Here is a 121,896-nt window from a genome sequence, read left to right as displayed (position 1 = left end):
TGGTTCCCTGTGTCAATGCATTCAAGTGTACTTCCCACTTTCTCTTCTATAAGGCTGGTGTGGCTGGCTTTATGGTGATGTCTTTGATTTATTTGGGCTTGAGTTTTGTGCATGGTGATAGATATAGGTCTATGTTCATTCTTCTCCACGTTGATATCCAGTTATGCCAGCACCATTTGTTAAATATGCTTTCTTTTTTTCTATTCGATATTTTTTGCTTCTTTGTCAAAAATCAGGTGTTCAAAGGTGTGTGGATTGATATCCGGGTCTTCGATTCGGTTCCGTTGGTCCTCCTGTCTGTTCTTATGCCACTGCCGGGCTATTTTCAGTACTGTAGCTCTGTAGTAGAGTTTGAAGTCAGGGGTTGTGATGACTCCAGAAGTTCTTTTATTGTACAGGATTGTTTTGACTATCCTGGGTTTTTTGCTTTTCCGTATGAATTTGAGTACTGTTCGTTCATGATCTGTGAAGAATTTTGCTGTAATTTTGATGGGCATTGCATTGAATCTGTAGATTGCTTTTGGTAAGATTGTTACTTTTACTATGTTAATTCTACCTACCCCAAAGCGTGGGAGATCTTTTCACTTTCTGGTATCTTCTTCATTTCTTTCTTCAAAGATTTAATGTTCTTGTCATACAAGTCTTCCACTTGTTTGGTTAGAATTACTCTGAGATATTTTATGCTATTTGTGGCTATTGTGAAGGGTGATGTTTCTCTGATTTCTTTCTCAGCCTATAATCTTTTTGAGTTAATCTTGTATCTTGTTACATTACTGAAAGTGTTTAGGAGTTGTAGAAGTTTGTTGGTAGAATTTTTGGGGTCGCTTATGTAGACTATCATATCATCAGCAAACAGTGAGAGTTTGAATTCTTTTCCAAATTGTATCCCCTTGATCTCATTTTGTTGTCTTATTGCTCTAGCTAGGACCTCAAGAACGATACTGAATAAATATGGAGAGAGTGGACAACCTTGTCTTATTCCTGATTTCAGTAGAATCGTTGGGAGTTTCTCTCCATTTAGTTTGATGTTGGCTGTTAGCTTGCTGTATATTACCTTTATTATGTTTAGGTATGTTCCTTGTATCCCTGCTCTCTCCAAGACTTTTATCATGAAGGGATGTTGTATTTTTCTCGAAAGCTTTTTCGGGATCTAATGAGATGATCATGTGGTTTTTTTATTTCTCAGTTTGTTTATATGGTGGATTATGTTGACAGACTTTCGTATGTTAAACCATCCCTGCATCTCTGGGATGAAGCCAACTTGATCATAGTGGATGATCTGATGTGTTCTTGGATTTGATTTGCCAGAATTTTATTTAGTATTTTTGCATCAAAGTTCATGATTGAGATGGTCTGTAATTCTATTTCTTAGTAATGTTTTTATGTTGTTTGGCTATCAGTGTAATTGTAGCCTCATAAAAAGAGTTTGGCAATATTCCTTCTGTTTCTAGTGTGTGGAATAATTTGAGGAATATTGGTATTAGTTCTTCTTTGAAAGTCTTGTAGGATTCTGAGCAGAAACTATCTGGTCCTGGGCTTTTTGTTGTTGGGAGATTTTGATGACTGTTTCTATTTCTTCAGCAGTTATAGATCTGTTTAATTTGCTTATCTGGTCTTGATTTAATTTTGGTAAGTGATATTTATCCAGAAAGTTGTCCATTTCCTTTACGTGTTCCAATTTTGTGCAGTACAGGTTTTTGAAATATGACCTGATGATTCTCTGTATTTCCTCCAGGTCTGTTGTTATGTCCCCTTTTTCATTTCTTATTTTGTTAATGTGGATATTCTCTCTCTGCCTTTTGGTTAGTTTGGATAAAGGTTTGACTATTTTGTTGATTTTCTCAAAGAACCAGCTCTTTGTCTCATTGATTCTTTGTATTGTTTTCTTTGTTTCTATTTTATTGATTTCAGCTCTCAATTTGATTATTTCCTGCCGTCTAATTCTCTTGGGTGAGTTTGCTTCTTTTTGTTCTAAAGTTTTCAAATGTTCTGTTAATTCACTAGTGTGGGATTTTTCCAGCTTCTTTATGTAGACATTTAGTACTATGAACTTTCCTGTTAATACTGCTTTCATTGTGTCCCATAAATTTGGGTATGTTATGTGGTCATTTTCATTAAATTATAGGAAGTATTTAATTTCTCCCTTTATTTCTTCCTTGACCCATTGGTGATTCAGGTGAGCAATGTTTAATTTTCATGTGTATTTATGGGCTTTCTGGAATTAGTATTACTATTGAATTCTAATTTTAAGCCATGGTAATCTGATAAGATACATGGGGGTATTCCAATTTTTTGTATTTGTTGAGGTTTGTTTTGTTACCGAGTATGAGGTAAATTTTTGAGAAGGTTCCATGAGGTGCTGAGAAGAAGGTATATTCTTTTGTGTTTGGATGGAATATTCTATAGTGTCTGTTAAGTCCATTTGAGTCATAACATCTGTTAGTTCCCTTATTTCTCTGTTCATTTTTATGTCTGGCTGACCTGTCCAGTGGTTAGAGTGGAGTGTTGAAGTCTCCCACTATTAGTGTGTGAAGTTTAATGTGTGATTTAAGTTTTAGAAGTGTTTCTTTTACATAGGAGGGTGTCCTTGTATTTGGGGCATAGATGTTCAGTATTAAGATTTCCTCTTCGTGGATTTTCCTGTGACTAATATGAAATGTCCTTCTTTGTCTCTTTTGATTGATTTTAGATTGAAGTCTATTTTGTTAGACATTGGGATAGCTACACCAGCTTGTTTCTTAGGTTCATTTGATTGGAAAATTTTTACCAAACCTTCACTCTGAGGCGATGTTTGTCTTTGAGGTTGACATGTATTTCTTGTATGCAGAAGAAGGATGAATTCTGTTTTCTGATTCCAGTCTCTTAGCCTTTATCTTTTTATAGTTGAATTGAGTACATTTGTATTAAGGGATATTAATGACCAGTGATTGCTATCTCCTGTTAATTTGCTTTTTTATTGTTGGTGATGTTAATTTGTGTGTTTTCCCCTTCTTTGGGATTTGCTGCTATGAGACCATCAATTGTCTGTGTTTTTGTTGATGTAGCCAACTTCCTTGGGTTGGAGTTTTCCTTCTAGTATTTTGTAGGACTGGGTTTGTGGGTATCTATTGGCTAAATCTGGTTATGTCATGGAATATCTTGTTTTGTCCTTCTATGGTGATTGAAAGTTTTGATAGGTATAATAGTCTGGGGTGGCATCTGCGGTCTCTTATCGCCTGCATAATGCTTGACAATGACCTTCTGGCTTTCATTGTCTCCGATGAGCAGTCAGGTGTAATTTTGATAGGTCTACCTTTATATGTTACTTGGCCTTTTCCCTTCACAGCTCTTAATATTCTTTCTTTATTCTGTGTGGTTAGTGTTTTGATTATTAAGTGGCGAGGGGACTCTTTTTTTAATCTAGTCTGTTTGGTGTTCTGTACCCTTCTTATATCTTCATAGGCATATCTTTCTTTAGGTTTGGAAAGTTTTCTTCTATGGTTTTGTTAAATATGTTTTCTGTGTCTTTGAGTTGAACTTCTTCTATACCTATTATTCTTAGGTTTGGTCTTTTCATGGTGTCCCATATTTCCTGAATATTTTGGGTTAAGCTTTTGTTAGATTTGATGTTTTCTTTGACTGGTGAGTCCGTTTTCTCTATTGTATCTTCAGCGCTTGAGATTCTCTCTCCCATCCTTTGTATTCTGCTGTGTAAGTTTGCGTTTGTGGTTTCTGATCCTTTTCTCATGATTTCTGTTTCTATAATTCCCCCGACTTGTGTTTTCTTTATTGTCTCTATTTCAGTTTTCAAGTTTCAAGTAGTTTCTTTCATATGTTTGATTGATTTTTCTTGGTTCTCCTTAAGGAATTTGCTGATGTCTTCCAATTTTTTGTTTGTCTTTTTCTCTATTTCTTTGAGGGAATTTCTCATTTCCTCTTTAAGAGTCTCAAACATTCTCCTGAAGTTATTTTTAGGTCATTTTCTTCTGCTTCATCTATATTTAGTTGTTCAAGTCTTGCTGTTGTATGGTCTCTTGATTTTACCGGTGATTTTATTGGTGTTCTTTGTGGTGTTGCGTGTGTTCTTATCTTGTGTACTCATCTTTTCCTCTAATTGGTTTGGTCATGGCTGTCTGTGATTCTCTTCACAGCTCTTAATATTCTTTCTTTATTCTGTGTGGTTAGTGTTTTGATTATTAAGTGGTGAGGGGACTCTTTTTTTAATCTAGTCTGTTTGGTGTTCTGATGTGATGGAGGAGGGTTATCTGTCTATTGTGTTATTTTCATTGGTCAATAAAGAGACTGCCTTGGCCCTTTGATAGGACAGAAAATTAGGTAGGCGGAGTAAACAGAACAGAATGCTGGGAAGAGGGCTGTGAGGCAGAAGCCATGGAGCCAGCCACCAGGTCAGACATGCTGAATCTTTTCCGGTAAGCCACCACCTCGTGGTGCTACAGATTATTAGAAATGGGTTAATATCATGATATGAGAGTTAGTCAGTAACTAACTCTCTAGAGATAATGGGCCAGGCAGTGCTTAAATAAATACAATTTGTGTGTTATTATTTCTGGGGCTAAGCTAGCCGTGCGGGAGCTGGGCAGGATGAAAAGCAGGCCTGCCCACAGCCCCTCACTACAGATGGCTGCCCAACGTGGATAACTGAATCCACAGAAAGCCTGAGAAAGCTTGGGAAAGAATAGAGTAAAGCATGTTCTCTTGGTAGCAGCAATTTCTCGGGTCTGCTCTGCTTGCTAGAGCAAGCAAGCACTCTCATCTAAGGGAGATTTCCTGATTATCTTCTAGGTGTCAGTGAATCCAAGGATCAGATGGTTGTTCCTTGTGCTATACTCAATGCCACAGTTCTAGTTACCCCATTGGTTACTCCTTATTCTTGGATTTTGCTCAGCACTCCTGGGCTTTGCTCCACTCCTATGGAGTTTGCTGTCTCAGGCCTGCTCTGGCCTAGGTTATTGGCTCAGATATGTTTCTGTAAAAGTACCTGGTCTAGATCTGCTCCTGCAGAGGTCCCCGGCTTGGGGTTGGTCCTGTAAATGTCTCTGGCTCTGAAGGTCTCCCTCAGAGGTCCTAGACTTGGGTGTGACCAAACCTGCAGAGGACCTGTCTCAGGCCTACTCCCTCCAAGGTCTCAGACTCACACTAAGACCCACAAGGGTCCTGGCTCAGGTCTACTCCATTGCAGGTCCCAGATTCATGCCTGTACCTTGAGAAGTCTCTGGTTTTAGCCCACTCACCCACTGGTTGCTTCCCTGTACCTGCTCCTGTGGAGTTTGTTGTCTCAAGTCTGCTCTGGCCTAGGTTGCTGGCCCAATCCTGCTTCTACAAATGACCCTGGTCTGGGTCTGCTCCTGTTCCTGTGGCGATCACTGTCCCAGGCCTGCTTTGGCCTACGTGGCTGGCTCAGTCCTGCTCTTTTGGAGTTTGCTGCCTCAGACCTCATAGGCTCAGGTCACTGGCTCAGTCTTGTGCCTATGGAGTTCACTACCTCAGACCTGCTCTGACAGTTTTACTTTTTAAAATTGTTCTTTCTTAACATACTAGCTGCTCAAGGTTTCACTATCTCATACAAACTCTTTCTTTATTGTTGTTATTTTTCAAGACAGGGTTTCTCTGTAGTCTAGGAGCCTGTCCTAGAACTAGCTCTATAGACCAGACTGGCTTCAAAAGCACAGAGATTCCACTGTCTTTGCCTCCCAAGTGCTGGGATTTAATGTGTGTGCTACCACCATCTGGCCCCCATAAAAACTCTTAAAGGAGCCATATCCTCCCTTTTTTCAGCTTTCTCAGGCCATATGAAAGGATAGCCCACATTAGTTTGCTAAAATGTCGTGAAGTTTTTTTTTTTTAATTACTCTTTTGGGGTCCAGCCACTCAGCTACAAAGCAAACCATGAAATAAAAGTAAGATTTACCAAAGTAAGAGAGTGGAAAAAAACCAAGAGGCAAAAGAGAGACAGGTTAATTTAAGAAGAGCTGACAAGAAACAAGACAAGCTAAGGCTGGTCATTTATAAGTAAGTATAAGTCTCCATGTATGATTTATTTGGGAGCTGGGTGGCAGGCCCCCAAAGGAGTAAGAAAACCAACAACACACAGGTAAGTGGAACTCAGTGAGTTAGAGGCCAGCCTGGTCTACAGGTGGGTTCCAGAGCAGCCAAGGCTACATGGAGAATCCCTGTGCCAAAACACAAAAAAACAAGAAAGAAAGAAAGAAAGAAAGAAAGAAAGAAAGAAAGAAAGAAAGGAAGGAAGGAAGGGAGAGAGAGAGAGAGAGAGAGAGAGAGAGAGAGAGAGAAAGAAAGAAAAGAAGGCAGGCTTCTTAAATAGCACTCAGAGTCCAGAGAGGCAGATATGCTTTGGATCAGGTTCTTTCAGCCCTTGGCTGTCACCACTGAATGATCTGTGGTCAGCAGATCCCTGGTCACAGCAGCTGTCCCCATTCTGTCCCACAGGTTGTACCCTCCTGTAGCCTGGACACCCGGTGAGCTGTAAGGAAAGCTGTCAGGATCCCCTGAGCGACACCAAGACCCACAGCTGTCATGGGCTCCCCAGGTAATCAGTCTGTTCTCTGCTGCTGCTCACGGCCTAGGACTGCCAGGGCCTCCCTGCTGAGGCCTGCTGAGGAGTCAAAGATGCAGGAGGAGAACCCCAAGGGGGAGCAGAGAGCTCCCCAGTCCTGGGTCAGAGCAGCCTTCCTCCTAACCTTGTCTTGGGATGCATTCAAAGGAGTAACTTCAGCAATACCCAGTCTAAAAATTGGAAGTCAAAGAGGGGGGGAGAAACAGAGGAAACAGGAGGCAGGGAATGTGAAGATGGGAGGCAGCTCCAGCCCTCTCTTGGTGGCTCGCTCTCAGCTGACCCTGTGGCACTGTCCCTGAGGAGAGAGTCCACCCTGCTTTAGCTCAGATACCCACCTGTTCTAACTGCTTCATCAGGAAGTTACTACACCCCAGAGACACCTTGCCCACAGTCCATCTATGTTACCTGGAGATTCTCACCTCCTATTACCTATTCGGGCCCAAGTGTCCCCATGTGTCCAGGTAGACCAGAGCCTGCTGTATCCTCTCATTGCACCCCATTAATTCCAACAGACCTAATTCTCATCCCCAAACTGTGTTAGGGCACCTTCCCTGCACAGCCAGGACCAGAGCTTGTTTATCCGGTGTGTTGGTCTCAAGCCAGGCCTGGTTTTTCTTTTGTTGTGAAAAAAAAAAAAAACTGAAACAGAAACCCAGAAAAAGCAATAATAACAAAAGGTCTGCTCAGAAGTGACTCTACCCAGGAACAGCCCTAAGCCCAAGAACAGCCCCCTACCCCAGCCCCTGACCCACACCAGTGTCCTGATCCTGTGCTCACTGTCTGCTTCCCTCACCTCTGCTGCTTAGGCAGTCAAGTCATTTGCTCAGCTTGGCCAACCCACACTGCACAGCAGGCGTGTTAAAGAATGAGAGAGAAAAAAACTATGAGTGTGCACTTGGTCAGGACGCCAATAGAACTTCAATGTAACCAACTTATCCCACCCAAGGGTGTACACCCCAAGGAACCTCCATGTGTGCGTTAGAGAGGAGCTGGGGCACTCATAGCCATCACAGCATGATTCACAATAACTGAGACGTGGGAAGAGCAGTCATACACATCAACAGATGCATAGAAACAATGCGGTGCACATGAAGGTGGAATTTTATTCAGATATAAAGATGAATGAAAGTGTGCCATCTGCAGGAAAATGGGTGGAACTGAGGGGCATCCTGTTGAGCAAAATAAGTCAGATTTAAAGACAAATGTTGAGTGTTTTCTTTCAAATGTGGAACCTAGATCACACACACACACACACACACACACACACAGAAAGAGAGAGAGAGAGAGAGAGAGAGAGAGAGAGAGAGAGAGAGAGAGAGAGAAAACATAGAGGGGAAGTATTATCCAAAGGCAGACTAGTAACAGGAGAAGGTACAGAGTGAATACAGCCAACACACATGATAAACTTGAATAAAATGGCATTTCAAAACTCTCCACTTTAGACAATAAATAGACATTAATAACAGAGAAATCATGCAATAGAATAAGGAAGGGAGGAACCTTTAGATGCCGGATGCTTAGAGCATGCAGGAGGCCCTAGGGTCCACGAGGAAGGATACAGAGCACGTGGAGTCCGCAGGGTCAGTTTTCCCTTCTACTAAATGGGGCGGCCTGAAAAGCCTTGGCAGGTGCTGGGGTGCCAGACCCTGACACATGAGGAAACCAGGGTCAGCGTGGAGGGTCCCACCAACCAGTGACCCCTGTATACTGCTGATCTTAGCATGTCCATCACAGCAGGAGCAGGAGCCTTTACTGACACTTGATCTTAGTAGTGTGTCATTGAAATGTCATTTTCAACCGTAAGAGACACACCCTCCAGGTATGTCACAAAATATCTCGTCCTCATTCCCTTCTCTTTAATACCATAACCTCCACATTACATGAGCAGGAACTGACCTCAAGTGACCTGAGAAGATTTGCAGCCATTACGATGTTGATCTCCTTTAACGGGAAGTTCACGTGTTCTGGTGCCAGTTGTGAATGAAGGCTTTACTGCTGGAACTGCCCCGCATGCTTCCTTTCTTCTTCTTTTCTTCCTCCAATTCTCCTCCTCCCTCTCTCTTCCCTGTCACTCAAAAAATGCTAACTAATTCGATATTTAAGAGTAATTAACTGAATATTTTAGAGCAGGTAGTGATATTGAGAATTGAATTTTGAACAATCTTTTTTAATGATTTTTTAAAATTTTATGTAAATTTGTCTTTTTCCTGCATGTATGTCTGTGTGAGGGTGTTGGATACCTGGTGCTGGGGTTACAGACAGTTTGTGAGGTTCCTGTGGGTGATGGGAATTGAACCCAGTACCTCTGGAAGGACAGCCAGTGCTCTTAACTGCTGAGCCAGTGAATGATAAAATTTTAAACTAATAGCATACTAATTTATCATGAAATATCATACTGTGTTACATACATACATACATACAATGACAATGGGACAATTAAAAATGAAAATCAAGTTTGGGACTAGAGAGTGGCTCAGCGGTGAAGAGCACTTGCTGCTCTTTCAGAGGACAAGGGTTCAGTTCCCAGCACCCACATCAGGTTCACAGCAGGCTGTAACAGCCGCTCCAGGGGACCCAAGGACCTCTTTGGTCACCAGACACACATGGTGCATAGACATAAATACAAGCAGGCAAATATTCCTATACATGAAATGAAAATCAAGGGAAAAGGTCGCATTCAAGGACTGGGCCACAGGCACACAGTAGATGGATGCCATCTCTGGACTCACCCTCTTCCTGGGGACGAGAGATTCACTTTCTAACTGTTCTGAGCTGAAACCATACGTGTCTCTGCAAAGCACCATGACATCTCCCTGGTATATCTGTCTTCTCAGGATGCTATCACAAAGTGACACTGGGTAGGTGGCTTAAAGAGAAAAGACCTCTTCTCTCACTGTTCTGGAATTCAACATCCACAATCAAAGTTTGGCAGACTGGCCCTGGGGGACACTCTCTTCCAAGTTGGTAGAGGGAGCCTGTTCTAGCCCAAGGTCTTTCTGGAGAGAAGAGAGCCAGGGAAAGGGAGAAAGGGGAGGGTGGGGTAGATAGAGAAGGAGGGAATGGAGGGAGGGAGCTTCTTCTGGCTGCTGTGAGGACACTAACACTCTGGGTCAGGGACCTCACTCACAACTTCACTTGCTTCCTTATCTACCTCCAAATACAATCACCTGGGGATAGAGCTTTAACAAATGAGTTAAGGGACACAGCTCAGTCTCTACTAAAAGTGACACCAGATTATACCTGAAGGGACAGATGCTCAGGAACACATTTTAAAACCTAGCTCCTGAAGCCATTCAAGGTCTCCAGCATGCTCCTCTAACCATATTCCTTTTCCTTCCCATCTAGAGGGGAAAGGCTTCATCATGTCTGTGGTTGAGTACCTCTGGGACACATGGAGCACAGTGGCCCTGCAGCTCCTGCCGACCAAAGGTGGGTTTGGAAAACAACTTGTGGACAGAGCTGGTTTGTCTAGTTTCTCTCCATTTAATTTGATGTTGGCTGTCGGCATGTTGTTTATTGTTTATATTATATTTAGGTAAGTTCCTTAGATCCCTAATCTCTGTAAAACTTTTATGATTTATGGGCAGTAGATTTTTCCAAAGACTTTTTCACCATCTAAGAAGATGACCATGTGTTTTGTCTTTCTGTCTGTTTATATTGTGGATTACATTGACAGATTTTTCTTATATTGAGCCATCCCTGCATGTAAGGGATGAACCCTACTTGTTCCTGATTAATGTTTTTTTAAGTGTTCTAGGATTCAGTTTGCCAATATTTTATCTAGCTTTTGCATTCAATGTTCTACATGGAGACTCTTTCATTGTTGCATCATTGTGTGGTTGGGTATTCAGGTAACAGTAGCCTGATAGAAAGAATTCATAGCTTTTCTATGTGGACTCTGGAACACAGAACTCAGGTCCACGTGTTTGTTTGGCAAACACTTTACCAAATTACCCACATCCTAAGGGTGCATCTAGCTATTAAGGGAGAATTGTCTGCTGTCCTCAACACACGGCACAGTCATGTGAGAGCTCACACGGGGTGACACACACCAAGAAAGATGCCTTGGTAGAGAAGCCGTGTACTGACATGAGTTAGCAATCAGGAAGGTGCTGGGCTGGGCTGCTGCCCTAAGGGAAAGAGACAGAAGAGCTCTGGATGTGCATTCAGCTGGGGACTCTGGCGGACAAGCTGAATGAGGGGCAGTGGTTAGCAGGGAGAAGGGGCACTGTGAAGCTGACCTCATAGGATGCATCTTGAGGGAGGTCCGGACTAAGACAGCAAAAGTTAGACACAGGAATTGGATTGAGTATCAAAAGTAGGGCAGTCTCACAACTGACTTAAGATTCTTGACAAGTCTGAGCAGGGAACACCAACGTGTACAGGAAAGGCATGGTAAGTCAAGACCGAGCCACACTATGAAAGTAGCTTAGAAAAGTTTAATAAAGTTGACTCAAGAAAAAATATTTATCTACATAAGCTTCAGTGTCCAGAAGTTTGTCGGACCTTCACATATACAGTCCCCATGAGTGTCCTGGGTTCTCCCTCCCTCCTGGATTCCATGCCTCTAGTGTCTAGATCTCCTGGAGATCAGAAAAGACACCAAAATCCTACCGCATGTCACCATTCTCAGGCTTGAAATTCTCAGAGAGCTAGGGAACCTACCTATTTGGTTTTTTTTTATACTTTCTTTCTTTTTTCTATTACTTTATAAATAATACCAATCAAAATTCCCACTTTCTTCCCTCCTCCCACTTTCCTCCCGCTCCCCCACACATCCTCTCTCCACCACTCTCCAGTCCTAAGAGAGGGCAAGACACCCTGCCCTGTGGGTAGTCCAAGGCCCTCCCCTTTCCACCCAGGCTTAGGAAGGTGTGCATCCAAAGAGAATTGGATCCCAAAAAGCAAGTACATGCAGTAGAGACAAATCCTGGTGCCATTGTCACTAGCCCCTCAGTCTGCCCCAATATCAACCACATTCAGCGGGTCCAGTTTGATCCCATGCTCGTTCATTCCCAGTCCAGCTGGAGTTGGTGAGCTCCCATTAGCTCAGGCACACTGTCTCAGTGGGTGAACCAACCCCTCATGGTCCTGACTTCCTTGCTAATATTCTCCCTCCTTCTGTTCTTCAACTGGACCTTGGGAGCTGAGTCCAGTGCTCCAATGTGGGTCTCTGTCTCTGTCTCCGTCTGTCACCGGATGAAAGTTCTATGGTGATATTGAAGATAGTCATCAGTCTGACTATGGGACAAGGCCAGTTCAGGAACCCTCTCCTCCACTGCCCAGGGTCCTATCTGGGGTCATCCCTGTGGATTCCTGGGAACCCCTCCAGAGCCAAGCCTCTTACTAACCCCAAAATGGCTCCCTCAATTAAGATATCTCCTTCCCTGCTCCCAAATCCGTCCTTCCTCCATCTCAACCATCTGACTCCCTCAAGCTCTCCCTAACGCTCCCCTTCTCCCTTCTCTCTCTCCCACTCCCATTCACTCCAACCTCCTGCCCCATGTTCCCAATTTTTGCCTGATGATCTTCTCTGCTTCCAATTTCCAGGAGGATCTATATATGTATTTTTTGGGTTCACCTTATTATTTAGCTTCTCTAGGATCATGAACTATAGGCTCAATGTCCTTTGTTTATGGCTAGAATCCACTAATGAGTGAATACATACCATATTCATATTTTTGGGTCTGGATTATCTCACTAAAGATAGTGTTTTTTACTTCCGTCCATTTGCATGCAAAATTCAAGATGTCTTTGTTTTTAACCGCTGAGTAGTACTCTAATGTGCAGATGTTCCACACTTTCTTTATCCATTCTTCCATTGAGGGGCATCTAGGTTGTTTCCAGGTTCTGTCTATAATGCTGCTATGAACATAGTTGAACAAATGCTTTTGTAGTACGATTGAGCATCTTTTGGTATATTCTTAAGAGTGGTATTGCTGGATTCTGAGGTAGGTTGACTTTCAATTTTCTGAGAAGCCGCCACACTGATTTCCAAAGTGGTTGCACAAGTTTGCATTCCCACCAACAATGAATGAGTGTTCCCCTTACTCCACATCCTCTCCAGCATAGGCTGTCATTGGTGGTTTTGATTTTAGCCATTCTGACAGGTGTAAGACGGTATCTCAAAGTTTTTTTAATTTGCATTTCACTGATAGCTAAGAAAGTTGAACATGACCTTAAGTATCTTTTGGCCATTTGAAATTCTTCTGTTGAGAATTCTCTGTTTAGTTCAGTACCCCATTTTTTAATTGGGTTATTTAGAATTTTAATGTCTAGTTTCTTGAGTTCTTTACATATTTTGGAGATCAGATCTTTGTCTGATGTGGGGTTGGTGAAGATCTTCTCCCATTCAGTAGGTTGCCTTTTTGTCTTAATGTCTGTGTCCTTTGCATTAGAGAAGTTTCTCAGTTTCAGGAGGTCCCATTCATTCATTGTTGCTCTTATTGTCTGTGCTACTGGGATTATACATAGGAAGTAGTCTCCTGTGCCCATGCATTGCAGGCTACTTTCCACTTTCTCTTTTATCAGGTTCAGTGTAGTCAGGTTTATATTGAGGTCTTTAATCCATTTGGACTTGAGTTTTGTGCATGGTGATAGATATGAATCTATTTTTATTCTTCTATAGGTTGACATCCAGTTATGCCAGCAACATTTGTTAAAGATGCTTTCCTTCTTCCATTGTATAATTTTAGCTTCTTTGTCAAAAATCAGGTGTTCATAGGTGTGCGGATTAATATCCAGGTCTTCAATTCAATTCCATTGGTCAACATCTCTGTTTTTATGCCAATACCAAGTTGTTTTCTTTACTGTAGCTCTATAATAGAGTTTGACGTCAGGGATAGTAATGCCTCCAGGAGTTCCTTTATTGTATAGAATTGCTTTGACTGTCCTGGGTTTTTTGTTTTTCCATATAAAGTTGATTAATGTTCTCTCAAGGTCTGTGAAGAATTTTGTTGGGATTTTGATGGGGATTGGATTGAATCTATAGATTGCCTTTGGTAGGATTGCCATTTTTACTATGTTGATCCTACCAATAAAAGAGCATGGGAGATCCTTCAATTTTCTGATATCCTTTTCAATTTCTGTCTTCAAAGACTTAAAGTTCTTGTCAAATAGGTCTTTCACTTCCTTGCTTACTGTTACCCCAAGATACTTTATGCTATTTGTGGCTATTGTGAGAGGTGATGTTCTCTGATTTTCCCCTCAGCTTTTTTATCTTTTGTGTATGGGAGAGCTACTGATTTTTTTTTTGCATTGATCTTGTATCCGCCACATCACTGAAGATATTTATCAGCTGTAGGAGTTCTCTGGTACAGTTTTTGGGGTCACTTATGTACACTAACATATCATCTACAAATAGCAAAAATTTAACTTCTTCCTTTCTAATTTGAATCCATTTGATCCCCTTATGTTGTCTTATTGCTATTGCTAGAACTTCAAGCACTATGTTGAAGAGATATGGAGAGAGTGGACAGCCTTGTCTTGTTCCTGATTTTAGTGGAATCGCTTTGAGTTTCCCTCCATTTAATTTGATGTTAGCAGCAGGAACACTCCCCACTGGCTCTGCAGTCCCCTCAGCCCCGAAGCAGTCTGTGTTGGGGGTTCCAAGGACCTCATGGAGGAAAAGTCAGGCTTGGGGGCAAAGTGGGATGGGGTAAAGAAAGCCAGCAGCAGGAACAAACCCCGTTGGATGGCCAGAAAAGCTTAGGGAATTGGGGGCCCTGGATTCCATCCCCTTGAGAAGGTCCCGGAGAGTGGTACTTCCAGCTGTCTGGCCCTGTGGCCACTGACTCACCTCTCTGGTCCCCTCAGCATGGGAGCTGGGTTCCAAGGACCTCGCAGATGAAAAGTTGGGCTTGGTGGCTGAACCTACCTAATTTGAATTCTCAGTTTTGCCTGCGGTGGAAACACTTGCAGATGCACAGTGAGGTGCCTTGGGGATGGGACCCACATGAAAATGGGGACCCACTCATGGTTCTTTATCTTCTACTCACAGCTGGAAGGGAACTTTGTGTGCTGTGTTTTGAGTGGAAGGGTCTTAGCTGTGAGCGGCCCCACCAGGTCAGGTGTACACACAGCTGCAGTGCAAGGAGTCATGCAGCTACAAAGGATGTCCTGTGCAGGGTTTCTCTCCCAGGGGTGTGCAATTAGCAGACTCTCAAATCACAAGTCCCCAAGCAAATGTGGACATCCCAAACCAGCAGCAGGTCGTGGTAGGGTAGACAAGTCAGTTCCCAGTAGCTGAAACCAGGGGGCATTGTTTTATTGGGAAAAGTGTAATCTTTGGAAAACACTAACTTTCCTAAAATAAAGGATTTTTTTCCCCCAAACCTCACTTCTCTGTGTTTTAGAGTTCCTAGAAAGAAGTATGTTGGTAGTGGTGACATTGGCCTTGAGGGGAAGCCATGTTTATTAAATGTCTATCAATAAAAATGTGTGATAAATGACTAGAGATGACTCAGGAGTTAAGAGCACTTTGTGCTCTGCCACAGGGCTGAAGTCCAGTTCCCAGCATCCTCGTGATGGCTCACAACTGTCTGTAACTCTGGGTCTAGAGATCTAATTCTTTCTTCTGTCCTCCATGGCACTAGGCCTGCAGATGGAAAGTGCACACACACATCTGCAGGCAAAACACTCAAAGAACTAAAATAAAAATTTTAAAGGACACAGTAACATGGTTTTTTAGCTCATTGTGTCCTTAACAATTAAATGTTGTGTGGTGAATCCAACCTGCTCACCAATGCAAGAATGACATTATACAGCTGCAAGACTCTCCTCCATTTCATTCACAGCAGATCATTGTGATTGCCTCAGGAAAGATCTTTCCAAACTCTCTTCCTCACTGAGTTAGTTGGTCTCTCCCTTTACAGGAAAGTGAAAGATGCCCCACGTGAGAAGGAAAGGTTTTTGGAAGTTTATCCTCAGGTGATACAGGAGCTTGAGGAGAGCATCAGGAAGCTCCACGCCCTTGCAGACAAGATTGACAAGGTGCACAGGGACTGCACCATCACACAAGTGGTGGCCAGCTCCACCAGTGCTGTGTCTGGGGTCCTGACGATTCTTGGTCTCACTCTAGCGCCTGTGACAGCAGGAGTCAGTCTGGGACTTTCAGCCACAGGCATGGGACTTGGGGCAGCAGCGGCTGTGACAAGTGTTTCCACAACCATTGTGGAAAAAGTAAGCACAGCATCGGTGGAAGCTGAAGCCAGCCAGCTTCTGCCAAGGAGCAACGACACCGAGAATGACATTAAAAGCAACAACACTGAAAAGGACATTAAAGAAATTGTGGAGAAGAGCACCCCCAGGCTTATTTCTGTATTTAAGAAATCATCCCGGGACCTAGAAGTTATGAAGAAGAACATTGATGCCATCAAGATCACCAAAGTCAGCCCTCGCCTGGCAAATAATGCCAAGCGTCTTATGACCACAGGGAAGGTGTCAGCCAAAAGCACTACACAGGTGAAGAAAGTCTTTGGAGGCACTGCTCTGGCAATGACCAAAGGAGCCCGGATCATGGGTGTGGCCACTGCAGGTCTCTCTCTTGTGACAGATGTGTTCAGCCTCATAGAAGACTCAAAGCATTTGCATGAGGGTGCAAAGGCAGAGTCTGCTGCAAAGCTGCGGCAACAGGCTAAGGACATGGAGCAGAAGTTGCAGGAGCTCATCCGAGTTCATGACATCCTGACTCAGTGACCTCTTCCTCAGTGCAGCTCAGAGGACTGGGGATGGGGTGTGTTGGACAGAGCCATGGACACTTGATGGCTCCTGAATGTATCCTCTTCATATCAATGCCATAACAGTGATAGTGCCTGTTAGAGGAGAGGCCACATTAAGGGAAAGGAAGCCTGAACAGAGGTGGGACAGGCTTATGATCTCCCACTACACTTCACTGCTCTTTTAGATCCAAAAACCCTTAGCATCCCACATAAGGACCAAGGTCCCAAGCTGGGGAGAACACCCAAGGCCTGACTAAGCCACAGCATGGCTGCTCCCCAGTCACACCCCCCACACTGCTCTTAACAGAGGCTCACCATCCTCAATCCACCGAGCTGCCAGCTTTCCCACTGCTTTCTGATAGAGACTTCTCCTCCTTCCTAGTTCTGCTAAATTCTGTGTTTTTCCAATTATTTCCCAATCTTACAATCAGACTCTGTGCATGAACCCCATTTCTTTCTTCGTGGTATGGTCATGAGAAGTGATATGAGTTTTTGGTGGAATGCTCAGAGGGTAGACAGGAAGGGGTGCTGGGGACGTCATCTGCATGGTCATCACAGGTGCTTGGTCCTATGTTCCAGCTGTGGGCTCCACAGGATGGAGGGGTGACAGGATGTGGCTGGTGAGTTCTGCTCTCTGCAAGCAGACTCTTGGGAGAGTCACAAGGCTTAATTCCTACTGAAGTTTAAAATTTGCTGTATTTGGATGAGATCTGCTGAGATGCACACGAAAGCTACACTTGCTCCATAATATTTGAAGAATTAATTTGTAAACACTGTAAACAATGACCTGGTCATGCTTTGTGTTTTGTGAAAATGATATCATGTGCTTTCTAGATTGTTGACTACAGAAAGTTGGTAATTTTCTCCAGATTTCTATCATCTCCTCCTTTAAAAACTGTTTCTTTATTATGGATTAACAAAAATATTTGAAATTTATACAAGAACCATTTTCCTTCTTGATCTCACCCTCTGCTTCTGGCCACAGAAGACCCCTGAGGCTGCAGCAGTGAGCGGTGTCCCCTTCTTCCTTACCACTCAAGTGGCCTCTTCCCAAGTTCAGAACACCTGAGACAGAGAGCCGACCTGTGTACTTCCTGAGTCTTGTCTGTTAGAGGAACATTCTTGTGTCCCACAGCCCCTCTGTCCTTCCTTGGAAGGGATGTCTGGCTAAGGGACAGCTGGATGTGGACAAAGCCATCGCCCTGGGGGTGCAGAGCGGTAAGAGAACTGAGTACCATAGCCCTTTCAGTGAATGATCACTGAGGTATCCAGTGCCCACAGAACTCCCTGCAGCTTCCAGTCCAGGGCCACTTCACCTCTATGGTTCTCCCCACCTGGAACACACCTTCCTTTGCGAAAGGGACAAACAAGCCATGGTTGGTGTCGGTGAGAATTGACACAGCCCATTGGCACTTCTCATAGACAGAGCATTACTTCATGGGTGGTGAAAGTATTCTAGTAGGTAGCAGCTTATTTTCAAAATAGAGATACACTTAAAAAGGATTTAAAATGAATTTTTATGATGTAATAATGTATCTCAGGTGTTAGAAGTGCTCTTAACAAAAGAAAAGGCTATGGGAAGAGACCAGTGAGGCTCAGAGATGAGTAGAGGCCCCAGAAAGGGACAGGGGAGATGAACAGGGTGAAGGAAGGACAGAGCAGAGGAGGGGCTGTGACCAGGTCTGTCCCTGCTGAACACAAATGACAGGCAACAGAACTGCGCCTGCAGCTGCTGCCACTGGAGGGGTCTGTGTTCAGTTCAGGTGTCTGAGGGTGTCCTGCATGTACCAACCCACTCTTTGCCCTTCAGAAAGTGACCTCTGGATGGTGACAGTAGTGATATTGCTGTTGAGGGTGGTGGTCGTGGTGACAGCAGAGAGGGTGGAGCCCTTGGCAGGGGTCAGATCACCTAAGCGACCTGAATGAAAATAAAATGGATCCACATGTGCAGCGCTGGGACAGTGGCAATGAAGGTGAGAAGGGAACACGTGTTGCACATTTATCACCTTTAATGGGCACCTGGTGCAGTCAAGCTACTGTGTACACAGGGAAGCTTAAATGACAATTCCTCCTCAAGGGCTCTGGGATTGTGTAGAATTAACACTTCACTTCTAATGTATTTAGGATAAAGTGCTCACCTCTGACCTGTGTTCTTCACTGTGCCTTCACTCCCCCTGGCTTTGAAACGGCTAACACTTAGGAAAGCTATCTCTTCAAACTGACATGGCAGAAACAGCTGGAACCTTGTCAGCCCTGCTTCTGTAGGCATGCCTAACTGCACTGGATTTCCACTCTAAGCGGCCTCTGCAGGTGGCTGCAAAGGGAACCAGTTCAACACTGAGTTTCAGCTCATAAAAACAGTGAGAAAACCCAGGTCCAGGCTGGACTTTGCAGAGTACTGGCTGGGTCCAGGCCAGATAGTGAGAACAACCCTGAGCTCCACAGCTCTCTGTACTGCCTGATTCTCTACTGCTCAGCTTTTCCACAGCAGCACATTCAGGACCTGGTGAGTGCAGACAGATTTTATTAGAAGCCAAACAACTTGTGGTATGTAGTGTCAACCCCTTGGGGTCAGAAGACATGATTTTGGCTTGGCAGGATGGCTCAAAGGATGAGGGCACTTTCCTCCAAACATAGAGATGTGAACTTGATCCTGGGAGACCCCAGTTGTGGAAGGCAAGCACCAACACCTCAAGATGTTCTCGGACACTCCTAAGCCTGTCATGGCACCCACTCCCTCCCTCCAAAACACATGCACACACTGAGTTAATAAATGAAATTAAATATCATTTATAAAAGATACTGAGGTTACCTGAAATTGGAAGAAAGGAAGAGGCTCAGCCCATGAGCCTCAGCTTCTTCCAGAGCTGGGAATGGGATGCTGGTCTAGACGATGTCTCAGATCACCTGACTCTGACTGCCTGATGCTCTATAGACTTGGGCTGAATAAAAATCATTTATCTCTTAGGAAAAATGGATAATACAGTCAGCCATACAAAAAAAGGCAGCATGGGACAGAAGAAATGGACAGGAAGTGTTGGAATCCCACCTGCCATAGTCTTTAATGGGGAGCTATGGGTGATGTGAGGTCAAGGGAAGCCGGGAGCCTGGTGACCTCCAGGGATTAGTGGGAGAGTTTGTGTTCAGAGCACAATAATGGTGACATTCACCAGAGCCATGTAACAGGAAGAGTAGGCTGCTTGTCTTCTCGGCCGCCTGGCTAACTTATACCCAAAATAATCACACAGAAATTGTATTAATTAAAACACTGCCTGGCCCATTATCTCTAGCCTCTTATTGGCTAACTCTCACATCTTGATTTAACCCATTTCTAATAATCCATGTTCACCACGAGGTAGTGGCCTACCGGGAAAAATTTAGCATGTCTGACCTGGCGTTTCCATGGTGGCTCTCTGACTCTGCTTTCTTCCTCCCAGAATTCAGTTCTGTCTCCCCACCTACCTAAGTTTTGCCCTATCACCAGGCCCAAAGCGGTTTCTTTATTAACCAATGAGAGCAACACAAATACAGAAGGAACTCCTAAACCAGAGCCAGAAAGTGGCTGCTCCTGTCGTTAGTACTCAGGCATCTGCGCTGGTCCTCATGGTCCTGATAGGATCCGTCCTCAGCTGCAGCCGCTAACAGAACCTCCTGGTCACATTTGCTACATTCCCTTTTTTTAAAAAAAAAAAAAAATTACTTTTTTATTATGTATACAATATTCTGTCTGTGTGTATGCCTGCAGGCCAGAAGAGGGCACCAGACGTCATTACAGATGGTTGTGAGCCACCACATGGTTGCCAGGAATTGAACTCAGGACCCTTGGAAGAGCAGGCAATGCTCTTAACCGCTGAGCCATCTCTCCACCCCCCTACATTCCCTTTTAATTGGTGGTCCTTGCCCACCTACCATCTCTCTCTCTCTCTCTCTCTCTCTCTCTCTCTCTCTCTATCTCTATCTCTATCTATCTTTCATCACTCTTGTCCACAGGGACCGGTCTCTGCCCCTCTCTGCCCCAACTCTCCTCCATCTCCCTCCTCTTCCAGTAAACCTCCTGTGTGAGCCTCATTGTAGGACGTGACTTCTCTTTGCAGAATTTTGCAGTGCTGTAATTTTCAAAAGCAGCGAGAGTGAGAAAGATGCCATGCCATAGAGCTCACGTGAAGGGTGCTTGTTGGGGGAAAGGGAATGGGAGACGGGGAAAGGTAAAGGGGGAGACCAGGCTCTGGGGACAGGAGCAGCAAAAGAGACACAGTGGGGGGTTGTGAGCAGACCCACCTTTTAAAAGGGAGCATAGCAAACATGCACAGGAGGGGCTCTTAGTGACGGCAGCTGAGGACGGATCCTGTCAGGACCCCAAGGCCCATACAGATGCCTGAAAACTAACATCTGCCTCACTGACACCCAGGATGCCAGACCCATTTTTAACACTGACAGCCTGTGGTAAAGTCCCATGTACCACTACAAAAGCAGGGTGCCCGGGTGAGAATTTTTCTCTCTGAAACTAGTTTTAGTGACTTGGGCCTTTTTTCTGTATAAACAGTTAATTTCCTGAGCTATGATCCTATGTTAGTTGAAACCAAAGTAAAGGTAATACAGAATATTTGTAACCTGTTACGTCAGAACAGGAGACCAGTAGATTTCACGTTCCTGTGTTCCCTGTTAGAGCAGACATATTGCTTCCTGTATGAGGCTCCTTTCTTATCAGTGACTACTGTCAATAAAGAAAGTGTGTGGGGAGCATTTTTATGTAGAATTTGACTATGAGAAAAGGACTTGAGTGAATCCTTTTCACACCGTGGCTGCATGGTGTCGGGGGAGGTATCAGTTGCCCTACAGGAAAAGTCGGATTAAACACTGCATAGATACTATAGAAGGGAGAAATGCCATGTTTTCACAAGATTTTTACAGAATTGACAGTGACTTATTCAAAGGACAGTTGTCCCATAGCTCTGCAAAAACGGGTTCTCCAGGTGGAGTGTGTGTATACACTTCCCATGGATACTCCGATAGATCTGTCAGCTGTCCATTTACTTATAAGATTTGTGGGCTCACCTCATGTGGGGACTGGCTTTGGCATCAATAACAGCGGCCCTATCTCCCTACATCTACAACAGCAAAGGAGGTGGAGACTAGGACCAGATTTTGAGATATTTTAAACATAATGGCCTGAGAGGGACACCGGCCAACCGTCTCTCTGGTGACTAAGGAGTGAGTGATGCCCTTGTCCCTCTATGAGGAACAGCACGGGGAGGGGGAAAGACTCTCATGAACTCTCCTTTCTCTCCTCCCACTCCTATTTGGACACCGTTGAACTTGAAGCTGGATCCTCTCTCTCTTTAAAGCTCACTGGCACCATCCTCAGGGCTCAGCAGGAGTTTTGAAGATGAGCCACAGGCTCTGTGTCGATTACTAGATCCTGTCTGAACTGGAATCACAGAGCTACTGCGGTCCCTCTGTAGATACACCTGCCATCCCTGACCTGCACATGTGTGTCAGACTGAGGTGAGTTATCTGCACTTTGCCATGGAAATAGGGTAATTGTGGGTTACACGCCATCTTCTACATACAGTTCCTCTATGATCCTCCTTGAAGTTGGCACTTGTGATTTGGGCTCTGCTGTCTCATCTGAGCAAAGACAAATAGGCTTCTCGAAATCAGGCAGTCGGCTAGACTCAGGGCCGGGGGAAGTCTCAGCCTATTCTATTTCCCTGTGGTCACTCAGAGCTGTGAACAAGGGATGTACTTCTCTTCCCTGTTTTTGCAGACCTGGGATGTTTATCTCTTGAGTGACTTCAGATGCCCCATTTCACATAGTCAGTTGAAAGACACTTGTCCCTACTATGTGATGTCTCTAGAGAAAGGGAGATGAGGGGAGAGGTGGACCCATGTTTTGGGCACCTAGTACAGTGTCCGGCATGTTTGAGTCCATGGTGTGAACTGGATGGTTGTAATAACCAGGGTACCCAGATCCCATGGCTGCAGGTCCACTAGGTGGTGCTGGTGATCATCCTCTTCCTCCTAAAGCCATTGCAGGGTTGCTTCCCATTACATTACACTCCCAATGGCTGCAGTTGCATGTGGAGCTAAGGTCTTTTCAGCATCCCTGCCTCTGGAGTGGCAGCCACACTGCATGACATTTCTTGTCATGTCACTGGTCTGTGATCCATTTTTTGGCGTTATCTTCAGGATGTCCAGGTGGGATGGGCTCTCCTTGTTTACCTGGAGGTTGATATCCTTCTTTCTCTCAGGCAAATCTGTAGAGTGTCCTATTGCTCCATGTTGATTCTATTCATGAGTGTATTAATGTTTTGGTTCATTCTATGCTCTGCTCTGAGAGTCCCTTCCAGGCTGTCACTCAGCTGTCTGGGGACATTTAATGATCTGTACCTGACTGCAGATGTATCTCACTGTCCAGCTAAACCCTTGGTGATGGAGGGAAAAGAGACAGAGCAGGGGAGTGTGGAGAAAGAGAGCAGTAAAAATAACTTTACATTTGATAATCCTATTGGTTCTCTGTCTGTCTGTATATCTGTCTGTCTGTCTGTCTGTCTGTCTCTCTCTCTCTCTGTGTGTGTGTGTGTGTGTGTGTGTGTGTGTGTGTGTGTGCGCGCGCGCGTGCCTGGTTGTTTGTGTGTGCTCCACTTGTGTGCAGTTCCTACAGAGATTGTAACTGGGTGTCATTTCCCCTGGACCTGGAATTACAGAAGGCTGTGAGCTACTGGATGTGGGTGCTTGGAACTGAACTACCTAGACTCCAAATAACTTCAAGGTAGAAAGAATGGTTACAAGAGTCTAATGTCTGATGACCAGTCTTGTTTTGAGGTTGGCAAGTCCCTGAATCCTGAGGTGTAAGCTATTACCTTTCCCAATATCTCAGTATCCTCAACAGAAAGTCACAGCGCTCCCTAGGTATTAACAATAGCTTCTGTCTGTTATAAACCAGGAAAGAGCTGGATAATAAGGGATGATGAATAAACTCCAGTCTGGTGTGGAAGTAAGCGTGTTGGCAGCAGTAGTGTGGAGAGGCCATGTCACCTGCTGTCCTTCTCTCAAGAGTGAGGATGGCCACCAAGCTCCAGGGACACATGAGTGGAATGGAACCTGTCCTGACACAAGGGTCCGTTGGTTGATGAGGTCCAGCCATGTTTAAACCCCATGCAACATGGAGCAAAGCTGAGATGTTCCACAATCATCACCACCTGTTGTAGACTCAAATTTTCTGTCTGCAGTGGGCTTTTATAACCTCTTTGCCAAAGGGGTCATGGGAGCCAATCTGGGAGCCAGAGAGTCTGCTGTAAAAGCTGCTGGGCTTTCTCAGAGGTTCTGTGTGATGGATCTGAGCACAGAACACAAACATGAGGCAGAAGTATCCACACAGGAATGGGTCTAAGCACCGTGCCTGCCACCATCAGCAGTGCTGTCCTCATCAACCAACTGTGACAGGGACATTCTACTGAAGTGCAGTAGGGGATGGGAAGGGGGTTGTTAGAGCACTGGGAAGGCTTGCCAGAGCAGCAAGGGACTGGAGGTGATCTGTGAAGGGGTTCCCACTTTGTGGTGGTGTGTCCTCCGAGGAGCCCACCAGAGATGAGTTGGCCAGAGCAGAATTGGGAGTGTTAAGCTGAGGTCACTCTGTTGACTCAGCAAGGTTGGCAGGGCTGTGGGTGGCACCCTCCAAGTGTTCATGCCAGTGTGTTGATTGGATCAGGGCTGCCCAGGTGAAATTTTTGTATGGCTTTTTATACAGACTAAAAAGCATTACCTTAACTCTGAAATCCCCCTTTACTCACGAACACGATCATGAGAAACTCTTGCTCACCTTGTCAAGAAACAATACCTCAATTAATAACAGTAATAAAAATGAAAAGAAGTGCATAGAAATAAGGCAAAATGTATACAAAGGCAAAGTACGCCATTGTAACTGGGAGAGTGTGAAGAATTGAGCTCAAAGGCTACTTCCCTATCCAGGGTACAAATTCTGACAGAACGTTTGAGAAATGGGCAGAGAGAGTTTGCTTTCATCTATGCTTGGTTTGCCAAGCAACCATTTCCCAACTTCGTCTCATCTGTCCCAGGAGGAGCCTACACTTAAGACAGTTCTGTGTCTTCACAATTTCCTCCTTTTTTTATTTGAAGTTAAAAGGAGTTTTAACCATAAAGTATGTAAATTTTCTGCATTTGGTCTAATATAAAACTGATACATAATCAAGAATAAGAAAAGCATAAGAATGATTACAATACGCATACCACCGGAGGTATGAAGAATACTTCATAAGAATCCCTTAGGACCTATTCCTGTCAATTTGTCAACAAAAATTTGTGCAATGGTAGAGGCATCCGAATCAGGAAATGATTTAGCAAAAGTAAATCCTATATCATCATGTAAGTGATCAATGAGAGATCAAGCAGAGGCATTGCCCAAAAGATAAGCTTAAATAATCTTCTGTTCAGGTAAAGAATCATTATAAGCCAAATCAGTAATGCAAAAAGTGGTTGAATTCCAGTCCCAACGCAAGGTAATTTGTTCTTGCAAAGATAAATATTTCTTTCCCAACCATCCCACAGTTTGCTTGAGTACATCAACTTCTGTCTGAAGTTGAGCATCTATCTATTTGAGCTTGCTAAATTCAGAATTCATGAGAATCTTTATGCCATTGTTCTATAAAATGTTTTGTCTGCTAGGATGTATGTAAAGCAATACCAGCCACAGAAGCAGTAGCAACAACAGCAATAAGGTTAAGAATTACAGCTATTACTATACCTAACATGCACTTTGTTCTTTTCAATATCTTATTGTGAATTTTACAACAATATGATCTAGAGGATTTTGAGCCCAAGAATGACCTAAGTTAACAGGCAGCCAAATATGTGTACGCTGCTGAAATATCATAAGTGATTGATTATGAGGATTAAACTTAACAGAGGAATTAATACATGAATACAATTGACAATCATAACAATTAATTCCAGTAGTGAAATTGACTCTTCCAACTAAAAATACATATGGTAGTGGCACACAAGCAGTGACATTGGTACTTTTAAACAGGGTAAATTTATAAGTAAAAGCGGATACTGCTGTCCCAACAAATGATCCATTAAAAAGCTGAACAAGTTTTAAGGCAGCTATGATCTTCCAAATATGTGTCTGAATTGCAGTAGGGACTGTGAGAAAGGCAATGCGATTATCACTGATTCCTCCATCTCCCCATGCTAGAAGACGGCTTCCAGTTATTGTTTCATTCTCGGCTTGATTCATCCTGGTAACATTAAGCAAATCACAAGTGGTAATATTCCATTCAGAACAAGTGTTAAAAAATTGACCATATGGGCTCCAATTGATCCATTTATTTTGCCAAATTTGCCCAAACAAATTTTCCCAATAAGTGACTCATATTTTAAACTATAATATGTAAAATCTGGACATACAGGGTATGCTAATTCATAACTTTCAATAATATTATCCCAGGTCTGATTAATGGACCATGCTGAGAGTCTTTGAAGACGAGTACGAGATCTGCCGATTTTAATACCAGGTTGTAACCAATGCTCAAATCCCATTGAAAAACAAGGACCATTTCCAAAGCATATCGGCTTCCTTTTATTTATATAAGTAAAATTATATGGAGTCCCAACAAAATTATTCAGATAAATCAAATTATTCCAAGGACGAGAGAGGATACTGGGAGTGGTATATACTAACATATCAGTATCTCCCCAAAAGACAGGTTCAAACATAGGTGGGTTAGGGACATAAGCCCAGTAACTTACAGCTGGTCCCAGAACAGAAGAGACAGTTAGCAGAGCACACAGGGCCAGAAAAAGATGTTCAGCTGTTACTGGTCTTCTGGACTGCTGGACAATAATCTGACCCTGGGCTGCAAGAGATTTCACCTGACCCCATGTTGGTAGGGTGAAGACCGATGTCATCGAGGTCACTTCCATAGAGATAATAGTGCCATGGCCAATACCGGAGGGCCATCAAGACGACGTCACACTCCTGTCTTCAGTTTCTGCTCCTTTCCGAGCCCTGATCCAGCGGCCAGGGAGCCATAATTGTTGCCCATCCTGCAGAGAGACAAGACCATATCCTCTCCCTGTCACCATTAGCAATGCAGGCTGCCATTCAGCAGCTATTGCAATTTTGGTCCAAATTTTTTTCTGCCAGTTCAGCCTTTGGGGTGTTTACAAAATGTTTCTCTGCTCTAGTTAAAATATCCCCTTGGGGCAGATTCAAGAAATTTAACATGAATAATGCTTGATGTAAAATGGCTCTCACATTATTCTGAAAACTCCACATTAATTCCATACCATAATCTTCCTTTTTCCTCCTTTTTAATTTTTTAATTTGTTGTTTTAAAGTATGATGGGCATGTTCAACAATAGCTTGTCCTTGTGGATTATATTCAATACCTGTAACATGAGCAATGTTATACCATTCACAGAACCTAGCAATTTTTTTGAAGTATAAGCAGGTCCATTATCTGTTTTAATAAGAGAGGGAACACCCATGATGGAAAAGACTTTTAATAAATGTTGTATGACATGATTTGTGTGTTCTCCAGCCAAAGGGATAGCCCATATAAATGATGAAAAAGTATCTATGGTCACATGGAGGAAAGATAAACATCCAAATTTTGGAATATGAGTAACATCCATTTGTCAAATTTCATCTGATTGAGATCCTCAAGGATTAACCCCCTCAGGAATAGAACGTATATGTAATGGACGACAAATTGGACAATTCAAAATAATTTGTTTAGCTTGTCAAAATGGAATTTTATATTGGACATGTAGACGATTAGCATTAGTTTGTAAATGTTCATGTTCTTCTTGAGCAGAGGAAAAAGCTACTAATTTATCCACTTGAGCTTTTCCAAATGTAAGATATCCAGGCAAATTTGTATGTGATCGTACACGGGTAATAAAAATGCAAGAATTTTTATTTTGAATAAGAGCTTGTAATAATTTAAACAAAGTTAACGAAGAATGCTTAGTGGAATGAAGTACAACATTAAAAATATTTTGTACAACTCCTACAACAAAAGCTGAATCAGCTACAATGTTTAACTCTTGAAGAAAATCTTAAAGGACTTTAATAACAGCATACAATTCATTTTGTTGTATGGAAGAATAATCTGTAAATTCTACCCAGTACTTAGATTTTGTCCAATAAACACTTAGTTTTGGAACCATCCGTAAAATTAGTTAATGCATCAGGTAAAGGATTGACAACTACAACATCATTAATTACAAATTCTTGTTTTTGTAATAGTCCCACAATTTGATTTTGGGAAAATGATATTCAAAGTTTCCAGTAAAAGAAACTAAAGAAATTTGCAAAGCTTCTGAAAGCTGAAACATGTATTCAACATTTTCTTTTGGTAATGGAAAAATTATACCAGAACAATCTAGACCTGTCAAAGTAAGACATCATTGTCTCCCTTGTTAAATTATATAGGCTAACATTTTTTTCATAAGTTGTTATTGTTTTAGAAAATGTATGCTTTGTGTAAACCCATTCAAGGGGAAAAATATCTTGAGCTAAAATACCTATAGGATATTGAGAAGTATCCAATAATAATAATTTAATAGGAATGTTAGGTTGTACTCTCCTCAAAAAATCATTTTTAATATGTTCTTCAACTAATTTTAATTCTACCTGATCAATTTTAGAAAGAGATCCAGGACTGTGTAACTCCAGATCCCCTTGACAAAGAAACCAAGTCCAATAGATTTTTAGATTTTTTTTAGACACGGTCATAACTTGTGCAGCTGGAACTACTTTCTGCTTCAACTCAGCAGCCAGTTTTTTCATTTGCTTTTCTAGCCCATTAAGTTTCTTCAAAACGGATTGCAAATCCAAACTAGTTTTCTTGATTAAGCTTTTTTGGTCCTCCACAAATTGCTCTTTGGTTTTTTGATCCACGTCCAAATTTTTTACGGAAAGAGTAACCTCCTTTCCCAGATCTGTCACTGAACATTCTTCCTTCATAGCTTTGAAAACAGTAAAAATCATGGAGCATATAGACCAGAAATGGACAGGTATCTTCTCACTCTGTCTCACAGCTTTTTCAACATTAGTTTTAATTCTTTGCCAAGTATCTATATCTAAGGTGCCTTCTTCTGGAAACCAAGGATTACATTCCTTAATTACTTCGACACACATTTCCAAATCAGAAAAAGAAGCAGAAACATTATGAATTTTTAGTAAATGTTTTAGCATAACAAGATACAGAGAAGATTTAGCTTGTCCCATTACCCTGTAATAAAGATTACTTATCTGGTTAATGTTTTCAGACCCTTCCTGACTTTTCCTCTTCAGGGTCCCTGTTCAGGTGCCACTTGTCAACGTCTAGTGTGTTGGGGTCCCTGGGTAAGGGTCTCGCGCAAATCAGGACCCAGGGGATGCAGAGTGTGAACAACTGCACAACAAGCTTTATTTTGTATGGATTTTTATACAGACTAAAAAACATTACCTCAGCTCTGAACCCCCCTTTACTCACGTGCACAGTCATGAGAAACTGTGCCTCGCCTTGCAAGAAACAATACTTCAATTAATAACGGTAATAAAAATGAAAAGAAGTACATAGAAATAAGGCAAAATGTATACAGAAGCAAAGCACTCCTTTGTAACTGGGAGAGTGTGAGGAATTGAGCTCAAAGGCCACTGCCCTATCCAGGGTACAGATTCTGACAGAACGTTAGAGAAATGGGCAGATAAAGTTTGCTTTCATCTATGCTTGGTTTGCCAAGCAATCATTTCCCAACTTCATCTCATCTGTCCCAGGAGGAGCCTGCACTCTAAGCCAGTGCTGTGTCTCCATAGCCAGGGGTTCCCAAACTCTTCATTAACAAGAACAGGAGGTGCAGTGCTGATCCCCCCTTCCTGAAGCTCTAGGACACCACAGGAAACCTCTCTCAGGAAACTCCATGTGTTGGGGGCACTCCTCCCTTCCTGCCTTTCCCTTCTGTGGTTTTTTTTTTCTTCCTGTAGATGGTGCAGCCAGGGTGAACAGTGGGAGTGATCCCTCTCCTCCAATTGGGGCAGTAAGGGAACTGATGCCAGACAAAGAAGCACAGGAATTGACAGCAAGTCCCAGGCCAGAGCTCAGGGTTGAGAGGCAGCTGCTCATTGCTGTTGTCAACAAAAAACACAGCTCTCACCTCAAAGGGGATAAGATGTAATTGATTGTGGAGCCAAATAGAAGTGACCATGGCTCAGGAAGACAGATTTAGATGACTCCAAAGTCCATCTTCTGACATGGTAACCATTTCATGAAGCTTTTATGGTAACAGACAAAGAAAGCCATAAATGAATACATTTCCAAGATAACTGGGGAGGCATTGGAGAGGGTTACACACCTCGGATGTCATCTGTGGAAGGTCTTAGTTTGTGGGTTGGAGGAAGCTAGTGGTCTGCTGTGTTAATCGCAAATGCTTTTTATCTTAGAGAGTGTTAAATCCAACACAGCAGTGGCAATAAATGGATATTCAGGGGACTAAGGACAGTCAGAGACAAAGTGTTATTAGGTCATGTTCTGTAACATTCCAGCCTCCCTGCTGCTATTGACATTCTCATGAGCTAATTAGGATCTTAGAAGCTTCAGTTGGGATTCCTTCTGGACACTTTCATTTGTACCATCCACATTTGCTACTGAGCTTGGAGCCAGGGTCTGTGCCCCAAGAAACCAGGTGAAGGATGGGGAGGAGTTTGTACAAGACAGAGGGACAGAGCCCAGCAGAGATGGCAAGCGATCCATTGAGGGTTCCACAATCACTGGTGGCTGAGACCACAAAGATTCACCAAGCACTATGAGATGAGAAGGGTCTGAGGTCACTCCTCTGAGTGGGTATTAGAGATGGCAAGACAGAGGGCGACACCAAGAGAGTGACTTGTCTGAGGGGTCCCCTGGATCATCGGCTGCTCAGAATGTGTGACTCCACTTACCCTTCTCAGGCCGGGAACATCAGTCCAGAGTTTGCCTCTGGTTGGGACTGGGGACTGGACACACTACTAAGGACCACTGTGTCCCATCAAACTTAGTTGGGAGAAGATTCTTCCATAAGTCGGGAAATATCTGCCCATCCCCACAACTACTGTAAAGAGAACTATTGCCCCATTTTATAAATGTGATTTAGGCAATGGGCAGGGTCACAGGTTCATCAGCCTGTGGCTGAACTGCATCGATGTTACAATCTGGGTGCTTTTTCCACTCACTCAGAAGTCTGCACAAGAGACTGTCAGACATCCTTAGATGTGTTATGGAAGGCTGCTCATTCCTTTCCGGCTGCCCAGATTCTCCAGACAGCCTGACATAAGACTAGGGCACCTCAGAGGGAAGGTAGTTGTTCTGGGTGCCCTCTGGAAAATGAGGGAATTGAGGATGTGAATGGAGAAAGCAGAGAACCAGAGTCCTCCCATCCTGTGTCATGACCACCCTGGAGTTGTCCTTTACATATTGCCACATGAACAGATGGTGGCAAATGTGGATGTGTGAGATACAAGGAACCCAGAGACTACACCGTGAATCTCTCAGTATGCGTGTCTGTGCCAGGTTCTATGGTGTTACCTGAGGCTCAGAAAAGAGTGTCCTGTTCCAAATTCTAGAAGGAAGTAAGCCAATGGATGTCCAGCCTGCACCCCCTCTCTTCAGTCTGTGGGGCTACAGAAAGAAGGCAAAGAGTGTTATGTGTGCTGGGTGGAAAAGAGTGCCAACCTGGGGACAGGGAGGGCAAGTTGTGCAATGCTGTAAACAGTGCCAAAGGTTGTGTGTTTGAAAGATCAAAGGGCAGAGTGCAGGGAGGGCAAGCTATGTGTCTGTACAAGCAGAGAATATTCTAGAAAATTTGGAATTATTAAAAACTACATGTTCCCCTCTAAGTCAGAATCAGCTGTGTGACATTGTGCACAGTACTTTCCCTCTCAGAATCTCTCCTTTTCTTCAGATAAATAAAGCTAGGATTGTCTGCTCTGCTCATCTCTAGCAGGGCACTGCTCTCCTTGGTAGCTGGATGCCTGGCACACATGCCACAGAGAAAATGGGAAAGTGGGTACCAGGAAGAATGAGCTTGTCTCTGATGCCGGAGATGCTCAGAGGGAAGAAATCAGGCCCCAAATCTTGGATCCCAGATCAGTCAAGAACTCAGGGTGTATTCATCCTTCCTCCCTCCCCCCCATCCCAGGCCACCGAGCTTTCCCCATTCCTCCCCTACTCCCTTCTCTCTAACCCTCTCCCCTTCCAACAACCCTCCCAAACCCCCCCCCCCATGCACCCGAGGTTACCTGGGACTCTTGTCTATTTCCTACCTCCTGGCGGATAGCTAAATAATCTTCATCAGGTTCATCTTCTTATTTAGCTTCTCTAGGATCCCGAATAATAGGCTCAAAGACCTTTAATTATGGTTAGAATCCACTTATGAGTGAATACATACCGTGTTCCTCTTTTTGGGTCTGGCTTACCTCACTCAGTAAAGCGTTTTCTATTTCCATCCATTTGCATGCAAAATTCAAGATGTCATTGTTTTTTACCACTGAGTAAAACTCTAATGTGTATATGTTCCATGTGGGATCAGGGAAGAATATATTTCAACTAAGGGAGTCATTTTAGGGTTTACAGGAGACTTGATTATATATGGGATCCCAGGTCCAAGGAGAGATCCCCAGATTGTTCTCTGGACAGAGGAGAGGGTGCCTGAACCGGCCTTGGCCCATAACCATACTGATGAATATTTTGCTTATCACCATAGATCCTTCATCCGACGATGGATGGCGATACAGACGGAGACCCACATTGGAGCAACGGACTGAGCCCCCCAAGGTCCAAATGAGGAGCAGAAGGAGGAAGAACATGAAAAAGGAAATCAGGACTGCGAGGGATGCTATCACCCACTGATACAAGGGGACAGATCTAATGAGAGTTTACCAAGGCCAGTTGGACTGGGACTGAACGAGGATGTGACCTAACCAGATTCTCGGAATTTGGCCGGATTCTCTGAATGTAGCTGGCCCGAAGTCTTTCTGAAAAGCCATTGACTATGACACTGAGACTTGTTTCCTCTGCATATACTGGATTTTGGGGATCCAGTCTGCTTGGATACTCACCTTCCTGGACCTGGAGGGAGGGGGGAGGAACTTGAACTTCCCACAGGGCAGGAAACCCTGACTGCCTTTAGGGACAAAGAGGGAGGAGGAGAGGGAGTGGGGGGAGTGGGAGAGGGGCGGAAATGGAAACTTTTATAATTTAATAAAATTACTTTAAAAAAAAAAGAACTCAGGGTGTAGATGATTAAAATAATTTACATATTTTCACTTGAACTAATTTAATCAACATCCCCACACATAGTTCCCTTCAGACACAGCTCTACTCTTGTCCCACATTTTAACCTTTGTCCCACAAATTTCAACATTTGTCCCACAAGTTTCCAAAGTGTTTATTTCCTAACAATTTCTGTCTTGGTGGCAGTGCACGCCCTGGGGTTTGTGGACTCTGGTTGAGTGGTGTGATGGCTCGTCTTGGTTGTCAACTTCACTACATCTGGAATTAAATTAAAACCCAAAAGTGGGTCACATCTGTAAGGGGATTTTTGCTTAATTTGAAGTGAGAAGACCCACTTCTAATCTGGATCTTTGAGGTGCGAAGATATGCAATTAATACAAATCTTCTGATGAGGGAAGCCCTGACTCTAATCTAGCCCATGCCTTCTGCTGAAAGGCTATATAAGGACAACAAAGAGAAAAGTTTTTTTTTTTTTAATCTTTGCCTCCTTGCTTTTGCCTCCCTAACAAGTCCATTCACTCACCAGCAATACAGCCTCCTTCTTCAGTATTCCCGCATATACTGAAGACATCCAGCCTTGTGGACTGAGCAGTATCTGGAGTCTTCAGCCTTCCATTCGTAGGCAGCCACGGTTGGACTAGCTGAACCACAGCCTGTGAGTCGTTCTAACAAACCCCTTTCTATGTAGAGAGATGGAGTCTGTGAGTTCTGCTACTCTAGAGAACCTGACTAGTACAGATGGTCACTTCTCCCCAACTCACCCCACTTGGGCCTTAAGCAAGTTACTCTGACCTGCACCACACACCCTGGCAAAGGTTTCCATGAACTCACTCTGCTGTCTGCCTGCTGGATAATTGGGTGGTTATGGCCCCACCTGAGCATATTACAGTCCTGGGTGAGTGTTGTTGACTGTCCTACAAAACTCCACAACCTTCCACAGCCAACAGCTACAGTGGGGATGTGTACCCATAACTGGACCAATGGGCGTCTTTCAAATGTTTATAATCTTTTGCCAATAAATTAGTTCTAAGATGGATTTGGATATTACTGTGCTTTTTTTTTTTGGAGCCTGTAAATGAACACATGACTCCATCCCTGTCTACTAATGTCCCAAGTTCCAATTAATATTACAGACCAGGAAGGATGCTGTCCCTGAGGTTTCACTTTGGGGAGGGGACTTTAGAACATCTTCCATGTGTAAGACTGACTAACTCTTAGGTTTTTTTTTAAATATTCTTTCTATTGCATTATGAATCCATGTGAGTATGAGAAGGTTTAAACAGTGGAAGGGAGGGGAACAAACCTGGGATCCTTACACTTGGGTGGGTCAGGCCAAAGATAAGGTGTACATGCTTCTCCTGGGCTCCATAGTGTGTCTCATGCCAGCCTGGGATATATGCAGACTTGGAGGGTTTGGGAAAGACCACTGAGTTGGCAGTTACAAGAGCAGACTGCAATCCTGAGAAGGACCCACCATTATCTTCAACTGTTACCATACCAACACTCTCCTTTTGGTCAGGTCCTAGGAGGAGCTGATACCTAAGACCCACACTGCTGACATTCTTTCTTTCCTTCCTTCCTCAGCTTCCAGGCAATCCCAGTGCAGTTTGTGTCACTCTCTTTATGAAGTCTTCCCCACCCCCAAAGACTCCTGAGGACTGGTCAGAATGAAGGAATGAGCGTCCTCACACACTGCCTGTGTTAACGCCTTTAACCCAGTCCTTCTACTCCTACAAATGTCATGAGGAAATTAGCACAAATGCAGGCACTAAAACAGGCAATGAGAACATTCTTTGTATCACTATTTACACAATGATGAGGATCATCACAAGGTCCCAGAGTCAGGGAGAAGAGCGGGTGTCAAAGGCATCACACATCAGGGCTGGGGGCAGGTAGGACTCCAGGTCCTGATAGGACAAAGATACTGCAGCAGCAAGGAGAGTTTGACTTCTGGACCCCATAAACTTACTAAGATGAGGACCTGGCACTTGGCACAGGCAGTGCTGTGGAAACAGAAGAACCATTTATAACACACACAGACTACGATGCACACATGTAATATAAAGAGGAGGGAATGCGGTTGTGTCTTTAAGACAGTGGAGCTTAGTCATCTGAGAGTGAGATGTGGATTACCATGTTCAGGGTTCAAGTCCTCTCTCTGTCAGTATGAAAGCTCACATACATTACCTAAATATGTGTCTGTCAACCTCCATGACACGGAGTCAGAAGATCTCAACTTAACACAGCATGTGCAAAGACTTCATTATGTATGACTAAGGAGCCCAGAGCATCATGAACACTTGATAAGTATGAAAAAAATTATTACTAATAAAAACATGGTTGCTACACCAAGGTGGCTACCAGAACATTCCTCTCCATCTCTCATTCTGTGTGCAGGGTCTGTTGTTTCTCCACAGATGTGTCCTCAGCTGACACCTTCTCCATTTGCTTCAAAGGACATTTGTCCTCTGGATTGGCTGGAGAGACGGCAGCAGGACTGGAGCCAAAAGATAGGCTTCTTAAACAGCAGTCACAGTGCCGGGGAGAGCAGACATGCTTTGGATCAGGTTCTTTGGGCTCTTGGCAGTCACCATCGAATGATCTGTGGTCAGCAGATCCCTGGTCACAGCAGCTGTCCCCATTCTGTCCCACAGGTTGTACCCTCCTGTAGCCTGGACACCCGGTGAGCTGTAAGGAAAGCTGTCAGGATCCCCTGAGTGACACCAAGACCCACAGCTGTCATGGGCTCCCCAGGTAATCAGTCTGTTCTCTGCTGCTGCTCACGGCCTAGGACTGCCAGGGCCTCCATGCTGAGGCCTGCTGAGGAATCAAAGATGCAAGAGGAGAACCTCCATGTATGCCTTATTTTTTTCTGCTATGCAGTACTCCATTGTAGTATTGCTTCTTCCCTTCGTCTTCATTCTCCATTTCTCCTGAACCCTCTCACTCCCGCTCTATTCCCTGACACTCAAAAAAAAAAGGTTTGCTATGTTGCCTGTGCTGACCTCAAACTCACAGTTCTCATGCCTCGTCTTTGATCTGCTGGGATTGTTGGTCTGCACCATAATTTCAGGATTCCATTTCTCAGAGATTAGAAATGCTAATTAATTGGATGTTTAAGAATATCTAATTAATTGAATATTTCAGAGTAGGTAGTAATGATAAATGAGAATTGAATTTTGAACAATCTTTTTTTTAATGATCTATTTATTATCATTTTTGTGAATTTGCATTTTTTCTGCATGTGTGTCTGTGTGAGGGTGTTGGATCTCAAAAGCTGGAGTTTCAGACAATTGTGAGGTCGCTGTAGTGATAGGAATTGAACCTGGGTCCTCTGAAAGAACATCCAGTGTCATTAACTGCTGAGTCACCTCTGCATCCCTATTTTGAGCTTTCTTTTTTTTAATTGTTTTTATTGAGCTATATATTATTCTTCACTTCCCTCTTTTCCTCTCGCCTCCCCTCTTACCCTCTCCCAGGGTCTCCATGCTCCCAATTTACTCAAGAGGTCTTACCTTTTACTTCTTTCCATGTAGATTAGATCTATGCATGTCTCTCTTAGGGCCCTCATTGTTGTCTAGGTTCTTTGGGATTGTGAATTGGAGGCTGCTTTTTTTCCCCTTTAGGTCTAAAAGCCACTTATGAGTGAGTACATATGATATTTGTCTTTTTGGGTCTGGGTTATCTCACTCAATATGATGTTTTCTAGATCCATCCATTTCCCCTCAAATTTCAAGATGTCATTATTTTTTTCTGCTATGTAGTACTCCGTTGTGAAAATGTACCACATTTTCCTTATCCATTCTTTGGTTGAGTGACATTTAGGTTGTTTCCAGGTTCTGGCTATAACAAACAAAGCTGCTATGAACATAGTTGAGCACATGTCCTTGTGGCACGACTGAGCATACTTTGGGTATATACCCAAAAGTGGTATTGCTGGGTCTTAAGATAGGCTGTTTCCTAATTTTCTGAGAAATTGCCATACTGAAATCCAAAGCAACTGTACCAGATTTCACTTCCACTAACAATGGAGGAGTGTTCCCTTTTCCCCACAACCTCTCCAGCATAAGTTGTCTTCAGTGTTTTTTATCTTGGCCATTTTTACAGGTGTAAGATGGAATCTCATAGTTATGTTGATTTGCATTTCTCTGATGACTAAGGATGTTGAACATTTTCTTAAGTGTCTTTCAGCCATTTTAGATTCCTCTGTTGAGAGTTCTCTGTCTAGGTCTGTACTCCATTTTTTATTGGATTATGTGTTCTTTTGATGACCTATTTCTTGAGCTCTTTGTATATTTTGGAGGTCAGACCTGTGTCTGATGTGGGGTTGGTAATGATCTTTTCCAATTCTGTAGGCTGCCGTTTTATCTTGTTGACCATATCCTTTGCTTTACAGAAGCTTTTCAGTTTCAGAAGGTTCCATTTATTGATTGTTTCTCTCAGTGTCTGTGCTACTAGGGTTATATTTAGGAAATGGTTTCCTGTGCCAATGCGTTAAAATATACTTCCCACTTTCTCTTCTGTGAGGTTCAGTGTAGCTGACTTTATGTTGAGGTCTTTGATCTATTTGGACTTGAGTTTTGTGCATAGCAATATGAATTTATTTTTATTATTCTACATGTTGATATCTAGTTATGCCATCACCATTTGTTGAATATGCTTTCTTTTTTCCATTTGATATTTTTTGCTTCTTTGTCAAAAATCAGGTGTTCATAGGTGTGTGGATTGATATCTGGGTCTTTGATTCGGTTCCATTGGTCCTCCTGTCTGTTTTCATGCCAATACCAGGCTGTTTTCAGTACTGTAGCTCTGTAGTAGAGTTTCAAGTCAGCAATTGTGATGCCTCCAGAAGTTCATTTACTGTACAGGATTGTTTTTGTTATCCTGGGTTTTTTGTTTTTCCATATGAAGTTGAGTATTGTTCTTTCGAGGTGTGTGAAGAATTTTACTGGGATTTTGATGGGCATTGTATTAAATCAGTAGATTGCTGTTAGTAAGCTTGCCATTTTTATTATGTTAATTCTACCTACCCAAGAGCGTGGGAGATCTTTCCATTTTCTGGTGTCTTCTTCAATTTCTTTCTTCAAAGATTTAAAGTTCTTGTCATACAGGACTTCCACTTGTTTGATTAGAGTTACTCCAAGATATTTTATGTCATTTGTGGCTATTGTGAAGAGTGATGTTTCTCTGATTTATTTCTCAGACCATTTATCATTTGTGTAAAGGAGAGCTACTGATTTTTTTTTTAGTTATTTTTGTATCCTGCTACATTACTGAAGATGTTTATGAGTTGTAGAATTTCCTTGGTAGAATTTTTGGGGTCCCATATGTAAACTGTCATATCATCAGCAAACAGTGAGGCTTCTTCTTTTCTGATTTGTATCCCCTTGATCTCCCTTTGTTGTCTTATTGCTCTAGCTAGAACCTTAAGTACTACATTGAATAGCTATGGAGAGAATGGAAACCTTGTCTTGTTTCTGATTTCAGTGGAATCGCTGTGAGTTAGTCTCCATTTAGTTTGATGCTTGCTGTTGGCTTGCTGTGTATTACTTTTATTATTTTTAGGTATGTTCCTTGTATCTCTGCTCTCCTTTTCTGAGTATTCTTATCTGAATGATAAATGTTTAAACTAGTAACATACTAATTAACCATGAAATATCATACTGTGTTAATACATTCATACAATAACAATGGAACAATTAAAAATGAAAATTCCAAAATCAATGAAAAATGCTGTAAAAGATCTAAATTCTGAATTAGTTGAGTGTTTGCATGTATACATGCATGTGAATGGAAATTGTGCATTTGTTTTCTGGCTGCTGAGACCTGAATAATCACACAAAAACTATATTAATTACAACACTGTTTAGCAGATGTCTCAGGAGTATTTCTAGTTAGCTCTTATATCTTAAATTGACCCATTTCTATTAGTCTATGTATCTCCATGAGGCTGTGGCCTACCGGTAAGGTTCCTGCATCTTTCTCCTTCAGCAGCTACATGGTATCTTCTTGACTCTGCCTATTCTCTCTTTATATCTCTGTTCAGATTTCCCTCCTGGGTTTAATTTGCCCTGCCATAGGCCAACACAGCTTCTTTCTTTATTAACCAATGATAATAAACATATTCACAGCAAAGAGAGGGGAATCCCACATCATCTCCCCTTTTCTGTCTAAATAAAAAGGAAGGTTTTAACTTTAACATAGTAAAATTACATATTACAATATTTCATTGTGAATCTAAAGTTTTATATATAATTTCTCTTTTATCATAACTAAAGAAAACTTTAACTGTCTTCAGCTTCATCAAAGACCCCAGAAGGATAGACTATTACCTAAGTAAACAGGAAGTGCTTTGCAAGCAACTTTCAAAACTCTAGAATTGCCAGACACATCTTGATACCTGGAGAGTCACTCAAAGTTCTTCTGTAACATTGGAGCATCCATCTTCAGCATACAGGCCCATAGTATCTGGAAGACTTTTCCATGAAGCAGGGAATTTGAAGATCTGTTCTGCCTTGTAATGGCAAACAAAGTTCGTCAATTGCTGTCTTCTGTGTACTGCAGAATGTCTAGCAGTTTCTCCTGTGAAACAGGAATACTGATGGACTGTTTCACCTTCTATTCACAAGTTTAGCTGTTATTTTTCAATGGGCCCTGCATGTCCAATTCATACAGCATGCCATTAAGCAGTCCAGGCAAGATCGGCTTCTTGCTCAAATGGTTAGTGTTATTACATTAAAGGCAAATTCTATAATGAGCTCCTTAGATGTCCATCAACCTCTCTAAAGTAACTGGTGTTGCCAGAAGCAGACATGTCTCACTGTCAATAAAATTATAAGTTCTTAAAATCTTTTAAATGCCATAATCTGTAGGTCTTTGAAGTATTGAAGATTATCTATCTAACTAAAATTTATCTCTACATATCTAGAAAACCTAACATGGCTACAAGTTTGATTAATATAAATGACTATCTATTAATCCATAATTTTAAATTTTACATTACATTTTTAAATGAGCTATATAAACATAATACCTTAAACAAGAGTAGGAATATAAATATAATAAAATTGACCTTCAATTTGTATCAATAAACCCAAGATCCATAACAATGCAAAATATTCATCTCTATATCATATGCCATCTTTTCCTTTAGAAAGACCTTGACTGTGACCATTAACATTTATAATCAACTCCTTTTAAATGAAAATAATTATTTATAAGCAATCACTTTAGGAATTTGGGCATTGTTTTCTCCAAAATGCTTTCTGCTGGTTGTTGGGAGACGTATTTTTAGGGTACACAGAGACCTTTCCGGGGTTTTGTTCCATCAAATCACATTAGCATGTAAGGAATCCACAGGTTCTCATCTTCGGTGGAAACAAAAGCAGAACCTCTTTTCCAAAGTAGCATACCCTTAGAATCAAATTTGAAATCAAGATATTTTTAACATATATATGTTGGTTTGGCTTAGCAGCCCCCAGAATCAAAGGTCTCTCTGCAGTCAAAAATTCAAAGAAAACAATAATATGCATAATCCAGACTATCTGTGTATTTTCCATCTTTATTATATTACTTTTTATATTGCTTTTCTTATATTACTTTTACTGTCTCTTTAAAGACTTTGTTTTACTTTTTAAAACTATTTATTTCTTTTTATAGTTGTCTGTCCTCTTTTTCCTCTTGCTCCCAAGCCTACATACATTCTTTTTTTTTTTAACACACTGTGTCTCGTTTAGATTTTTTATATCTGAATCTATCCTATTGTGTATCTGAAGCCCTTTTCCGACCAGGAACATTTTTTAAAATGGTAAGTAGTGTGGTCACAATGGCCCTAGATGCTGGTTCTGCCTCTCTTGGTCTTTCAGTATGGTGGAGTCATGTTTACTGCCAGCTCTGGGACTGCTGGGTGAAAGCCCTGCTCACCACCTCAACTCTAGGAAGCACCATCCTACACATAAACTTTTTTTTGTCTTTGTAAAAGCTAAATCTATCACTCAGCACCTTGTGCAGCCTACAAATGTCTCTGTGCATGGCAGTGGGAATCCTCCATGGTCTTCTGACTAGCAGACCCAGTCCCACTGCTTGCCCAGTCTGGGAGTGCTGAGCCATGCTCTCAGCTATGCTCCTACTGACCCCAAGTGAGGATAAAAGCACCTAGACCCAAAGTGGGTGATGGGCATCAGCCCCACATTGGGTGACATTTTGTAAGCGGAGCATGTGTGTTCATTTCCTAGCTGCCCAGACCCAAATAATTACACTAAAACTATATTAATTACAACACTATTTGGCAAATAACTCAGGCATATTTCTAGCTAGCTCTCACATCTTAAATTACCCAATTTCTGTTAAACTATGTATCACCACAAGGCTGTGGTGTACAGGTAAGGTTCAGGTGTCTTTCTCCTTCAGTAGTTACATGGTGTCTCCTTGACTCCCCCTAATCTCTCTATATATCTCTTTTCAGATTTCTCACTTGGTTTTATTCTGCCCTGCCATAGACCAAAGCAGCTTCTTTATTAATCAATGATAATAAAAAACATTCACAGAAAACAGAGGGAAATGATCCACAAATACTAGCTCTTCCTGTGTTCTTTCCTCTGGTATCATCAATTCCATTTCTTTTTAATGTTTTGTTAGTTGTCTTTTTTTTTCAACACAGGGTTTCACTTTGTAGCTCAAACTTTCCTGGAACTCACTAGGTGGATGAATCTGGTCTGGAACTCACAGAGATTCACCTGCTTCTGCCTCCTGAATGTTGGGATTAAAGGTGTGCGCCACCATGCTGGTCTGTATTTCATTATTGTTAGTTTTTAAAACTGATGTTACTAACTTTTGTCATTGTTGAAACTAATGAAAACAGATTATTTTGCTTATAATATTGAATATTTTGCCTGGAAGAGAGTTAGAGTGGGCAACTCACATCACAGCACACAAAAAAAACAGTAATATGAAAAAGCAAAAAAAAAAAAATTCACCAGACCCAAAGACACATCCCAAGTGCCATCCTGTGTCCAATCAGGCCCCACTTCCCATGATGCCTAGCCTCAGTCTTTGAATCACTCCTGCACTCAGAGCACTTAGGATTCACTTATATCTGGGAACTCCCTCACAAACCATGAAAATAAGGGCTACTGATCTCTGAGATATTTATTAATCTAACGGATTGAATCTCAGGATTAATAACTTAACATTCCAGTGTCGAAAGTCAAGTTTGAGGCTGGAGAATGGTTTAGGGGCTAAGAGCACTTGCTGCTCTTGCAGAGGACATGAGTTCAGTTCCTAACACCAACATCACATTCACAGCAGGCTGTAACTGCTGCTCCAGGGGATCCAAGACCCTCTTTGGTCATCACACACACACACATGGTGCGTAGACATACATACAAGCAGACAAATATTCCTATACATGAAATGAAAATCAAGGAAAAAGGTCACATTCAAGGACTGGGCCACAGGCACACAGTAGATGGATGCCATCTCTGCTCTCTCCCTCTTCCTGGGGACGAGAGACTCACTTTCTAACTGTTCTTAGCTGAAAACTGTAGTGAAGGTGCTGCGAGCAGGCCTGCTTTTCATTCTGCCCGGCTCCCGCACAACTAGCTTAGCCCCAGAAATAACAACACACAAATTGTATTCATTTAAGCACTGCCTGGTCCATTATCTCTAGAGAGTTAGTTACTGACTAAATATCACATCTTGATTAACCCATTTCTAATAATCTGTGTAGCACCATGAGGTGTTGGCTTACCGGAAGAGATTCAGCATGTCTGACCTGGTGGCTGGCTCCATGGTGTCGACCTCACTTCCCTTTTTTCCAGCATTCTGTTCTGTTTACTCCGCCTACCTAATTTTCTGTCCTATCAAAGGGCCAAGGCAGTCTCTTTATTAACCAATGAAAGTAACACATAGACCCTCCTCCATCATTTCCCCTTTTTCTGTTTAAACAAAAAGAAATGTTTTTACTTTAACATAGTAAAATTACATAGAACAAAACAGTTATCAAGCAAGAATTACAGTTACAATATTTATATCTATTTTATCTTTATCATAACAATGGAAAACTATAACTATAACTATAACTAACCATTCTTCAACTCCATCAAAGACTCCAGAAGGATATAATATTACCTAAGTAAACAAGAAGTAAGCAACTTCTAAAACTCTAGAAATGACAGAGACATCTTGCTGCCTGGACAGTCACCCAAAGTTCCTCTGTACTGTTGGGGCATCTATCTTCACCCTACAGGCCCATAGTATCCAAAGACATTTCCATGAAGCAGGAAATTTCAAAGGCAGATCAGTCACTATCTGCTGTGTCCTGCAGAATGTCTCGCAGACTCTTTCATGAATCAGGAACCCTGAAAGATCATCTCACCTTTAGGCAAGTTCAGCAGTCCTCTCTCTGTGGGTTCTCTGTGTCCAGTTTATACAACAGTCCAGGCAAGAGCAGTTTCTTGCCCAAATGGCTATCAAACTCCATAAGGAGCTTCTTCAATGCCCATCTTCCTCTTGAAGTAGATTGGTGCTACCAGGAGCAGATGTGTCTCATTGTCGTGAAAAGCCCTAAGTTATTAAAACATTAAATGCCATGTTCTGTAGTCTTTGAAAGATATAAAGAATGCCTGTCTTAAATATATTTATGTACATCTAGAAAATCAAACTAACATTACTACAAGCTTGACTATTATCGATGATTATCCATTAACAACTTATATTTCCTAATTATACATTACATTTTAAGTGAACTACACAATCATAAAACCTTAATCAAGATCGGAAATACATATACATATAATAAACTTGACCTTAAAATCCATACCAATGCAAATTATTCATATCTATATCATATCCCCCTTTAAATGTAAAAGAACATTTATAAGCAATATTTGGGAATATGGACGTAGTTATTTCTCCCCAAACTTCTTCCTGCTGTATAGGGGCGCTATTAATCAGGTCTTTCATGGTATAAACTTTGAGCTAGATTCATCTCAGTCAGCAGTTGAGCAAAGTAATTTCTTGAGGGTGTTCATAGCAACCTTTCAGGAGGACGGGGTCTATCATACCATATTGGGATAGAAACAATCCACAGGGTCTCATCCTCTGTGAAAACAAAAGAAGGACTTTTCCAAAGCATCATAACCTTAGATCCAAATTCTGAAGTCAAGGTATTTTCAAAATATCTATCTTGAATTAGTTCAGCAGCATTTATAAGCAAATATCTTTTAGCAGTTGTTGCTCCTTCCTCAGCATTCAAACAATTCAAAGAGAGCATAATAGCATACAGTATCAAGATTCTCTGTGTATTGTCCATCTCTATGCGGCTTTATTTTAACCTCTATTTCTTTTATTTTTACTTTTACTTTTTGAGACAGGTTCTCTGTATATCTTTGTCCTGGAATAACTCTGTAGACCAGGCTGTCCTTGAACTCACAGGGATCCCTCTGTCTCTGCCTCCCCAGTGCTGGGATTAAAGGCATGTGTTTTAAAGGGGTATTTATTTTGGGGGGTAAAACTTACATACACCATAAACCGTCAGGAAGGGAGCCTAGTCGCTGGAGCAAGAGCCGGGAGCAGGAGCCGGAACCAAGCGTTGGAACCAAGGGGTCGAGAGAGGCTTGCCGCTCTTCTTTTAAAGAGAAATATACCCCGCCCCAGTGGGCTGGTATTTCAGCGGCTATTGACTGATGGAGCGGAAGGCACTCCCGCAGCACTGTGGGCTCATGCTTCAGCGACTATTGGCTGAAGCAGCAGAAGGTACTCTCGCAGCACCTCCCCCTTTTGTTTAAGTAAGAGAGTTCTAAGCCTACTATGAAATTATATACAGTAAGTACAAACCTATAAAAATATATACAATAAGTACAAATATCCTATTCTAACTAGCTAAAGTCTTGTATAATAAATAACTTGGCCAAGTCATGAGAGGAAAGTAGCTACATTTATCTAGTCTTCAACCCCATAGAAGATCCGAGAAGGGAAATAATGTTACCTGAGTAATTAGGAAGTGCAATCAAAGAACTTCCAAATCATGCAACAAATCATAGAGACAACTGGCTACCTGGGCAATCACCAAAGACCTGTTTGCAGCGTTGAAGCAACCAACTTTGACTAAGGCCTAGAATAACTGACAGATTATTTTTAACAGGCAAGAGATTTTTCAAAACCATCTTACCCTGTCTTGGCAAGATTTAACAGTTCTGTTTATCCATTTCTGGATTTTATCCATTTCCAGATTTTAACAGGCAAGAGATTTTTCAAAACCATCTTACCCTGTCTTGGCAAGATTTGACAGTTCTGTTTATCCATTTCCGGATACCATGTATTTGTCAGTAGTTGAGGTATGGGCAGTTCCTTGCCCAGAGGCCAGTTTTGTCAAGAAGACAAGCTCCAAGTGGAGTGTCTTTGGTGCTCAACAATCTCTCAGGAATAAGTCGGTGTTGCCAGGAGTGATTATGTCTCACTACACAGAACTCTAAGATTAAATTAAATGCCATTTTCTACAGCTCTTCGAAGAGGTTGAAGACTATTTATATATAATCTCTATGTATCTAAAGAACCTGATTAGTCTAACCATAAATATGACAGACATAGATGACTATTGATCTACAATTCTTAACATGTATCTAACTTAAAGACTAAGAGAATAAACAACTGTGCAATAAATGAGGACAATGACCTCCAAATGCAAACAATAAATATCAATACATAAACAATATATGAGTATCTTAATCAGAGGTAGAAATGTACACTGCAATATGGTATACATATATCAATACAATATATATCAATACATAAAAAATGTTTTAAACAGGTAGAAGCATGCATACATACAATATTCAATATATGCTGATGTAATTATCTATAAACAATAACTCAAAAATACCATTATTATCTATCCAATTATCTTTTTTTTTCCAAAAGATCCCTGAGCTTATAAAATTCCTTTCCCAACTCTCAACTGTATACTAATTATAATCAATCCCTAAATATTGTTCCTAAACCTGAGGACAAACTTTGCTGAGAGAGGGGACATCGTCCTCTAGAATTACTTCCAGCTGTCATGGGGGTGAGGTTCTTTCTGGAGGATCCTGTGAAAGTAAAATGATGGTTAAATTTCAAGATCAATGTCTTTTAAAATTGCAAACAGTCTCTGAGTATTTTGTGGGGGTCTGGCCAGAATGTTGTACAAAATGTGCACCATTTCAGCTAACCAAGTTGGAATCATCTGTGCAGCTGATACCCGAAACAGGACTTGTAGTAGCACTATCAGTATCATGACGTCATATCAACCGAGTGGAGTTGTTGTTATGGGGGTCCCATCTTCTTCCTGGAAACTTTAAATGTCAGTGCAGAAAAAAACTCATTGTTCATTGTGGAAAACGTAAACATTAATTATATAGACATATACAAACATATATTCAATGAAAGGTATGATAGACATATTCAATGAAAAGTATGATAGATATGAAGAAAAGCAAAGATGTTTTCTAAACTCGTATTTCTTTCTGTCTCATATCATGGCTCTTGACATAAGACAGAAACTCCAGAAACTCTGGGTTTTTCTCCTAACAACAGGCTTGGAATTAGAGAGGGACTGAGCCAAGAGTCCAACTCCAAAACCAGCTCTATAAATTCAGAAATATGATTTAGTATATTCCAGAGCTTCATACTCACAGAACCTATTCAGTTTTCTTGATAATCCATATTGGGTAGTTATTTTTCCATCTGTCAGTATTCAAACATCCAGGGTCCCTTGAATTTTTCAAGGACGAGTGTTTTCCTGTGGAGACAAGAACAGAACCCTGCCCCCATTCTATATTTTTCTTACCACCTGTATGGTCATCATCATTGTAGATGCTGTCATTTCTCCTTTCCAAGAGGTTTCTTCTCTTCAAATCTAACCTTTATTAATTTTGATGGTATCCACAATTTTTCTTCTCCTGTGGAAACAAGAGCAAAACCTCTTCCCCAACGTAGCACATCTCCTGGCTTCCATTGAGAGGTCAGCACATCCTTGATATAAACCGGTTGATTTAGTTCAGCAGACTTTTCCATTATCCAATGTCTTTCTGCCGCTGTTGTTCCCTTCTCATTAGCGTTAAGAAAATTCAAGGTTAATAAGGCATTATGTAATCTATTTCTGGGGGCTTTTTCCACCCCTTTCTGTTTATTTAACATATCCTTTATAGTTCGATTTGATCTTTCTATGACTGCTTGACCTGTAGGATTATATGGTATACCTGTAACATGCTTAATATTATAATAAGCAAAAAACTGTTTCATTTTCCTAGATACATAAGCTGGACCATTAGCTGTTTTTATTTGTGCAGGTATACTCATAATGGCCATAACTTCTAATAAATGTGTGATTACTGAGTCAGCTTTTTCTGAGCTTAAAGCAGTTGCCCACTGAAAGCCTGAATAAGTGTCAATGGTGTGATGTACATATTTTAATTTTCCAAATTCTGCAAAGTGGAACACATCCATCTGCCAAATTTCATTCCTTTTAATACCCTTTGGATTAGTCCCTGCAGGCAATGGTGTTTGGTTATAGAAAGAGCAAGTAGAACATTTCTTTACAATCTCCTTAGCTTGTTGCCATGTAATAGAAAACTCTTTTTTCAAGCCTTTGCTATTGACATGATGTTTTTTATGAAATTCAGATGCCCGCAGCACACTACCAATCAATAATTAATCAATATCTGCATTACCTTGTGCTAGAGGACCTGGCAGACCCGTATGGGATTGGACGTGTGTTATATACATAGGGCAGAGCCTGTTCCTGATCTTGTCTTGTACCTGGATAAACAATGAGGTCAGTTCTGTATCATCAGGTATAAATTCAGCAGTTTCAATATGCAAAATAACTCTTTCTGCATATTGTGAGTCAGTAATTATATTAAGAGGTTCTTTAAAATCCCTAAGCACCATAAGGATGGCATATAATTCTGCCTTCTGGACAGAATCATAAGGACTTTGTTCCACTTTACTCAATTCTTCTGATTTGTAACCTGCTTTCCCTGATTTATTAGCATCAGTATAAAATGTACGGGCTCCAGTTATTGGAGCATCATGGACAATTCGAGGAAGGATCCAAGAAGTTCTCTTTATAAAGTTAATTCTCTTGCTTTTTGGGTAATTGTTATTGATTTCACCCAAAAACTTAGCACAAGCTCTTTGCCATGGTTCATTGTCTTCCCACAACTTTTTTTTTTATCTCTTTAGCAGTGAAAGGCACTATAATTTCTGCTGGGTCTATACCTGCTAATTGACAAAGTCTCAATTTTCCTTTTATAATCAATTCAGAGACTTTTTCCACATAAGTTTTTAATTTTTTACTTGGCTTGTGTGGTAAAAAGATCCATTCCAAGATAATATCATCTCTTTGCATCAAGATTCCTGTAGGAGAAATTCTGGAAGGCAATATGACGAGAATACAACTAAGCTTTGGCTTTACCCTGTCTACATGAGCCTCCTGTAATTTTTCCTCAACCATTGTCAGTTCTTTTTCTGCTTTGGCTGTTAATTCTCTGGGACTGTTTAAGTCTTTATCACCATTCAAGGTCTTGTTTAAATGAATTATTAGATCAGGTGTTATCCCAACAGCTGGTCGTAGGCTGGAGATGTCTCCTAATAATCTTTGAAAGTCATTAAGAGTTCGTAACCGGTCTCTCCTGATTTGTGCCTTTTTAGTCTTAATTCTTTGTAAACCTATTTTATAACCTAAATAATTAACAGAATCTCCTCTCTGAATTTTTTTCAGGAGCAATTTGCAATCCCCATTTAGGTAATACTATTTTTACTTCTTCAAACAGCCTTTCTAAGGTGTCTTTGTTTTGATCAGATATCAAGATATCATCCATATAGTGGTATATTATGGACTTAGGAAATTGTGTGCATATAATTTTCAATGGTTGGCTTACAAAATATTGGCACAGGGTGGGAGAGTTTAACATTCCCTGTGGGAGGACGGTCCACTGGTACCTCCTTGCAGGCTGAGAGTTATTATAAGTAGGCACTGTGAAGGCAAACTTTTCTCTATCTTTTTCTTGTAATGGTATAGTGAAGAAACAATCTTTCAGATCAATAACTATAAGAGGCCATCCCTTTGGTAACAGGGAGGGCAGAGGAATTCCAGATTGCAGAGGGCCCATAGGTTGAATAACCTTGTTGATAGCTCTAAGATATGTCACCATTCTCCATTTACCAGATTTTTTTCTTAACAACAAATACAGGAGAGTTCCAAGGGCTGGTAGAGTCTTCTATATGTCCAGCATCTAATTGCTCTTGTACCAGCTGTTCTAAAGCCTATAACTTTTCCTCAGCTAAAGGCCACTGTTTAGCCCATATTGGTTTCTCAGTCAACCATTGTAGAGGCATGGCTGTTGGTACCTCTGAAGGGCCATCAATTGTGTTGTGTTCTTGTATAGCTCTAATGGCTGGTTTCCACCATCTGTAATATCTTGTAATATTGTCCTCAGAAATATAGGCTCTGGAAGCAGCAGGAATGTTAATTTGGGTATTCCATTGCTGCAATAGGTCACGATCCCATAAATTCACTGCAATATTGGCTACATATGGCCTTAGTTTTCCTATTTGTCCGTCTGGACCTATACAATTGACCCATCTTGTGCTTTGTCTTACTCGAGGTAGGGTTCCAATTCCTAAGAACTGAATATCTACCTCCTGAAGAGGCCAATGCGGATGCCAAGATTCTGGAGTAATGATACTTACATCCACACCTGTGTCCAGTAAGCCAATAATAAATTTGCCATTTACACACACTCTTAGCTGTGGTCTTTGTTCATTTATAGAAGTCTGCCAGAATACACGTTTACTTTGTCCTCTTAGATTTCTTGATTCATTCACCACATTTAACTCATCCTTCAGGCTGTTATTGCTTTTAACAGCAGGCATGGGGCATTCTAATTTCCCTGAAGAGGCATGTTCTCTGCAGTGATCGGAAATGACTGGACCACATTTGCCATGGGGGCCTGCGTGAGGCCCCCCATTGAGTTTCCCGATGGCAACGGGTTGCCCTGTTTATCTCTTGTTGACCTACACTCATTCGTCCAATGCCTGCCCTTTCCACATCTCCTACATAAACCTGAAGGCTGAGTCCTCCTATTCCTGTTATTCCTAGAAGAGGCATTATATCTGGAATTCCATTGTCTGCAGTCCCTTTTCATGTGTCCCATTTTGCCACAATGAAAGCATTTTGTAATTTGATGTCTCCTTTTACCTTTGGAAATTGCTTCTTGCACCCACGTTTCATTGCCATAATCAAATATATCAACATTCATTGTATGTAAAACCCATTCATCCAAAGGCGCTGATCTGATCTTTAAAGGCCCCAGGATCCTTTTGCATTCTACATTGGCATTCTCATAAGCCAAAGACTCAATTACTATATTTCTTGCTTCTGGATCAGGTATCCCTATTTGTACAGCCTTAGTTAGTCTTTGTAAAAAGTCACTAAATGTAGGTACCAAGGTCTTTTTCCCTTCTTCCTGGCGATTCGCAGGGCCATGTGACCTCTGGCTCCCTGGAGATTCTGCACTAGCACTGGTTTGAGGGGATAGCTTAGGAAGAACCTGGCTCTCTTTGTTATGGTGATTCCGCCTGTAATCAAGGTTCTAGCAGTGGGCCCATAGCCTGCCTCCCCCAGCTGATTCTGCCTGAGGCGCCGGGCCTGTAATCTCCTTCTCCTGCTCCTGATGGGAGGAGGCCTTGCCCTTTTGATCCCCCTTGCCCACTGGTATAAATACCCGACTTGAGTCTAATAAAGTGGCCATTTACTCTTGGTAAGTGAGCAAGGTCTCTTTTGTGTGTGTCTGTTTTAAACCCTCAGGACAATCGTCCATTCTCGTGGGCCCGAGTTCGGGAAAGCGCGCGCCTGGATTGGGTGTGGGTATCCACAGGAAGGCGGGGTCCTACAACTAAAGGGTTCTCTCTGACCCTGTTTGACCCTGATATACGATTCTGCTCTCTGACCTGAGTCTTGAACCCTGTCCCAGGCCCTTAGAGCTGCTGTAGCACATAGGGATAAAATGTTTTCATCATAAAGAGCTTGTTCCTGAGGATCAGAGTAAAGTCCTTCCCCTAGAATTTGATCTAGTGAAACCTCAATTCCTTTCGCTGATTCTTGTTGTTGTAAAAGTCTGGCCTCTTGTTTGAATAGGCATTTGAAATGCCATAAAGGTCCATTCTCGAGGACAGCTGACGTTAATTGATTCCAATCTTGAGGGGTGGCCCTGCTGCTCAGAGCCCAGGATTTTAACATCTCCCTAACAAAGGATGAATGTAGTCCATAATTCACAATTGCTTGTTTAAATTCTTTCAGATCATTCATACGTATAGGCTCCTATGTATGTTCTTTAATGACATTAGGGTTTTTGGATCTGGTTATCTTTTCTGACGTTATTACTGGAAAGGCAGGTATAACTCTATGTAGACTGAGAGTTTTTTGAGGTGAATGTTGCCTTTCTACCTTTTGCTCCTGTTCATCAGAGTCTATGATTTCCTCAATCTTATTAAATCTGCTCACCATTGCCTTCTGTAAGTCCTGAATCTCCTGTCCAATATTATGCTCCAAAGCCTTCATTAACAATTCTAAGGCATGGAGCTTGTCTGTCAGAGACACTATTTCCTCCTTGGACACAATCGCCTTCATTGATAATTCTAAGATGTGGAGCTTGTCTGTTAGAGATACCATATCCTCCTTGGACATAATCCTCATGGCATGGACTGTGCCTTCTTGTATGGAAATCCTGTCAATTAATATATCATAACCTTTTGATAAAGTCCGATTTTCACATTCAGTGGTTATAATCCTCTCAGCTAATGTTTCAGCACTTACAGTCATGGACTGGAGGTTACAAGTCATTTTGGTTGTCCCCTCCTCCAGAGCAGTGAAGCTCCCTTCTAAAGAAGCAATATCAGACTGTACCTTCTTGATATTTTGGTCAGTCGACCGAGTCATAACAGACAAAGATCTAGTCTCCTCCTTGAGAACTCCAAACTCTGATCTAGTCTCCTCCTTGAAAACTCCAAACTCTTTTTTGAGGAGGTTGGTGTCAGTCTGAATTGTCCTTAAGGTTTTAATCTCTGCCCTCAGCATTGTGGATTCAGTCTGTAAATACTGTATCATTCTTATAAAATAGCCAAACACCAGAAAAGCGACAGATCCCAGGAATAACCAAGTAAGAGGAATATCAGAGGCATCCTTCAGAATATCCTCCATAGCACGATTAAAAAAACCATTGAACTTTTGGATAGTAATATTTTCTGACATTTTCAATCAAAAGAAATTGTACTTGTATGTATGTATGTATGTATGTATGTAAGTATGTATTTTCAACCGAAAAGAAAAATCTTATCTGTAATGACCGTTGCCTGCCAGTAGGTGGTAGGGGCGCACCTGAATCCATGTGGCAATGGCGTCAATCCAGGAAGTAAACTCTAGAATATATACACTCAAATCCAGAGGTTGAGTTCACAGATCGTGTGCTCCGGTGCAGGTCGAGCGCTGGACTCAGCCGGGCGGTGGGGAAGACAGTGCCCAATAGGGGTAGCAGAAGCCAAAAAGTTCCCTCCCCGATCCAACCGAGGTCGGGGCCAGTCGGGAGCCAGTAGCGGTGTGTGGCTCTGGTTGCTTGGCCCATGCCACAAGGGGGGAAAAACCCACACGTTCAGGCGCCAGATAATGGCGAATCAATCCCACACCAGTTATATTTTAAAGGGGTATTTATTTTGGAGGATAAAACTTACATACACCATAAACCGTCAGGAAGGGAGCTTAGTCGCTGGAGCAGGACCGGGAGCAGGAGCCAGAACCAAGCGCCGGAACCAAGAGGCCGAGAGAGGCTTGCCGCTCTTCTTTTAAAGAGAAATATACCCCGCCCCAGTGGGCTGGTATTTCAGCGGCTATTGACTGACGGAGCGGAAGGCGCTCCTGCAGCACTGTGGGCTTATGCTTCAGCGACTATTGGCTGAAGCAGCGGAAGATACTCCCGCAGCAGAAAACCATTCGTGTCTCTGCAAAGCACCATTGCATGGCTCTGGTACATTTGTCTTCTCAGGATGCCATCACAATGGGACACTGGGTAGGTGGCTTAAAGAGAAAAGACCTCTTCTCTCACTGTTCTGGAATCCTACATGTACAATTGAAGTGTGGCAGATTGGCCTTGGGGAGCACTTTCTTTCAGGTTGAAAGAGGGAGCCTATATCTGTGCTAGCCCATGGTCTCTCTTATGTGTCTGGAGAAAAGAGAGCCAGGGAAAGGGAGAAAGGGGAGGGTGGGGGAGACAGAAAAGGAGGGAATGGAGAAAGGGAGCATCTTCTGACTGCTGTGAGGACACTAACACTCTGGGTCAGGGACCTCACTCACAACCTCACTTGCTTCCTTATCTATCTCCAAATACAGTCACCTGGGGATAAAGCTTTAACAAATGTGTTAAGGGACACAACTCAGTCCCTATCAAAAGTGACACCAGAATATACCTGAAGGGACAGATGCTCAGGAACACATTTTAAAACCTACTTCCTAAAACCATTCAAGCTCTCAAGCATGGTCCTCTAACCATATTCCCTTTCCTTCCCATCTAGAGGGGAAAGGCTTCATCATGTCTGTGATTGAGTACCTCTGGGACACAAGGAACACAGAGACCCTACAGCTCCTGCCGACTAAAGAGGAATTCGGAATACAACTTGTGGAAAGAGCTGGTTTGTCCAGTTTCTCTCCATTTAATTTGATGTTGGCTGTCAGCTTGTTGTTTATTGTTTATATTATATTTAGGTAAGTTCCTTAGATCCCTAATCTCTGTAAAACTTTTATGATTTAGGGGTAGTAGATTTTTCCAAGGACTTTTTCACCATCTAAGAAGATGACCATGTGTATTGTCTTTCTGTCTGTTTATATTGTGGATTACATTGACAGATTTTTCTTATGTTGAACCATCCCTGCATATAAGGGATGAACACTACTTGTTTATAAGTAATGATTGTTTAAGTGTTCTAGGATTCAGTTTGCCAATATTTTATCTAGTTTTTGCATCAGTGTTCTACATGGAGACTCTTTCATTGTTGCATCCCTGTGGGGTTGGGTATTCAGGTAACAGTAGCCTGATAGAAAGAATTCCATAGCTTTTCTATGTGGACTCTGGAACACAGAACTCAGGTCCACGTGTTTGTATGGCAAACACTTTACCAAATTAACCACATCCTAAGGGTGCATCTAGATTTTAAGGGAGAATTGTCTGCTATCCTCAACACATGTCACAGTCATGTGAGCGTTCACACGGGGTGACACACACCAAGAAAGATGCCTTGGTAGAGAAACCATATTCTGACATGAGTTAGCAGTCAGGAAGGTGCTGGGCTGGGCTGCTCCCCTAAGGGAAAGAGACAGAAGAGCTCTGGATGTGCATTCAGCTGGGGACTCTGGCAGACAAGCTGAGTGAGGGGCAGTGGTTAGCAGGGAGCAGGGGCACTGTGAAGCTGACCTCATGGGATGCATCTTGAGGGAGGTCAAGACTAAGACAGCAAAAGTTAAACACAGGAATTTGATTGAGTATTGAGTTTCAAAAGTAGGGCAGTCTCACAACTGACTTAAGATTCTTGACAAGTCTGGGCAGGGAACACCAACCATCGCAGGAAAGGCATGGAAAGTCAAGACCGAGCCACACTTTGAAAGTAGCTTAGAAAAGTTTAATAAAATTGATTCAAGAAAAAATATTTATCTACATAAGCCTCAGTGTCCAGAAGTTTGTCGGACCTTCACATACACAGTCCCCATGAGTGTCCTGGGGTCTCCCTCCCTCCTGGAGTTCATGTCTCTAGTGTCTAGATCCCCTGGAGCTCAGAAAAGACAGCAAAATCCCACCACATGTCACCATTCTCAGGCTTGAAATTCTAAGAGAGCTAGGGAACCTACCTATTTGGGTTTTTTTTTTTCATTCTTTCTTTCTTTTTTTCTATTACTTTATAAATAATACCTGTGAGACGCCCCCCCGCCTTGTCCAGCAAGCAAGGACGACCACGAAATCGAGAATCCTTCCCAAATCACAACTTTAATGGAGCACTTGGTTGAAAGGGGAATGGGGACGAGAGAGGGATGAGAGGGGAGAGAGAGAGAGAGAGAGAGAGAGAGAGAGAGAAACCGAAAGGCAGCCTCTTTTCTAGGGTGGAGAGGCTCAGATGCTGATTGGTTAATGCCATTCTGCTAGGGCCTAGACCACAGGACAGGCCAGGGAACCAAGGCTCTGATATGCAAAACACAAGCCCAGGTGCTCTGGCCTGCTTGTCAACATCAAAAGATCTGTATACCTCCAAGCTGTAGGACCGCTGGCACCATCTCGCCATGGGACATACAGGCGGCCCCTTACAAATACAAATCAAAATTTACACTTTCTCCCCTCCTCCCACTTTCCTCCAGCTCCCCCCCACATCCTCTCTCCACTGCTCTCCAATCCTAAGAGAGGGCAAAGCACCCTACCCTGTGGGTAGTCCAAGGCCCTCCCCCCTCCACCCAGGCTTAGGAAGGTGTGCATCCAAAGAGAATAGGATCCCAAAAAGCAAGTACATGCAGTAGAGACAAATCCCGGTGCCATTGTCATTAGACCCTCAGTCTGCCCCAATGTCAACCACATTCAGAGGGTCCAGTTTGATCCCATGCTCGTTCATTCCCAGTCCAGCTGGAGTTGGTGAGCTCCCATTAGCTCAGGCACACTGTCTCAGTGGGTGAACCAACCCCTCATGGTCCTGATTTCCTTGCTCATATTCTCCCTCCTTCTGTTCTTCAACTGGACCTTGGGAGCTGAGTCCAGTGCTCCAATGTGGGTCTCTGTCTCTGTCTCCATCTGTCGCCGGATGAAGGTTCTATGGTGATATTGAAGATAGTCATCAGTCTGACTATGGGACAAGGCCAGTTCAGGAACCCTCTCCTCCACCGCCCAAGGACCTATCTGGGGTCATCCCCGTGGATTCCTGGGAACCCCTCCAGAGTCAAGCCTCTTGCTAACCCCAAAATGGCTCCCTCAATTAAGATATCTCCTTCCCTGCTCCCAAATCCATCCTTCCTCCATCTCAACCATCTGACTCCCTCAAGCTCTCCCTAACCCTCCCCTTCTCCCTTCTCTCTCTCCCACTCCCATTCACTCTAACCCCATGCCCCCATGTTCCCAATTTTTGCCTGGTGATCTTCTCTGCTTCCAATTTCCAGGAAGATCTATATATGTATTTTTTGGGTTCACCTTATTACTTAACTTCTCTAGGATCATGAACTATAGGCTCAATGTCCTTTGTTTATGGCAAGAATCCACTAATGAGTGAGTACATACCATATTCATATTTTTGGGTCTGGATTATCTCACTCAGAATAGTGTTTTTTACTTCCGTCCATTTCCATGCAAAATTCAAGATGTCTTTGTTTTTAACCGCTGAGTAGTACTCTAAAGTGTAGATGTGCCACACTTTCTTTATCCATTCTTCCATTGAGGGGCAGCTAGGTTGTTTCCAGGTTCTGGCTATTACAAATAATGCTGCTATGAACATAGTTGAACAAATGCTTTTGTAGTATGATTGAGCATCTTTTGGTATATTCTTAAGAGTGGTATTGCTGGATCCTGAGGTAGGTTGACTCTCAATTTTCTGAGAAACTGCCACACTGATTTCCAAAGTGGTTGCACAAGTTTGCATTCCCACCAACAATGAATGAGTGTTCCCCTTACTCCACATCCTCTCCAGCATAGGCTATCATTGGTGGTTTTGATTTTAGCCATTCTGACAGGTGTAAGATGGTATCTCAAAGTTTTTTTTAATTTGCATTTCACTAATAGCTAAGAAAGTTGAACATGACCTTAAGTATCTTTTGGCCGTTTGAAATTCTTCTGTAGAGAATTCTCTGTTTAGTTCAGTACCCCATGTCCCGCGCTACCGTCTCGCCAGCAAGAACCACGCGGTACACATAGGATCCTTCTGCAGAAAAGCTTTATGTCTCTTGGGAGCTAGAGCATAAGCCACATGGCGGAGACCCAGATAAGATGGAACCCATCCCTTATAAAGGAAACAGACCCCGCTCTGGACGTGTCATTCTTGGATTGGTCAACTGCTCCCAGTCCCAGGTGAAACCTTGGGAGTAGTGGAAAATACCAACACATGTGAGCTTTCTAGCTCACCTGGCGGTGCAGCGCCATCTATGGTGGAGAGTGTGGTTGCGGCCCTCTACATCTCCCCCTAATTTTACTTCTTTGCAGAAAGGCAACTCCCTAGGAAGGTAAAGATAGAGGTCGCACTTCCCAAAATGAAAACATTAAAATGGGCTTACACGGAATCTGTCCCTAGGCTCATGACACCTGGAACCTATCCGGCCTGCCCTCTGCCAATTTTCTGGGAAAGGGAATATACGGCAAGAAACCCTTAAGCAGAGCGACTTATCTCTCAGAGAGGGCCATTCTCTGTGTGATGCTCTTCAGCTCGACAACCTTCAGGGCTAGCTAAGCCAAACACTCCACCCTGTGCAATGGACCACAGTCCTAGGGGTGCAGGAGCTGGTTGGCTTAAACCTTACTGCTTTAACATAGATAACCACACATCAGTAGAGGCCCCCTGTTCCAGGGCAGCCAGCGCTTGTGCAATAACCACTTTGTCCCTACGACCTTGGGATTTGAGTCAGCAGACCATCCAGAGGAGAAACACTAATCCATAACATAGGACTGTTCCAAAACATTTCCACCCCCACCCACTCTTTGAAGTAGGGGATGAAGGACACGATCCAGGACTGGAATTCTTCGGCCAAGCTTATGTCCACTCGCGTGGAGTTGATTGTCACAATGGACCATCTCAAGGAGGACAGCAAATCATCAAAATTCTCCTGCAAGATACAAAGACAATTCTCGGGACAAGTTAGCCACTTTTATAAAGTTCTCATATGGTACACTGGTCACACAAAAGGCTGGAGTTTTCCATACATAGCCCAATTGGGCAAGCTGCCATAAGCTATCCACCTGTTCTTTATTTTACCTCTAATAGATGTATCTATGGTAGCCTGTTGATCCAGGGCTGTAGCCACTGTGGTAGATAACTGATTGAGGGTCTTTGTTTTTTATGATATAGGCCGTGCTGTCCCAGTGGCGCCTAGGAAAAACCCAGGCCCTGTTTGTTGATATTAGGTTTAAGATTTATTGGCTCCCGTACTCCTTGCCAGTACGGTGGCCTCGGGTTCCAGAGCCCGCCTGCCATCCAAGGGCTGTGTGCGGCCCTGGACCTGCTCGCTGCGCGGCTCCCCGTGTCCCGCTGTGCGGCTCCGCCTGTCCCAGGCCAGGAAGTGGCGGCTCCACCCCCAGGCGCCCCTGCCTTCCCCGCGGGGCTAGCCTAGTTCTCTGAGGCTGTGTTGGTGGCGGAGTGTGGCGGGAGCCGACACCCAGACCGAGGCGGCACAGGCAGCAACATCTCAAGGTCCGCGCCAGAGCCGCTGCGGCTCAAGGGGCCAATGGGAGAGGCGGCGAACAGGGCCGCTTTCCTACTAGCCAACTCTCAACACCTGTGCCACAGCAAAAGCAGCTGTAAACAAACTCTCACAGACCCAGCCAACGACCCAATCACTTTAAAAATCTAAGGGCTTTTTGCATCTACCTCCCTGTGGATCCTGAAACATTAGATTTAAAACCAAATAGTTATAAGCTGCCATGTGGTCACTGGGGAATTGAACTCACGACCCTTGGAAGAGCAGGCAGCATTCTTAACCCCTATGCTATCTCTTCAGTTCCTTATTCAGATGGAAAATCTCTCGGGCTAGTAGCCAGCATTGTTCGCCCCGCCCGTTGCCCCAGGCTGTTACCTAGGATCAGCACAGCTTAGCTCAGCCAAGCGGAACAGAAGCCACTCCAGCCTCAGAGCCCCTCACAGTTTCAGGCACATTGCAAGCCTTCTGACCTGGCAGCTTGTGGCACCGTTCTCATTCTCGGTACTGCTGTGATACCCTCCAGGCCAGGCACCAACTGAGCTGGCGCGACATGCCCCCCACCATAGCCACTCAGCAATGCTCCGCCCCAGCCACCCTCCAGCCGCAGTTGCATTCATTCCGAGTCCAAACTAGTGCACGGAGTAAAGCAGAACTCAGAAGCAGACTTGCTGGTCTGAAACCACTGTAACATAAAGCTTTTGACCTTGTAGGTCAGTCTCCCCCATTCTTAGAACCACCGGGGGGTCCTTTTTTCTTATTTCCTTTTCAGTCTCCCCCATTCCACCGGGGGGTTCTTTTTCCTTACTTCTTTTTCTTACAGGCGCGCCTAACCTCTCACTGCACTCAGTTTCTGATATGCTATCCTGGACTTCCTCCAATACATTTTGTCCGTCTGCAACAACAGCCTGGCAGGATTTATCTTCTAAGCAATTTCAAAGTGATAAGAGAACTGCTAAGAAGTACCAAGGCCTCTACAAAATCTTTCCAAGGTGGAGACAAGTCAAGCCCAAAATCAAAAAGTCCAGGAATAGTCACACCTCTCTGAGCAAACACCCTGCAGTTCTGAATCCTCCTTGTGTCCAAGGGGTCTCCGGTGGTGCAAAGTTCTTCTTTTTCTTCCTCCCGGGTTTCAGCACCAGATGTCCCGCGCTACCGTCTCGCCAGCAAGAACCACGCGGTCGGTACACATAGGATCCTTCTGCAGAAAAGCTTTATGTCTCTTGGGAGCTAGAGCATAAGCCACATGGCGGAGACCCAGATAAGATGGAACCCATCCCTTATAAAGGAAACAGACCCCGCTCTGGACGTGTCATTCTTGGATTGGTCAACTGCTCCCAGTCCCAGGTGAAACCTTGGGAGTAGTGGAAAATACCAACACATGTGAGCTTTCTAGCTCACCTGGCGGTGCAGTGCCATCTATGGTGGAGAGTGTGGTTGCGGCCCTCTACAGTATGATTGAGCATCTTTTGGTATATTCTTAAGAGTGGTATTGCTGGATCCTGAGGTAGGTTGACTCTCAATTTTCTGAGAAACTGCCACACTGATTTCCAAAGTGATTGCACAAGTTTGCATTCCCACCAACAATGAATGAGTGTTCCCCTTACTCCACATCCTCTCCAGCATAGGCTATCATTGGTGGTTTTGATTTTAGCCATTCTGACAGGTGTAAGATGGTATCTCAAAGTTTTTTTTTAATTTGCATTTCACTAATAGCTAAGAAAGTTGAACATGACCTTAAGTATCTTTTGGCCGTTTGAAATTCTTCTGTTGAGAATTCTCTGTTTAGTTCAGTACCCCATTTTTTGTTTGGGTTATTTAGAATTTTAATGTCTAGTTTCTTGAGTTCTTTATATATTTTGGAGATCAGACCTTTGTCTGATGTGGGGTTGGTGAAGATCTTCTCCCCATTCAGTAGGTTGCCTTTTTGTCTTAATGACTGTGTCCTTTGCATTAGAGAAACTTCTCAGTTTCAGGAGGTCCCATTTATTCATTGTTGCTCTTATTGTCTGTGCTACTAGGGTTATACATAGGAAGTGGTCTCCTGTGCCCATGCACTGCAGGCTACTTTCCACTTTCTCTTTTATCAGGTTCAGTGTAATCAGGTTTATATTGAGGTCTTTAAACCATTTGGACTTGAGTTTTATGCATGGTGATAGATATGAATCTATTTTTATTCTTCTATAGGTTGACATCCAGTTATGCCAGCAACATTTGTTAAAGATGCTTTCCTTCTTCCATTGTATAATTTTAGCTTCTTTGTCAAAAATCAGGTGTTCATAGGTGTGCGGATTAATATCCAGGTCTTCAATTCAATTCCATTGGTCAACATCTCTGTTTTTATGCCAATACCAAGTTGTTTACTTTACTGTAGTTCTGTAATAGAGTTTGAAGTCAGGGATGGTAATGCCTCCAGGAGTTCCTTTATTGTATAGAATTGCTTTGGCTGTCCTGGGTTTTTTGTTTTTCCATATAAAGTTGATTATTGTTCTCTCAAGGTCTGTGAAGAATTTTGTTGGGATTTTGATGGGGATTGGATTGAATCTATAGATTGCCTTTGGTAGGATTGCCATTTTTACTATGTTGATCCTACCAACCCAAGAGCATGGGAGATCCTTCAATTTTCTGATATCCTTTCCAGTTTCTGTCTTCAAAGACTTAAAGTTCTTGTCAAATAGGTCTTCCACTTCCTTGCTTACTTTATGCTATTTGCTGCTATTGTGAGAGGGAATGTTTCTCTGATTTTCCCCTCAGCTTTTTTTATCCTTTGTGTACGGGAGGGCTACTGATTTTTTTTATTTTTTTGCATTGATCTTGTATCCTGGCACATCACTGAAGATATTTATCAGCTGTAGGAGTTATCTGGTACAGTTTTTGGGGTCACTTATGTACACTATCAAATAATCTGCAAATAGCGAAAATTTAATTTCTTCCTTTCTAATTTGAATCCATTTGATCTCCTTATGTTGTCTTATTGCTATTGCTAGACTTCAAGCACTATGTTGAAGAGATATGGAGAGAGAGGACAGCCTTGTCTTGTTCCTGATTTTAGTGGAATCGCTTTGAGTTTCCCTCCATTTAATTTGATGTTAGCAGCAGGAACACTCCCCACTGGCTCTGCGGTCCCCTCAGCCCTGAAGCAGGCTGTGTTGGGGGTTCTAAGGACCTCACAGAAGAAAAGTCAGGCTTGCAGGCAAAGTGGGATGGGGTAAAGAAAGCCATCAGCAGGAACAAACCCCGTTGGATGGCCAGAAAAGCTTAGGAAATTGGGGGGGGGGATTCTTCCTGTTGGGAAGTTCCGGGAGAGTGGCACTTCCAGCTGTCTGGCCCTGTGGCCACTGACTCACCTCTCTGGTGCCCTCAGCATGGGAGCAGGGTTCCAAGGACCTCGCAGATGAAAAGGTGGGCTTGGTGGCTGAACCTACCTAATTTGAATTCTCAGATTTGCCTGCCATGGAAACACTTGCAGAGGCACAGTGAGGTACCTTGGGGATGGGACCCACATGAAAATGGGGACCCAGTCGTGGTTCTTTATCTTCTACTCACAGCTGGAAGGGAACTTTGTGTGCTGTGTTTTGAGTGGAAGGGTCTTAGCTGTGAGCGGTGCCACCATCTCAGGAGTACACACAGCTGCAGTATAAGGAGTCATGCAGCTACAAAGGATGTCCTGTGCAGGGTTTCTCTCCCAGGGGTGTGCAATTAGCAGACTCTCAAATCACAAGTCCCCAAGCAAATGTGGACATCCCAAACCAGCAGCAGGTCATGGTAGGGTAGACAAGTCAGTTCCCAGTAGCTGAAACCAGGGGGCATTGTTTTATTGGGAAAAGTGTAATCTTTGGAAAACACTAACTTTCCTAAAATAAAGGTTTTTTTTTTTTCCCCAAACCTCACTTCTCTGTGTTTTAGAGTTCCTACAGAGAAATATGTTGGTAGTGGTGACATTGGTCTTGAGGGGAAGCCATCTTTATTAAATATCTATCAATAAAAATGTGTGATAAATGACTAGAGAAGACTCAGGAGTTAAGAGCACTTTGTGCTCTGCCACAGGGCTGAAGTCCAGTTCCCAGCATCCTCATGATGGCTCACAACTGTCTGTAACTCTGGGTCTAGAGATCTAATTCTTTCTTCTGCCCTCCATGGCACCAGGCCTGCAGATGGAAAGTGTACACACACACATCTGCAGGCAAAACACTCAAAGAACTGAAATAAAAATTTAAAAGGACACAGTAATATGGTTTTTAGCTCATTGTGTTCTTAACAATTAAATGTTGTGTGGTGAATCCAACCTGCTCACCAATGCAAGAATGACATTATACAGCTGTAAGACTCTCCTCCATTTCATTCACAGCAGATGCTTGTGATTGCTACAGGACAGATCTTTCCAAACTCTCTTCCTCACTGAGTTAGTTGGTCTCTCCCTTTACAGGAAAGTGAAAGATGCCTCACGTGAGAAGGAAAGGTTTTTGGAAGTTTATCCTCAGGTGAAACGGGAGCTTGAGGAGAGCATCAGGAAGCTCCATGCCCTTGCAGACAAGATTGACAAGGTTCACAGGGACTGCACCATCACACAAGTGGTGGCCAGCTCCACTGGTGCTGTGTCTGGGGTCCTGACGATCCTTGGTTTCGCTCTGGCACCTGTGACAGCAGGAGTCAGTCTGGGGCTTTCAGCCACAGGCTTGGGGCTTGGGGCAGCAGCGGCTGTGACAAGTGTTTCCACAACCATTGTGGAAAAGGTGAGCACAGCGTCGGTGGAAGCTGAAGCCAGCCAGTTTCTGCCAAGGAGCAACGACACTGAGAATGACATTAAAAGCAACAACACTGAAAAGGACATTAAAGAAGTTGTGAAGAAGAACACCCCCAGGCTTATTTCTGTAACTAAGAATTCCTTCCGGAACCTGGAAGGCATGAAGAAGAACATTGATGCCATCAAGCTGACCAAAGTCAACCCTTGCCTGGCAAATAATGCCAAGCGTCTTATGACCACAGGGAAGGTGTCAGCCAAAAACACTACACAGGTGAAGAAAGCCTTTGGAGGCACTGCGCTGGCAATGACCAAAGGAGCCCGGATCATGGGTGCGGCCACTGCAGGTCTCTCTCTTGTGACAGATGTGGTCAGCCTCATAGATGACTCAAAGCATTTGCTTGAGGGTGCAAAGGCAGAGTCTGCTGAAAAGCTGCGGCAGCAGGCTAAGGACCTGGAGCAGAAGTTGCAGGAGCTCATCCGGGTTCATGACATCCTGACTCAATGACCTCTTCCTCAGTGCAGCTCAGAGGACTGGGGGTGGGGTGTGCTGGACAGAGCCATGGACACTTGATGGCTCCTGAATGTATCCTCTTTATATCAATGCCATAACAGTGATAGTGCCTGCTAGAGGAGAGGCCACATTAAGAGAAAGGAAGCCAGAACAGAGGTGGGACAGGCTTGTGATCTCCCACTACACTTCACCGCCCTTTTAGATCCAAAAACCTCCAGCATCCCACATAAGGACCACGGTCCCAAGCTGGGGAGCACAACCAAGGCCTGACTAAGCCACAGCATGGTTGCTCCCCAGTCACACCCCCACACTGCTCTTAACAGAGGCTCACCATCCTCACAGTTCCCTGAGCTGCCATCTTTCCCACTGCTTTCTGATAGAGACTTCTCCTCCTTCCTAGTTCTGCCTAATTCTGTGTTTTTCCAATTATTTCACAATCTTACAATCAGACTCTGGGTGTGAAACCCATTTCATTCTTCATGGTTTGGTCATGTGGAGTGATGGAGATTTTGGTAAAATGCTCAGAGGATAGACAGGAAGGGATGCTGGGGACATCATCTGCAGGGTCATCACAGGTTCTTGTTCTATGTGCCAGCCGTGGGCTCTACAGCACGGAGGGGTGACAGGATGTGGCTGGTGAGTTCTGCTCTCTGCAAGCAGACTCTTGGAGGAATCACAAGGCTTAATTCCTACTGAAATTTAAAATCTGCTGTATTTGGATGAGATCTGTTGAGATGCACATGAAAACTACACTTGCTCCATAATATTTGAACAATTAATTTGTAAACAATGCAAACACCAACCTGGTCATGCTTTGTGTTTTGTGAAAATGATATCATGTGTTTTCTAGATTGTTGACTAAAGAAAGTTGATAATTGTCTCCAGATTTCTATCATCTCCTCTTTTAAAAACTATTTTCCTTATTGTGGATTAACAAGAATCCATTTTCCATTGAAATTTATACAAGAACCATTTTCCTTCTTGATCTCACCTTTCCCTTCTGGCCACAGAAACACCCTGAGGCTGCAACAATGAGTTGTGTCCCTTCCTTACCACTCAAGTGGCCTCTTCCCAAGTTCTGAACACCTGAGACAGAGAGCTGACCTGTGTACTTCTTGGGTCTTGTCTGTTAGAGGAACATTCTTGTGTCACACAGCCCCTCTGTTCTTCCTTGGAAGGGATGTCTGGCTAAGGGACAGCTGGATGTGGACAAAGCCATCGCCCTGGGGGTGCAGAGCAGTAAGAGAACTGAGCACTGGACAAACATGGAAAGAAATCTATCTGCATCATGAGCTACCTAGTACTTGCTCCTCAGTGTCAAAGTTCATGGAGTCCTCCCTACTGATGAGCCCATGTGTCCGTGTTATAGTGAACGCTGTGCCAGGCTCAGATTCTGTCCCTGAACAAACTCAGGAGCCCTCGCCAGAGCTCACCACATCCTTGACCTTGAACCCTGCACTCTATCCTGACCCTTAGGACACAGATTACTTGAGTCTGTGCCTTTGTCCCGCACTCTTCCAGGGTCGCAGGCCTCTCAAAACAACTGCACCACAGCCCTTTCAGTGAATGATCACTGAGGTGTCCAGTGTCCAGAGAGCTCCTTGCAGCCTTCCAGTCCAGGGCCACTTCACCTCCATGGTTCTGCCCACCAGGAACACACCTTCCTTTACGAAAGGGACAAACAAGCATGGTGGTTTGAGAATTGACACAGCCCATTGGCACTTCTCTTAGATACAGCATTCCTTCATGGGTGGTGAAAGTATTCTAGTAGGTAGAAGGATATTTTCAAAATAGAGATACATCTAAAAAGAAATTAAAATGAATTTCTATGATGTAATAATGTATCTCAGGTGTTAGAAGTGCTCTTAGCAAAAGAAAAGGCTATGGGAAGAGACCAGTGAGGCTCAGAGATGAGTAGAGACCCCAGAAAGGAACAGAAGAGACAGACAGGGTGAAGGAAGGACAGCGCAGAGGAGGGGCTGTGACCAGGTCTGTCCCTGCTGAACACAAGTGACAGGCAACAGAACTGCGCCTGCAGCTGCTGCCCATAAAAGAGTCTGCATTCAGTTCAGGTGTCTGAGGGTGTCCTGTGTGGGGGGAAGATGGGATGGTCCTCATGATGGACTGTGACTCCTCAGCACAAAACAGGAAGGACTCATGGTGCCCACAGCATTATAGATGGCTCTCAACGGCACGTGCTAAGTCAACACAGAGCCAACTATAGCGGGTATCACATCTGAACCCAGTGATAAAGATAAACTATTGAAATGGAAATGATGGATGAGGAGGAGAGTTGGGCAGTTGTCCTGTGTACAGGATTATCAATAGGTTGTCACTTTAAAGTGACAGACTAATCTTTACCCGATTGTCACAATGGCTCTATGAACCCATGTCTCTGATGAGTAATCAAGGATCCCTGCAAGCACACAGACATAAGTGCAGTCACAGTGGGGGAATTACAACTCTCCTCTCATAAGGGAAAAGACACAGTGTATTCTGGAGACAAATCGGAAAGACTATGACCCTGGAACAGAGATTTAGGGTACCCCAAAGTCCATCTTCCAACACGGAAACCATTTCATGAAGCTTTTATAGTACCAGAAGAAAGAAAGCCATAAATGAACACATTTACAAGATTTTTGTGGAAAAATCAGAGAGATGGTTACAGTCCTCGGATGACATCAGCCAATTTTTTTTAGCTTATGGGTTGGTGGAAGCTAGTAGTCTATGTTCACATATCCCAAATGGCTTTTATCTTAGTCACGGAGTGTTAAATACAACACAGAGGTGACAACGAATGGATATTCAGGGGACTATGGACAGTCAGAGCCAAAGTGTCATTAGGCTCTTGATCTGTAACATTCCAGCCTCCCTGCTGCTATTGAAGTTCTCATGAGTTAATTAGGATCTTAGAAGCCTCAGTTGGGATTCCTTCTGGACACTTTCATTTGTACCATCCACATTTGCTACTGAGCTTGGAGTCAGGGTCTGTGTCCCAAGAGGCCAGGTGATATGACAGGGAGAGAGTCCTGTACACGGAAGAGAGACAGGGCCACAGAGGATCCCACAGTCACTGGTGCCTGAGACCGTAAAGATTCATCAAATAATATGAGGTGAGAGGGCCTGCTCCTCTGAATGGATGTGTGAAAAGGGCAAGACAGAGACTGGCACCTGGTAAGTCGGGAGCAAACCCCAGCCCCTGGCATCCATTCCAGGCCCCTGGCCTGGGAGCTACATTGGTCAGGAAGCCAAATTCCAGCATGCCAGGTCCTTATCCGTCCCCGGGGGAGGGTCAGGACCACTCCCACAGGGTATGTAGTGGGCTCCCAGAGAAGGAAACGTGGTTCCAGGTTTGCATGTGCTCCCCGCTTTTCTGTTTCCTCCACCATGCTCTCGGCCACCCGAGAGCGCTGTATTTAATAAAACATGGGCATTTTTAGTTCGGTTTAATCTGACCTAATTGGATTTCTTTGCACCGGCGGAGAGGCTCCTTTTAGGATTTTTTTCCTAATATACTGGAGTTTCCCACCAAGAGGCCTCAATTTTTCCTGCGTACTCAGAACCAAGGGCCCGGGGCCCATGGCCATGCTGGAAAACGGCCTTGCTGCACACGCCTTAAGCCAGGCAAATTCGGCTTCACTTGGTGAGTTCCCTTTTTAAACTGCATGTGGGTAGGGTTTTTGGGGTGACCTGTTCACTTTTCAGGCTTTTGTTGACGTCTCTGTGGTGCCAAAAGCCTGACACACATACACTTGGCAGAGGCCGGACCTCCTGCTGAGATAAGATTTGGGGACAGGAAACATCCCTAACCAATTTCTCATGTACCCTGGTTTCCTGACTCAGGAGCATTCCAGTGGACGCTCTGCAATGGGTTCGTGTCACAGGTATGCACTTAAAGTGGGTTTCTTGCAATTGCTAGCCGACTTCAAAATGCCCTTAAGAGGGCATTTACAAACACTTTTAAGTAGGAATGATCTAACTTAATGAAAATTATGCTCCAAAGCCCGTGGTTTTTTCCAGGTACAGCATTCTAGTTCTTCCCCTCCCCTTCCGCTTTTTATGCCCTGTTCATTCCCGAGCACACAGTTCATCCCGCCCCCACTTCCATTTCTCTGTGTGTGTTCATTCACCGATGGCTCTTTTGTCTCACTCTGACTTCCATTTTCCCATCCAGCTCAGCTCCCACCTCGCGGCTGGGACCTGGTTCTCAAATTCCTTTTTATCCCACCCGATTCATCCCTTCGGCTCCCACCTCGTGGTAGGGAGCCCTGGTGACTCCATAATGCAGCATAAGGATGCACGGACTCCGCTCTGCAGACAGCTCTTTTGTCCCGCCCCCACTTCCATCTCTGTCTGTTCATTTGCTGATGGCTCTATACTCCCAACCCGACTTCCCTTGGTTTCAGTACATTGACAGCATGGCTCTGATGGGCCCTGGCACAGGCTGAGCACTCAGCCTTACGTTCTCCATAGCTGTTTCCCTGGTCTCTGCCGTCCACGCTCAGACCGCTCTGTCATCTCCATTGCTGCCCCGCCATTCCCTGCTGACAACAAACTGCGCCCCCCATCTTTCCACTCTAAAACTCTGCAAATATGTTTCATCCTTATGTTTCTGTACCCGCTGGCAATGCCTAGTCAGCTGACACAGGTCACTAGGTCCCTAAGGCTGTCCTATTTGTTTCTCTGTTAAAATAATGTGGCCACAATGTGTTTATGTAAGTGTGTAACTGTGTTTTTGTGATGTGAATTTAAGTTTTGCGTACATGTATGCTTCCAGATTACAACAGCTCTAAAAATTTAGCTCATATGCCTTGTTTCGAATACCAGGCAATGGTACCTGGTTCTCAAATGCCTTTATAGATCTGAGATCATGGCATTTTAACAATAATAGAGCTTCTAACACAGAGACATGCCAGCTTTGGCAACACTCTATGTATCCTCTAAGAAGACAGAAGACCTTCCACCTTGCCTCTGGGTTTGGCAAAGCCACCCACACAGAAGCATAAAGAGGCCTTTTACCACTTCAGCTTCCTGGACACTTCACCGGGGAATCCATCTGCTCATCTTGCCAAGATAGGTAAACCAAATCTTCCCCCTCACAGGAGAAATCTTTGGGCCTGGTAAGTACTGCTTCTAAGACTGATGTTCTCCAAGGGTAAGGAGAGGACTTGGGATTGCTTGCTAGCCAAAAGCTGTCTCGTTTTTGCTCATCTATTCCTCCCAGATCTGTCTAAAAGCATTTGACACCTCAAAGTACTGTACTTTAACAGGCTCCATAGTCCTGGGTTAACAGGTCTCACTCTTCAGAGGTTCATATACCCAATTTCCTCGGAAAATTCTTCTAACCTAAAGTAATAGCCTTTTGTTATGACACCGAGAGATAAAATCTGTTCCAGTTTTCTTACAGGTTCCTGGAAAAGTTCTATCGCTATAGCAAAATCAGGTCTGGGAAAAATCCAAGGTTTTTAATTTTTTTTTGTTTTGTTTTGTTTTTTTTGTTGTTGTTTTGTTTTTCTTTTTTTTATTAAATTATAAAAGTTTCCATTTCAGCCCCTCCTCCCAACACCCTCCCACTCCCCCCACTCCCTCTCCTCCTCCCTCTCCATCCCCTAGAGCAGTCAGGGTTTCCTGCCCTGTGGGAAGTTCAAGTTCCTCCCCACTCCCTCCAGGTCCAGGAAAGGTGAGAGTCCAAACAGACTGGAGCGCCAAAATCCAGTATATGCAGAGGAAGCAAGTCCCAGTGTCATTGTCAATGGCTTTTCAAAAAGGCTCCGGGCCAGCCACATTCAGAGAATCTGGTTGGATCACGACCTCGTTCAGTCCCAGTCCAACAGGCCTTGGTGAACTCTCATTATATCAGTTCCCTTGTATCAGTGGGTGCTCGCATCCCTTGCAGTCCTGATTACTTTTTTTATTTTCTTCATCTTTCTGTTCCTCATTTGGACCGTGGAGTGCTCAGTTCGGTGTTCCAATATGGGTCTCCATCTGTATCGCCATCCAACGTCGGATGAAGGTTTCCTCTGCCCTTGCCTTCTTTGCTCACGTTCTCTTTCCTTCTGCCTCTTATTTGGACCTAGGGAGCTAGGTCTAGTGTTCCAACGTGGTTCTCCGCCTCCATCTCCATCCATCGCCAGATGAGGGTTCTATGGTGACATGCAAAATATTCATCAGTATGGTTGTGGGCCAAGGCCGGTTCAGGCACCCTCTCCTCTGTCCAGAGAACCATCTGGGGATCTCTCCTTGGACCGGGGATCCCCTTTATAATCAAGTCTCTTGTAAACCCTAAAATGATTCCCTAAGGTTTTTAATTTTTAACCCCAGCCAGTTTGAAGCATTTTTGCAGGTTACTCCTGCTGCCAACGTCAAGACCAAACAACAAAGCACTCCCAGGACAACAACGAAAGCACCTGTGCCAGTTCCTGGGACTTCACCATTGGTAACAGCTCCCTGGATCAGGGAACCTGCCGACTCTTCTGGATCAAGAACATCTGCCAACTAACCTCTGGTTTCACCTGCTATTGTGTCTCATTCCATGGCTAGCCCGATTTCATAGGGCCAGTAATAACAATGTTTTTTTCTCCTAGACACCTGCCTCCTTACCTCCCTCAAGAAACAGAAGCCTGGCATCTCCAGGAAGATAGGGAACAGGATGCCTTTCCAGTCACACCTCCAGCTGAGCATGAACCAATCAACTTTCAGCTTTCCCCTCTCCTACAGAGTCCCATGCCCATAGGAAGTAGTAAAACTTAAGTCTACGCCCTTTCTCCAAACAGAGCTGAAAATGTTGGTCATCATTATCACCTCAACTTTCTGTCACCCCTATATCCAAAGAATCTGGAATGTTAAGTCGGGAGCTTAACGCAGCCCCTGGTATCCATACCAGACCTCTGGCCTGGGAATAGCATTGGTCAGGACTCCAAATCCCAGCATGCCAGGTCCTAATGCCTCGGAGGAGGAGGGTCAGTACCACTCCCACAAGGTACTTAAGTGGGCTGGCAGAGTAGGAACATGTGGTTTCAGGTTTTCATGTGCTCCCCACTTTCCTGTCTCCCCAGCCATGCTCTAGGCCACCCAAGAGTGCTGTATTTAATAAAACATGGACATTTATAATTCGGTTTAATCTGACTTAATTGGATTTCTTTGCTATGGTAGAGTAGCTCATCTTAGAGGGTGGCACCTAATGAGTAGCTTGTCTGGGGTGTCCCCTGGATCATAGCTGCTGAGCAGGTGTGACTCCACTTGCTCTACTCGGGCTGGAAACATTGGCCCCGCGCTTGTCTCTGTCTGTGACTCAAAAGCACAGCTGGGGACTGGACACACTGCTAATAACAGCTGTGTCCATCTAACTCAACCAGAATTAGTTCTTCCATAAGTGGGGAGATATCTGCCTCTGCCCAAAGTCACTCTCAAAAGGACTAACTCCCCATTTTATAAAGTCATTTAGCTATTGGCCTGGGTCACAGGTTCATCAGCCTGTGGCTGAACTAGCATCCAGGTTGGAATCTGGCTGCTTTCTCCTCTGCCTCAGAAATCAGCACAAGAGACTGTAGGACACCCACAGATGGCTTCTCTGAGGGGTTCAGTTACTTCCAGACAGCCTGATGTGTGACTAGGGCACCTCAGAGGGAAGGTGGCTGTTCTGGGTGCCCTCTGGGAAATGGAGGAATTGAGGATGTGAATGGAGAGAGCAGAGAACCCAGAGTCCTCCCATCCTGTGTCATGGCCACCCTGGAGTTGTCCTTTACGTATTGCCACATGAACAGATGGTGGCAAATGTGGATGTGTGAGATACAAGGAGTCCAGAGACTGCACCATGAATCTCTTAGTATGTATGTCTGTGCCAGGTTCCACGGTGGAACCTGAGGTTCAGAAATGAGTGCCCTGCTCCAGATTCTAGAAGGAAGTGAATCAGTGGGTGTCCAGCCTGCACCTCCTGGCCTTAGCTAGCCTCTCTTCAGTCTGTGGGGCTGCAGAAGGAGGTTATACGATGTTTTGCATGCAGAGTGGGAAAGAGTGCCAGACTGCGAATCCAGAGAGCAAAGTGCACAATCCTGTAAACAGTGCCATAGGCTGTGTGTTTGAAAGATCAAAGGGCAAAGCCAAGGGAGGAGCAAACTATGTGTCCATACAAGCCGAAAATATTCTAGAAAGTTTTAAATCATTACAAATCACATTTCCCCCATAGTCAGAATCAGCTGTGTGACATCGTGCCCAGCACTTTCCCTCTAGAATCTCTGCTTTTCTTCAGATAAACAGAGTTAGGATTGGGTACTGCTCTCCTTAGTAGCCGGGCACTGCTCTCCTTAGTAGCCGGATATCTGACACACATGCCACAGAGACCATGAGAAAGTGGGTACCAGGAAGAATGAACTTGTCTCTGATCCTGGAGATGCTCATAGGGAAGAAATCAGGCCCCAAATCCTGGATCCCAGATCAGTCAATGACTCAGGGTGTAGATGGTTAACATATAAACTGTTTTCACTTGAACTAATTTAAACAACATCCCACACACAGTGCACATAAACACAGGCACATACATACTTCCCAGTCAGCCTTAACTCAACGAAGCTATGTTTCAAACTTTGTACCATAAATTTCCAAAAGTGTTTATTTCCTAACACTTAATTTCTGTGTCTTGGTGGCAGTGCACTCCCGTGGGTTTGTGGACTCTGGTTGAGTGGTGTGATGGCTAGTCTTGGTTGTCAACTTGACTACATCTGGAATTAAATTAAAACTCAAATGTAGGACACAACTGTGAGGGGATTTTTCTGAATTTGAAGTGGTGAGGCTCCCTTCTAAGTCAGATTTAAAGTAGGAAGCCGTGTCTTTAATACAGATATATTGAGGAAGTAAGTCCTGACTCTAATCTAAGCCACGCCTTCTGCTGAAAGCCTATATAAGGCCATGGAAGAAGGAAGTTGTTGATCTTTGCCTCCTTGGTTTCGCCTCATTAACAAGTCCAATCCTTCATTGCATTACAGCCTCCTTCTTCAGGATTCCGGCGTATAGTGAAGACGAGCCAAGACATCCAGCCTTGTGGACTGAGCAGCATCTGGAGTCTTCAGCCTTCCATTCGTAGGCAGCCACTGTTGGACAAGCTGAGCCACAGCCTGTGAGTCATTCTAATAAACCCCCTTCTATGTAGAGAGATGGATTCTGTGAGTTCTGCTACTCTAGAGAACCTGACTAGTACAGATGGTCACTTCTCCCCAACTCACCCCACTTGGGCCTAAAGCAAGCTACTCTGACCTGCACCACACACCCTGGCAAAGGTTTCCATGAGCTCACTCTGCTGTCTGCCTGCTGGATAGTTGGGTGGCTGTGGTCCCACCTGATCATATCACCATCTTTGATGGTTGTTGTTATCTGTCCTACAAAACTCCACAACCTTCCACAGCCAACAACTACAGTGGCAATGTATACCCGGAGACGGATCAAGGGCATCTTCCAGAATTTAAAATTCTTTGGCCCGTAAGTTATTTTTAAGATGCATCTCAGTATTAATACCATCATTTTTGAACCTGGCATTGGTTAGATGACTCCATCCCTGTCACCTTGACCCAAGTCCCTGTTAGAATTACTGAAAACATATAATGCTGGCCCTGAGGAGCTGACCCCACATTTCACTTTGGGGAGGGGACTTGTCAACACCTGCCTCAACTCAGACTCTGACTTGCTCTTACATTTTTGAAATATTCTTTCATTTCATTATCAATTCATGTGAGTATTTCAAGGCTGTCACAGGGGGAGGGGCACAAACCTGGGCTCCTGACACTTGGGTGGAGCAAGTCTAAGATTAGGCATTTATGAGGCTTCAGATAAGAAATTCATGGTTCTCCTAGGCTACAGAGTATATGTGAGGACAGCTTTGATTAGGTGTGTACCTGCCGGGTTTGAATGAGTCATCAGTAACAAGGTCAGAGTGCAGTCCTAAGAGTGAGCCACCAGTATCTTCAGCTCTTCCCACACCAACAGGTCATTCACTCTCATTTTTGTTAGGTCCCAGGAGGAGCTCAAACCTCAGACCCACAACACTAAACATGTTTTCTTTCCTTCCTCAGTTTCCAGGCAATCCCAGTGCAGTGTGTGTTGCTCTCTTTATGAAGTCTTTTTCCACCCCCAAAGACTCCTGAGGACTGGTCAGAATGAAGGAATGAGCGTCCTAACACACTGCCTGTGTTAATGCTCCTTAACCCAGTCCTAGCACAAATGCAGGCACTAAAACAGGCAATGAGAACATTCTTTGTATCACTATTTACATAACGATTAGGAGCACCACAAAGTCCAGGAGTCAGGGTGTCAAAGGCGTCGTACACAGCAGGGCTGGGGACAGGCAAGACTCCAGGTCCTGATAGGACAAGGATATTGCAGATGCAAAGAGGGTGTGGTCCCTTGGAATCAGAGGATTTTACTCCTTAAAAATATAATGCCATGACCGCAGCCGCTAGTCCAGGCAGAGACAGCTGCCAGAGCGGTGCAGATTCCCCGCGGTGAGCGGCAGAGCGATGGCTCATTCTGGACAGGCTGGTGCTGCCATGTGGCCGGGAGAGTCACCCAAACGGGCAGGTGGAGACGGCAGATAAAAGGTTTACAGGACATAGTAAATAGACATAAGGCTAAACATAAAGCTGAACATTTATTACTTAAAGGAGAAGGAAAGACAGAAATAGGAAAAGGGAAAGAGAAAGGACAGAAAACACGTGTGCACACGCCGAGAGAGGAAACAGAAAGAGAGAAAGATGGCAATGAGAGGTTAGAAGTCACTGGGAGTGGGCGTGGCTTGCCCCTTAAAGGGACCAGAGACCAAAAGGATAACATTCCTGGATCCTTTTTATAAATAAAAATCAGGAAATTAGACACCACAGTTTGAAGGAATTGGGGCGGCAAATTCTCAAGACTGCTTCCAGCTGATTTGTGGGTGTCGTCTTTGGGGGGGGTGAAGAATCCGAGAGAAGGCTGGGTGCTGGTCACATCCTGGCATAGTTGGTCTCTGCTCCCAACAGGTGTCTGTGGCATGGAAATGTCTGGTGTTCCTTGTACCTGGTTAGGGTATTAGCAGAACAGAGGACAAAGTTAAATTAGGAAAAAAAATTTTTAGGACCAGGAAATTGAGGGGAATATATCTGACCTGTTTAAGGTGGGTTCTTTAATTCGGCTCCCTGGAACTCATAAGAACTCCTTGGGTTTGTAAAAACAGAAGTTTTAGACATATGCATTGTATAATGACTGTGACATATTTTTGTACAATGAAAAGTATTTTTTATTTGGTGAGGCACACTGGCAAAACCTCTTAGCTATCAAACTGTCAGAAATCTTTGAGAAGGATAAGATTTTACTTGAGCTACTGATTAAAAAATGACAGAGAACTTACTTGGTTGGCACCCAGAGCTACTCTTTTGGGTCCTCCATGTTCGCTAAAGGTTGTACTTGACCTTTGCTGTTTAGCGCAGGGCCTGTCAGACTCCAGAAGACCCTGTGGACTAAGAAATCTGTAGGAAGACAGGCCTGCCTTGACCAGGGCAGCTAGGCTGTCGATTCCAGTGATTCTGTCCATGTCTGGAGGTCTTTAGTTTAGGTGAAAGGCAGTTTTGCACAATGGTCAGCGTTGGCAGTCGAAGCGAACTGCAGATGGACGCTGCTCTGCAACTGCAGATGGATGTTGTTCTGTGTCTGTTTGTCTTCTGTCTTCTTGGAGGAAACAGAGTGCTTCTGGGAGCCAACCTGTCTCTTTTTGTTAGGGAAAGTTTTTTAAATAATTAAATACTTAAATATCACATTCCCCAGATCTCTGAGCAGTTGAGACTGTTTATTAGGTACAGCTGCAATATAAAATGTGTCTGGAAGGTTGGATCTGAGCTTGACTGTACTGGCTCTTAACAGGTAAGATCCACACTCATAAAAAGACAGAAAGAAAGAAAAAACCTATTTGTAATATAAGATTAGTGGCAGAACTAACAATGGTAGAGAACAGCTTAATATTAAATATAAGAGAGTTAAAAGTACATACCAGTTTAAAATATGAGACTTATGATTTTGTAGTCTGAAATGAGATGTAATGAACGATTATTATATATAGAAATAATGAACAGGAATTGGGCAACGTGCATAATTTTGATGGGCCCTATCAAAAGCACGTCACTGGGGCTGGACAGATGGCTCAGAGGTTAAGAGCACCGGCTGCTCTTCCAGAGGTCCTGAGTTCAATTCCCAGCAACCACATGGTGGCTCACAACCATCTATGAGATCTGGTGCCCTCTTCTGGCGGGCAGGCATACATGCAGATAGAACATTGTATACATAATAAATAAATTAATTAATTAGAAAAAAAAGAAAAAAGCACGCCACTATGTAAAGCACCTGTAAGCAGAGTTAACGAGAGGATTTCAGTGAACACTGGGGAGGCACGGGGAAGGCAGGGCATACATAAGAATGGGAGAGCTTAGTCACATGACCTGGCTCTCAGTCAAGATAGCGATAAAGTCACCTGACCCCAGTGAACATGGCAGCGGCCACGTGTTGTGGGGAAAAAGTTACAATTTTTGAGCTGTAAGGATTTTAAGCTTAATGAGAGGGACCTAAAGGCGTTATCTGCCCTGTTGCTGAGCCGCCATGCCGTACCACAAGCCGCAGAGGGGAACAAAAGGCTGGAACCGAAAAAACTGCACCAAACCACAGCTGGAATGAAAAAGCCGGCAGGAATTTTAAAAACCAGGGACTGCCTGCCATGGGCAGTTGCTATCCAGAGCCTGAATGGTGAAAACCGCGCAAACAGACATTTTAAAGATGGATAAGTGTGGAGGATTTTAAGTAAGGCATATTTAGGCTGGGGACGGCTTGCTTCCCATGGTCAAGAAAAATCTGCAAAAAACTGTGGCACCTCAAGCCTACAGCAGGAGCAACTCCCCATTTAGGCGAGATGCAGATGGATCGAACATCCAGGACAATGTGGCCGGGTGTTCGTGGTCCACATGTGGGATGCTATGGGCCTAGCTGGTTCTGGGCAAATTGCTCAGAAAGCAGTAGCCATGGGTTGCACCGTAGCAGCCGTGAGAATGAAAAGAAGCTGCACCATAGCAGCCAATCATAGAAGGAAGGAAAGGAATGAAATAAAGAGAAAGAGTAAGAACTGGAGACCCCGGACCTCCAGGTATGGGAGTGCTGGGGGCTGGCCATAGCCAAGCCGTCCCAGGCGCGGGTTTGACAGAGGATGCAAGCCATAATTGAATGCCAGCGAAGGGACCCAGGAAGTCCCCCGGACCCTAGAAACACCGGGAGTACTGGTCAATTCCCGGGTTAAAAGAGTTGGTTAAGCTGACCAGAGGGGACACTCATTAGAAGCTGGTGTTGTTCGTAGGAGCTGTGCCCAGGCAGATGGAACAGGTGGATCATTGTCGAGAAGGTCCTCGGTCCCGATTCTGACCCGGAAGACGGAGCTCAGAGTCCCGGACGGAACCTGAAACTGGGAACCCGGCCCCGGGCGGGCGAATCTCTCGAGTCCACGGCACCAATTTTATTCCTTAAAAATATAATGCTGCAACCGCAGCCGCTAGTCCAGGCAGAGACGGCTGCCAGAGCAGTGCAGATTCCCCGCGGCGAGTGGCAGAGCGGTGGCTCATCCCGGACAGGCTGGTGCTGCCATGCGGCCGGCCGGGAGAGTCACCCAAGCGGGCAGGTGGAGACGGCAGATAAAAGGCTTACAGGACATAGTAAATAGACATAAGGCTAAACATAAAGCTGAACATTTATAACTTAAAGAGAAAGAAAGACAGAAATAGGAAAAGGGAAAGAGAAAGGACAGAAAACACGTGTGCACACACCAAGAGAGGAAACAGAAAGAGAGAAAGATGGTGACGAGAGGTCAGAAGTCACTGGGAGTGGGCGTGGCTTACCCCTTAAACAGACCAGAGACCAAAAGGAATAACAGAGGATCCTAGTGAATTTACTAAGATGTGGACCTGGCACTTGGCACAGGCAGTGCTGTGGAAACAGAAGAACCATTTATAACACACACAGACTACGATGCACACATGTTATATAAAGAGGAGGGAATGCGGTTGTGTCTTTAAGATAGTGGAGCTTAGTCATCTGAGAGTGAGATGTGGATTATCATGTTCAGGGGTCAAGTCCTCTCTCTGCAAACACTGAAAACACACATACATTATGTAAATATGTGCGTGTCAACCTCCATGACATGGAGACTCAAGAGTCTCAACCTGATTGAGCATGTCAAAAGACTTCTTATGTGTGAGTAAGAAGCCAGAGTACCATGGACAGTAAGTGTCCTGGTTTGGAATAGGAATGGCCCCCATAGGCTCATACATCTGATGCCTGGTCATTAGGGTGTGGGGCTACTTGAGAGGGATCAGGAAGTGTGGTGTTGCTGGAGTAGGCGTGTTTTTGATAAAGGAAGTGTGTCACTAGGGTGAACCTTGAGTCTTCACAAGCTCAGGGCAAGCCAGTGTCTCTGTCTTTCCTGCTACCTGTGGATCTGAATGTAGAATTCTCAGCTATAAAAGCACCAGCTCTGCCTGCATGTCACCATGCTCACAACACTGAAAAATTCAAAATCAACACAATCCTACACAGGATCCAGACTCCCTGTGGATTTGCCATCTTACATGCCTTTTTCCTTTTACTCTCTCTTTAAAGACTTTATTGTATAAATTACGCATTTTTATAACTATTCACTTGTTCTTTCTTTCTTAAGCCTGCATACATTATAAAACTGGAACCTGGTTAGAGGATTTTCCATCTGGACCTATTTTATTGTGTGTCTTTTCTGACTGCACGAGCAAACTTTGAAACTGATAACATATACCTAGATCCACTTGCTGTGGCTGTTAGCAGCTGGTTCTGCCTGCTTCTCAGGTTAAGAAAGCTAGAACCCACAGCCTGGTCATACGTAGGTGACCCAAAACAGCATCGACCCTTTCTAGAGCTCCAGAATTCCAATGTTTACACTGTGTCAGGATTTTTCCTTTTTCATTTGTTCCTTCTTAACATACTAGCTGCCCAAGGTTTCACTATCTCATCTGTCTCATACAAACTCTCTCTTTCTCTCTCTCTCTCTCTCTCTCTCTCTCTCTCTCTTTCTCTCTCTCTCTTTGGTTTGTCAAGACAGGGTTTCTCTGTAGTTTCGGAGCCTGTCCTGGAACTCACTTGGTAGACCAGGCTGGCCTCAAACTCACAGAGATCCAACTGTCTCTGCCTCCCAAGTGCCAGGATTTAATGTGTGTGCCACTACCATCTGGCCCCCATAGAAACTCTTAAAGGAACCATATCCTCCTTTTTTTTTCCAGTTTTCTCAGGCCCTATGGAAATACAGCCCTCGTTAGTATGCTAAAATATTGTTTGTTTGCTTTTTCTTACTCTTTTTTTGGTCAGCCAGCCAGCTACACAACAATCCATGGAGTAAGAGTAAGATTTACAGAAGTAAGAGAATGGAAAAAGCCAAGAGGCAAAAGAGAGACAGGTTAATTTAAGAGGAGCTGACAAGAAATGCCAAGCTAAGGCTGGTCATTTATAAGTAAGAATAAGCCTCCATGTGTGATTTATTTGGAAGCTGGGTGGCAGACCTGTAATGATCTGTCCTGTCCCTTTAAGAGATAAGTCCCACCTACTCCCTCTCTCTGTTTTCTCTCTTTCTCAAAGAGGAAGCTTCTCCTCTCCTCTCCTCCTTCTCTCTCTCTCTCTCTCTCTCTCTTTCTCTGTCTGTCTGTCTCTCTCTTTCTGTCTCTCTCTGTCTCTCTTTCTCTCTCTCTCTGCCTCTCTCTCTCTGTTCTTCCCCCTTTTCCCCTTCCCCCTTTTTCTTTCCCCTCCATAACCCACTAAATAAATACCCACTATCTCTGCATGACAGTCTATCCATCTCTGTCTCTCACCCTCCGCAGCTACTCTTGGGATTGGTCTCTCGCTTGCTGCCTCCCACCCACCTGGAATGTACAAAAGCCTAGGGTGGTGAGACGGTCTTCTCTTCGTGGCCTGTTGTGGTCTTTCACCTACTGTGCCCTAACCCACCCAAAGTGGCCCAACGCTGCCCTCGGGGAACTGCACCTCAGCGTTTTACCATTACATTGGTGCTCATGACTTGGCCAGGCTCTCTCCACATTCCCTCCTGCCCACAGGCAGGCCAGTTGAAGACATGTGGATCTGGGGCTCGGGAATCAGGTTTCTTTACAATAGCCCCACATTCTATTTGCCTGAACGCCAACCTCTACACACCAGCAGCTTCAGTTATGAGTTTTCCCCTTCTAGCCGGCTAAACCATTTCTCGAAACCTTAGGAATTAACTGTTGAGTTCCCAGCAGTCCTATGGTGTTCCTAGAAATGGGGGGATCAACCCAATTACAGCCTTCACAGCTGCAGTTGAGCCCTTCACTGACATTCATCTCTGCTGCTTCCCATAATAAGATCGTGACTAGACTAAGAAGGTTGGTCCTCCCACTCAAGCACTGCACACACTCGGCAGGGCATTTGCTCTGGGACCCAGAGTCCCATGGATTTCGTTTTGTTTTGTTTCTCTTTCTTTTCTTTTCTTTTCTTTTCTTTTCTTTTCTTTTCTTTTCGACCTCTTGTAAGTGGTCCCTGCTGTGAGAAATCATGCAGGATGGCCTCTAGTCTCTGGCTTCCCAGTCACCTGATCTGGGGACAGTTGACTTTATCAACACCCTGCCTGTAGAGACGTTCTCCTATAGGCTTTGTGATGTCACTGTGTTCATGGGTATCATGTTTTCAGCTATGGAATAGAAGAAACCCTCAAACCATCATCCACCTGCCTGTGAATGCCCTGCCGGTGTTCCACCTGCCCTGCCTTTCTTTTCACTGTGCAGCCCCTTCCCCACCATTCTGAAAAATGCTCTTTTCCTCTTGCTCCCATTCCTTCTATTCTATCCCTGCCACCGCTACCACTGGCCCCTCGGAAACCGACAAGATTAGTTGACTTCGCGAGGCAGCTGTTTCTGATTCCAGGCTTTGCTCTCCACTGTGGATTGTGGCGCAGTGGCTCAGCGACAGGCCAAATCACGGTGCTGAGTAATTTTTCTCTCTACTTCACGTATGAAAAAATGTGAATGGTGTGGTCACACAGATGTAATTCTGTTTTAAATGAATGTTCTACACAGCCTCCATGTCTCTGTTGTTATTATCTTTAAAACTCCCACCATTACAAGACCCTCAAAGGAGTAATAAAACCAACAATACACAGATATGTGGAACTCCATGAGTTAGAGGCCAGCCTCGTCTACAAGTGGGGGCCAGAGCAGTCATGGCTACATGGAGAATCCCTGTGCCAAAACACTAAAACCAAAAAACAACAAAAAGATAGAAATAAAAGAATTCACCATCAAAACAGGCAGAGTTATGGGAACTCCAAGTGGCTACCAGAACATACCTCTCTTTCTCTCTTTCTGTGTGCAGGGTCTTTGTTTCTCCACACCATGTCCTCAGCTGACACCTTCTCCACTGTCCCAGCATGCCATTAGTCCTTCTCCTTGTCTGGAAAGAGGGCAGCAGGGCTGCAGCCAGAGGACAGGCTTCTTGAATAGCAGTCACAGCACCTGGACGCAGACATGCTTTGAGTCACTTTCTTTTAGCCCTCGGCAGTCACCATCAAGAGAACTGTGGGTCACCAGATCCCTGGTCATAGCAGCTGTCCCCATTCTGTCCCACAGGTTGTACCCTCCTGTAGCCTGGACACCCGGTGAGCTGTAAGGAAAGCTGTCAGGATCCCCTGAGCGACACCAAGACCACAGCTGTCATGGGCTCCCCAGGTAATCAGTCTGTTCTCTGCTGCTGCTCATGGCCTAGGAGTGACAGAGCCTCCCTGCTGAGTTCCTGTTAAGGAGCCAAAGATATAAGAGGAGAACCCCAAAGGGGACATAGAAAGATCCCCAGTCCTGGGTAAGAGCAACCTCTGTCCTTGGCCTTGTCTTGGGGTACATTTTCAGAAGGCACCTTCTCAATACCCAATCTGAAAAACAGAAGTCAGGAGGGAATGAAGGGAGGGCGGGAGTTGAGGGAAAGAAGAGGACAGGGGCTGAAGGATAAAAGAGAGAAGGGGTTGGAGGAGAGAAGGAAGGGGATGAAGGATAGAAGATGTAAGATGAGAGGGAAGGGGTGTAAGAAGATGGGGGGGAAGGGGTGTAAGGAGATGAGAGAGAAGAGGTTGGAGATGAGAGGGAAGGGGTGTAGGGAGATGAGAGGGAAGGGGTGTAGGGAGATGAGAGGGAAGGGGTGTAGGGAGATGAGAGGGAAGGGGTGTAGAGAAATGAGAGGGAAGGGGTGTAGGGAGATGACAGGGAAGGGTGTAAGGAGATGAGAGGGAAGGGGTGTAGGGAGATGAGAGGGAAGGGGTGTAGAGAGATGAGAGAGAAGGGGTGTAGGGAGATGAGAGGGAAGGGGTTGGAGGAGGTGAGAGGGAAGGGGTGTAGAGAGATGAGAGGGAAGGGGTGTAGGGAGATGACAGGGAAGGGGTGTAGGGAGATGAGAGGGAAGGGGTGTAGAAAGATGAGAGGGAAGGGGTGTAAGGAGATGAGAGGGAGGGGGTGTAAGGAGATGAGAAGGAAGGGGTGTAGGGAGATGAGAGGGAAGGGGTTGGAGGAGGTGAGAGGGAAGGGGTGTAGAGAGATGAGAGGGAAGGGGTGTAGGGAGATGAAAGGGAAGGGGTGTAGGGAGATGAGAGGGAAGGGGTGTAGAAAGATGAGAGGGAAGGGGTGTAAGGAGATGAGAGGGAAGGGGTGTAAGGAGATAAGAGGGAAGGGATGTAGGGAGATGAGAGGGAAGGGGTTAGAGGAGGTGAGAGGGAAGGGGTGTAGAAAGATGAGAGGGAAGGGGTGTAAGGAGATGAGAGGGAAGGGGTTGGAGGAGGTGAGAGGGAAGAGGTGTAGAGAGATGAGACGGAAGGGGTGTAGGGAGATGAAAGGGAAGGGGTGTAGGGAGATGAGAGGGAAGGGGCTGGAGGAGGTGAGAGGGAAGGGGTGGACGGATAGAAGATACAAGGGATTGTGGGAGAGAAGAGGGAGGGAGGTGAAGGAAAGAGGGAAAGAATGGAGGGAACAGGAGGCAGGAAGTGTTGAGATTGAAGGCAGCCCCAGCCCCCTCATGGAGACTTGCACTCAGCTGACCACAGATAGCTTTCTGAGCAGAGGGAGCTCACCCTGCTCCAGCTCAGGAACCCACCTTTTCTAACTGCCTGAGCAGGAAGTTACTGCACCTCAGTGAGACCTTGCCCAGTCCAGCTATGTTACCTGGAGACTCTCATCTCAAATGGCCTGTCCCCTTAGGACCCAGTGTCCCCATGTCGTTCTGGGGATCAGAATAAAATACAGACAGGCTGGTGCATGCTTCCTTGCTGGCTGTCTCCTCTTCCTGGACCCCTTTAAATTCACAAGATCCAATTCCCGTTGAAGGTTGTGTTAGGGCACCTGCCCTGCCCTCACAGGACCAGTGCTTGCTAACCAGGTGTGCCTGCCTGAGACAGGGCCTCATGATTTCTTTTCTCATTTAAATGAAATGTCTGAACTTGAAGCTGAAACCCAGAAAAAAAGAAAAAAGAAAGGAAGAAAAACTCCACCCACAAATGGCTCCTAACCAGGAGCCATTCTACATTCAGGAAGCACCCTAATGGCCAGAAACCATCACCCTATACCAGCCAGACCCATACCAGTACCCCAATCCCTGTGTTTCTTGGCTTCTCCTGGCCTCAGTCACAGAGATCAACCTGCCTTACACTCCCAGGGGCTGGAATTAAAGGTGTGCACCACTATGCCGCCTCCAATTTCTTTCTAAGTTTTATTCTATTGACTCTGTAGACCCTTCATTCATTCATTCCCTTTTGTTTGTGTTTGTTGTCAAAACTAGTGTTACTCAAGGTTGAAGTGATGGCTATGTTGTTGACAGCATTGGCTGCTCTTCCAGAAGATCCACACGGCAGCTCACAACTGTCTGTAATTCCAGTCCCAAGGGAGCTGGCACTCTCGCACAGACACACATGCAGGCAGAACACCACCACATTTTTGAAAAAAAAAAAAAAAAAAAAAAAAAAAACTAGTGTTACTCACTTTGACCGTATTTCGACTAATGAGAATAGATTTGTTTTGCTTCCAGGGTTGTATGATTTGGTCCATCCTGGCAGGGAGACAGGGTGGGCAACTCACATCATGGCACACAAAAAGCAGACAAAGTAGTAACAAGAAAGGGACAAGACACCCATCAGTCCCACAGTCACATCCCAGGTGCCCTCCTGACTCCAGCCAGGCCCCACTTCCCATGATGCCTCAGCTCAGTCTTTGAACCACTCATTCGCTCCCAGCACCCACGCTCTACTGACATCTGGACGCTTGTCACAGACCACATAGAGAAGGGCGGGTGATCTCATAGATGTTTATTCATCCGCTGGGGTGAGACTCGGGATTAATAATTAACCATTCCAGTATGGAAAGTCAGGTTTCAAGCTGGAGAGTGGCTCAGTGGTTAAGAGCACTTGCTGCTCATGCAGAGGACATGGGTTCAGTTCCCAGCACCCACATCAGGTTCACAGCAGTCTGTAACTGCCGCTCCAGGGGATCCGAGGCCCTCACGGCAGTACACACTCACATAGTGCATAGACACACATACAAGCAGACAAATATTCCTATATATAAAAGAAAAATCAAAGGAAAAAGTCACATTCAAGGACTATGCATACAGTAAATAGTTGCCCTCACTAGACCCTCCCTCTTCTGGGGACAAGGGGCTCACTTTCTGCTTGTTCTGGCCTGAAAACAATACCTGTCTCTGCAAAGCACCATGGCATGGCTCTGGTACATTGGTCTTCTCAGGATGCCATCACAATGGGACTCTGGGTGGGTGGCTTAGAAAGAAAAGACCTCTTCTCTCACTGCCCTGGAATCTAATTTCTGCAATCAAAGTGCAGCAGGTTGGCCTTGGGGTTGGTCCTGGGGAGCACTCTCTTCCTGGTGGGCAGAGGGAACCTGTACCTGTACCCGCTCATGGGTTCTCTTATGCAAACTGGAGAAAGAAAGAGAGGCAGGGAAACAAAGAAAAGTAACTGGCGATAAGAAAAAGAAGGACGGGAATGCAGGGAAGGAGTTTCTTCTTCTTGCTATGAGGCACTGACACTGTGGATTGGGGACCTCACTCAAGGCCTCACTTAATTTCCATTACTTTGCTTCCTTAATGACTAGATTTCCAAAAACAGCCACCTGGGTTAGGGCGTTTACAAATGAGTTAAGGGACACAACTCAGCCCCTACCCCAAGCGACACCAACTATCCCTCATTGTGGGATGATCCTTCTGTATGCTGTATATAAGTGCTTCTCTCATTGGTTGATAATAAAACTCTTTTGGCCTTTGGTAAGGCAAGATAAGTTTGGGAAGTAGAATCAAACTGAGGACTCAAATGAAAAGGGGCAGAGTCAGGGGAGACAAGAAGCCATGAGCCCAAGGAGCAAGATGCCAGAGAACCATTAACCTATGGGACATGTGGGCTGCATAGATTGTAGAAAGTGAGTTATTTTATATGTAAGAGCTAGTTAGTAATAAGCCTGAGCCATTGGTCAAACATTTATAATTAATATAAGCCTCTAGTGATTATTTGGAAGTGGGTGCAGGACAGAGTGGGACAGAGAAACTCTACTTGCATATGGTGTTCCAATGTGGGGCTGAAATTGCCACATTGTGCCTGAGAAATCTTAAAAATGGGCTCTAGGTACACAAAAATGGAAGGAACCAAGAGAAGCTTCTAGTTCATCTCTCTCATGTGGGTACAGAGGCATGTCCCCTGACTGAATGTCTGTGTTTATACTACGGCATGGCAGATTTCCACAGTCTGCCATGATGCAGAACATGTGGTGGGCTTAGGATTTTTGCTCATACAGAAAGAAGAGGTTAAAGATACACAGTAAAAAACAGATTCAGGGGGCTGGAGAGATGGCTCAGCAGTTAAGAGCATTGCCTGCTCTTCCAAAGGTCCTGAGATCAATTCCCAGCAACCACATGGTGGCTCACAACTATCTGTAATGAAGTCTGGTTTCCTCTTCTGGCCTGCAGGCATATATATAGACAGAATATTGTATACACAATAAATAAATAAATTAATAAATAAATATAAAGAAACAGATTCAGACAAAAAGGCCTCTAAATGAGTCACAGTATATTTTTTAAAAATGTGCTTAGACTTGTAAGAGAGAAGAAAAAGGGTATAGTCAGAAACAATTTTAAAAAATAATTTAAATGAAGTTCTTGTAAAAGGAATATAGTGATAAATTGTGACAATCCACATAAAGATGAACAATATACACATAGTCCGCATTATGTCTATTATTGTGTTATTCTTAAAGTTTCTGACTGCTATGAAGCAGTTGGTTATAAAAGCTGCTAGATTAAACCAACCTATATATTTTAAAAAAAAATCTTGATTCCAAAGTTTAAGTCAAAAGGTATGTCACTTGGGAGAGAGATTGTGTTTTTGTTTCCACAAGAAATTAGAGGATATTGATTTATTCTGGGTTAAGAAAAGTCAGGCTTGGGTTGGAGAGATGGCTCAGCAGTTAAGAGCATTGCCTGCTCTTCCAAAGGTCCTGAGTTCAATTCCTAGAAACCACATGGTGGCTCACAACCATCTGCAATGGGGTCTAGTGCCCTCTTCTAGCCTGCAGACATACACACAGACAGACTATTGTATACATAATAAATAAATATTTTTTTAAAGAAAAGAAAAATCAGGGGCTGGAGAGATGGCTCAGTGGTTAAGAGCATTGCCTGCTCTTTCAAAGGTCCTGAGTTCAATTCCCGGCAACCACATGGTGGATCACAACCATCTGTAATGAGGTCTGGTGCCCTCTTCTGGCCTGCAGACATACACACAGACAGAATATTGTATACATAATAAATAAATAAATAAATATTTAAAAAAAGAAAAGAAAAGAAAAGAAAAATCAGGCTTGATTAAGAAAGATCCCTACAGCAAGACACATAATGCATATTTATCTGCTAAAACACAAAAGAAAAAATTCTCTTTGACTGGCTTGTATACAATGCACAACTTATATTTGTATTAATACAGTTATTTATATTACCTTTAAAGTTTGTATATTTTCAGAACAAAGGGAGGAGACACCAATAAAAATGAACCAGATGATTCAGCATTCAAAGCAGCTTCAAGGCCACTGACTGAGATGATCCAGCTTCACAGAATACTACAGCCAAGACTTAACAATTATTCTAAATTTTTTCAGGGTCCCAAAAAGATTACCAGCGCCCCCAATCAGCAGGAAGTAGTCAAGAGAACGACGCCCACATTCCCAAAAATAGATTATAGATGTTTGTGTTTGTTTAGGAGGTTAGTGAAAAAATGTTATTGGTCATAATAAATCTCTTTTTAAAGAAGAAACAGGAATAGGATATAAAAATGATGGGAGAAAGGGGATATTATTATGAGAGGAAAAAAGGTAGATTATTGAATTTAATCCAAAAAAACAATTGTTAATCAAAATATTTTACTTTGGAATGGATTTCGATTTACTGACACAAATATAAAGTTAATTTTGATATACTGTATGTATGTTGCTATTCTTCTTTAAGGTATTGTGTTTATACAGCTCAATTAAAAATGTAATATATAATTAAGAAATAAAAATTAATATTCATCTGTAATTAGCAAACTTATATTATTTAGGTTTTCTAGGTTTACAAAGATACATTTCAGATAGGTAATCTCCAAACACTTCAAAGACCTACAGAATATGACACTTAATAGGTTTAACAGTTTAAGACTTTTCATGACAGTGAAACACATCTGCTCCTGGCAGCACCAATCTACTTTAGAGAAGATGATGGGCATTGAAGAAATTCCATATGGAGTTAGCTTTCTTTATAGCAAAAGCTGACCATGTGGGCAAAGAAATTGCTCTTGCCCCAATTGCTGACAGTTACTGTCACTTCATGGTTCTCCCCACCAGGAACATACCTTCCTTAACAAAAGAGACAAACAAGCATGGTGGGTGTCGGTGAGAATTGACACAGCCCATTGGCACTTCTCTTAGATACAGCATTACTTCATGGGTGGTGAAAGTGTTCTAGTAGGTAGCAGCATATTTTTAAATTAGAGATACATTTTAAAAGAACTTAAAATGAATGTATGCAATGTGATAATGTATCTCAGGTGTTAGAAGTCCTCTTAACAAAAGAAAAGGCTATGGAAAGAGACCAGTGAGGTTCACAGATGAGTAGAGGCTCCAGAAAAGGACAAGGGAGACGGACAGGGTGCAAGAAGGACGGTGCAGAGGAGGAGCTGTGACCAGGTCTGTCCCTGCTGAACACAAGTGACAGGCAACAGGACTGCGCCTGCAGCTGCTGCCCCTGGAGGGGTCTGTGTTCAGTTCAGGTGTCTGAGGGTGTCCTGCATGGCACCAACCCACGCTTTGCCCATCGGAAAGTGACCTCTGGATGGTGACAGGGGTGGTGTTGGTGTTGAGGGTGGTAGTAGGGGTGACAGCAGAGAGGGTGGAGCCCTTGGCAGGGGTCAGGTCACCTAAGGGACCAATGAAAATAAAATGGATCCGCATGTGCAGGGCTGGGGCAGTGGCAATGAAGGTGAGAAGGGAACACGTGTTGCACATTTATCACCTTTAATGGGCATCTGGTGCAGTCAACCTACTGTGTACACAGTGAAGCTTAAATAACAATTCCTCCTCAAGGGCTCTGGGATTGTGTAGATTTAACACTTCACTTCTAATGTACTTAGGATAAAGTGCTCACCTCTGACCTGTGTTCTTCTTACTTCACCTGAAACCCAACTGTGCCTTCACTCCCCCTGGCCTTGAAATGGCTAACACTTAGGAAAGCTATCTCTTCAAACTGACATGGCAGAAACAGCTGGAACCTTGTCGGCCCTGCTTCTGTAGGCATGCCTAACTGCACTGGATTTCCACTCTAAGCGCCCTCTGCAGGTGGCTGCACAGGGAACCAATTCAGCACTGAGCTTCAGCCCATAGAAACAGTGAGAAACCCAGGTCTGGGCTGGACTTTGCAGAGCACTGGCTGGGTCAAGGCCAGATAGTGAGAACAGCCCTGAGCTCCACAGCTCTCTGTACTGCCTGATTCTCTACTGCTCAGCTTTTCCACAGCAGCACATTCAGGGCCCGGTGAGTGCAGATAGATTTTACCAGAAGCCAAACAATTTGTGGTGTGTAGTGTGCAACCCCTTCGGGGTCAGAAGACACGGCTTTGGCCTGGCAGGATGGCTCAAAGAATGAAGGTACTTTCCTCCAAACATGGAGATGTGAACTTGATCCTGGGGGACCCCTGTTGTGGAAGGTAAGCACCAACACCTCAAGATGTTCTCTGACACCCCTAAGCCTGCCATGGCACCCACTCCCTCCCTCCAAAACACATGCACACAATGAGTAATAAATGTAATTAAATATCATTTATAAAAGATACTGAGGCTATCTGAAATTGGAAAAAAGCAGAGGGTACAGCCCATGAGCCTCAGCTTCTTCCAGAGCTGGGAATGAGGTGCTGGCCTAGACAATGTCTCAGATCACCTGACTCTGACTGCCTGATGCTCTAAAGACTTGGGCTGAATAAATATCATTTATCGCTCAGGAAAAATGGATAGAACAGTCAACCATACAAAAGAAGGCGGCATGGGACAGAAGAAATGGATAGGAAGTGTTGGAATCCCACCTGCCATAGTCTTTAATGGGGAGCTATGGGTGATGTGAGGTCAAGGGAAGCCGGGAGCCTGGTGACCTCCAGGGATTAGTGGGAGAGTTTGTGTCCTGAGCACGATAATGGTGACATTCACCAGAGCCAGAAAGTGGCTGCTCCTGTCGTTAGTACTCAGGCATCTGCACTGGCCTGCCCTTAAGGTCCTGCCCTTAAGGTCCTGGCAGGATACATCCTCAGCTGCAGCCACTAAGAGCACCTCCTGGTCACATCTGTTACATTCCCTTTTAAACAGTGGGCCTTACCCACCTACCATCTCTCTCTCTCTCTCTCTCTCTCTCTCTCTCTCTCTCTCTCTTTCTGTATCTCTCTTTCTCTTTCACCACTCTTGTCCACAGGGAACGGCCTCTGCCCCCCTCTGCCCCTCTCTCTCTTCTTCCAATAAACCTCCTGTGTGAGCCTTGTTGCATGACATGACTTCTCTTTGCAGAATTTTCCAGTGTTGTAATAGCAGCAAGAATGAGAAAGATGCCATGCCACAGAGCTCACGTGGAGGGTGTTTGTTGGGGGAAAGCGAATGGGAGATGGAGGAAGAAGAAGGGGGAGACCAGTCTCTGGGGACAGGAGCAGCAGAAGAGACGGGGTGGGAGGTTGTGAGCAGGCCCACTATTTAAAATGGAACATAGCGAATGTACACAGGAGCTCTTAGTGACTGCACTGAGGACGGATCCTGTCAGGACCCCAAGGCCCATACAGATGCCTGAAAACTAACATCTGTCTCACTGACACCCAGGATGCCAGACCCATTTTTAACACTGACAGCCTGTTGGTAAAGTCCCATGTGCCACTGCAAAAGCAGGGTGCCCGGGTGAGAATTTTTCTCTCTGAAACTAGTTTTAGTGACTCGGGCCTTTTTCCTGTATAAACAGTTAATTTCCTGATCCTATGTTAGTCAAAGTAAAGGGTAATACAGAATATTTGTAACCTGTTACGTCAGAGCAGGAGACCAGTAGATTTCACGTTCCTGTGTTCCCTGTTAGAGCAGACATATTGCTTCCTGTATGAGGCTCCTTTCTTATCAGTGACTACTGTCAATAATGAAAGTGTGTGGGGAGCATTTTTTGTAGAATTTGGCTATGAGAAAAGGACTTGAGTGAATCCTTTTCACACCGTGGCTTTATGGTGTCGGGGGAGGTATCAGTTGCCCTACAGGAAAAGTCGGTTTAAACACTGCAGGGATACTATAGAAGGGAGAAATGCCATGATTTCCCCATATTTTTACAGAATTGACAGTGACTTATCCAAAGAACAGTTGTCCCATAGTTCTGCAAAAACGGGTTCTCCAGGTGGAGTGTATGTATACACTTCCCGAGGATAGTCCAATAGATCTGTCAGCTGTCCATTTACTGTATAAGACTTGGGGGCTCACCTCATGTGGGGACTGGCTTTGGCATCAATAGCAGCGGCCCTATCTCCCTACATCTACGATAGCAAAGGAGGTGGAGACTAGGACCAAATTTTGAGATATTTTAAACATAATGGCCTGAGAGGGACGCCGGCCAACCGTCTCTCTGGTGACTAAGGAATGAGTGGTGCCCTTGTCCCTCTATGAGGAACAGCAGGGGGAGGGGGAAGGACTCTCATGGACTCTCCTTTCTCTCCTCCCACTCCTACTTGGGCACCATTGAACTTGAAGCTGGATCCTCTCTCTCTTTAAAGCTCACTGGCACCATCCTCAGGGCTCAGTAGGAGTTCTGAAGATGAGCCACAGGCTCTGTGTCAGTCACTAAATCCTGTCTGAACTGGAATCACAGAGCTACTGCGGTCCCTCTGTAGATACACCTGCCATCCCTGATCTGCATATGTGTGTCAAACTGAGGTGAGTTATCTGCATTTTGTCATGGAAATAGGGTAATTGTGAGTTACACGCCATCCTCTACATACAGTTCCTCTATGATCCTCCTTGAAGTTGGCGCTTGTGATTTGGGCTCTGCTGTCTCATCCGAGCAAAGACAAATAGGCTTCTCGGATTCAGGCAGTCGGCTAGACTCAGGGCTGGGGGAAGTCTCAGCCTATTCTGTTTCCCTGTGGTCACTCAGAGCTGTGAACAAGGAATGTACTTCTCTTCCCTGTTTTTGCAGACCTGGGATATTTAATCTCTTGAGTGACTTCAGATGCCCCATTTCACATAGTTAGTTGAAAGACACCTGTCCCTAAAATGTGATGTCCCTAGAGAAAGGGAGATGAGGAGAGAGGTGGATCGATGTTTTGGGGACCTAGTACAGTGTCCAGCATGCTGGAATTGAGCATACTCCCCATGGTGTGGACTGGATGGTTGTAATAACCAGGAAGCCCAGATCCCATGGCTGCAGACCCCTCTGAGGTCCACTAGGTGGTGCTGGTGATCACCCCTTCCTCCCAAAGCCATCTCAGGGTTGCTTCCCATTACATTAAGGCCACACTCCCAATGGCTGCAGTTGCACCTGGAGCAAAGGTCTTTTTGCTATCCCCCACTTCTGGAGTGGCGTCCACACTGCATGACATTTCCTGTCATACCACTGGTCTGTTATCCATTTTTCAGCATTTTCTTCAGAATGTCCAGGTGGGATGGGCTCTCCTTGTTTACCTGGAGGTTGATGTCCTTAATTCTCTCTTTCAGGCAAATCTGTAGACTGTCCTATTGTTCCATGTTGACTCTCTTCACGAGTGTATTAATGTTCTGGTTCATTCTATGCTCTGCTCTGAGAGTCCCTTCCAGGCTGTCACTCAGCTGTCTGGGGACATTTTAATGATCCGCACCTGACTGCGAATTTCTCACTGTCAGGATAAACCCTTGGTGATGGAGGGAAAAGAGACAGAGCAAGGGAGTGTGGAGAAAGAGAGCAGCAAAAATAACTTTACATTTTATAATTCTATTGGTTTTCTCTCTCTCTTTCTCTCTCTCTCTTTCTCTCTCTCTCTCTCTCTCTCTCTCTCTCTCTCTCTCTGTGTGTGTGTGTGTGTGTGTGTGTCTGTGTCTGTGTGTGTCTGTGTCTGTGTGTGTGCCTGTTTGTCTCTGTGTGCTCCGCTTGTGTACAGTGCCTACAGAGATCGTAACAGACTGTCAGCTTCTCTGGACCTGGAATTACAGAAGGTTGTGAGTCCCACGATGTGGATGCTGGGATCTGAACTACCGAGACCCCAGAAAACTTCCAGCAAGAAAGTATGATTACACGTGTCTAATGTCTAATGCTGAACCTTGGTTTGAGCTTGGAAAGTCTCTGAATCCTGAAGTGTAAGACATTACCTCTGCCAACGCCTCAGTATCCTCAACAGAAAGTCACAGCACTCCCTCCATATTAACACAATCACTGCTGTCTGTTATAAACCAGGAAAGAGCTGGATAATAAGGATGATGAATAAACTCCAGTCCAATGTGGAAGTAAGCGTGCTGGCAGCAGTAGTGTGGAGAGGCCATGTCACCTGCTGTCCTTCTCTCAAGGGTGAGGATGGCCACCAAGCTCCAAGGACACATGAGTGGAATGGAACCTGTCCTGACACAAGGGTTCGTTGGCCGATGAGGTCCAGCCTTGTTTAAATCTCAGGTGGCCTGGAGCAAAGCTGAGATGTTCCACAGTCATCACCACCTGCTGTAGACTCAAATTTTCTGTTTGCAGTGGGCTTTGGCCCCCTATGCAAGGGGTCATGGGAGCCAATCTGGGAGCCAGAGAGTCTGCCGTGAAAGCTGCTGGGCTATCTCAGAGGTTCTGTGTGATGAATCTGAGCACAGAGCACAAACATAAGGCAGAAGTTTCCACACAGGAATGGGTCTAAGCACCGTGCCTGCCACCATCAGCAGTGCTGTCCTCTTCAAATATCAGGGACAGGGACATTCTGCTGAAGTGCAGTAGGGGATGGGAAGGGGGTTGCTAGAGCACTGGGGAGGCTTGCAGAGCAACAAGGGACTGGGGTGATCTGTGGAGGACTCCCCAGTTTGTGGTGGTATATCTTCCCGCCGTGGGGAGCCCACCAGAGATGGGTTGGCCAGAGCAGAATTGGGAGTGTTAAGCTGAGGTCACTCTGTTGACTCAGCAAGGTGGGCGGGGCTGTGGGTGGCGCCCTCCAAGTGTCCATTCCAGTGTGTTGATTGGATCAGGGCTGCCCAGGTGAGACTTTTGCTTTCCATTTCCCAGCTGGGTCCATCAGGCCAGAGGCTGCTGCTCCTTCTGACTCAGATATACAGCTGGTGACCGAATCTACACAGCTAAGGACATCTGAGTCCTGAACAAACTCATCCCTGGAGAGACTCCTTGGTAAGTTGAGCCTCCTTGGCTGCTCTATCTCCACATCCTCACAGTTTTACCTGGGGAAAGAGGGATAATTGCCTCATTGTAGGGATGAACCCAGTGAACTCAGGCATCATCTCCAGCCCAGAGTTCAGAAGAACCTGCAGCCAGGTTGGCATCTGGATCTTTCTCTGCACTAAACATAAGAAAGGATGGGCAAACCCTCAGATGGGGTCAGCATGTGGTCTGGGGCTCGGCTCAGGGGCTAGGATGCTAGGGTCAGGACAGCAGACTCCTGACAGAAAGCAGATTATGGGTATCCAGCAGCTGGGGAAATGGGGAAACTGAAGAATGTGGAGGAGGGCAGGAGACTCAGAACTCGCTGGTCTTTGATAGCATCCTGATGGTGGGCCAGGACTGTGGCTGCCTAGACCAGCTGGGGACAAATGCTGACTTAGAGATACAGGAAACCCGGAGATTGTGCCACCAACTGTCTCTGAGTATGCATCTCTGTCATGCCATGGGGAAGCTGAGGACCTAGGGAGTGGGTTTTGCTAAGGAGTCTGTGAAGAGGCTGAGCAGGTGGGTCACCGGCCCGCCTCCCCTGGGCGTCCTCTGACCTCTGTCCAGTCTGTAGGGGATGGAGGAGAGAGAAATGGTTCCCTGTGTATTAGCTGGGGGAAGGACGTCAGCGTTGGGGCAGGAAAGGAAAATGTGAACAATCAGGTAAACAGCTCACTGAGCTGTGTGTTAATCACAAAGTGAAAGGTCAGGCTTCAGGTGTGTGTTGAGGGAGGGGTTTTAGTCCTGTATGCCTGTTGACGAGGAGAATGTTCTAGAAGCATTGGGAAGATAAAATGAGGGGAGGAGGAGGAAGAAGGAGAAAATTAAAAAGTAATCATTCATTATCCTTTAATGACGTCATGTCCTCAGAGATTGGTGACTCTGTGTACAATAAATGTCTCCCAGAGCCCAGATCAGGGGCACTGTGGGCTCAGGAGAACAGTACCCACTGAGATGGTTCTGGAACCATCATTAGGCTACTACTGGGATCATGGCTGACACTGGTGCTGGACCAAGACTAATGGAGAGAGGGGCCCAGGAAAACACTGTGTTCAGTCCACAGAGGGAATACAGAAGCCAGCCAGAAAGAGGAGGCCTAGGTGATTTCAGTGGGTGGAGGATGCAGGCATCTTATGGGGAGGAACAGCCCAGTGCAGGCCTGAAAAAAACTGGAAGTTGTTTGAGGAAATTAGAAGAGCCTGCAGCAGGCTGGGAACCTCTGTGATAGGTTCAAAGTCCTGAACCTGACCCTGGGAGAGAATTACAGATTCTCAGAGAGGAGTGTGATGTCCTCACCCCTTCTGCCCAAGTGAAGAAGTCAGACAGACACCCAGAGATGCTGTGCTGAGAGCTTGAACAGTGATGGAGAACACAGGCTCTCAGCCTGGGACTTCAGTGGCCAGGAGCAGAAAAGGACAGGCTCATCCTCACATTTTCTGGGACATAACCAGGGAGTCACTCATACAAGAAGGCTCACTGTCCTGTTGGCCAGATGGAGGGCTTAATACAGGTAGAGCAAGACAAAATTTTATATATTTATTCACTTTGGTGGTACGAGGCATTAATTCCAGGGCCTGGGCCTGCTTGGCAAGAACTCTACCCCTGAGTCATCTCTCCTGCACAGACTCACACAGAACAATAAGATGCACGATGCACACACTTCACCAATGCTTACTGTCGCCCGAATTTCCAACTTTTCAGGTGACAGCCTCTGAAGTCCTGTACCTGTGAGGCAGGAGGGAAGTGGTAGGGACTGCATGTCTTCTACACACCGTGCCTTTAGCAAGTGCCCCAAGAAACTCCTCGCGATCCTTCTTGTGCCTTGTTGGTCAGGACCAAGTCACTTAGTCACTGTGTTACTGACCTCAAGTCTGAGAAAAACCAATTCTGTGTAGAGGACAATGAGGGCCGATGGTGGTGGCTATTGCACACAGTAGGAAGTCAGAGATGTCATCTTCCTGGGAACACCCCATGCTGCTAAGGCTTAATAGAGAAGAGAACCTTTGGCTATCCAGGTGAGGACACCTCACAGCTTCCTTCCAAGAGACAGAAGTGACTTGTTCATGTGCAGTTGATGTCCTCTAGACCAAGGACCCAGGGGCACACCTGTCATTCAGTGTCCCTGGAATGGTTGTTCCCAGTGGTGCAGAGGACTCACCACAGAGATGCAAGGCTGGAGGGAGGGGTAGATAGAACCTTCAATAAGATCAAGCCTGTGGGTGTGTAGGGCTAGCGGGAATGTCTGGATATATGCTGCAGGAGGTGAGTCAGTTGTGCCATGGACTCTCTCCGTATCCTGTATAAAAGAGACCCCAAGAAGGACTCACCAAGGTGTATTTGGCATAAAAGGCACTTCATTCTTTCCGCCATGGCACAGGGACTCGATGTGGCCATGTGACTGTAACACAGTCCCTGCAAGGATGCAGTTTACAAGAGAGATATTTACTGAGCTCCCTGGAGGAGGCTGGGAGGTCTCAGAGCATGGACACCAATGTAAATGAGGAAGGTGAGGCAGGTTGGTTAGTGTGAGGGCTCTCTGCCTGGTTTGCAGTGGGAGCAGGCTCACTGTAAGTTCAGATGCCTCTGCTGCTGTGTTTGTATGAAGAGTAACAGAAGGGAGAGGGAGAAAAAGAGAGAGGGGGACGCAGGGAGGATAAGAGGAAAAGAGGGATTTCACAGGGACTGTGTATTAGGGACTCGGTTTATATTGTTTCATTGAAATGGCTTCACTTCATGTAGACTCTACCTATAAATATAGACACAGGGCCTCACGACTACTGCATAGAAACCAAAGGACACAGCACCACAACACTGGTGAATCCATCAGCAGAACAGCATGTAACAAACACTAAGAACCTTGTGACACTACGAACCTTGTGCCCCATGCCACCTCAGCCCCTCTGACTTGTCTCTAACTTCATTCTTTGTTTCACGCAGAGAGCAGACTCTTCACCACCGAAGCCCCTGGGCACCTCCAGAACATGGCAGGCAGAGATGGCCTGCACCGCCTGATGGCTGAAGATGGAGCCTGGGAGGCGTTTGTATCCAAGGCCAAGTTGCCCAGGTTACCTCTATGGGATGCCCCAGCACTGCCCCAAACCCCTTCATGACAGGTTCTCCTGGGCAGGCTCACACACTCCAGACAGTCCCAGGAGATGGAGTCGAGGGCATTCCTCAACAATCCTTGGAAAGAACTCTAACACGCTGTCCCTGGCAAGCAGCTGCATCAGATTGAGGGGACATGGTGCCCACAAGGGAAAGGATCACTTCATTTTTGATTAGTGGATTATAGTATGTAAGACTTGTGTAATACATGGGCACAGACACGCGTGTCAAGGTCAGATGACATTATGTTTTTTTGATGGAATTATTTTTTACTACTAATTTGGCTGAACTTGGGCAGAGCCAAAGAAACACATGGATTGGTAACAGCTGCTAAGCCTATGCTTAAGACTGGGAGACAGCTGCTGACCACCGCGCACATGTGCTACCAAAATTCTGGTCACAGTCTGTGCCACGAAAAGGCATGTTAAACCACCCATCCTCAATAAACCAACCAGAATAGCCAAAGTGGTTTTAAAACGGGTAACAGTCACATGGGAAAGAGGAAGACCAGGGTACAGTGTCTCCTCGGGTCTGACTTTGGGTCCTGAGTAAGATTAAACTGTGAATAGAATGCAGAGATGTGAACTTGGAAGTAGTCCTGGTCAAAGACTGGTCCGGTCTTTAGAATCTTCCAGATTCGAGATGCTCAAGTTAGGTGGTCTCACGGCTGAAGTGCTCAGGTGAACACACCTGTCTGGCAGGCCAGGGCTGTAGAGGACATTCCAGCAGCTGAGGACAATGAGAAATCTTGTCTTTGGGGGAAATGATCTCTCTGCAGCACACAAAAAGTCCGTGATTGAAGGGAGCATTGATATCATTCGGGATTCTGTTTTCATCTGCAGACTCCCCTCAGCACACACATGGTGGTGGTGGTAGTGACGATGAGCCAACCCTCAGCACATCTGTCTGGAGGTGATGGCGTTTACCTGATAGCTAAGCATGATTTTGCAATGTCCACCGCTAACTTGACTCAGATTGACTATGATGAAACATGTGCAGTCATGTGTGTGTTCACGTGTGTGCGAGGTGTGCATAGTACATGGAGAGGCCAGAGGACAGCCTCAGCTGTCCCGTAGGTACTGTCCTTGATTCTGAAGCAGAGTTGCTCACTGGACTCTCATTTGTCAAGTAGCCTGGACGACATGGTCAGTGAGTCCCAGGGTCCACCTGTCTCTGCCTCCCCAGCACTGAGATTACAAAACCAGCCCCGGGGTCTGGCTCTTTTTAATGGTGTTTGAGGGATGGGACTCCAGCTTGCATACTTACACGGCAAGCTCCTTCCCCACTGAGTGTCTCTCCAGCTCTTACGATGACTCCCCCTACTAAGGACAACAAAGTTTGTCTTTGAAATACCTAATATCACCCACCAAAGTGGAACTTCCACACCTTTAGAGTTCCTGTTGGATGGTTACTGGACACATAGCTGCAGGGTGGCTGTGACCGCCTATTTTACACAGACAAGAGGCCTCTTTCTCACGCACTTGACCTCTGTTCTTACAGGGATAAGGCAGTGGCCCTTCACAAAGTGCTGGGGGACCTGTCAGCACTCTCGGCCCTAGCAGACAGAGACAGACTTCAGAAAGACCTGCGGAGCAGGAAGAGGTTTCTGAAAGCATTTCCTCACCTGAAGGCAGAGGTGGAGGAGCACATCAGGCAGCTCCACGCCCTGGCTGACCGCACTGAGGAGCTGCACAGGGGCTGCGCCATCTCCAGCGTAGTGGCTGACTCCTTCAGCACCTTCTCCGACATGCTGGGCCTCCTTGGTCTGTTTCTGGCACCGGTGACAACAGAGGGAAGTCTGATGCTCTCTGCCACTGGCTTGGGGCTGGGGGTAGCAGCTACTGTGACTAATGTTGCTACTTCCATCGTGGAGGAAGCAAGCAGGTTTTCGAATGAAGTGGAAGCCGGTCACCATGATTCAACTGGCATGGATGTGTTGGAGGCTGGAGCAGCCGTGGCCAGGATTGCCAGCAAGTTCCCTCAGGCTGCCAGAGATATCACCAAAGATCTTGAAGCCCTTGAGCAACACATGGATGCCCTCAGGCTGGTAAGAGACAACCCTCGCTTAGAAGAAGATGCCAGGATCCTCGCCAAAACAGGAAAGATCCCCGACCAGCGTGCTAGAAGGGTGAGGGCCACCTTGAGAGGAACCCCTCTGGCGATGAGCAATGAAGCTCGCATCAAGAGGGCCACCAGGGCAGGTGTGTCTCTCTTGCAAGATGCTGACAGCCTTGTGAAAACGTCAAAGCATCTGTACGAAGGGGCACAGTCAGAATCAGCTGAAGCTCTCAGGGAGCTGGCTCAAGAGCTGGAGGAGAAGATGGGGAAGCTCGACAAATTCTACACCACTCTGCTTATCTCCCAATTAGTCTCTCCATCCCCCAAAACATACTGAGGTCAGAGAATAGGAACTAGACAGAGATGAGGACAGGTTAGACACTGTTAGAGGACAGCAAGAGTCCAGTCAAGTCCATGGAACAGAGACCCAGGCCTATGACTGATCATGGCAGGTTCGTGTGCACAGTAGGGGGTCAAGTGAGTCCAACTGGAACCTGAGACAGGGACCAGAGGATGTGCCAAAAACAGACTGGAGAGAACGGCCTCTGGACTAAACATGGAAGAAGACAGTTATCACAAAGACTGGAAAGCCCTCCCCAACTCGGCTACCAGAAACAAAGCATGAGAAAGAAGAAACCACAGAACACAAACCCAAGAGAAAGTGTTTGCTATGTAGATAATCCATGAACCCCCAGCCCTGTGCTTTAGAGCACATGCCTTCCCCAGGTCACCAGTCCACTCCTGTCCTCAGGCATGCCTTCACCCCTAAATAAAGTGCTCCTCCTGTAACGACCTCACCATGGGTTTGGTTCAGTTCTTTGTCCTGGGGCATGAGAACCTGGTAATGCAGCAGGTATCTTGACTCTCCGTGTTTCCTCTAACAGCTTATGCAGACAGTCATGGGCCAAGCACAAAGGTTCCAGAACTCGTCATTAGCAAGGACACGAGGTGCAAGTGCTGTTCCCTCTTTCCAGAAGCTCCAGAGCACCAATGAATCTCCCTCAGGAAGCTCCATATGTGGGGCCACCCCTCCCCTCCTGCCTTTCCCTTTAGTGTTTTTTTTTTCTCTTTCTGTACACCATGAAGCCAGGGTGAATAGTCTGAGTGATCCCCCTCTCCTCCAATTGGGGCAGTAAGAGAACTTTTGCTGGGGACAAAATGTTATGCCCAAATCCTTGAAGTCCCAACAAAAGCCAACAAGGAGACTGAGTCTCATATGTAAAAGCAAAGAGCCTTTATTGTATGCAATTTGCAAACTCAGTCTCTCCACATGTCCAATGTATTGGAATATACAGAGAGCTCTTGTAATGGATTAATTAAAAATTGCTGTGGGATCCCTGGCTGCAGCAGGCAGTGGGCAGGAGGTCCCGAGAGCAGCCAGTCCCAGGTTGGGATGGCACACGAGACTACAACCACGTGGCAGGTCTCCAAAGGTGGCTAGTCCCCGGTGGCAGGCCATATAGAGAGAGGTTGGATATTTATTTAGTGGTTATGGAAGGGAAGGGAGAAGGGGAGAAGAACAGAGAGGCAGAGAGAGAGAGAGAGAGAGAGAGAGAGAGAGAGAGAGAGAGAGAGGAGAGACAGAAGTGGCCTCTCAGGGAGGAAGATGGAAAAGAGAGGATGGGGAAGGGAGTGGGCGTGGCTTGTCTCTTAACGAGACAGAACAATCATTACAGCCCCGAGCTCAGTTAGACTGGGTTTTATAGTAGTAAAGGTGGGGGTAAGGGGTTTCTGAGGTTCAGGACTCCTGAATGGCTGACATTTGTCTAGGGGTGTCCTGGTGAGTATGTGCTGGTAGGTGGTCCTATCTATAGCGGTTGGAATGTTAGGCATTTTCTTTGGATGGTCTGTTCTTGGGTGGTGCTTGGATAATCTCAGTTTGTGGTTCTTCCTGCAGTCAGGTATCACTTCAGGGTAAACTACTGGGACTCAGGCCTCTAATTAAATTTATCGATGGCTGAGTGCTACTCTGGCAGGTGATAATTGTTGGAAGTAAAGAACTTTCTTTGGGTGACCTGCCCATACTTAGCCTACCAAGGTTGGCTCCCACAAAAGCAGTACATGAATTGACATCAAGTCCCAAGTCTCGGCTTAGGGTTGAAAGGCAGCTGCTCATTGCTGTTGTCAACAAAAAAAATACAACTCTCACCTCAAAGGGGAAAAGATACAGTTTATTCTGGAGGCAAATAGGAAGGACCATGACCCAGGAATACAGATTTAGGGTACCACAAAGACCACATTTCAACATGGTAACCATTATTAAGCTTTTATAGCAACAGAAACAAAAAACCATAAATGAATACATTTCCAAGATATTTGGGGAAACATTGGAGAGGGTTACAGACCTCAGATGTCATCTGCAGAAGTTCTTAGTTTGTGGGTCAGAGGAACCTAGTGGTCTGCTGTGTTAGTCCCAAATGGTTTTTGATCTTAGTCATGGAGTGTATTAAATCCAACACAGCAGTGGCAATAAATGGATATTCAGGGGACTAAGGACAGTCAGAGACAAAGTGTCATTAGGCTCTTGATCTGTAACATTCCAGCCTCCCCACTGTTATTGAAGTTCTTATGAGCTACTTAGGCTCTTAGAAGCCTCAGTTGGGATTCCTTCTGGACACTTTTATTTGCACCATCTCTAATGGTCTGTCCTGTCCCTCTAAGAGACAAGCCCCACCCACTCACTCCCTTGTCCACTGAGGCAAGCAGATCTTCCTTCGGCTTCCAGCCTGAGTTCCTTCCTTTCCTTCTCTCTCCTGAAGAGGCAGCTTCTGCCTCTCTCCTCTTCTCCCCTTACCCTACCCTCTCTGTTTCTCTCTCTCTCTCTCTCTCTCTCTCTCTCTCTCTCTCTCTCTCCCTCTCTCTGCTCTTCTCCCTTCTCCCTTTTCCCCATTTTCATTTCCCCTCCATAACCCACTAAATAAATACCCACTTCCTCTGCATGGTGTGCCTAATAGGTTGCTCACTTTCACCTGCCAAGAGGCTCCCTGCCTGGAATCCACTGCCCCTTGTGGCCCATGGGCCACTCGGGAAATGGCCCCAGTTTTACCTTTACCATAACACCATCCACATTTGTTACTGAGCTTGGAGTCAGGGTCTGTACCAATGTGAGGAGAGGAGGGGCTTATACATGAAAGACAGACAGGGCCCAGCAGAGCTAGGGAGTGATCCATAGCGGGTCCCACAGTCAGTGGTGGCTGAGATCACAAAGACTCATCAAGCACTATGAGATGAGAAGGGCCTGAGGTTGCTCCTCTGAGTGGGTATTAGAGATGGCAAGGCAGAGGGCGACACCAAGAGAGTGGCTTGTCTGAGGGGTCACCTGGATCATCAGCTGCTCAGAATGTGTGACTCCACTTACCCTTCTCAGGCTGGGAACATGGGTCCAGAGCTTACCTCTGGTTGGAACTGGGAACTGGACAAACTGCTAAGAACCACTGTGTCCCATGTAACTGTGCCGGGAGAAGATTCTTACATAAGTAGAGAGATATCTTCCAATGCCACAGCAACTCAAAAAAAAAGAAAAAAATGATTGCCCCATTTTATAAACCCAATTTAGGCTTTGGCCCATTCACATGTTCATCTGCCTATGACTAAACTTGCATCCAGATAGGAATCTGGCTGTTTTTATCTCACCCTCAAAAGTCAGGACAAGAGACTGAGGAAAACCCCTCAGATATGATCACCTAGGGGCTCAACTTAGTTCCAGACCGCCTGATTTATGACTACAGCACCTCAGAGGGAAGGTGGCTGTTGTGGGTGCCCTCTGGGAAATGGAGGAATTGAAGATGTGAAAGGAGAGAGCAGAGAACCCAGAGTTCATACATCCTTGTGTCATGACCACCCTTGAGTTCCCTAAGGTGTTGCCATAGGAACAGATGGTAGCAAATGTGGATTTGTGAGACTCGAGAATCAAAGAGACTGCACTGTGAATCTCTCAGTATATGTGTCTGTGCCAGGCTCCACGGTGGAAACTGAGGCCCAGAAAAGAGTTCCCTGTCCTAGATACTAGAAGGAAGGAAGTCAGTGGATGTCCAGCCTGCACCCCCTGGTCTTAGCCAGCCTCTCTTCAGTCTGTGGGGCAGCAGAGAGAAGGCCAAGGTTGTTCTGTGTGCTGGGTGGGAAAGAGTGCCAGCCTGGGGACAGGGAGGGCAAGGTGCACGATCCTGTAAACAGTGCCATAAGCTGTGTGTTTGAAAGATCAAAGGGCAGAGCCAAGGCAGGGGCAAGCTATGTGTCCATACAAACAAAGAGCATTCTAGAAACCTTGGAATTATTAAAAAAGAAAAAAGAAAAAAACCCACAAAGTCAGAATCAGCTGTGTGACGTCGTGCACAGTACTTTCCCCTCTCGGAATCTCTCTCTTTCGTCAGATAAACAGGTCTAGGCTTGTCTGCTCTGCTCATCCCTACCAGGGCACTGCTCTGCTTGGTAGCTAGATGCCTGGCACACATGCCACAGAGGCCATAGGAAAGTGGGTACCAGGAAGAATGAGCTTGTCTCTGATGCTGGAGATGCTCAGAGGGAAGAAGCCAGACCCCAAATCCCAGATCAGTCGAGGACTCAGGGTGTAGATGGTTAACATATAAAGTGTTTTCACTCGAACTAATTTAAACAACATCCCCACACAGTGCATGTAAACACAGGCACACACATACTTCCCAGTCAGCCTTAGCTCCATGAAGCTGAGTTTCAACATTTGTCTTATGGGCTTTCAAAAGGTTTTTTTCCCCTAACACTGAGTTTCTGAGTCTGGGTGGCAGAGCACCTCCTGGGGTTAGTGTGTGATGATGACTACGTCTGGAATTCAATTAAAACCCAAATATGGGGCAACCTGTGAGGGAATTTTGCTTAATTTGAAGTGAGAAGATGCACTTCTGAGCTGGATCATTATTGTGGAAAGGCTCTTCTTTAATACAGATCTTCTGACGAGAAACCCTGACTAATCTAGACCACGCCTTCTGCTGGAAGCCTATATAAGGTCATGGAAGAAGGCAGTTGTTGATCTTTGCCTCCTTATTTTTGCCTGACTAACAAGTCCATACCTTTACCGCATTAGAGCCTCCTTCTTCAGGATTCCGGCATAAACTGAAGACTAGCTGAGATACCCAGCCTTGAGGACTGAGCAGCGTCTGGAGTCTTCAGCCTTCCGTTCGTAGGCAGCCACTGTTGGACAAGCTGAGCCACAGTCCGTGAGTCGTTCTAACAAACCCCCTTCTATGTAGAGGGATTTATTCTGTAAGTTCTGTTACTCTAGAGATCCTGACTAACACAGATCGTCACTTCTCACCCTCATTTGGCCTTATGCAAGCTACTCTGACCTGCACCTCACACCCCAGCACAGGTTTCTACGGACTTGCTCTGATGTCTGCCTGCTACACATGTGGGTGGCTATGGCTCCACCTGAGCGTGTTACCATCTTGGTTGGTTGTTGTTATCTGTCCTACAAAACTCTACCATCTTCCACACCCAACAGCTACAGAGGGATGTGTACCCAGAGCTGGTTCAATGGGCATCTTTCAGATATTTAAATTCTTTGGCCAGTAAGTTAGTTTTAAGATGCATCTCTATATTAATGTGATTTTTTTTTAACCTTTGAATGATGAGATGACTCCATTCCTGTCACCTTAAGTCCCAAGTCCCTTAAAAGGAAGGGACTGAACAGGAAGAATGCTGACCCTGAGGAGCTGACTCCAGATTTCACTTTGGGGAGGGGACTTCCGAACACCTGCTGTGTGTAAGACTCTGACTGGCTCTTAGGTCTTTTGAAATATTCTTTCCATTTCATTATAAATTGGTGCAAATATGAAAAGGCTTGAGTGGGGGGAGGGATACAAAACTGGGATCCTAACACTTGGATGGGACAGGTCTAAGATTAGGAGTTCAAGGTTCTCCAGGACTACACAGTGAGGTTGAGGACAGCCTAGGCTACGTACACACTTGGAGGGTTTGGGCAGAACACTTATCTGTCAGTTACAAGGTCAGAGTGTGGTCCTGAGAGTGAGCCAACAGTATCTTCAGCTCTTCCCACACCAACAGGTCATTCACTCTTATTTTGGTCAGGTCCCAGGAGAAGTTGATGCCTCAGACCCACACTGCTAAACATGTTTTCTTTCCTTCCTCAGCTTCCAGGCAATCCCAGTGCAGTGTGCGTTTCTCCCTTTATGAAGTCTTTTCCCACCCTGAAAGACTCCTGAGAACTGGTCAGAATGAAGGAATGAGCGTCCTCACACACTGCCTGTGTTAACGCTCCTTAGCCCAGTCCTTCTACTCCTACAAATGTCATGAGGAAATTAGCACAAATGCAGGCTCTACAACAGGCAATGAGAACATTCTTTGTATCACTATTTGCATAATGATTAGGAGCACCACAAAGTCCAGGAGTCAGGGAGAAGAACGGGTGTCAAAGACACACACAGCAGGGCTGGGAGCAGGCAGGATTCCAGGTCCTGATAGGACAAGGATATTGCAGAAGAAAGGAGGGTGTGGTCCTTTGGCATCACAGAGGATCCCAGTGCTTTTACTAATATGTGGACCTGGTACTAGGCACAGGCAGTGCTATGGAAACAGAGAACCATTTATAACACACAGAGACTATGATGCACACATGTGCTATAAAGAGGAGGGAATGCGGTTGTGTCTTTAAGATAGTGGAGCTTAGTCATCTGAAAGCAAGACATGGATTGTCACGTTCTGGGTTCAAGTCCTTTCTCTATCAACACTGAAAACACACTCATGTTAGCTAAATACGTGCCTGTCCCACCTCCTTGACATGGATTCAGAAGATCTCAACCTAATAAGGCATGTATAAAGACTTCATTATGTATGTGTAAGGAGCCAGAGCATCATAAACAGTAAGCATCCTGGTTTGGCATAGCATAGCAACGGCCCCATATGTTGACGCCCTGGGTGTGGGGCTACTGGAGAGAGATTAGAAAGTGTGGTGTTGTTGGAGTAGGTGTGATCTTGTTGAAGGAAGTGTGTCACTGAGGGTGGGCTTTGAGGTTTCAATAGCTCACGGCAGGCCCAGGGTCTCTCACTTCCTGCTGTCTGTGGATCTGTTTGTAGAATTCTCAGCTATAAAAGCACCAGGTCTGCCTGCATGCCACCATGCTCCCAACGTGAAGATAAATGGACTAAACCTCTGCAACTGTGAACAAGCCAAATGTTTTATTTTATAAGAGTTTCCTTGGCCATGGCGTCTCCTCACAACAATAGAACAGGGACTAAGTCAGTCAGTATAAGGAATTACAGACAGGCAGCGGCGGTACGTGTCTTTAATTCTAGAACTCAGGAAGCAGAGGTATGTGGATCTCTGTGAGTTTGAGGCCAGCCTGGTCTACAGAGTGAGTTCTAGGACACTCAGTGCTACATGGAGAATCCATGTGTCAAAAGACAATTTCTTTTTTTTTTAAGTTTTTTTATTTATTATGTGTACATCATTCCTTCCATGTGTGCCCGTATGTCAGAAGGGGGCACCAGGTCTACATTATAGATGACTGTGAGCCACCATGTGGTTGTTGGGAATTGAACTCAGGGACTCTTGAAGAGCAGTCAGTGTTCTTAACCACAAAGCCATCTCTCCAGCCCCCCAAAAACAATTTCAAGAGAAAGAGAGAAGAAGAAGAAGAAGAAGAAGAAGAAGAAGAAGAAGAAGAAGAAGAAGAAGAAGAAGAAGAAGAAGAAGAAGAAAGAGGGAGGGAGGGAGAGGGAGGGAAGGAAGGAGGGAAGAAGGAAAAAAAGAAAGAAAGAAGTGACCATCAATAGAAACACAGTGCCCACACCCAGGTGGCTACCAGAACATTCCTCTCCATCTCTCATTCTGTGTGCAGGGTCTTTGTTTCTCCACAGCTGTGTCCTCAGCTGACACCTTCTCCACTGTCCCCAGCATGCCATTAGTCCTCCTCCTTGCCAGGACCGGGGGCAGCAGGACTGCAGCCAGAGGACAGGCTCCCTTAAATAGCAGTCACAGAGTCCAGAGGAGCAGACAAGCTTTGGGTTCAGCTCTTTCTGCCCTCGGCAGTCACCATTTAGAGAACTATGGGTCAGCAGATCCCTGGTCACAACAGCTGTCCCCATTCTGTCCCACAGGCTGTTATTTCCTCCTGTAGCCTGGACACCCGGTGAGCTGTAAGGAAAGCTGTCAGGATCCCCTGAGCGACACCAAGACCACAGCTGTCATGGGCTCCCCAGGTAATCAGTCTGTTCTCTGCTGCTGCTCATGGCCTAGGACTGCCAGGGCCTCCCTGCTGAGAAGTCAAAACTAACTTTCCTAACTGCCTGAGCAGGAAGTAACTGCACCTCAGTGAGACCTTGCTCAGTCCATCTCTGTCACCTGGAAACTCTCACCTCAAATTGCCTGTCCTTCGGGGCCCAGTGTCTCCATGTTGTTCTGAGGATCAGAACAAAATACAGGCAGGCTGGAGCATGCTGCACAGCAGACCCTCCTTGTTGTAGCCTCCTCTCCCTGGACTCCAATAATTCCAAGGAATCCAATTCCCATTGCAGGCTGTGTTAGAGCACCGGCCCTTCCCTGCAGGACCAGAGCTCCTTTACCAGGTGTGCCTACCTAAGGTGGGGCCTGATGGTGTCTTTTCTCATTCAAAAGAAAAGTCTGAACTTGAAGCTGAAACCCTGGAAGAAACTGAAAGAAAAACTCCACCCACAAATGGCTCCTAACCAGGAACACCCTACACCCAGGAACACCCTACACCCAGGAACCACCCTACTCCCAGGAACCACCCTATACCCAGGAACCACCCTACACCCAGGAACTACCCTACACCCAGGAACCACCCTACTCCCAGGAACCACCCTACACCCAGGAACTACCCTACACCCAGGAACCACCCTACACCCAGGAACTACCCTACACCCAGGAACCACCCTACACCCAGGAACTACCCTACACCAACCTGATCCTCACCAGTCCCCCAATTCCTGTGTTCCCTGGCTTCTCCTGGCCTTAAATCCCAGAGATCCACCTGCCTTAGCCTCCCAAGTACTAGGATTAAAGTCATGCACCACTATACTACCTCCATTTCCTTTCTAAAATTCTTCCACTGGCTCAGTAGACCATTCATTCATTCATTCATTCATTCACTGAAAGCTAGTTTTTAAAACTAGTGTTACTCAGAGCTGGAGAGATGGCCCAACGGTTGAGGAAACTGGCTGCTCTTCCAGAGAATCCAGGTTCAATGCCCAGCACCCACATGGCAGCTCACAACTATCTGTAACTCCAGTCCCAGGGGATCTGACACCCTCACATAGACGCACATGCAGGCAAAACACCAGTGCATATTTTTTTTAAAAAAAAATTTAAAAAAACTACTGTTACTCACTTTGATTATATTTTGACCAATGAGAATAGACTTATTTTGTTTACAATATTGTATGATTCAATCCATCCTGGCAGGGAGACAGAGTGGGCAACTCATATCATGGCACACACACACAAAAAAAAAAAAAACAGACAAAGCAGTAACAAGAAAGGAACAAGACAAGACACCCATCAGTCCCACAGTCACATCCCAGGTGCCCTTCTGACTCCAACCAGGCCCCACTTCCCATGATGCCTCAGCTCAGTCTTTGAACCACTCATGCACTCCCAGCACCCATGCTCTACTGACATCTGGACGCTCCTCACAGACCGCATAGAGAAGGGCGGGTGATCTCATACATGTTTATTCATCCTCTGGAGTGAAACTCAGGATTAATAATTAACCATTCCAGTGTCAAAAGTCAGGTTTCAAGCTGGAGAGAGGCTCAGCAGTTAAGAGCACTTGCTGCTCTTATAGATGACATGGGTTCAGTTCCCAACTCCCACATCAGGTTCACAACAGTCTGTAACTGCCGCTACAGGGGATCCAAAACCCTCGTTAGGCCCCAGACGCACACATGGTGCATAGACATACATACAAGCAGGCAAATATTCCCATACATAAAATAAAAATCAAGGAAAAACCTACATTTCGGCTGGAGAGATGACTCAGTGGTTAAGAGCATCGCCTGCTCTTCCAAAGGTCCTGAGTTCAATTCCCAGCAACCACATGGTGGCTCACAACCATCTGTAATGAGGCCTGGTGCCCTCTTCTGGCCTGCAGGCATACATACAGACAGAATATTGTATACATAATAAAAATAAATAGTCTATGGCCATACCACCCTGAATGCGCCCGATCTCATCTGATCTCGGAAGCTAAGCAGGGTCGGGCCTGGTTAGTACTTGGATGGGAGACCACCTGGGAATTTTTTTAAGCTGTAGGCTTAAAAAAAAACTAAAAAATAAATTAAAAAAATTTAAAATATTAAAATAAATAAACAAATAAATAAAAATAAATATTTAAGAAAACTTACATTCAAGGACCGTGACACAGGCACACATTAAGTGGAAACCATCATTAGAATTTCCCTCCTCTGGGTTCAGAGGACTCACTTCCTGCTTGTTCTGGCCTAAAAACAATACCTGTCTCTGCAAAGCACCATGGCACGGCTCTGGTACATTGGTCTTCTCAGGGTGTCATCACAAAGTGACACTGGTTAGGTGGCTTTAAAGAAAAGGCCTCTTCTCTCACTGCCCAAGAATCCAAGGTTCAAAATCAAAGTGTGGCAGGATGGGCCATAGTGAGCATCTCTTCCTGGTGGAGAGGGAGCCTGTACCAGCCTATGGGCTGTATATGTGCCTGGAGAGAGGAAGAGAGGCAAGGGAAGGGAGAAAAGGGAGAGGGGGTAAGATAGAGGAGGGAAAAGGAGGAAGGGGGTGTCTTCCTCTTGCTATGAGGGCACTGACACTGTGGATTGGGGACCTCACTCATGGCCTCACTTAATTTCCATTACTTTGTTTCCTTAATGGCTAGATGTCCAAATACAGTCACCTGCATTGGGGCTTTTACAAATGAGTTAAGACTCACAACTCAGCCTCTACCCCTAGTGACACCAAAGAATACTTCAAGGGACAGATGCTCAGAAACATTTAACCAGCTGCTTCCCGATGTCATTCAAGCTCTCAAGCACATTTCTCTAACCATATTCTTTTTCCAACCAATCTAGAGAGAAATGAGTTCGTTGAGTCTATGGTTGGGTACCTCCTGGACACAATGAACATAGAGGTCCTGCAGTTCGTGCTGAGTGAAGAGGAAGCCTGGAAACAGTTTGTGGAAGAAGCTGGTTTGTCCAGGTCACCTCCCTAGGGATGCTAGCCAAGCTACCAGAGCCATGTGTCACTGGCTTTTTCTGGGCAGGAATTCTCTATGCAGGTAGACCAAGTAATTAGTGCTCAGGGTGTCCCTTCTCCGTAAATATTTCCTCAATGCTAATCACTAGCAGGGGACGGCCTCTGGTTGAGCAGAGATGGTAGTCACAGGGGACAGGATTGTTTCTGCCACTGCTACTCATGTGTCCATAAGAACTTAATTTACTTCCTTCTGCTTCATTTGGAGACCATTGAATTTCATAAGAGGATGCATGTGGGGGGCTCAGCATATGACCAACATGCAGACCAGCATATAGTAGGGGTTTATTGAAAGTTGATTTTTACAAAAGGTTTTATTTTTAGTTTGTGTGTGCGTGCATGTATACTTCCTGAACTTGAGTGAGCTTATCTTACAAGCTCTCTCCCTCACTCAGTCCGTCTCTCCTGGTACAGGGAAGAGGAAGTTGTCTTGCGTGAAGCTCTTGCTGAGATCGTTCCAGATCCTGATGTACAAGATGAAGAGGACAAGATGGAGAGGTACTCAGTAACAGATCAATGAAGCTTTTTCTCTCAGGTTTGGAAAAAAGGGGAGAATAGGGTAAGGAGACTATGCATAAGAGCTTGAACGGCATCAGGGAGAAGCTGTTTGAATGTGTTTCTGAGCACCTGCCATGGGATGTATTTTAATGACGTCACTAGCAGTAGGAACTGAGTTGTGTTTCTAAACTCAGCCCTAAACACAGGTGACTGTTTTTGGACATAGAACCTTTAAGAAACCAAGGTACTGAAATTAAGTGAGTGTATGAGTGAGGTCCCTAAACCACAATGTTATCCATGAAGGCCAAAAAGGACACCAGACCCCTTCAGCTGTGAGCCACCGAATGGGGGTGAAATACACAATCTGAATGAAGCAGCCATTCTCTCCAGCCCCTTTGAAAACAATTACATTGATGTACCTGGAAGTCATCAATTTGACTACACTGGCTGACCAGAGAGCACCAGGGATCCTCGTGACTCTACATCCCCAAACAGGGATTGAAGGTCAGGTCCAGCACTGAGTTTTTCTATGTGGACTCTGCAAGACTGAGCTCAGGTCCACGTGTTTGTACCACGATAGGGAACCTGACTAAATATTGAGAATCAAAGGTAGAGTGTTCTCACCACCTGACTTGGGACTCTTGCTAAGCATGGGCAGGTCAGGCCCAGCATGAACAGGGAAGACAGAAACCCAAGGTCTATCTATACCGGGGGGGGGGGCAGTTTAAATAAGCTTGAAGTTTTCTCAAGAAAATTTTTTGTTCACCTAAGTCTCAGTGTCCAGAAGTTTGTTGGGCCTTGATCACATACACAGTCCCCACGAGTGTCCTGGGGTCTCCCTCCCTCCTGGAGTCTGTGCCTTTAGAGTCTAGTTCCCCTGGAAGTCAGAAATGACAGCGAAATCCCACCACACATCACTTTTCTCGGCCTGGAAATTCAATCTAGCGAGAGCTAGGGAGCCTACATGTTGTGCTTTCTCAGTTTTGCCTGCCAAGAAAACACTTGCAGAGGCACAGTGGGATGCCTTGGGGATGGGACCCACATGTAAATGGGGACCCACTCGTGGTTCTTTATCTTCTACTCACAGCTGGAAGGGAACTTTGTGTGATGGGTTTTGAATGGAAGGGTCTCAGCTGTGAGCGGCCCCACCAGCTCAGGTATAGTACACACAGGTGCAGTGAAAACTCACATGTAGCTTCAAAGGATGTCCTGTGCAGGGTTCTCTCTCAGGGGTGTGAAATTTGCAGACTCTCGAGTCGCAAGTCTCCAAGCAAATGTGGACATCCCAAACCAGCAGGTCACTGTAGGGTAGACAGGTCAGTTCCCAGTAGCTGATGCCAAGAGGAGGTTCTTTTATTGGGGAAAGTGTACTCTTTGGAGAACACTAACTTCCCTAAAATACAGGGTTATTTTTCTCTAACCTCACTTCTCTGTGTTTTAGAGTTCCTATAGAGAAGTATGTTGGTAGTGGTGACACTGGTCTTCAGGGGAAGCCATCTTTATTAAATGTCTAGCAATAAAAATGTGTGATAAATGACTAGAGATGACTCAGGAGTTAAGAGCACTTTGTGCTCTGCCAGGGGGCTGAAGTCCAGTTCCCAGCATTCTCATGATGGCTCACAACTGTTTGTAACTCTGGGTCTAGAGATCCAATTCCTTCTTCTGCCCTCAATGGCACCAGGCCTGCACATGTTACACACACATCTGCAGGAAAAAAAACATTTAAACAAATAAAATAAAAATTAAAAGAACACATTAATATGGTTTTTAACTCATTGTGTCCTTAACAATTAAAATCACCATCTCAAACCTGCTCTTCAGTGAAAGAAAGGCCCTGTGCAGCTGGAGCATTCTCCTCCAGTTCATTCCCAGCAGGTGCTCTGATGGCCACAGGACAGATCTTTCCAAACTCTCTTCCCCACTCAGTTGGCCTCTCCTGTTACAGTGACGAGGAAGATGCCTCACGTGAAGCTCATGGTGAGACCACAGTGGATAGTGATGTAGATGATGAAGATGATATCCAAAACGCCCTGCAGGAGAAGAAAAGGTTTTTGGAAGTTTATCCTCAGGTGAAACGGGAGCTTGAGGAGAGCATCAGGAAGCTCCACACCCTTGCAGACAAGATTGACAAGGTGCACAGGGACTGCACCATCACACAAATGGTGGCCAAGTCCACCGGTGCTGTGTCTGGGGTCATGGCGATCCTTGGTTTCGCTCTGGCACCTGTGACAGCAGGGATCAGTCTGGGACTTTCAGCCACAGGCTTGGGGCTTGGGGCAGCAGCAGCTGTGACAAGTGTTTCCACAACCATTGTGGAAGCCGTAAGCACGGCGTCGGTGGAAGCTGAAGCCAGCGAGCTTCTACCAAGGAACAACGACACTGACAGTGACATTAAAAGCAACAACACTGAGAAGATCATTAAAGAAGCTGTGGAGAAGAGCACCCCCAGGATGCTTTCTGTATCTAAGAATTCTTTCCGGAACCTAGAAGTCATGAAGAAAAACATTGATGCCATCAAGCTGACCAAAGCCAGCCCTCGCCTGACAAATAATGCCAAGCGTCTAATGACCACAGGGAAGGTGTCCGCCCGAAGCACTAGACAGGTGAAGAAAGCCTTTGGAGGCACTGCTCTGGCAATGACCAAAGGAGCCCGGATCATGGGTGCGGCCACTGCAGGTCTCTCCCTTGTGCTAGATGTGGTCAGCCTCATAGAAGACTCAATTCATTTGCAGGAGGGTGCAAAGGCAGAGTCTGCTGAAAAGCTGCGGCAGCAGGCTCAGGACCTGGAGCAGAAGTTGCAGGAGCTAATCCGGGTGCATGACAGCCTGACTCAGTGACCTCTTCCTCAGTGCAGCTCAGAGGACTGGGGGTGGGGTGTGCTGGACAGAGCCATGGATTCCTGAATGTATCCTCTTTATACCAATGCCGGATGGTGGTAGTGCCTGCTAGAGGAGAGGCCACATTAAGAGAAAGGAAACCAGAACACAGAACACAGATGGGACAGGCTTGTTACCTCCTACTAGACTCTGCCTTCCTCTTAGATCTACCAACCTCCAACATCCCACATAAGGACCATGGTCCCAAGCTGGGAAGAACATCGAAGGCCTGACTAAGCCACAGCATGGCTGCCTCCCAGTCACACCCGCCACACTGCTCCTAACAGAGGCTCACCATCCTCAATCCACCGAGCTGTCAACTCTCCCACTGCTTTCTGATTGCTTGCATCAGACTTCTCCTCCTTCCTAGTTCTGCCTAATTCTGTGTTTTCCAAATATTTCCATATCTTAAAATCAAACTTTGGATATGAATCCCATTTCTTTGTTCATGGTTTGGTCACATGGAGTGATGGGTTGATGGGCACCTTTGATGAAATACTCAGAGGGGAGAGAGGAAGGGATGCTGCAGGCATCATCTGCACGGTCATCACAGGTTCTTGGTTTTATGTGCCAGCCATGGACACTACAAGGAAGGAGGGGTGACGGGATGTGGCTGGTGAGTTCTGCTCTCTGCAAGCAGACTCTTGAAGAAATCACAAGGCTTAATTCCTACTGAAGTTTCAAATCTGCTGCTGTAATTGAATGAGATCTGCTGAGATGCACATGAAGGCTCCACATGGTCCATAGTATTTGAAGAATAAATTTATAAACACTGACCTGGTCGTGCTTTGTGTGTTTTCTGCAAATGATGTCATGTGTTTTCTAGATTGTTGACTACAGAAAGTTGATAATTGCCTCCTGATTCTTATCATCTCCTCCTTTACAAACTGTTTTTTATTGTGGTTTAACAAGAATATTTCAGATTTATAAGAACCATTTTCCTTCTTTTTGTTGCCACCCCTTCCGGCCACAGATGCACCCTCAGGCTGCAACAGTGAGCAGGGTCCCCTCATCCCTTGCAGCTCAAGCGGCCTTCTTCCCAAGTTCTGAACACTGGCCTGAGAGATGACCTGTGTGTATTCTAGGTCTTGTCCATTAGGGGAACACTCCTGTGTTCCACAGCCCCTCTATCCTTCCCTGGACTGGAATGATTGGCTAAGGGAAAGCCTGATGTGGACAAAGCCATCTCCCTGGGGGTGGAGAGCAGGGACAATGCAGTCATGGACAAACTTGGGAAAGCAAGCGATCTGCATCCTGAGCTGCCTAGTACTTGCTCCTCAGTGTCCAAGTTCATGGAGTCCTCTCTACCCATGTTAGTGAACGCTGTGCAGGGCTCAGCGTCTGTCTCTTAACTAACTCAAGAGTCATCACCAGAGCTCACCACATCCTTGACCTTAAACCCTGAACTCTCTCCTGACTCCATCAGTCTGGCCCTTAGGACATAGATTACTTGTAGAACCTGTGCCTTTGTCCCGCACTCTTCCAGGCTCGCAGGCCTCTCAAAACAACTGCACCACAGCCCTTTCAGTGAATGATCACTGAGGAATCCAGTGCCCAGAGAGTTCCCTGCAGCCTTCCAGTCCAGGGCCACTTCACCTCCATGGTTCTGCCCACCAGGAACACACCTTCCTTTACAAAGGAGACAAACAAGCCATGGTGGGTATGGGGGAGAATTGAGATGGCCTGTTGTCACTTCGCATAGATAGGGCAATGACTGATGAAAGTATTCTAGTAGGTATCAGAATATTTTCAAAATAGAGATACATTTAAAAAGAACTTAAAATGAATGTGCGTGATGTAATATGTGTCTCAGGTGTTAGAAGTGCTCTTAACACAAGAAAGGCTATGGAAAGAGATCAGTGAGGCTCAGAGATGAGTAGAGGCCCCAGAAAGGGACAGGGGAGATGGACAGGGTGAAGGCAGGACAGTGCAGAGGAGGGGCTGTGACCAGGTCTGTCCCTGCTGAACACAAGTGACAGGCAACAGAACTGCGCCTGCAGCTGCTGCCCCTGGAGGGGTCTGTGTTCAGTTCAGGCACCAGGGGGTGTCCTGTATGTAGGGAAGATAGGATGGTCCTCATGGTGGGTTATGACTTCTCAGCCACAAAAAGGGAAGGATTCATGGTGCCCACAGCATTGTAGATGGTTGCCAATAGCATGTGCTCAGTTAAAACAGAACCAACTGTAACATGTATAAAATCTGATCCCCATTATAAAAATGATCTGGATTGTGGAGGCCCAAAACTATGAGCCTGTTTCCACCTGGTCGGAAGGTCAGAGAGTTTCGGCTTGCTCAAAGTTGTTGACAAGTGTGACTACACACCCTTACCTAGGGCGTGGTTACTTGGCGTTTGGACGTTAAGATGACCCATACAGGTAGATCCACTCCACCCTGACCTAAGGTCAGAGAATTCTAAAGTACTTCTGCACCTTCTTTTGAATAAGGCTTGACCTAGGGAGTGACTGCCTTTAGTATACTTGGTCTAGTGTGGCTTCACTGCCTAAACAACAGAATGCTTTTCTCAAGAATTAATGACTTGGCCGGGCGGTGGTGGCACACGCCTTTAATCCCAGCACTTGGGAGACAGAGTCATTCAGATCTCTGCAAGTTCGAAGCCAGCCTGGTCTACAAGAGCTATTCCAGGACAGCCATGGCTCTTACACAGAGAAAACCTGTCTTAAGAAACCAAAAAAAAGAAAAGAAAAAAAAAATTAATGACTTGACTGACTTGATGTCTTAAGTACTGAAGCAAGTAACTGTTCTAGTTGTCCTTTGTATCATGTTAAAGCAGTCTTTCACCTTCTCCCCACCCCCATCCACTGTTGTATTGGGGTTTAAAAGCGTATGGAAAATTAAACCCGATGATTTCAGTATTCACTGGAACTCCCTTCCAGTACTATCCTATGTTTTCTGTTTTATTATTTTCACTCATGTCTTTGTTCTCTTTACTAACTTTTTTAATCCCCATTTTCCTACCCTGGTAAGTGGTATCCCTGTCGCAGCTAGTCTCCAACACGGATCTGCTAGGCCCGCTGAAGCTCCCAATAGGGGCACTTCACAGTCTGTAACGAGCGTATTTAAACTTCATTCGGTAGTACAGGATCTGCACAGCCGCGCTGTCAATGGTTCCTTCGGAGTTAACCTTAATTCTAGGTGTCACACAAACAGCTCAGGAGAAACACAGAAAAGGTCTTGGTGCCTCCGATTCCTCAGAGTTAAATCTTAGTGAGGAAAAAGTAGAATCTCGGAGACGAGGTAAGCCTCCTGCCAAGAGGGACAAGACCAAACTGACTTTGAGTACCCTCCCTATATAATCCACTGGCTAAAGATGAGATGTAACAGATCTTTCTAGTTTTAAATTGATTTCTATTGCTGTAATAAAGATGGTTAGGAGAGAAGAGGGTTTCATGGACCTATTTCAAGGGATACCAAGATCCTGTTTCTTCTCTGATCAGCAGATAGCAGAGGTGGCCTATGTCTTTATGGATCCCAAAGAGTCATGTAAATTTGGTCAGTATTCGGCCATCTTGACCAGATCACCATTACCTCAGGGGTGCCCCAGACCCAGGGAGAACAGATATGAGGAACATTCAAAGGTTGCACACGTGACATCTGAAACACTACCAACAGATCCTGCCTTCCTTCCTTCAAGCCTGTTCTATGACGTGTCTGAGGACTGAATGGCAGGCAGGGACTGTTCTCTGTGTGGTCCTGGTTTGGTAGATTTGGAGTTTTACAAAGCAAGTAGACTACCTGTCTGTTGTGCATCTGTCTGGGAATCTCTGCCTGTTGAGCTGGCACCAATCACTGATCCCTGATCCTGCACCAGCCCTGCTATTCGTTCAGCCATTGGCTGTCCACCTCTAAGGAGAGGTCTCTTGGAACTTCTCCCTCCCTAGAGGGATTCAGGCCTATCTGTTCACCCTGTTCTACAGAGTTCCTGCCTATCCATTTATTCTTCACACCAAAATAGACCGACTTTCCTGTGTCCAGGCAAGAATGCAGCGTGGAGAAAATACCCTGAGAACCTAACTCCAACAGTCCATTGCCTTCAGGTCTTGGATCATTTTCCCCTCCCTTACCCCTTCTATTCTTCTTCCCTGACTTCTTCCTCTTTCCATTTCTTCCTTGTTCCTGCCCCATCTAATTTCCTCCCTCCTTCTCTTTCTAGTTCATACAAAGTCTTCCTGAGTTTTGGAGTCACAGGGAGCTGGCTGGCATCCATTCAGTTGAGAGTTGCAGGGCACATTCTCAGAAGCAGGAATGCTGGAGCTCCATATGCTGGAGCAAGCGTTGCCTGCTGAGAATAATCACAGCAAAAAGCAAGGCCTCGCCTTGTTGATCAACCCTGGATGCCACCCACACATTACGTCCACACGGGGATGCTAACAGTGTATGTGCCTTGTTGCGTTGGTGCCTCTGTCCTTTCTGATCTGCATTTTTCTCTGATTGGGGGAGGAGCCCTGGTTTTCAGTCTTCGCCCATCTAACAGCACAGAGAAGGGCCTTGACCAGATGTTCCTAGGGTAGTGTAGTTTCCTCTACCAAAGGCTACGCACCTGAAGATTTTGTTTGGAATTGGGATTCAACAAATTCCCTCAGATATCCCTGATGAAAAAAATTTCATTTTTTAATTTTATATGTATATGTGTTTTGCCTGTATTTGCACCATGTACTTGCCTTGGAGACCAGAAGAGGTCATCAGATCCCCTAGAAATGGAATTATAGGTGATTGTGAACTGCCATGTAGGTGCTAAGTATCAAAGCTGGGTCCTCTGGAAGAGCTACCAGTGCTCTTAACCATTGAGCCATCTCCCCAGCCCACCTACTGAAATTGTTTTATATTCAATCTGTACCAGGCTGAATAATGATCTCCCGAAAAATGTCCTAGCCTGTCCTAGTGGTACAAGCCTGTAATTGTAACTAGCTGGGAGATTGGTGGTAGCACACACTTTTAATTCCAACACTCGGGAGGCAGAAGCAGGTGGATCTATGAATTCAAGCCAGTATAGTCTACACAGCAAGTTCCAGAACAGTCAGAGCTACATAGAGAAACCCTGACTCAAAAAATCAAAACAAAATTGATTTTTTTTTCAGCCTTGTTCTGAGAGATTTCATTTTACCAGCAGCTCTTGACCCCGTTTTAAGGATGGAGGGTGACCGTACCTCTGCATGGACACATGGATGCACCTTCCGCCCTGAATCCCACACCACAAATTGCTTCTCTGGGGCCTTCCAAGAGATTTTCCCTGTGAAATTGCCTAGGCTCTCAGAGGGCAGTGCAGCCATGATTCAATGGGATTCAGATACCTACATCAGTGTGATGCTGTATTTGAACACACAGAGAACACAAAAGTTACAAAGTCATGGAAACATCCATGCTTCAGAGGAAGGCCTGGAGCGCCAGAGAATGTGTAGCAGTGTAAATTCCCTTCCACCAGCCCTTACTGGGGCAGGAGGGAAGTTGTGAAAGTAAAAATGGAGACACCAGGGAGTTAGAGAAGCCAGAAGCATGGACCATCAGCCCAGGGAAAGTGCAGGCCTGGAGGAAGGCGCAGGCATAACCTTCAGAGGTTCACCCGTGGGGACTCACATCTGTCAGCTAGGTCCTACCTCCAAAGGGTTCTGCAGGCTCCTGAAATAATACCACCAACCATGGAATGAAATGAGCTTGAGAGAAAGCGCACAGTATTCACAAAATGTCCACACGGGGGCTCCCGCACTCTTTTAAAAGGAGGCTTTGGAGCAAACAGGACCCAGAGAGACCAGAAATCTCTGCGGCCGAGCTGAGCCTCCCTCCAGGCCTTCCCTCCACAGCCTTCTGCCTCTGAGGATTTCCTTGTAGGCTTCCACGTTTCCTAGGGAGAGGTTCGAATATCCCGAGGGGTCTTAGAGCCATGATCCATGGCTAAGGAACATAACAGGCAAAGGGGCTGTACGCAGGGGGATGAGTTGAGCAGGCAGGCAGCTAACCTGAGCCCTTGGAGAGCTTCCGCGTCAATCCCTGCAGAGAAAATAAACATGCTGGCACTGTCTTTGTCACGTCCTCACACAGGACAGAAACTGCTGGCAACTGGGCCAGCCGGGTGGACTAGCCTACCCGGGCAACCGAGCCTCTGAAGCTGCCGCTTCCTTTTCGCTGTCTCTCACACATAAATCAAAGCCTTCGTCCTCGATAGCGGGACTGCTACCGTCTCCTCTGTTCTTTCTTTCCCTGCTGCCTCCTACTTTCTTCTTTCCAATTCCTCCCTGCTTCCACCCCCAGCCTCCTGGTTCAGTTTTCCATCAACATCTGGCAGAAGGCGGGTGGAGGAGGAGCTGGCTGAATAAATTGGTTACCACATGGCTTCACAGAGCCGGCCATACTGATCCCAGGAGAGCCTCACCAAGCTCCAAGGCCAGTTTCCAATGCAGGGCCAAACAGCAACAGGTTTCTGCACTGGACTGGGGGACAGGAACTCACCAAACTATCTTCCTTCTTTCTTTCCTTTCTTCCCTCCTCTTCACCCCTCCTCCTCCTCAATTTTAAGGCAGAATCTTACTAAGTTGCTCAATTGGTGTTGAACTCATTCTGTAGCCCAGACAGGTCTTGAGTTCGTAATCCTCCTGCCTCGGCCTCCACTACAGTGGGGTTATAGATCTCCACCAGCGGCCCCAGCTGAAGTTTCCCCAACAGTGGTCAGTTTGCTGCCGGCCACAGGAGGCCAAGACAGAGGAGGACAGGTACGGGGCAGGATCTGGAGAGCACAGCAGCGCTCAGAGCCTCCCTCCCCGCATGGGAGTAAATCACGTGCTGAGAAGGTGCACGCCCCTAGACTAGGATTTAGGGACCACTGGACAATGTGGGGATCCCAACATTCACGTGGTGGCTGCAGCTGTGGGGACTGAGCCAAAGCAAGGGTTTGAGGCAGATGGAAAGAGACTATGTTATTCGGTGAGGCTGTGCTGGGTGATGGAGGGGGCCGGCGGCTGTTGTCACTCAGGCTTCCCAAGGTTAGTAAGGTGACAACCGTCCTTCATTCCTTTCCCTAATATTTCTTGATCCTTTCACAGACCCACAGTGGAAACTGTGAGATCTCTGCTATTGCATAAATTCCCATGTGTGTGAATCGCGTTCCGTTATCCACTCATCATTCAGGCTGGTTCCATTCCCTGCTCTTGTGACTAGAGCAGCAATGTGAATGGGCAAGCATCCCTGGGGCAGGTACGGAGTCCTTTGGGTACATGCCCAGGAGTGGAATATCTGGGTCATATGATGGTTCTATTTTTAAATTTCCAGGAAAATGGATAGATCTGGAAATTATTATTATAAGTGAGGTAATTCAGACGCAGAAAGACAAACACTACATGTTGTCTCTCATAAGCAGATCACAGTTACTGAAACCTATGTGTACACATGTATATGTATGGATGTGTGTACATATGTGGATATGAATGTGATTGAGATGTGTAATCCAAATAAGCCCTTTCCTCTCCAAGTAGCTTTGGTCATGGAAAACAAACTAGGACTCTGGCAATAGACCGCTTCCCCTCCCCCACACCTTCTCTTCCCTGGATTCTGTCCTTTGTCTTCTTCCCTCAGAGAAGGAACTAGAGTGAGGCCAGCCTCTCAGATGGAGGACCATGGAAAGCCAGCCTTCCCTCAGCACAGACGTCGGCAGGGATCTTCAGAGGTCTGTTATATTAGTCTTCGCCCCTGGATGGTAGAATTACACGGAGCAGCAAAGTGAGTCAGAGTCCTCATCATGCAAGCTCTGGCTGTCCCGTCATCCTTGGAAGACTGAAGTCTTTTGAGGGGATTACTTAGTCCCATCAGCTAGAAGAATTTAAAAGGCCTATCTCTAGGAATCCAGCTGCTCAGAGGAGCAGGGAGAAGCGGAGTTTGCTCAGAAGCAGTCTTTGGAGCTGCCGTTGGAATGCTGGGTAGATCTCATCTGGGGACACGGAGGGTAGCACGCTGACTGAGCAGGGGAAACGCGTGAGTCTCCTAAGAAGAAAGGCTGAAGTGTAAGAGCCAGATGTACTGAGCAAAATCCAGCTGCTGCCTCCCGCTGTTGCTCGGCACAGACCAGAAACTGTAGAACAACCGCAGTTCCAGCAGAGTGCCGGATCCCAGAGACAAAGGGGCTGGCTCTTTCCCACCCCACAAGGAGCTGAGATGTAGGGAATGCGCAAAAGGTGCTTTCTAGAGGTGCTAGAAGGAACTGCATAGAAACTCCAGCAGAGCGGCTAAGATCTGGGCAGACCAGGGTGGGACTTTCAGAAGTCAGATCATGGGGGCACTCGGGGTAAGTGGGAACAGTCCATGGGAGCAGGAGGATACAGGGATGGGACTGAAAAGGAGTAGGGAAAAAAATGCTTTGTTGCACAAGATGAGGCTCTGAGTTCAATCCTCAACACCTGGATTTAAAAAGAGCCAGGTGTGACCCCATGTCTGTAATCACAGAACTGGGGAGTCAGGAACAGGTAGGTACTGGGGCTTGCTGGCCAGTGAGCCTAGCTTAGTTTGTGATCTTCAGGCCAATGAGAGACCCTATGTCTAAAAAAAAAGTCAATGCGGACAGCCCCTGGAAAACATTCCCCAAGGTTGACCTCTAGTTTCCACATGCACACACACACATGTACACATGTGCCCGCCTACCCAGGCACACACACACACATGTACCCGCCTACCCAGACACACACATATACACATGTACCCACCTACCCAGACACATACATATACCCGCCTACCCAGGCACACACACATACACATGTACCCACCTACCCAAACACACACATGTACCCGCCTACCCAGGCACACACACATACACATGTATTCACCTACCCAGACACACACACGTACCCACCTAC

The 121,896-nt window shown here is 45.1% G+C and overlaps 3 protein-coding genes, 1 long non-coding RNA gene and 1 pseudogene across 13 annotated transcripts; 4 read left to right on the top strand and 1 right to left on the bottom strand.

The window, feature by feature from the left end:
* The first annotated feature begins 6,415 nt into the window (after positions 1–6,415).
* On the top strand, positions 6,416–64,164 carry LOC125413352 (apolipoprotein L2-like). 4 transcript variants are annotated; one of them, XM_087898926.1, is made up of 3 exons: positions 6,416–6,547; positions 9,920–10,109; positions 62,456–64,164. In XM_087898926.1, the coding sequence occupies exons 1-3, from the start codon at positions 6,535–6,537 to the stop codon at positions 63,276–63,278; spliced, it is 1,026 nt and encodes a 341-aa protein (XP_087755052.1). In that variant the 5' UTR covers positions 6,416–6,534; the 3' UTR covers positions 63,279–64,164. The 4 variants fall into 4 exon arrangements, with proteins under 4 accessions (XP_087755052.1, XP_087755053.1, XP_087755051.1 ...); XM_087898927.1 differs by lacking the exon at positions 62,456–64,164 and adding an exon at positions 15,448–17,079; XM_087898925.1 differs by lacking the exon at positions 9,920–10,109 and adding an exon at positions 53,178–53,367 and having other exon boundaries at positions 6,432–6,547.
* LOC125413349 (apolipoprotein L3-like) lies at positions 6,465–113,820 on the top strand. Of its 7 annotated transcripts, none has more exons than XM_087898920.1 (5): positions 35,119–35,227; positions 106,532–106,633; positions 109,490–109,616; positions 110,085–110,168; positions 112,114–113,820. In XM_087898920.1, exons 2-5 carry the CDS (start codon positions 106,621–106,623, stop codon positions 113,003–113,005), a joined length of 1,116 nt encoding a protein of 371 aa, XP_087755046.1. In that variant the 5' UTR covers positions 35,119–35,227; positions 106,532–106,620; the 3' UTR covers positions 113,006–113,820. The 7 variants fall into 7 exon arrangements, with proteins under 7 accessions (XP_087755048.1, XP_087755046.1, XP_087755049.1 ...); XM_087898918.1 differs by lacking the exon at positions 35,119–35,227 and adding an exon at positions 72,260–72,396; XM_087898919.1 differs by lacking the exon at positions 35,119–35,227 and adding an exon at positions 103,437–103,628.
* Positions 73,902–77,130, bottom strand: LOC146890930 (uncharacterized). Its single transcript, XR_014997862.2, has 2 exons — positions 74,413–77,130; positions 73,902–74,324 (listed from the first exon to the last, which is right to left on the bottom strand). It is a non-coding gene; the product is annotated as an uncharacterized LOC146890930 (long non-coding RNA).
* LOC125413350 (apolipoprotein L3-like) lies at positions 93,119–99,240 on the top strand. Its single transcript, XM_085678327.2, has 3 exons — positions 93,119–93,244; positions 96,218–96,344; positions 97,886–99,240. Exons 2-3 carry the CDS (start codon positions 96,262–96,264, stop codon positions 98,778–98,780), a joined length of 978 nt encoding a protein of 325 aa, XP_085534453.2. The 5' UTR covers positions 93,119–93,244; positions 96,218–96,261; the 3' UTR covers positions 98,781–99,240.
* On the top strand, positions 108,588–108,707 carry LOC148118945 (5S ribosomal RNA; annotated as a pseudogene).
* Positions 113,821–121,896: the final 8,076 nt, after the last annotated feature.

Source organism: Myodes glareolus, chromosome 19 (genome assembly GCF_982192425.1).
Source record: "Myodes glareolus chromosome 19, mMyoGla1.1, whole genome shotgun sequence".
NCBI classification, from domain to species: domain Eukaryota; kingdom Metazoa; phylum Chordata; class Mammalia; order Rodentia; family Cricetidae; genus Myodes; species Myodes glareolus.
This window is presented reverse-complemented; position numbering and strand designations above follow the sequence as displayed.

What these genes read in the sequence shown, in the direction of transcription:
- LOC125413350 (XM_085678327.2), top strand. Translation starts at nt 96,262, where the DNA reads ATGGCAGGCAGAGATGGCCTGCACCGCCTGATGGCTGAAGATGGAGCC. An exon ending in TCCAAGGCCAAGTTGCCCAG is followed by an intron (nt 96,345 to 97,885) that starts GTTACCTCTATG and finishes CTGTTCTTACAG; the next exon opens with GGATAAGGCAGTGGCCCTTC.
- LOC125413349 (XM_087898922.1), top strand. An exon ending in GAAGAAGCTGGTTTGTCCAG is followed by an intron (nt 109,617 to 110,084) that starts GTCACCTCCCTA and finishes CTCCTGGTACAG; the next exon opens with GGAAGAGGAAGTTGTCTTGC. An exon ending in GAAGAGGACAAGATGGAGAG is followed by an intron (nt 110,169 to 112,113) that starts GTACTCAGTAAC and finishes CTCCTGTTACAG; the next exon opens with TGACGAGGAAGATGCCTCAC.
- LOC125413352 (XM_087898926.1), top strand. An exon ending in ATTGTTTATATTATATTTAG is followed by an intron (nt 10,110 to 62,455) that starts GTAAGTTCCTTA and finishes CTCCCTTTACAG; the next exon opens with GAAAGTGAAAGATGCCTCAC.